This window comes from Antechinus flavipes, chromosome 3, assembly GCF_016432865.1.
Source record: "Antechinus flavipes isolate AdamAnt ecotype Samford, QLD, Australia chromosome 3, AdamAnt_v2, whole genome shotgun sequence".
NCBI lineage: Eukaryota > Metazoa > Chordata > Mammalia > Dasyuromorphia > Dasyuridae > Antechinus > Antechinus flavipes.
In genome coordinates, this window is record NC_067400.1 from 604,356,462 (window position 1) to 604,479,164 (window position 122,703).

Genomic DNA, 122,703 nt, shown 5'->3' on the forward strand with positions numbered 1-122,703 from the left:
CCGTTTGCTTCCCAGCTCATCCCTGGAGGCTCCAGTGAGCGGGGCGGAACCTGGGCACAGCAGGTGGGCTCCCGTCCTAGTAATAAGCCCGGTGCCCAGGAGCAGCTGCTGATCCTTCCTAATCTATTTTTTAATATGCTGATTTCCTCTCCTCCCGTCCGCTAAGGTGTGGGGGAACCTGGGAAACCAACAACTGAAACTAAAACTAAAAAACATTTTTAAAGGGGAGGGCTGATTCTAATCAGTTCCTGCCTCTAATCGCCTCCCATTTCAAAGAGCCTGAAGGTCACCCAAAGAGACGATTTTCCTCTTCTCCTTCATCAGCCGCTATTTCCCATCCGTAAAGGAAGAACGGGTCCTGTGACTGAGAAAGAGGGCTGCTGGCCCGGCTTTTTGTCTGCGGGCTTGCCGATTCTCCTGTCTCATACTGACCCCTGGTGCTGGAGAGAAGAGGGATTTCAATGCAAAACAGGGGAATCTCGGGAAGTCGGGGGGGGGGGGGGGGGGAAGAGGGGGAAGAGGAGAATCATAAATTAACCCTGCCAAAGGGCAGGGGATAGGTACGGGCTGCGAGCTGCAAACACCGTATTGTGGGTCCGGACGGGCGATTTTGATTGGTGTAGGGAACTCCGTTCCTCCCACCAATCAGCAGGCGTATGTTAAGGGCCTACTTTGTGCTGAACGCTGTTCTAGACCCAGAAAATATAACAGTCCCTACCCTCGAGGAGATTACATTGTCAGGGAGAATCGTGCACATGTACGTTCATACAAAATCTGTAACGTGATTCATATCCGGTGGGATCAGTCCCTCTTTGGCCAGACAGTTGCCTGGAGCCATTAAAAGGCTTAGAGAGCTTGTCCAGCGCCAGAGACAGGATGTAGCCGAGGCAAAGCTTGAACCCGGTTCTCTCTGCCTCTGAGGTTAGCTTCTCTCAACCTTACCCAACTGCCTCTCACTAACAGATTCATTAAGTAAGTGATCTCTAATCAAGAGTGATTTAAAAGGCAGAAGTGAGCGCGAATATAGCCTGGAGAAGACCACAAGGAAGAAGAGATGAGAGGCAGCAGATGGAAACCCCGAAGGATCCTGTTATTACTCTGAAAGAGGCAGTGTATGAAGGTCTCCAGGGCCTTGGGTGGGTCACTGATGGAGCATTTATGGCAAGATGAAGACAAGAGTCACTCAAAAATCAAGCGAAGAGATAAGCTAATCCAACCTTAGTAATTTTACAGATAGGGAAACTGAGACTCATGGAAGGTCATAGCTAAGTACTAAGTGGAAGCCATGGGATTCCAATTGAAGTAGGAGATGACATGGGACATTGGGGAAAGTGCAGTATTTGATTCGGGGAGGACTTAGTTTCAAGCTCTATCTTTTCCACTTATGACCCATGTGACTTTGGACAAATAATTTGGTCTCAGTCTCCTTATTTATAAAAATTACTTATTATTTTTTAGAAAATACAATTTCCTTATAAGATTTAGAATTTATTTATAAAATTTATTTTAAAAATCGAGTAAGAGTCTATGAATCTCCCATTCTATGGGAGGTCCCCTCCCACTCTGACTTTAGTGGCTCCCTGCCTCTAAAGACCAAATGCAAACTCCTCTATTTAAAATCCAAAGTTACCCCCACCTCCCATCCTGGTTTATCACACATCATCCCCCTTTTTACTCCAAGGTCCAGTCAAATGTTTTTGTTGTTGTTGTGGGGTTTTTTGCTGCTCCTCATGCAGGACATTCCATCTCCCAGTCTCTGTATCTTTGCAGGGATTTTTCCCTGCATCTGGAATTACTGAAGGGGAATCTCAGATGGAAATGCCTGACATTGAAAGCTCAGGATGAAAATGGAAACTCATGATTTTGATTAACTGAATTGCATTGACAACCCTGCTGTTAATAAATGACTGATTACCATCAGGATGACTGGCAGCCTAGCCAGAAGTAACAGAGGAAAGAATCACATGGGGAAGCAGTAGAATAGTGCAGAGACTTTGAACCCCCAACAACCAGCCATGTCTGGAATACAGTAGGGGGTTAATAAAAGCCGATGGAATTGAATTGAATTCAGGCTAAAACTCAAAAGTCCACATGCTGGAGATGTTGAACATGCAGCCCCCGACTCCCAAATGAGGCCAGATTAAAATGTAATTGGGAAATATTTAACAAAATAAAAATACAATAGAATATAGAACATGTAAATATGTGGCTTTCTAAGTCAATATGAGCACCACAGGGTTTCTTCTCTATGGTTTAGTGATCCTGTTTTTATTTGAGTCTGACATCAATTCTCCAGATAGAATCAAGGAAAACAGAATGAGAATTTTGATGCAATCCTGAATAATTGTATCTAACCCCAAATTGTTTTAATTTTTTTAAATCTCTCAGAATCAGGATTTAAGGGTAAAGGCCATGAATTAATTTTTACTAAATTAGATCACAAATGACATGATATATTATATATCATGTCATTTGTGATCTAATTTAGTATATTATATTATTATTTTTACAATTGTTTACAGAAACAAATATAATATTAGTATATTATAATAGTAGTGAGCATTCATGTAGCAATTTACAGTTTTCAAAACACTTTACATAATATCTCATTTGATCCTCACAATCACCCATGAAGAGTAGATGCTATTATTATTTCCATTTTACAGAGGAGAAAACAGAATGGAAAGAAATTACGTGACTTACCTAGGATATCACACCACCAAGTAAATATCTGAGGCAGGATTTAAATTCTGACTCCAAACCTAGAAGATTTTACCTTGAAGTTCTAGATTGTATTACTAAACTAGAAAAGATTTCTTGTAAACCTAAGTAGGCAACATATTTAAATTCTGCTGTCCCTGAGGTGGAATGAGGGCTAAGAAATATCTTGGTTTCTTTTCTCTTAAAAAGATGTTTTGTTTTGTTTTAATGTTACTTTGACTTCCTGATAATTTCCTTTTGCAGAATCTTACATTTTAAGTTCTCAGTAATTCCCTATAGAATGTTCCCTGTAACAAAGGAAAACAATTCAGCAATATACACCATCTCAGCAGCTACATCTGACAGTTTATGCAACATTCTGCCCCTGTTGTCCACCACTTCTTTTCCAAAAGGCAGAAGTGTGTTTCATAACCAGGTCTCTAAAAAAGAGGGGGACTCTCTTGGTTTTCCCTGGTCTCTCTGAAATTAAAAAGATTCTGATCTCCTGGGCCTGGGGATAGATTTTCATCTTCCCAGTGTGGGAGAAGGAGTTGTTTTACTGATCACCCCAGCATGGACTCCCCCTGGGGCTTTCTACTGCCTGGCTTTGGAGTAGCACAAATATTAAAACAACATTAACTCTGTGTCTCTCTGCTGGAGGATTGCATTCCCCTCAGAAACAAAAATCAAAATTTTTTTTAGCAAATTAAAAAATTATTCAATAGAACATTCTTCTCTCATAAAATGAAAACAAGGAGCCTTTTTCCCTCCTCAGGGGGAAAAAAAAAAAAGACTATAAATCCTTTCTCCTGTGTAATCAGGTGCGCACAATAGGCCCTAGTTCCAATAAAGAAAACGGTAATCAAAAGAAAGAAACACAGAAGTCCTAGTTTATCCAAGAAGAAAGAAAACTTCAACGGACCTCTAAATGGCTCTATTTTTATATTCATTTTTATCCTAATTCTGGGAATGTGTTTGTACAAAGCATATGTATATGTGTACATATATGTGGATACACATATATGTCTCTGTACATATGCGTGTATCTATGTTGTATGCATGTAAGTTGACCCTGAAAGGAAGAACTGTGTGTTGATTTTCTTTGTATTCTTTGTATTATGATTTAGTGCTGTGTGTGGGAGCCAGCAGGTACTTAACAAATGCTTGTCGATTTGACTTGTATGTGTGTATACACTTGTGTATCATAATAGCATCAGAGATTTAGAAGCAGAAGGGATTTCAGAGATCACCCTAGCTTAATCTCTTCATTTTACAGATGAGGAGACTGAGACCCATAGAATCTTACTGATTTGCCCAAGTCACCCATATAATAAACACCAGAGATGGCATTTGAGTCTGAGCTCCCTGCTTCTCACGAAGCTGACTCCCCATACAGAAGAAATAAGTTCCTATTATTTAAGAAGTAACAAAGTGTGATATTGTTGAGATGAAAATACCTAAAAAGAGATGCTATCTTACCAGGTATGGTGACTTGGACATCGTGTCCATGGGAGCAGCAAGAGACTTTCCAAGGATGGATGCATGACCCCAGGTGATCCTATCCTAAAATTCTAGAATAGCAGGCTCTCGGTCAAGTAGACACCCCCTAAGGACTTGCAAGACAAATGCACGATTAGCTAGACCAAAGACTTTTTTTTACATCAAGAATGTGAAAACGAATGAAAAAGAATGAGAAAATCCACAATGAGAAAAGCAGTAAAAGGGTTTAAGCTATAACAAGAGAAAGGGAAAGTGTTTCATTTCACAGCCAGGTGAGAACTGGGGGGCAAGCTAGATTTAACAAAGCCACCACATGAAAAGAAAGGTTATGTCAGCTAACATTAGTTCACACCTGTTAGCCACTGTGAATAGACCGCAGGTAACCCTGGGCTATGTCATTTGAATTTACTCCTGGTGCCATTTATCCGGTATTTAGCCTCCTTGAAATGCACTGACCTGAATCTGATCCTAAGTTCTTGTTAAACAGCTTGCTGAGGATGCCAAACTGTGGAGTCCGAGGCAAATAGCTTTCAAGGGATTGAGAATTCCAAGGCACCCTGGGAAGGTATCCCAGAGAGGATGGGTCTGAGCTTTTAAAATTCCATCTCCCCTCCAGATCTTCCTGCCAGAAATCTGGCTTTCAACCCTACTACTGAAATAGCTCTCTCTAGGATTACTTACCAATGTTCTTTAGAGCTGAATCCTATAGCCTCTGGTGAATACTCAAAACTCCTGATCCCTGCAGTTTTGGGTATGGGTACTTCTTCTTGGAAAGGTTCTCCTCTCACCTGATGGACTTCTCTTCCTCAGTCTACCTGTTAGCATGGGTGTTTCCCCAAAGTTCCAGCTCTTCCTTTTTCTCTCCACAACTTCTCTTTCAGAATCTCTCATGAGATCAATATCTCTATACAGATGATACCTAAATCTCTGTTTCCAATACCTAGCTCTCTCCTAACGTCCAATCCTGCATTGCCATCTATCTGATGGACATCTCTTTTTGGATATTCCACAGCCACTTCCAACTCAAAATGCTACCCCCAAAATTCACCATCTTCCCCCAAAACCTATACCTCCTCTAAATTCCCATCTCTTTTGAAGATATCACTATCTTTCCAGTTACTCACAAACTCCGTCTCTTCCCTGTCATTCACCTTCCATACTCAATCTATATCAAAGTTTTGTCGATAAGTAGACCTTAATCCATCTTCTCTCCATTTAGCTAGTGCCCACACTCCTTCAGGTTCTTGTCACTGCAAGATATAGTTAAAAGAATCTAGATCAGATAAGAGACCCAAACTGCCCTTTACTGTGGATGTAAATATGCTGGGTCAATTATTTCACTTCCTCTGGAACCCTTATCTCATCTGTAAAGTGACAGAGCTGAATTAAAGACCCTTCCAGATCCAAATCTATCATCTTATGACCTCTGAAGTAATGCCCAAGTCTCCTAATTGATCTACTTCCCAGCTTCTCCATATCAGCCTTCCAAAACATTTTGTCTTATTCTCTGCTCAGAAATGTTAGTAGTATCACTCTAGAATATATCTTCAGCTTCTTCGGCTGGCATTTAAAGCCCTCCATGATCTAACTCTCTAGATAGATCTCTCAAACCACTGCATAATATTCCCCTTCATGCATTTCACATTCTTTTTGTTCTTTATCAAAACTTTTTATTTTCAAAATATATGCATGGATAATTTTCAACATTCACCCTTGCAAATTTTCTCCCTCCCTTCTCCCCAACCCCTCCCCTAGATGGCAAACAATCCAATATATGTTAAACATGTACAATTCTTCTATGATATTTCCACAATTATCATGCTGCACAAGAAAAAAAATCAGATCAAAAAGGAAAAAAAAAATAAGAAAACAAAATGCAAGTAAACAATAACAAAAAGAGTGAAAATATTATGTTATTTCCCACATTTCTTCATTTACTTCCCACAGTCCTCTCTTTGGGTGCAGATGGCTCTCTTCATCACAAGACCATTGGATCTGGTCTGAATAATCTCATTGTGGAAAAGAGAGAATTGATCATCATATATTGTTATTATGTATACTATGTTACTGTGTATAATGATCTCCTAATTCTGCTCACTTCACTTAGTATCAGTTCATGTAAGTCTCTCCAGGCCTTTCTGAAATCATCCTGCTGATCATTTCTTACAGAACAATAATATTCTATAACATTCATATTTCATAACTTAGCCATTCTCCAACTGATGGGCATCCACTCAATTTCCAGTTTCTTGCCACTACAAAAAGGGCTTGCATTCCACATTTTAAACAAATCTGAATTCATTATTCTAACTCCTACCTTTTCACAGGGCTCCCTCCTGCTGAGAACATGTGCCTTCCTCTTAGCTATCTCTGGGAATCCTTACCAACCTCTGGGGCTCAGCTAAAGTAGCCCCTCCTACACAAAACTTTTCCTGGTCCCCCCAGTTTTTTTTCTCTCTCCAATAATATGGCATTTATTTATCTGGATACAGGTTGCATCAACCACATAAAATAAAAATTCCTCTAAAAAGCAAGGTCTAGCTATATTATCAAAGTTTATAGTATCCCAGTATCTGGCAAGGGTACATAGAAGATACTAAATAAAATGTATATTTTGATTTAGATCTATGAGGATCATCTTGAATCCTCTTAGGAGATTTGTGATTTCATCTTTAAATTGACCATCCTGGGAGACTTGTCTAAGATCAGAGATGGTGAAATGTGAGGACACCAATTTATTTCTCTGAGTTCACAGTTCATTCAGAGCAGTTTTCTCCCACTGAACTGGGAAGTGAAAGTGGTTTGTTTCCACCTGTTACCTATTTTCCCAGAGAGTACCCTTCTCTGCCTTCCAAAGCACAAGAAAAACAGGAAATGGTCTGACAATGTTCTTTTCCCTACCTTTCCTTGTTTTCTGAAGTAAATACTGCTGATGCAAAGTCCCCCTGGGAAATAAGACCAGCCCAGGTAGCTATCTTCGAAAACAAAAATACAAATAGGAATTCAGCTTATCTCTTTCAAGAAGTTTAAAAGCTTGCCGAAAGGCCTTGATATATTTAACTCAAGACCATCCTAATGAGACTAGAATTTTTGGCCTCATCCCAGTTTTGGGGTAGAAGCCTTTAATCTTCTCTTCCTTATTCTTTATTGCAGTACATGTGCTGCTGGCGTTTTCTAACCATGTTGGTTTACCCCCTTGGAGTGACATTCATCGCCTTTATTGATAGCCTGGGGAGCCAGCAGACACCTTATAATGTCTCTACAGCACAGATGAAATCTATTTGATTTGAATCCTGATGAAATCTGGCTCGCAGAAGGCTCACATGGGAACAGACTTTGACTTGAGGTCAAATATCCATGCCCCTGAGAGTCTAGATCTGCTACAATGGCAAAGAGGGAAAAAACACAGGAGGTTATCAATGATGGATCACTAAACTGGTGTAGGAAATGGCCCTGGCGGTGGGTGCTGATTTAAAGGAGAGAACCTTTCTAAACACACCCTGTGTATTCCTGTTCAGGAAGAAAAGAAAATTTTAAACACTTAACAAACAATTTTTAACAGCAGAATTCATTTCTTTGGCTGCTGCTCTAACGTGTCACTAATGTTGAGCGAAATGAGCCAAAAGGCCTATGGAACACAGTAGCACTCAGGAGTGGGAGGCAGAAATAACTCAGCTGCGAGAGACTAATTTACACATTCCCTTTCACAGCCTGAGCCTCACTTCATGTTTAATATGATACCAGGCTGAAGTCTCCCCCCTCTCCCCAACCCCACCTTGCTTGAAGGCAAGGGAGCTCTTGAAATAGGGCCTTTCATCTTTGTGTTTTTCTTTCTGTCTGCCCAAGATTCCTGGGAAGTTCAGCTTTTCCCAGGCTCTGCACGGTCAGGGCCTGTTATCTGAGGGATGTTTTAACTCTAATTCTTTTTTTGTCCTGAGCTCATGGCGAACAACTATGGCAGCCATCCTTCTCCAGAAGCCTGGGAGTGCCCTAGAGCATCCTTCTGATGTCAGTTCCACCAGGTAAGAAATAAGCTGCCTACAAACGGAGATGGTCCAGCAGAAAGGAGAGGGGGCTGGCCGGGGTTCCGGTCCTGCTTTATTACTAGAGCAGGGGGTGCCATAGTGCGTGGGGTACTAGGTCTAGAGGCAAGAAGAGCCAAGTTCAAATCCAGCTTCAGACACTGAGCTGTGTGATTCATTCTGCCTGTTTCTTCATCTCTACAATGGGACAATAACAGCACCTACCTCCCAGAAACATTGTAAAAATCAAATGAGCTAATATTATCAAAGCACCTACATTGTTCACTCATGTCTGACTCACATGTCCCCATTGAAGGGTTTTCTTGACAGAGATACTAGGATAGTCCGCCATTGTTTTCTCTAGTTCATTTTCATATTACACTGAGGCAAACAGGGTAAAGTGACTTGCCAGAGTCACACAGACACAGTCTGAGGTCAGATTTGACCCAGGAAGAGGAGCCTTTCTGATTCCAAGCCCATTGCTCCATTGACCATGGCACCTCAGCGACATAGAAATGTTACTAACTTTGTAATGATCTTCTGCAGGTCATTTTCCTCCCACGGAGGCTTTGGGGCCTCAGTTTCCTTATCCGAATAAAAAGAGGTTGGACAGATTACTCCAAGGTCTTTACAGAGTCCCTGACAGATCTAAAATTGTTACCGATTCCATTATCAGGATGGACTGAAGTCACTACTTTCCACAAAGCTGTCATTTAGTCTCTTGGTTACATATTTAATCTCCCAAAGTAGTCCATAAGCTTAGAAATCATTTCTTAGGCTTTTTTTTTTCTTTACTAAAAGCTTGTTAATGTCTCACACTTTTTGAAGCACACAGAAAGCATTTATTTGATGCTTCATTAGCCTTCTCATCCTGGAAAATCCCTCTGCCCATGGATCCCCCTCCTCATGTTGGTCAGTTTCTCCCAGAACCTACATTGCAAGGAAAGCCTCAGGTCTATCATTTTCAGTCTTATTCCTCTGTTATAATCCTAACTCTCTGGACTTCTTTCTCCTCCAAGACTCTTCCTGACTACCTTCCTTTCCTTTTTCTTCCCCTTATCACTATTCACTTTTTTTTTTCTGTTCTATCTTCTCTCACTAGAATGTAATTTCTTCTAGCAGTGCCTTGGTATTTTAAAAATGATTGTTGACAACTTGGATAAATGAATGAATGACTAGACTACTTGAAGTTATTGGACATGTAGATGGTTCCAGGAGTTTTACTGGTATTCAACCTTGGACAAATGTCCTAGAGAAGGCCCCTATAGAATCAACTGTAAAATCTTTTTTTATTCTATGTCCACAGTGTTTCTCCCACCTCCCCTCCTTTTCACTCACATCACCAGTCCATCATCTCTTCCCCAGATTATTATACATCCTTCTAACTAGATTCCCTATTTCCATAGAGCCCTATCCAGTTGCCACAATAATCTTCCTACAGCACAAGACCAGTCAAGTCTTGAGTGGATTCTTATTGTCTCTAGGATAAAATCTTCCTTTTGCATTTAAAGCTCTTTATAATCTGGTTCATCTTTCCAGACTGATTTCACATTACTCCCCCATCATCCCATCAAAGCTGGGCTATTTGTTGTTATCCAAATTAAACATTCTCCCTCTCATTTCAGTGTCCTTGAACAGGTCAGCCACAGTACTCTCCTATTTGGAATGCCCTCTCTCCTGTCCTTTCTCTCAGCTTCCTCTAAGAATTATCTCAAGGGCTACCTTCTCCTACACTAGACCTCTGCCAATCCTCCCCCGGCCCCCACCAGGTGTTAATGCTCTCTCTCCATTACAAAATTCTTTTTTATTTATTGCATTTGTATTTGTGTGTGTGTACCGAGACTTTCCCCTCCATCCAGTACAATATAAACTCCTTAAAAATAAGAATTGATTAATTTTTGTCTTTGGATCCCTAACACTTAGCACAAGCCTTCCATTTAATATTTAATTAAATGGACTCAACTGATAAAGAATTATTGGATTTGACTTTTTGGATCCTACAACCTTGGAATTTGGAAGTTCATAAGGATTTACTGAAGCATGAACAAGTCTAATGTCTACTTTTATCATATAGATTGTTTCATGAGCCTGAAAACAGGATGAATAACCAAAAGTATCAGTGACTCAGAGAACTGTTTCCCAACTGCTTAGTCCATGGTAAATGGTTCCTGGTTCACAAAACCCTTACCACTATGTTGGCCTGTTATTTTTAAAAATTAACTCCTCCTTACATCCTGTTTTTCCATCCCCAGTTCCTTCTTTTTCCTTGATTCCTGGTCCTTAACCCCACAAAACAATAAGCAATAGCACTGAGATTGCAAAAGGCAGTGAAGTCAGTTTAGAGCAGAGAATTCAACTATTTTACCAACCTGGAGAATAATTTGAGGTAAGAAATAGGTTTCAATCATTTTGCTCTGTTTAAGGAAGTTTCCTAAGCTTAGGAATACTTAGTAATATCATCATTAACAAGTCACACCTGATTAACAGAAGAGGAATGAGATCCCACCCTTCACTATGACTCCCACTGTACAGATATGATCTCCCATGAGTCATGAGTTGATAGAAAGATTCCTGTTCATGCTTAGGTCAGGAACCTTTTATTTGAAAACTGAAGCCTTCAATGAATAATATGAACTGGATTAAAGAAGCAGCTTTCTATTTTAAATGATGTAGTTTCTCCTAGATTCAAAACTAATGCTCTTCTTAGAAAAGCAACACTATGCCAAACGACCATCAGAGCTATCAATGCTTATGTTATGTTAATGGTTATGATAGGGTCTAGCTCTTGGGGGGAAAGCTGAGAATAGCCTAATAGCAGAAGGAGGAACATGACTAGTTTGTGATATGCCTTTACCTACCATTGCAAGCAAGGTTTCAAGACGAAAGCTTCCCAAAGCTTCTCTTGATCTCTGCTGAGCCTGATCCCAAGAATAACAGCCTTTAGCTCTACTCCTCCTTAGGTAGGGCAAAGGAACAGAGATCTCTAGAGGTCCATAGTTATTCCCTGCTCTTCTAGAAGAAGGAATGATATAAAACATGACAGCTGAACTTTTCCAGAGACAGAAATGGATAAAAAAGATATTCTTTTAGTAGACAGAGAAGTGACCAGTAATTTTTCTCTCTCTGTCCCCCTCTTTTCCTTTCTTCATGATAAAATTTGGGTAGTCCACATAGTCTCAAACTATGCCTAATAGACTTAGGACAGGTAGCAATTATTAATCCATTGACAACCTCTTTTTAGAAAGAACTGTGCATCACAGTTTATGATTATTAATCTATTATTCATAACACATTACTCATTTTTGATGATTTTGTAGTTTTTATTTTTGAGCTGACAATTTCCATGTATTTCATTTTTATTTCATTTTCATTTTTTTAGTGGGGAAGTAGGATTCAGTTCAGAATTGTAATTTCTTCAGGGTAGGGTCTTCCCATCATGGTAACTCCCTTCATGGATGCAAATTATCAACTCATTCATCACATATAGTCTTAGAGAGTTGCCAGGAACATTTCAGGCTAAGTAACATACCTAGGGTCACATCACATATTGCAGAATATCTGTTCCTTGAGGAGAGAACCCCAGCCTGCACTGGAATAACATCTGAGCAAGTCTGACCTAACAATTACTAGGTTTTAAGGTGAGTAGCTGCCCCTAAGACCCCCATCACAAACTATCTTTTATTTATTCTGCATATATTTATATATGTACATGTTTTGTCTCCCCCAGGGGATTGTGAGCTCCCTAAAGACTAGAAGTACTTTACTTTTGTTCTTGTGTTCCAGCATCTAACACAGTGACTGGCCCATAGAAGGCACACATGCTAATTAAATGATGGATCAGGTCTTAAACCCAAATATTCTTGCCTCCAAAATAAGCCTTCTCTCCCCATCAGGGTCCCCCTCACCCTTCTCCTTTCTCCCTTTTACCCCTCTCCCTTTCTCTCTGACTACATTGTGCATCTTCTAGGGTTCATTTTCCAGATTTTCGACTCTTATGGTCAATACCTAGAGGATTTGGAGAGTACCAACCCTCAACAAATTTGATGCAGAGAAGTCTGATAACAGATGAATCCTGCAAGTGGGGGTGTCGAATCAAGATTCACTGAAACCTAACTGCTATTCAATCAACCCACAAGCATTTATTAAGAACTTACTATGTGACCAGGTGCTGTACTAAGCAGTGGGGATTCAATTAATTGGTTGATTAATCAATGAATAAATGGATGAATGAATGCATGAATAAATAAGGTGGGGGATGAGGTAAGTGCCACTCTCAAATAGCTTACATTCTATAGAATTGGAGGAATTATCGTATAAATAAATAAGTACGTACAAGATACATTCAGACCTTTAGTTCTTGCTAAAAGGACCTATGTACCAAACACCATACTAAGTGCTTAGGGTACCCCAAAAGGCAAAAATAGCACCTGCTCAAGGACCTCACAATCCAGCTACATATGAACAAAAAATAGCCAGGATAAACTGGAGACAAGCAGATTGCAGGGAAGGAAGTACTAGCAGCTGCAGGGGGGGAAAGGGAGAGAGGAGCGGGGAGAGGGGAAGGGGAGAGGTATCCCTAGAGTTTCTTAGATGTAAGATAGTGAATATTCTACCTCCCACCTTCTCTCAGAAAGCAAATAGTCCAGGTGGTCCCCAGAGGCCTCCAGACAAATGCCCAGCTGACTCTAGAATAACCTGAAGCTGGCCTGAATGATTTAACAGAAATAAATTTATCAAGTGACAGTACAAAACGTCCTCGAGAACCTCTGCTACTTTTTCTGTGATACTCTTGGGTAATCACGATGAAAACTGGGGAGGTTACAGTCCTTTCCCCAGCAGCACAATATAATACCCTGGTCATGGGATTATGGCTTCTCTGCCAAGTCAAACTGAAAAAGAAACTACCTTGAGAGAGAAACCTTAATTCAAGCTCATCCAAAAAGAACATAAGAAAGCAAAGACTAAAGTGCTTTTTTTTTTCTCCTTCAGTTTTTGTGACGGTATGTCTCCTTCTAATTTTTTTTTTCTCTTAAAGAGCTAGTTTTTAATAGCCTACAAAAGAAGCAAAGTAGAAGAGATTCATGAATATAATTTCTTCTATTATTATATATCCTTTTTTGAAATGGAAATTTGTTGTCATATATTTTGAATCCTCCCTGATGTTACTGGACAGATGACAATATTTTGTTATTTTTCTTTTCTTTCTTTTTTAAAGTTTTTTCTCCGTATTTAGCTTAAAAAGGGAGGCGGGGGGAGGCAACTAGATGGCATAGTGGATAAAGGTCTGGCTCTGAAATCAGGAGAACTTGAGTTCAAATCCTGCCTCAAGAATTTTTTTTTGGCTAAGGTAATTGGTGTTAAGTGACTTGCCCAGGATCATACAGCTAGGAAGTGTTGTATGTGAGGCCAGCTTTGAACTAAGGTCCTCCTGACTTCATGGCTGGTGCTCCATCCACTGAGCCACCTAGCTGTGTCCTGCCTCAAGATTCAACATTTCCTAGCTATGTGACCCTGGGCAAATCATTTAACCCCAATTGCCTTGCAAAATAAATACAAATTTTAAAAATAAAAAGATGAATAAAAAAAGAAAGAGATATCAAAATAAAAGAAAGGAAAAGGGCTAGCTTTTTAGAGATTGCTAGGTGGCATAATACTGCATAGAGTGACAGGCCTGGAATCAGGAAAAATGTTTTCCTGAGTTCAAATCCTAGCTATGAAACCCTGGACAAGTCACTTAACCCTGTTTGCCTCAGTTTCCTCATCTGTAAAATGAGTTGGAGAAGGAAATGGCCACTCTGGCCAAAAAAAAAAAAAAAAACCCTCAAATGGGGTTTTGAAGAATAAGACAGAACTGAATAAAAGCTTTTAAAATCAAATCTGCCTCTTGTTAGCCATCTTCTGTGTCTGCAATGAGATGTGTGTGCTAGAAGCCTGGGTGATCTCAGTAACAGTTCATTAATCAGATTCAAATCTCCTTGAACTTCCTCAGTAACCCTGGGAATCTCTGCCTAAGGGCCTGCAGGAATGAGAATTGAAGGAAGATCTGTTTCTTGGGAGAAAGTAAAAAGTTTTTCAGCACTTTTCCAAAAAATTCAGAGTTGTAAGGAATATCAAAGGTCATCTAGTTCAACCCACATCTGAACCAGAATACAGGGCAGGACAGTGGGGAAAGGCCCTGAGTTCAAATTTTGCTTCTGATGTTGCTGCCTGTACTCACTTCTCCAGATTTCTTCATCTGTAAAATGCAGAGATTGTATTAGATGTCCTCTGAGGTCCCTTTTAGAGATTTCTAGAGAACTGCCCTGGAACCTCTGCTTGAAAAACACAGGAAGGGAGAACCCAAAGCTGCTTATTCATTTCAGTTTTGAATAGCTCTGATTATTGGCAAGTGGCTAAGTGTCACAATGGCTAGAACACTGGGCCTGGAGTCAGAAAGATCTGGGTTGAAATACAAGCTCAGACAACCAAGCTATGAGAGTTGGACAAGTCACAACCTCCCCTTTGCCTTAATCCATTAGATAAGGAAGGGACAGTTAGGATATCAGTGGTTGGAGCAGGTCAAGGGGCAGGAAGATTCATGTTCCTGAATTCAAATCCAGTCTCAAATACTTATGAGATGGGTGAAAAGCCAGGAGATGGAGTTTTAGAACAATTAATAATCATTTTATTAATTAGACTAGCTAATAAGCATAAATTGATGGTCAGTGGTTTCTCTATAAACAAAGACAAAACCATGGAGATCCCTGAAAGCTTAAATCCCTTTGGAAAAGGCCCAGACAGGTGGAAATCAATGAAGAATGGGAGGGAGGGGGAAGAGAACATTAATGAGAAGGTGGGCTAAGATTCTTTAGCTCCTTCCACTCAGAATGGGACATGATCATGAGACTTGGCCCCCTCCCAAAATCTGGATAAAAGAATCTATCTTCATGCAGACTTCTCTGGTTGATTGTCTCCCTCATGAATTGAGTTCTCCCCATCTATAATGGAGATTTTTTTTGTCCTTCTTTCTTGAAGAGGAGGATGGCATCAGGGAGATGATGCCATGACATGCTGTAAATTGGATTTCAGTGAGGGAGGGCTATGCAAGGTCACCAGCCTCACTTTCCCCAACAGAACCATCAAGGCCAGATATGGATCAGGAGAACCAGAGATGGGAGACTTTGGCCACCATGGAGAAGTACAAGATCATGGGCTCAGTGCCTTAAGGTTGATGAGATTGTGCAGATTACTCTAAAAAGAAATAAAATACCCTCTTTGGGTCGGGTTCACCTGAGCATTAAGCCAATATCATCTAGCAGACTTGCCCTTCAGAGACTAAGAAAACAGAAAATCTTTAATCTGAATTTAATAATTATTAATGTAATAGAAAAATAATCATTGCTCTCATTTACTGGTTGTGTGACCTAGGTAAATCATTTAACCCTGTTTGCTTCAGTTTCTCATCTAAAAAATGAACTAGAGAAGGAAATGGCAAACCATTTCAGGATCTCTGTTAAGAAAACCTAACAAACAGCATAATCCACAGGTCACAGAGTCAGATACAACAAAACAACAATTTCCAGGAAGTTTTCCCTCATGTCAAACTTAAATTTGTTCTCAATAACTTCCACTCACTACTCCTTGGAGACCAAGAAGATCAAACAGAGCTCCTCTTTTACAGGTCAACCCTTCAAATGCTGTCATATTCCCCAACTCCAATCCCCAGCCTCTCTCATTCAGTTCCTTCTCTCCAGTCCTTTTAATCAAACCTTGTAAAATTTGGATGCTGGTCCTCTTGCTGTCTTGATGAAATCTTTTGTGGAAGTGCTCCAGTGTGCCTAAACCAAGCCAATCTGGCAGGCATTTTATTAAGCACCTTCTGTGTAGAAGGTACTCTGTCACCAACAAATTTACATTCTACTAGGGGAAGACAACATGGAGGCAGGTAGAGAGGCAATCAGCATTTTTGAGTATTTATAATGTGCTAAATGCTGGAGAAGATAATTCCTCCCCTCAAAGAGCTTACATCTAATGGAAGAAGACAACCCATAAAACTGATCTTAAAAGAGAAGGGAAAGAGATAAAGAGATGAGGGAGAAAACAGTGGCAAAGTGAAGAGATTCAAAAATCAACACGGGAATGAAGCATGGATGCCCCAAAATGGAAACCTGGGAAGTATCTCCTCAATGGGAGAAAAGATAAATATCTAAAGCATTTAAAAAGAGAAAGCATTAATAACCACGAGGAGCAGGAAAGGTTTCCCTAATGAGGTAATGGCCCATGAAGAACTGAGTCTTGAAAGGGAGACTGGAATGATAAGAGGTGGAGGTAAGAAGAAAGCTCCTTCCAAGCTAGGGAACAGATTATGTGCGAAGGCAGATGGGGCAGAAAATGGTTTGCTGAAGTCAGGGAATAAGAAGGCCAGTTTAGCAGGAAAATTCAGTACCAGTTTTATTCCGGTTTGGCTAGAAAGTCCTAGAAAGGCAGGCTGACACCAGATTGTGAAGGCATTTTAATGGCAACCTCTCATTTGCATTTATTCTACAGGTAATATGGAGGGGGAACCCTGAAAAGTTCCTGAACAAGGCAATAGCACAGTCCAACTGATGCTTCTGGAAAATTAACTTTGGCAGCTTCAGGAAGATGTGTCAGAGAGGGAAGAGAGGAAGTTGGGAGACTAATCAGGAGTCCAGGATAATAGTCTAGTAATTCCTAACATACCATAATACTCAGATCTGAATATGTTACTGCAAAAGCATTCTATCCAGAATGGGGTACTCATCATCTCCCATTCCTCATTCTAGGCATTCTGGGATTATTCCATATGAGAATACCATTATGCTAACTGTAACTAGAGCTCCCTCCATTCCCGAAAGAGACCGCCTATGAGTCTAGACATAGATTCTTGAAGCTGCCTAAAGATGGCTTGTCCTACTTGCTAGCTTTATAAAAACCCTTTCTTCCATATCAAATCCCTATATAAAACTATAGAACAAAACTTATTATGAAACCAATTTTAATGAAAATAGGCCAGGTTAGACAGTTAATATAGCATGCTTTTTACTTTTTTCTTACGAGCTGGCAGTGATTATATTAGTTAGCTTTACAAATTGATTTCCTGCCAGTCACCTACTGGTCTTTTGACTTACATCCAGACCCATGGGAAATAATACCATCAGACAAAGCAAAAGTAGCATCATCTAACTAGATGGATGTCATGTCCAGCAAGACTAGGTTATCCATGAACTTGGATTTTTGTAATATTTAGGAAACTGCATTTCATCCTATTATCCTATGTATTTTATGCATTTAAAAATATTACTCTGAGAAAAGCTCCTTCACCACAATTCAGAGAAGTCTATATCCCCCTCCCACCAGCAAAAAAAGCTTAAGAACTCCTGAGCTAGGCAGATTGTCGCCAAGTTCACCTCTTCCCAAACAAAGATGGTGGCAAAACTCCAACATTCCAGCCTAAGTCACTGAAAGGGCCCCAGCCTAAATTGTAGATTCTGTTTATGAAATGCAGCAAATCTGCATATTGATTCCAAAAGTGCCTATAAGAGGTGCTAAGCATTATCCCTTTATACACACAAAGAAGATGGCATCATCTTTATTTCTGGTCTTCTAGGGAGTCATTTCACCAGAGCAAAGAGCATTAAGCTGCTCTTGGAAGAGAACATGAATCACACCTCGGTTTTGGAGCAATGCACAGGGGGATCCACAAGCTGTACGTGGAGTTGTGTATCATAGTTCACTTTTCAACTTTTACAGTTTAACTGGGAGGCCTAATGCTTCTGCCAAAATTGCCTGATTTAAATGTTCTCATAGGGAGAAGGAAGGAAAGAAGGAAGGAAGGAAGGAAGGAAGGAAGAAGGAAGGAAGGAAGAAGGAAGGAAGAAGAGGAAGGAAGAAGGAAGGAAGGAAGGAAGGAAGGAAGGAAGGAAGGAAGGAAGGAAGGAAGGAAGGAAGGAAGGAAGAAGGAAGGAAGAGAAGAAGGAAGAGAGGGAGGGAGGGAAAGAGGGAATGAAACTCAAGGGAGCCAGCTAGCAATCTATTGGTGTCCTCCTATAGGATGGTTTGTGCAAGAGAAGAATGAGACATGGGAAGGAAACAGGAAATAATTCAAGCCCAGCAGGAGGCTAATTTCCATTAAAAGTAAAGGTGACCAACTATTCTGTGCTCTAATGAGGGCAAGGCAAGAGGAAATAGGTTTAAGTTGGACAGAGAGGAATTAGGTTAGATATGGGAGGACAGGACTTGTGTGCCAAGATCACTTAAATTATATTAGCTACCTAATTTACATAATGTTAGTGTAAAAAGATATTTTTTTGGTACCCAGACCCTCCAAACTTGGGATGTGAATTTCAGGCCCCCAAAACTGTGGCTCCATTTATTATGCCATAGAATGAGAACTGGAGGAGGCCTCAAAGGCCTGGAACTGGGATGACATCGTTATAGTCTGAAGCTCTCCTAGTGGTAAGAAATCAGATCACTTACTGGTTTGCTTTCCTCTCTCCTGATGCTTCCAGATCCTACCCTAGCAGCTCTCACTCAGAAAGTTCTCTCCTTATAGAGACCTCATAGCTTCAGGCTAGATCACACTTTTCTCATTGCTCTTGCATCTTGACTCCCAGATCCCTAATCCTTTTTTCTCAAAGATTTCAATGCTCCTTCTTCTCTTTTTCACATGCACTGCCTTCCTATGGATATATCCTAGAACACTTTGGTTTCCCAATTCAGCAGCCTAATCAACTTCCATGAACACAACGTGTGTATTCAACATGCGCTTAATAAACAGTTGTTGAATCTATCTTTTCATGTGTTCCTCTGCTGGTCCTAGATTTATTCTTCAACCTCAACCATACCTTCAAGCCCTCCATTGCTCTCTGATTTTCCATTCTATCAATCCTGTTCTGGTACCTTTTCTGGCTGGAAGAGAACAAAATTATATCTAATGGAAAGCTGATACTCAAAATAAATATGGAGATGGTCTGAGAAGTTTTTGCTGCCCATGATGAATTCAAGTCACTTAGCCCAAATGGACTTTATCATCAGATATGGAAGAACTGTCAGAATTGATTGATGATCTGTTGTCAGTGATATTTTAAGGAAAGTAAAAAACAAGAGAAGTATGATAGCACTGCAGAGGGAAAAGTCCCAATTTTTGAAAAAGGGAAAAAAAAAATAGACTACGCCAACTATAGGGTAGGAATCTTGCCTTTCACTCCTGGAAAAATACTGTTAAAAATGATAAAACATAGGTTAGTGACCATCTAGAACATGGTGATTTCAAAAAGTATGACTTCCTTAAAATCAGGTCACGTACACTAATCACATAATTCTTCTTTTAACAATGTTTTTAAATAGGTAAAAGTTAATAATAATTTGTATAGTACTTATTATGTGAAGTGCTTTCCAAATATCTCATTTTAATCCTCACTTATCCTGGGAGGTAAATAATAATAAAAAATAATACAAAGGCTAATATTTAGATAGTGCTATATGCTAAGCACCGGGCTAAGAATTACAAGTAGTAGCTCATACCTCTCACAACTACCAAACCGGTTAAATAACTTGCCCAAGATCATTCAACTCCTGAGTGTCCTAGGTCAAAATTTAACTCGGGTCTTGTGGACTTGGCACGCAGCCCACTACCCATTATACCACCTAGTAGTCCCCAGCACAAAGCAGACCACTTGTCATCTGCAATGCAGAAGAACTCGTTTTTCAGGTAAGTTGGAAGACTTGGATGGGATGGCCACGCAGGTCACTTCCAAACCAGTTGACCACGGTCCATATCAAATCTCCATTTGCCAGGCTCCTCGGGGACCAGACATCAAATTCTGGGTCTACCATAGTGACCTCGGGGCAAGTCATTTAACTTTAGAATGCAATTTGCAAAAGAAGAACGTTAGCTAAGGAGCCCACCAGCTCTAAATCTTTGACCCCATGACCCGACTTCTAAGAACCATGGGACACTTCCTGGATCATTCATATTCATTGTATCTTCCCAATACTTGGAATGCTTAGAACGTTAGGCTCTTAAGCCGAGTTTGTGGATGACGGATGTATGGATTTATTCCATCTCCTTCAAACATGGCTGACACAAGGTGGCCACCCAGGCGCGAGCCCCTCACAAGCATAGTGCCGTATGCGCTCGCGCAGACTCCGCCCTTCTCCCCCTCCCCCAAGCCGTGCCTCTAAGCCCCGCCCACATCCCGGCCTCGTGAAGCCCGGACCGCCCCCACTCAGTTGGAGGCCGAACGTGTTTGAGTCACGTGACGCCAGCGGCGCCCGGTCCTGATTGGCGGAAGCGGCGATAGACGTCGGGCGACGCGGCGTCCCGGGGCTGGTATCTCCCCGGTCGCGGGTCAGGTGCGCAAGGGAGCGTTAGTCCCGGGAGCTGAGGACGCCGCGGCTGCGGCGGCGCCTCAGACCCATGAGGAGCCGGAAGGTGAGGGAATCCCGCGCCGTGGTCCCGGCGTGGGAGGGCGGCCTTCGGCGTCCGGACGGGGGTAGGGGCGGGGAGCCCGGGAACCGGAGGGGCTGGGGCGAGGAAGGTGGACTCCAGCGCCCGGGAGGCGGCCTGTGACGCGAGCTCATTGTCCCCGGCCCCCTCCGCCGGGCTGGATGTGGATGTGTGGTCGGGATCCCTCCGCCCAAGCCACGCCCACCACTACCTTTTCGGCGAACTAATATCGTGCCGCCGCCAGGGGACCCCAGTTAGGCAGCCCTAGTTAGGTAGCCCCTGGAGCGCTAGGCCACGCCCACCTATTTCGTTGCTAGGTCCCACCCTCAGGCGGAGGAAGGGGCAGATTCTTCCCTCAGGCCACGCCTGGTTTTGAGTGTTTCCATGGGGGCAGATCCATCCACTTAGACCACGCCCCACGGGAAAGGTTCTTTCCTCCTGGGACTTCTTTGTCCGGGATGCGTTAGATACCTGAAGGTGCTGATAGAGAGTGTCCACCTGTTTAAGCCTTTGGGGGACCTGGGCCTGGTACTGGGGGATCCTAGGATCTCAGGCCTGGGTATGGCTTTCTTGGGACTTAAGGTGTACAGCAGGAGGGACGGAGGTGGAGTTTTCAGACTTATTAAGCGTACACCTGCTTCAGTTTCCCTCCCCTTTGAATTCCTCCTGCAACTCTCCACTTTGTACCCTCTTGGCCAAGAGCCAGATGAGAATTTTTTTCTTTTCCACATCTTTACAATATTAACTCTAGGAACGTCCATTAGACTGTTAGCACTTTGACATAGGGACTGCCTTAAGTCTCTTTTCATCCTCAATGCCTGACACGAAGTAGGTGCTTAATATATGACTGATTGACTAACTGAACTCTCAGACTGTTACTCTAAATGAATCTCTCTCGTGCCCATATACACACGTACATAGAACACACATGGAGGGGGGTGTAGTTATCTATGTATGTTATTTCCCCTAATAGAATATAAGCTCTTGGAGTTCAGAGGCTGGTTTCATTTTTATATTTGAACACTTTGCACACTGCCTGACGCTATTAAATGCTTATTAAATCAAAATGAACTATATTTTCAAAATATGATAGAAAAAGGACTGAAAGAAAAAAGTCTTGAATCCAGACACTATCATAGTCTGTTGGATGTGGCTCTATCATGTTCTTCCCAAGTACTAACATGAATCTGACCTTCTCCAGGACTCAATTTCATCCTGTATAAGATGAGGGTGTAGAACTCAGGGAACTCTGAAGGCCCTTCTGTGCTAAATTTCAGATTCTGTGATCTACACTCTTCACTTTGTTTATAAAAAATTGAAGTCTGGTTTACATAATCTTTACAGCCCCTTCTGGCTCTAGCTCTGTAGAGGCAATGGAGTCTTGTAAATAAAGCCCCCTGGCTTTGGAGTCCTTAGAAATTTAGGTTCTTGTCCCATGTCTGTAAATCACTTGTTCTGTGACTTTCTAGCAAGTCATGTCACTTTTTTTCCCCAAGTCTCATTTTCTTTTGTAAAATGAGGATAATTCTGACTGTAATACTTGATGCTCCCACGGATGTTGTAAGGTTCAAATGATGTCTCTAACCACGTGGGGCAGCTAGGTGATGAAGTATGGGTAGAGTGCCAGCTCTGGAGTCAGGCAGATTCATCTTCCTGCATTCAAACCTACCCTCAGACATGTACTAGCTGTGAGAACCCTGGACAAGTCACTTAACCCTGTTTGCTTCAGTTTTCTCAACTGTGAAATGAGTTGGAGAAAGGAAATGAAAAATCTTCAGTATCTTGGCCAAGAAAACCCCAGATGGGTTCACCAAGAGTCAGACATGGTGCTGGGCCTTTTTTTTTTTTTTTTTTTAACCTTTTTTTCTTTCTAGGTGCTCAGCATCCTGGTAGTGCTTCTCATATGATAAGCACTCAGCAAATACTTGTAGAATTGAAGTTTTTATAGTTTTACTCCATGGTTTTCTTTCCCTGAAACCTGCACTGCCAAATATCTGGTCTCCCGGACTTTTATAAGATTACAGTGAAGGGAAGAAGTAAAGAATAGAAAGAACATTAATTTTAAACTGAGGATTCACATCATAACTCTGCCACTTACTACCTCCGTGATATTGATCAATTAACATTTTTGAACCCCAGTTTTCTTTATAAAAATGAATATAACACTTTTACTAATAACTATTTTGTCACAAGATTATTAAGGGCAAAATGTTTTATAAATATTAAAGCACCAAATAAATATTAAATATTATTTCCAGTAGAATTGGAAATAAGGATTTTCCTAAGAAGCATCAGAGTAATTTACAATGTTGCAAACAGTACTTTGTGTTGGGATACCAATTAGTAAGATATGATCCGTGCCTACAAGGAACTTAACGACCTAAGAGACTCAAATCTAGGTTGTAACAAATACATGTATGTGGTGGTTAGATCTATGGATTGTGGAATAAAACCACAGCCATCAGAGAATTACTTCTGTGGTTCCCTCAGGAGGTAGGTATAAGTAGGTAACAGCATGTTACCAGGAAGTGGCACAAAGGATACCATCGAAGAGAGGACACAAACAGAAGACCAGCAAGGGATGATTAAAAACTAACTTCTGGACATGTTACCCATGTGATGGGGAGAGAAGAGGGGAGGTGCACTACCACCCTCCTGCCAGAGATTGATGGCAAGGAACCGACTAGTGCTATCCAGAATGAAGCCAAGAATAAGTTCCACCTTTACCACTGGAGGAAGTACTCTGATGAGCTCACAGATTCTTTGATATAAGAATATATTCCCCACCCGAGAGGCCACATCCTGTACAAGTTAAGATCAACAGTCATTCCAGTCTATTTTCACTTTTCAGAGAACACTGCCATCTAAGAATAAGAAAGTTAATATATCTGCATTAGTGTAGAGATCAGAAGGGCACTAGAGATCGTGATGTTCAAAGCCTAACATTCATTTTACAGATGATAAAATGGAGGCCTGAAACAAGCTAGTTAGCTTGTTGAAATTCAGTCAGCCCAGTTTGATCCCCATAAGAATAAGGTGTGAAATAATATTTGGAAATAAACATTCTTAAGAAAGGTTTTTGGATTCAGCAGACATAAGAAAGAGACATGGGGGATTCAGCAATCTTTGTTGGTGTAGATTTTCTTCTTTGAATCAGCTACTTTCTTAGACTTCAACAGTATCATTAACAAAAACCATCCAAGACTAGTGTTCTAAAGCCCTGAAACTATCAGATGAGAAAATGCCATTTGTGAACCAAAATGCTTCGAATGGATAATAAAAGCCCAGGCTAAGGGGAAAGTATTCCTCTGAACTGGTGTAAATTATCTTTAAAAACATTGATAGAGGGCATGTGGTTCTTACATAAAGGTTTTTTATACTCTTGATATGTTTCCTTATTGATCAACCTTCAGTAAGTGAAAAGATTTAGATTTAGAAGTGAAACTGACACCTAAGTGTTTAAGATCAACATATTATGCTTATTAATGATAAAAGATGTTAATGGAGGCTTAGCATTAGTTTGTGTTTATATGCCCATTGCCAGGGGACATTGTCATCCCAACCATTGTATAATGTTGTCATAACTTAGGGAAGGACAAACACAGTCTCTCAGTATATAAATTTCTGTGTTGTGTTGTATTTGATTTATAGTGGTTTAGGAACTCTTTAAAAGTCCTCTGAGCTACATATCATATTATCAGTTACTTTGATCTTCCATATATTGAAGTTATTTTTTTCCTTTCCTCTGTCTTTTGATGAACTGAATGTTTGCTTTGTCTTCTGACGACTTCTACCCATGTCATGATACAATTGGAAAAGTTGAGAAATCACATATTTAAAGACCCAATTTTTAGAAAATTTCCTTATTCATCTCCCCAACTATTTGTTTCATACAGTAATCAACAAGCATTTATTAAGCATCTCTGAAGTACTTTATATGGGATCCAGAATCTCAGAGTTTAATGGGTAGGTATAAGAATAAACAAGAAATAAACAGGTTAAGTTGGAAAGGTTCTCAGGTGAAGGCACTGATCTTAAATGTGTAGCAGACTGACATCTTATTTCTGTCTTCTTGTCTCGCAAATACTTTATAATCTTTCCCTTTTAATTCCTCCATTTAATTTGTTTATTCCTCCTTCCTCATGTTATTTTTCCTATTTTCTAGTCTAGCCTTTTTTTTTTTTTTTTTTGCTGAGGCATTTGGGGTTAAGTGACTTGCCCAGATCACACAGCCAGGAAGTGTTAAGTGTCTGAGGTGAGATTTGAACTCCAGTCCTCCTGACTTCAAGGCTGGTGCTCTATCCACTGCACCACCTAGCTGCTCCTAGTCTGGCTTTTTTTATAAGGAAAACATTTGATAAGGCTTTATTGGCTCCCTTTCCCCCAGTATCTTGAATAGTCTCTTAAATTAAGGCTTATGAGGCTCTTAGATTTATCGGATTGGAATTGATGAAATAAACCAATGGTATTTATATAATACAATTTAAAGTTCTCTCATTCTTGTGAAGATAAGAACTCAGACTTTTTTTTAGGAGTTTTAATTATTTAATAGAATTTTAAGGAAAAACTTAAGTCCCTCTTACCTGGTGAACAAGTTAGGTTTTGGTAATAGTACAGATACCTTTGATTCCTTTGTAATATACTAGCAGCAACAGAGGGAGAGACTAGGTAACGCAGTGGATAGAATATTAGGCATCGAATCAAGAAGACTTCTTTGTGAGTCAAATTCAGCCATAGATAACTTTGTGATCTGGCCAAGTCACTTAACCCTCTGCCTCAGTTTCCTCATCTACAAAATGAGTTGGAACAGGAGGATACTTTGCTAAAAAAAACACCAAATGAGGTCATGAAGAGTTAGATACAACTGAAAAATGACTCAACAATGACTGAAAAATTCTTTATGGTAGTCTCTTGGAAGGGGTAGGTGAAGGACCAAGAAAGAGTTCTAAACTCCTAGAATTCCAGAAGTATTCTCCTCTTTAAGGGACAATATCCTCAATCTTCCCTAAAATAGAATCGAAGTTCTTTGAAGGCAAGAACTAGGTTATTTTTGGTTTTTGTAGCCCCAGGGATCTAGCACAGTTCTTTACACATAGTAGATGCTTATTAAATGTTAAATTGAATTGAATTTGTTTTGAAAACTTTTAAATTTAGTCATTTGATATTTTTATTTTCAGGAAAATTCTTCCAGACTATTTTTTCTATGCTTATGTTTTCTTTTTCCAAGGGTATTTTCTGATTGCTATATCTGACATTCCTGTTGGAATTCGAATTTGTGAATAGGGATCATTTTTGTCTTTGTACTCTGACCTATAGAACCTAAAAAAAAGTAGATCTTTAACAAATACTTGTTGATTGATAAATAAATTGGCATCCTCTATAGATGGGGTTCATAGCAACACATTCAAATTCTCTTTCAGGCTTCTCCCAGTGTCCTATCACATCCCTCCTTGCTCCCAGAAAGATTTTCCCCACCTTTCTGAGATTATTCCCAGTTTGCCATTTATATATTTTATGTTTGTGGTTGCCTCTATTAGATTAGTGATTGTCTTTTTGCCATCCTTTTGATCTCAGTGTTTAGCACAGTGCCTGGGTTATAGTAGGCAATTAATAAAATGCTTATTATCTTGAAATAGATACAAAATCCTTGACTTTCTTAATGATCAGCAGTTGCTTTACGATCTTGTTTTTTTTTTTTTTCTTTTTTCCCATGATTAAAAAAACTCTTCTTGGTCCTTCAAATCACGCTTGCTACATAAGTCCAAGTTTTATTATCCTCTTCAAACTCCTTGATTGTCTCTCACTGTTGTCAGCACTCCTGGAGGAGTGTTTTTCTACTGCAGACTTTACTAGCCTCTCTATATCTGATTTAGCTTGCAGATGGGGTGCGCTCTTCAGCACGACTAAGGAGCAAAAACTGCCCAGCAACCAGAGCTGCCTCAGCTCAAGAAGTTGATGTTTCTAAAGCTACAAAAACTGTGTGTTTGGTAAGATGGCATTCATCCCTTTGTTCTTTGAAGAGCTTTAAAATCTGGTTTCACATAAACCTATTTAACATACTTTACACTCTTTGGATATGTCATTCTAAAATCATTTTTAATGATTGTCAGTTTCAAAGAGCAGAGTGGCCTTAGAGGAAAAGTAAATGAAACTGTTAGAGTTCATGACCAAGAGATCCTTTCTCCAATCAGCAATTTTTACTCTTAAAGTTTAGTGAGTTAGGGAGAAGTCATGTTCATGATTCATGGACTCACTTGCTCAGCCTCAGTTCTCCTTTGTCATTCTTCCTCTGATGCAGAGTGCACAAAGTGGAGGACCTACAATCCAGTGGGGGTTTTCCTGTATTTTGTGTACAATTAATCCCTCATAACTTTTTTGGAGAGAATAAAGGGAATCAGTAGAAAATGCCACCAAATCAATTATTTGTTATTTTCATCTCTTCTCTCTTGTTGCATTGGAGGCCACACCATTATGAAGCCTACTATAATGTACTTTCATTATGATAGCAGGTCTGGTATCCTCCTTTGCAACTTACTGAATTGATATGGTATGCAAAAACTAGAGTTTGTGGGGCAGCATATTATAGTCATAAGAGCCTTGTGTGCAATTAGAAGGTCTGGATTTAAGTTAGGTAATGTATGATGTTGGGCAAGACACTTTATCTCCCTGGGCTTGCTTTTTTCTCTGTAAAATGAAGGGTCTTTAATATCCTAAAATTGATCCTTTAATCCCCAAGATTATAGTGTAGGCAAGACTTTCCACTTTGGTAAATTATCCAGAAGTAAGATGACCCTAGTAGAATTGGGGTATTTGTCCAGATTCTTTTTCAGTCGATTTAGATTTGTGTTCCTGTAATAGTATTAAAGTCAAAGAACTTCTAAAATTGTCCCTTTATTATATCATTTATATAATTTGAGATGTTGAAACAAACCATTCTGACCCCTAATTTGAAATGGACAAAAGACAGTCTTAGTTAGGTCCAATATGTATCACTGGTTTCTCCTTAAGTTTATTTTTCTTAACAGGCTTCATCACACAAAGCAACTGAGAGACGTACTTCCAAGACACTCAAGTATGAAAAAGATGGTTTCATTAAGTCAGAGTTACAAGAACTAACAAGCAAAAAGGAAAAAACTTCTTTGCTAAAAACAGTATCTGAAACCTCAAGTGAGAGTGAGCCGTTAGAGTGTGCTGAGCACAAAGCATTGCCACCAAGTAATGAAGCTAATACTTCCAAGATTTGTGAACAGCAGATAGAGAAGAATGAGAATGGTCTTTCTCATGGCCACTCCAGAGATGTGGGTAACAGTTGCTCAGCAAAGACTGAAAATGACTCGGTCCTCCCCACATATAAAGAAAATCTGGTAGAGGAAGACATGTGTAAGCGTGGTGTTGTGCTGCTCGGGGAGGCTGGGTCAGAGGCAGCAGATCCCCAGAAGACACCATCCCACATAGACAATAGCATCTTTTTAGATGAAGATAGCAATCAGCCAATGCCTGTGAATCGATTCTTTGGAAATGTTGAGCTCATGCAAGTAAGAATAAGTCATTTATTTTCTTTTCCCTTCAAAAAACAACAAGATAGGCAGGCAGTGTCTTAAAATGGAAAGATTGCTAAACATGAGGCCTCAGGTCCAGGTTCACATCCAGCTCTGCCATTTATGGAGACTTTCTTCCATCTGTGAATGAAGGGGCTGGATTCTGGAGGTCCCTTCCAGCTTTAGGTGTCGCGTTCAAAGATTGATTTTGTTGGAGGGAACTTCCAGATCCATAGGGGTTTGTATGCCAGGCACTGTGCTAACCATTATTGACATAGTCACACAAGATAATCAGCCCTATTCACAACTTGCTTTCTCTTGGGGGAGTTGGAAAGTAATTGGATAGTGGGAAAGTATAAGAAACAGGAGGTCAATAGACTATGGAGGAGGTAGTGCTTGATACGGATTCTAAGAAGGCAAGGCAAGGAGGGAGTGTGTTCTAGGTGGATTGTCATGGTGGGAGCAGCAAGGAGACCAGATAGTTGGAAATAACTTTGATTAACAAATCCAATATCTTCTTTTCTCCAAGGATCTTCCACCAGTTTCTCCACCTTGTCCTTCAATGAGCAGACGGGAATTCAGAAAAATGCACTTCAGAGCCAAAGATGATGATGATGATGATGCAGAAATGTAGATATTTAATAAAACATTATAAAATTATATCTATTTTTTATACATTAAGGACAGTTACCAATGTCATACTATTATAAGTGATTCTAATTGCCACACGTATCACTATAAAATCTATCCCCATGGGAACATTCTAGCTTGTAAAGTAAGCTAAGGTAATTTTCCTACTCCTAGTTGATAGGTTTCTAAAGTCACCGTGGGAAACTCATTGAGGTGAACTTGCAGATTACAAAACTTCTAATTTTTTTCTTTTGGGAGATGGATTGGGCAGGAAATTTTGCATTGCTTTCTTCTTAATTATGACAGCTCCACTACTGAGACAACTATACTTTCTAATAAAGGAAGCATATTATTTTTATAATTATGCTTTGAGTAAGTTCAGGTGGGGCAAAGAGAGAGTGGCACATTTAAATATTAAAAATGGCATCCAAAATTTGTACAATGTATAAACAAGCTTTTGTTCTACCACCAATTCAGATCATTTGAAGATTCTTACAGGTTGCCTGATAAATTCACCCGAGTGTGAATTTTGTACTTTTGTTGTTTCCATATACATAAAGACTAGTGGTTACTATAGATGTTTTAAGTTAAGTTTGCAAAGGAATTATCTAACACTAGAATGGAAGACTTTCTTTCAACTATTATATTTTAAAAAGCGTTAATTTTGTTCCTGAGTGGACAGTATTATTCCTTACAGAAATATTTGACCCATTAATGGAGAGAGCAATTACTTGACTAAAAACCAAGCACTTAATTCTTTCTCCTAAAGGATTGGACTAGTGTTAAGCTCCTCCACCCATTAAACCACCTCAGACAAGGGGATTGCAATAAAAGTAGATCTCTATTTAAACGGAAACAATTTAATTCCGTTTAAATAGAGAATGGAAACAATTCCATTTACTTTTCAAAGTGGAGGGGATTTTTTTTCATTATTATCCAATATATCTTTGTATAAGTTGTTACAAGTAAAAAATAGTAAATAATGTTGAATATACTCTTAATTATTTCCCAAACTTCATTTGTAGAGTAGTTTGATAGTGAATTAAAATAAAAGACATTTTTCAGCTTCATTTCATATGCAGTTCAAAATATTTGCTCTAGTTGACTTATTTTTTCCCCAGCAGCCAGATTCTTTTTAATTTGATCATTTTCCCATTAGGAGATGTGACCTTCACTTACTCCAAATAATTCTGTGATTTATTGGTCAATAAACTACAATACATTTAATAACTTGGATATGTTGCTTATAATCCATTCATGTTATGAAAGCTTGGGAAAATAATTTACAGTTTGAGATTACTGCATGTACTTGACTATTAATCATAACACCTCTTACTGGTGGTAATTGAGTTGCCTCAAAATTTTAGAATTTTGTGTTTGCTCTATTAGTTTCTGTGTACTTAAAAAAAAAAATTAAATCAGAATGTTACCTACCAGTACTGCTCATTGTTATTGCTGTGTTTCAATAAAAAAAAAAATTATATTGAAAATATTATATATTCATGGTGCCCTTGTTCATTTGCAATTTTTTATTTCAAACAGTACCGTTATCCATCATGCTGGTCCTTAGCCACATTATCCAGAAATTGGGCAGAGTGGAGTGGTCCCATTTGAGATCTAACCTTGAATATGTTCTCACAAATGAATGCAGTATTTTTCCACCCAAGTTTACTTGGGAATGCTTAATTTCTTCAGACTCAGACAGTTCTCTTAATACATGCATTGACTCGGATTAAGTGCTCTTAAGTTGCTAAGATACTTGACTAGGTTTAAGATGGGAGCTTTGGGCATAATCTGGGCTGTTCCACCCCTTTGACCTTCTAGGATAACCACTATTTGAATCTTGTGTGTAGTGTGCCTACATTCCACAGAGGACACAAAAATATAAAATGCATTTTGTGCTCCACCAGAAGTTGGTTAGGGAAATGAAGGCACAAAAAGGTAATATAATTAGACTCACCAGGAAGGTACATAAATGACCAAGAAGCAATCCAGGTAAATACCATCAAATCAAAGTATGGGGTCAGGGATGAATTACACTTCATGAAATACTCTTCATGGAAGAGAAAGATGAGAAAGGCAGCAAGGAGAAAGGATATAAAGTTTTATATTTAGGAATAAAATCTTCACTTGTTATAAACTAATAACTTTACAAAGAACATTTTTTTAAAATGTTTATAATCTGAGGTCTAAAACAGCTCATTCAGAATTATTCTGGAACAAGACTACATTAAATGTATGATGTTCCTGGATTTTAATAAGGTACAAAATAATTTTTGAAGTAACATTTTCTTTATTAAAAATATATATTAACCAAAGTATAAAAATGTATTACAAAAAAATTACTTGGATGGTTGAATATTCCTGTGGCAATTAACATGGTACATTTATGAGCATTTCAGCTGTTAGTTCATTCAACTATCAGGAACTGACAAGAGGTTTGTGTTACCAAACTTGAAAAAGCAATGTCAGATGACATAACTGCCAAAGGACTCAGGCTGTCAAAGCAGGCTGATCCAGCTTGTACTGGTTTTTTTCCTTAATGGTATGTATCTTTAGTGAAATAATAGATGACATCAGTAGTGCTTTAAGGTTTGTGACACATCTTCAATACCTAATTTCACCTGATTCTCAAAACAAGGATTAGAGAGATACTCTTAATTATTTTCTTAAAAAAAAAAAACTGGTTTAACAATAATTTGCAGTCACACAAATATTAAAAATGTCACCATTAGACAGGAATAGAACTTGAACCTGTCTTTTCCCCTCACCAAGATTAGAATTTTCATCACTTCATCATTCTGCCTCCTTTAGAGTCCATGGATCTGTATTAGAATGCAAGCTGTGCCATATATATATATATATATATATATATATATATAATATATATATATATATATATATATATATATATATATATATATATGTTATGTTTTCCCTATTAGAAGTATATTCTTTGTGAGTGGGGATTGTCTCATTCATATTTGTACCCCCAGCACCTACCACATAGTAGGAGTTTTCATATTTGATTAGTTCATCCTGGGCAAATCACTTTTCCATTTTTAAAATGAGAGGATTGAATCTCATCAACACTTCTTGATCTGGTTTAGTTACTTTGTTAGTCCAGTATTCAGGCTGGATACAATAGAATATCAATTGGCAAGTTTTCATGCCTCTGTTAATTCATGTCAGTTTTGTTAAAATTTGAAGTTACTGATTGTCTCAATTTCATTTGTTTACAGTTTCCAGATTCCCTGTTGCTACTGATATTTAAGTCACAGAATTTCAGAGCTGGAAGGGACCTTGATGTCCAGCTACTTGAAATGTGGTCCTCTGTTTTAGCTTGAAGACCACAAAAGAATGAAACATTATGTTGCACAGTAGTATCCAAGAAAATGGATATATTTTACTTTGCAGTAGCTCTTCTCATTAGGAAGTTTTTTGCTGACATCATCCCTGAATTTGGCTCTTTGGCAGTTACATCCGTGCCTATAGTTCTATCCACTAGAGCCAAAAAGGACATGTCCAATCCATTTTTCATAAGACAATCTTTCAAGTACTTGAAGACAGCTATCAAGCACCCTGAATTGTTTTTTCTCCTGGCTAAGCATCCCCATTTCTGTAAACAGACCTCATGCCATGGAACTGAGAACTTCAACCTTCTGCTTACCCCCTTCTAGATTCTCCATAGCTTATCAATGTTTCTCCTAAAGTTCTAATAGGGGAAATAACATACATAACCTAGACCAGAAAAGCCCACTATAGGGAGGTGATCCTTGAGCTGAGTAGAAGGCAGAAATTCTAAGAGAAGTTGAGATGGAGAGCATTCCAGGTGTACAGAAGAACGAGAATAGGAACAATGAAATGTTGAGACCAGAATGACAGGACTATATGGTTTGTAGAGAGAACAACACAAGATGACTGGAGAAGGGTCAAGGTGTCAAAAACAGTCAATGCTAAGGGATTTTTTATTCCTAGAGATCCTAGAGAACCACTGGAGTATATTGAGGTAGGAAGAGTAACAATTTAGGGAAGCATACTGACATCATTTACTAAGTCAACAGCTGGTGATGAAGAGCTGAAAGCTAAGTACAGTAATCTCCCCATGCTTGAGTTCTGTAAGTTGATAATTTTGTATAGCCCGCTATAGGGTTCCCCAGTCCTGCTTTAAGGAAATCACTGAGTAAAGGATGGATACAAGTATGGAAAGACTTGAGCTAGGAAAAACAATTTAGAAGGCTACGACAATAGTACAGGTGAGGTAATGAGAGGGCCTGAATTAGGGTGGTGGCTGTGTGAATGGGAAGAGAGGTATAGGAGAGATGTAGGGAAATTACAAGATTTAACAACTAAGTGAATATATGGCTAAGCAAGATAGGAAAGTGAAAATGACACCAAGGATTTGAACCTAGATGACTAGAAGATGGTGGGGCCCTCAGCAGTAATGGGTAAGAATAGGGAGAAGCAAAGTAAAAGGAAGAAGTACAGCAGACTCCCCCTGTCCCTGCCAACAGTGGGGATGGGATCTTACCCAGAGCATAGAGTAGTCTGACAACCAGAGAAGGTAAGAGGAGGTCCCTGACTTATACTGAGTCATCTCAACATGGGCAAGTGGTAACTGGAGATATTGTCACCTATCTGTCCAGCTCTGGGCATAGATACAAGATAGACTAAGGAAGGATCTGCTCCCTGTCTCTGTCTCTGTCTCTTTCACACACACACACACACACACACACACACACACACACACACAGCTCCCGAGCTTTGTAACAAGAACAGCAGGTCCAAAAGAGGAACATATCCATCAGCAATATAGTTCAGGGCAGAACAGGTTTCAGTTCTAGCCTTTAGCCCAGTTTGAAGCCTGCAGAGGAATACTTAAGGCAGGAATCCCATTCCAAAGGGAAACCTGTAATTGTCACTCTAAACCAGCAAAACTCCTAGCTGGTGTTAGGAGCCAAGTCCTGTAGCACTCTATTCTACTCAGACCCAAACCCAGATCAGGAACATGTAGCATGCAGGCCAGAGGAAAAGCAATCAAACACATCCTGAATCAGACCACTTTAGGAGAATTGAAAACTTAACAAATTTCCCATCTGAGCTATCTCTGAGATAACAAAATTACACAATTCCCAAATCTCAAGAAAGTAACAATAGAACCAACTCAGACTGGAAACAAACACCATAAAAAGCTACTATGGTGCCAGGGATGCTCAAGACACAAATCCAGAAAAAGAGAGAATGACTTCAAAACTATACAAGTAAAATCTCAAAAACAGAACACGAGTACAAATTCAACTAGAATTCTTAGAAGACATAAAGTGTTTTGAAAAGATCTTTTAAAATGTTTTTGTCAATGAAATGAGAGTGCTAGAGGAAAAAAACTGAAAAAAAAATGAAAACTGGAAGAAAACAAATGGAAAAGGAATTAAAAGCATGGCACAAGAAATTCAAAACCGTGGCCAAGCAATAAATTCCTTAAAAATTAGAACAGAATGGATGCAAGAGAAGCCAATAACTTCATCAGGCAACCAAAATTTTAAAACAAAGTCTGTTAAAGAAAAATAATATCTCATAGCAAAAACAGATTGATTAGGAACTATTATGCTACCTGAATGCCATGACCAAACAAGATCCTAGATATATCTTTCGAGAAATTTTATAAAGAACTGTCCAGATCTCTTAGAACAAAAAGGCAAAGCAAAAAAGATGCAATAGCATCCTGAAAGGGGAGAGAGAATTAGAAGGTAGATTCTAAGGGATTGATTCATCTTAAGCAAACTAAACTTTTTTTTTAATTAAAGCTTTTTATTTTCAAAAAATATATATGGATAATTTTCAGCATTCACTCTTACAAAATCCTGTGTTCCAGATTTTTCCCTCTGTTCCCCCATTCCCTCCCTTAGACAGCAAGTAATCCAATATATGTTAACCAAGTGCAGTTCTTCTATACATATGCTGCACAAGAAAAATCATATCAAAAAAGAAAGAAATGAGAAATAAAACAAAATGCAAGCAAATAATAAAAAGGGTGAAAACACTATGTTGTGATCCACACAAAGTTCCCACAGTCCTCTCTCTGGGCAAAAGTCTTAAGACTACCAAAAAAAGCCAAAAAACCTCTTAAGACTACAAAAACTAAACTTTTAAGAATACAAAAATACAGCTCTTTTTGAGGTAGCCTGGAATGGGAATTTGAGAGGACACCCATAAAATGAGGAGTGGCTGAAAAAGTTTTGGTATATAAAGGAAAAGGACTACTACTGTGCATCATAAGAAAGGAGCAGACATTTTTTAGAAAAGCCAATGGAGCCTTACATGAACTGATGCAGAGTGAAGTGATCAGCACCAGGAGAATAATGACAGACAACTTCTAAGGAATTAGAAACTCTGAAGAGTGTAATCAACAGCCACAATTCCAAAAGACTAATGATGAAACATGCTTCCCACATCCTGACAGAGATGACTCAAGAATACAGAATGAGACACGTATTTTTAGATATGGGGCAATGTGGAGAGTTGTTTTCTTTAACTATACCTATTTATACCAGGAATTTTGTTTTGTGTTTTGTTTTGTTTCATTCTCAATTTAGAGACAGGAAGAAAAATATTTTTTCTGATTAAAAAATGTATATTTTTTTAAAAAATAGCAATAGGTAAATATTTTTAATATTTTAAATTTTAAATATTAGGGAGAGATGACAGAGCTGAAGTGAAAATGAACAGTACTTTGGTAATGTTGACATTTCACTACTTATGGGACATCCAGTTTGAAATGTAAAATACAACTGATGATACTAGGGCTGGATAAACAGATCTGGGTTTCATCTGTATAAAGATGTAATTGAATCTTGGAGCCGATGAGATCACCAACTGATATGGTTTCAGTCATTTTTCAGTCGTGTCCAACTGCCATTATCCCATCTGGAGTTTTCTTGGCAAAAGTACTAGTGGTTTGTCATGTCCTCCTTCAACTCATTTGAGAGAGGAGGAAGCTGAGAGTGACTTGCCCAGGTTCATCCAATTAGTCAGTGTTTGAGATCGGACCCAGGAGCCCGTCCACTGCATTGCCACCTCGATGCCCAATGATACATTATCGAGAGAAAGCGCCCAGACTGAGCTGCAGGGCACACCCAGAGCAGGGGGTGTGACTTGAGGTGGTCAAATAGATAAGAAGGCAGCCAAGAGGGCAGGAGTCATGAAAACGGAGAGAGGAAAGAGTATCCTGGACCAGGTGTCCCCAGTGTTAGAGGTTATAAAGGATGGAGAGTGAAAAAAAGTTGAGAGAACTTTGGAGAGAAACAAGACTGAAGGTTTGGAAGAGTGTGAATGGATGGGAGACATCAAATGTAGATAGCTTTTTCAAGGAGTGTAGCTGACAAGGGAAGGAGACTATAGGAAGATAGCTGGTGAGCAAAGTAGGATTCAGTAAAGCTGGTGGGGTAGGAAAATAAAGAAATGTGCAGGAATAAACCACAGTGCCAGGAATGTGCTAAGCTGCCTTATCTTCTCAAATAATAGGTAATTTTGGCACAGAAAAAACAAACTTTAATTTAAAATTAAAATTCACTCTCTAATCCACCACTTCAAAATCAGTAATTCATGACCAAAAAACATGTCAAGTCCCTTCTTGAGCGTCTCCTAGCTCCCCCTGCCTGATATACTCATTCACACTCACACACTCCTCTACCACCACCATCAGTCCACTTATAGACTGGTGTGAGTTCATGTGTAAGGTTTTCAAAACAGAATTATATCCCCCAATGGTTTTGAGACCCAATATGCCTGTTCAATAACCTCCATCCCACAAGCTAGAATTATAAAAAGCAAGGATTACTATTTTTTTAGTATGAAAAGTATGATTTGAGTCAACAAAATACTGGATAAATTATAGAGGAAGAAAGTTTCTTAGTTCACAGAATGCCATTTTCTCATAGCTAGAAACTTATTTCCTGCTGAGCACCCAACAATCTGTTTTCTAATAGCAGAACTAACAACATAACCAAGGGGAAAGACCTAGAAATCCACAGAAATTGGGAAACTGCAGGAAAAAATTATCTAGAACTACTTCATAGCTATATAGGTCTAGAGACAAAGAGACAGAGAAATAGAGGGTCAATATTGTTCCTTTGGTACAGGGGACTCAAGAAGCTTCCTTCTGAAGAAGCAAGTCTGCACCTTCTCAGCCATTAAGAGGGTTGCTTAGAGCATTAGTTAAGTCACCCTCTGAGGGTTCCAAAGCTAGGATGTGTCAAAGGGAAGACTTGAACCAATCTTCCGGGTCACTCTGATTGGATATTTGTGTGGGCACATACATACACGTACAGAGAGACGTGGCAGCTCAATGGTACAGTGGACGGACCTATAGTCAGGAAGATGAGTCCTCTTGAGTTCAACACTTTACTGGCTGTGTGACTCAAGACTAGTCACTTCACTCTGTCTGTCTTAATTTCTTCATGTGTAAAATGAGGAAACCATTTTAGCATCTTTGCCTCGAAAACCCAAATTGGGTCACAGAGAATTGGGCACAATGGACATTTTTATCCTTGAAATTAGCCAGAGAGAGAGGCAGAAAGTAGCACCTTTATAGAAGTCCTGCACTAAGGCACCAGCAGATGAGGTAGATTGCCTGACTTTCCACTGATTGTCCCCTGGGCCTAGACTGTACTCTTTCCTTACCACCATCCTTCAGAATCCCTAGCTTCAGCTCTAAGCCCTTCATTTGTCATCTCCTAGGAAGACTTTGCTCATGTCCCCTGCTATTAATTCTTCCGCCCAAACAGAAATTTATTTTTTACATCATTTTATGTACACATATTGTTTCTTCTGATAAATGCAAGCTCACTGAGGGTAGAAAATATTCCATTTTTGTCTTTGTAGCCATCCCCAGCACTAGGACAGAGAATGGCACACAGTAGGCACTTAATAAATACTTGCTTCTTCCCCTATTTGAACCTGTTTTTTCTTCTGTAAGACAAGGGGAATGGAGCAGGTGTTCTCCAAGTCCCCTTCTGCCTCTAAAACCTAGGAAAGCAATGGAAGAAAGGTCACCGACGTCGGCGGGCAGCACGTTTCCTGACAACCTGCTTCTTGGATTTATAAATCCTGGTTTCATCACAGCTGAGGTTATGACAACTTTTCTTATGGCAGGCAATATGCACCAATTTGAGGTTACTGGAAGTAAAAAGCAGGCTATAGAAATATTCCCAGTCTACTTCTCTCCCATTTTGCTCAGCAATAGCTTCAGCCAAGGTGGGCACGATGGTGCGTTTCTTTTCAATTCTGCAAGAGAAAATGAGAAAATTATTGGCTCTCAGAAAATGGACAACTTCCCTCTTCTAACCAAAAAAAAAAAAAAAAAATTAATTACAATTTTTTTTAACTTATTCATTTAAGAACCAACAAACATATCAAACCACATTCATTTTTAGCAAGTCCTTCCTTCAAAACATAGCTCAGGTACTATTTCCTAAGGTATTTTCTGGCTCCTCCCTTCCCTGACCCTCCAATTTCTAATGCTCTTTTTTTCACAAGCCCAAAATGAATTTGTATTTTTGTTTATTCCATATTAAGAAGGATGTGGAGCAAATTACCCCAAAACAATATTTTGTAGAGCTGGAAAAGATAATAAAAGGTCATGGCTATCAAGGAAATCAATGAAAAAAAAAAAATATAAAGGTGACAATAGTACCAGATCTCAAACTGTATTACAAAGCAATAATCATCAAAACTACAAAGCCTATGCAATCAAGATTAGGAGGAAAGCAGGAAACTGGGGGAAAGGGGATTTTACAGCAGGTTTCTTTGATTATGGCCTCATTTCTCAAATATATAAGGAACTGAGATAAATGTATAAGAATACAAGTCTTTTCCCAAAATTGATAAATGATCAAAGGATATGAACAGTTTTCATAAGTTTTCAAGCCATCTATAGTGACATAAAAAAAAATCACTATTTCAAAAATGCAAATTAAAACTGCTCTGAAGTACTATCACACCTATCAGATTGGCTAATATGACACAAAAGAAAAATGACAGCAAATTAAAACTGTTCTGAGGTACCATCTCACACCTATCATATTGGCTAATATGACATTAAAAAGAAAACGACAAGTGCTATAAAGGATGTAGAAAAACAAGGACATAACTGCACTGTTGGTGGAGTTGTGAACTGATCCAGCCATTCCAGAGAACAATTTGATACTATGCCCAAAGGGCTATACAATTGTGCATACTCTTTGATCTACAAATGCCATTATTAGGTCTGTACACTAAAGAGATCAAAAAGGAAAAAAAAAAAAAGGAAAAGGACTTATATGTACAAAAGTGTCTATATCGACTCTTTTTATGGTAGTAAAGAAGTAGAAATTCAGAGGATGCCCATCAACTGGGGAATGGCTGAACAAGCTGTGGTATATAAATGTAATGGAATACTACTGTGATGTAGAAAACGAACAGAAAAACCTGTGAAGATTTACATGAACTGATACAAAGTAAAAAACAAAAGGAACCAGCAGAACATTGTATACAGAAATAATATTATAAGATGATCAACTGTGAATGACTTAGCTGTTCTCAGCAATGTAATGCTCCAGAACATTCTAAAACATTTATGATGAAAAATGCTCTCCATATCCAGAGAAATAACTGATGGAGTCTGAATGCTGAGTGAAGCATAATTTTTAAATTTTATCATGCTTGGGGTTTTGGTATGTATTTTCTTTTGCAACAGGACTAATGCAGAAAAAGTTTGTATGGCTGCACATATATAATTCCTATCAAATTGCTTGCCTTCTCAAGAAAGAGGGAGAACAGAAGGGAGGGAGGGAATTTGAAACTAAAAATGTGTAAACATAAATGTTAACTTTTTTTGTTTATATGTAATTGAGAGAAAGTAAAAATTAAATGTAAAAAAAAAAAAGAGAAAGATCTAAGAACTGCTTCATTTTTATTTTTGAGATATTTTTAAAATGTTTAGCACAATGAGAAGGGCAAGGAAAGAGAAGGGAAGGGAAAATCTTTATCCAGTTCTCTAAACACTGTGTCACTCAATGCTTCTGATGCCTAATAAGTACTTATCAAATGCTTGTTTCCTTCTCTTCCTTTTTTACTTCTGTAGCCCAGTTCCTGGCACAAATGATAAGGCTAAAGGGAGTTTTTTGTTTGTTAGTTTTGGGTTTTTTTTTTTAATAATAGCTTTTTATTTTCAAAACATATGCAAAAATAGTTTTCAACACTCACTCTTGCAAAACCTTGTGTTCCAGGTTTTTCTTCCTCCTTTCCCCCTAACCTCCTCCCCTAGACAGCAAGTGATCCAATATTATGTTAAATATGTGCAACAATTACCATGCTGCACAAGAAAAATCAGATAAAAAAGGGGAGAAATTTTTTTTAAAAAGCAAAAAAATAACAAAGGTGAAAATACCATGTTGTGATCCATACTCAGTTCCCACAATCCTCTCTCTGGTGTAGATGGCTCTCCATCACAAGACATTGGAAAAGGCCTGAATCATGTCATTGTTGAAAAGAGCCACGTCCATCATAATTGATCATCCTATAATCCTGATGTTGCCTTATACAATGTTCTCCTAGTTCTACTCACTTCACTTAGCATAAATTCATGTGAGTCTCTCCAGGCCTCTCTGAAATCATCCTGCTGATCATTTCTTATTGAACAATAATATTCATTTATGCTCATACCCCATAACTTATTCAACCATTCCCCAAATGATGGGCAGTCACTCAGTTTCCAGTTCCTTGCCACTACAAAAAGGACTGCTACAAACATTTTTGTACATGTGGGTCCTTTCCCTTTTTTATGATCTCTTTGGGATACAGGCTCAGTAGAGACACTGCTGGATCAAAGCAGATGCATAGTTTGGTAGCCGTTTGAGCATATTGCACATTGTTCTTTAGGATGGTGGGATCAGTTTACAACTGCACAATAATGTATCAGTGTCCCAGTTTTCCCATATCCCCTCCAACATTTATCATTGCCTTTTCCTATCATCTTAGCCAATCTGAGAGGTGTGTAGTGGTACCTCAGAGTTGTCTTAATTTTCATTTCTCTGATCAATAGTGAGTTAGAGCATTTTTTCATATGACTAAAAATGGTTTTAATTTCACGTGAAAATTGTCTGTTCATATCCTTTGACCATTTATCAATTGGAAAATGGCTTGTATTCTTATAAATTTGAGTCAGTTTTCTTTTATTTTAGAAATAAGTCCTTCCTCAGAACTTTTGGATGTAAAACTTTTTTCCCCAGTTTTCTGTTTCCAAGGAGACCCCTTATAATTTCACTTGTAATAAAAACTCCCAAATCAGCTCTGTCTTCAAAATTTAGCATCTTAAAGAAGAGCCTAAAGCACTAAGGGATTAAGTAATATGCCTAGGGTCACACTATTGGTATTGACCAGAGATGAGACTTGACCCCAGATCTTGACTTCAAAGTTAGCTCTTTATTCACTATCTCATGTTGTCTGTGATATTCACATAACATAGTAGGTACTGCTTTATTATTTGCTCATATTTCTTTATTGTTGTTCGGTTATTTCATATCTGGCTCTTCATGACTCCAGGTGGCAAAGATACTGTTGTAGTTTGCCATCTCCTTTTCCAGCTCATTTTATAGGTCTTCATGACTCTAGGACCAGTGTCATATTCACTATGGCACCACCTAGCAGCCCCATTTATTACATAGTCTTATCTGTACTTGCCTGTACATGTGTTGTCCTTTCACAATAGAATATGAATTCCTTGAGGTCAAAGACTGTCTCACTTTTCTACCTCAATTTTGGGACAATTCTCATCATTACAAAGTTGTTTTCCTGAAATTGAGCCCAAATCACTCTTTCCATAACTTCATGTCATTCTTCCTACATCTGTCCTCTGAGTCTAAACAGTACAATTTCATCCCTCTTCCACAGGATAGCATTTCAAATATTTGAAAACTACCATGTCCCCCAAATCTTGTCTTATTTCCAGATTTTGTCCATAGCAACATAGTTCCATAGTGTCACATCCAGGATTCAAACTAAGGTCTTTTGTCTGCAAGCATGGTGCCCCCCTATCTCTGCACCATCCTTTGATTTGCTGCCATAATCAATTGCTACAAATTAAATGACACTCTAACAGTTAATTAACAGAAGCAGTGTAAAGTAAGTCCATAGATACCAAACATGCTGTCCATGGTGTAACCTCAACCAGATGAAAAATTAAAAAATATTTAGCAAAAATATTTAAAATTAATTTTAAACACAATAGAAGATAAATGATATTAATATATAGTTTTTGAAGTTGCTATATGGCCTTATGTAAGGCTGAGTGATCATCTTTTCTATTTGAGTTTGACACTACTGGTGTAGAGAATAGAGTTGGGCTTGAAGGAGCAAATTAACTTAGGTTCAAATCCTGTTTCTGACACATGGGGATAATTTGACCATGGGCAAGTCACTTTTCTCTCTAAGAGGAACACTCTAAGACAGCAGGGCATTAGGAGAAGGAGAAGGAGTTCCCATTATCAATGAAATCACACATCCAGTCCCTATCCCTATTAACGGCAGATATGCTGCTCTCTTGGATGGATCACTTGGCTCTGGATACACGAATGGTACGTAAGATTCCTGGTTTTACTTCCTTTTTTGCTTACTTGTGATCTAGGTTCCATGTGCTGAAGAGAATTCGACTTTCTCGGTTGCTGTAGGGGTTGATGGAGTGTGTAGACAAACAAGCATCCAAATCGAAAGGACCCTAAAATGGCAAAATGGAAGTATTTTAAAATCCAGTGAATTTGCTGCTCTTCTGTCAAAGGGGGCAAATCAAACAAATTTCTGTAAAAATGAATCCTATTATCCCAAAAGGATTTTGTGACAAAATGGAAGATGGCATCCTATGGAGGGGGGAAATAAGTTCAGAATAATAAAAGCTGAAAAGCTAAATATCACCTCCTGACTAAGAGGGAATGGAGTTAAGAGGTGGAAAAAGAGATCTATTTTTGGATATGGCCAATGTGCTCATTTCTTTTGCTTGACTGGGCATATTATAAGGGTCTGGTTTGGTTTTTTTCCTTTTTCTTTTTCCAATTGGAAGTGGATCTCATTAATTTGAAAAACTGTTTTTGAGACCAAAAGAAAACACCAACGGTTCTCTCTACCCGGTGATGGTTTTAGTCTCTAATTAACAGTCAGTTCTGTTGCCAGGATTCCCTCCCATATACCCTTGCACCACTAACCCCCTGGACCACAGGAACTCCAACTCTGCCTAGAGAATTCACAGATTTTGCTCAGAAACCATCAGCCTTTTCTAGGAATATTGCAGGTGCCTAATAAACACTCTCAGGTTAACAAATTTTTTGCTCATATGTGTCCCTCACACTTTCTATCTAGGTGGATACAAAATCTGTAAAACTAGGCTAAAATATGGCATGTAAAATAAATTAAGTTCCTTAAAGGCAGAAAATATTCTGTTTTTGTCTTTGAAACTCTAGCCTGGCTCCTGGCACAAAACAAGCACATTTAATGCCTGCTTATTAAATGAATGCATGAATGAACAAATGAATGAATGAATGAATGTATTCTCCAGCCACAAAGTTTCTTAAATTCTATGCTCCAGATTATACAAAATAAGTTCTCTTCCTTTCTAATTTAATTAATCATTAAGCATCCTATTAAAACACCTACTATGATTCTAACTGTAGAAATGACCCATGCATTATGCATTATTATATTCTAACTTGTCTTCAAAATTATTTGTGAGTCTCATCCTTTAGCATACTGCCTAGCACACAGTAAGAAATTAATAAATGTTACACAGTCACATCATGACTAGTTTGTATAATGAATCCCCACAAGTGGTCAAACGTACTTGAATTTACACTGTTTGAAGTTTTAATTGTATAAAATATGGTAATTGGTCTGAACCCAATGGAAATAGGTAATGAGAATAATACTAAATAACCAAAATATTGCAACTATTTCAGAGAATCCACTGTTCATACTAATTGGGACTTGTGTATGTCTCCCTCCTCCCTCGCTCCCTCTCTCTCACATACATTCTCTTCTTTCCTTTCCTCTTCTCTTTCTCCTTTTCTCTCTTCTCTTTCTCTCATTCTCTCTCTTTCTTGATCTTTAATTCTCTCCTCTCCTTTTCTCTTCTTTTCTTTCTCTCTTTCTCCTCTCCTTTTCACTCCTCTCCTCTCCTCTTTTTTCTCTTCTCTCTTTCTCTCCCCACCTACCTATCCATCTATCCATCCACCTATCCATTTAAACATCTCTCCATCCATTTACCTTTCTCTTCCTATCTTTAAGTTGGTAGGCACTGATGGACACAGATGGTGATGACAAAAAAAGAGTCAAAATCTTAAAACACATTATCTTCCTTGCAGTTCCCATGCTTTTGTGCACTTCTTCTTCCCCTAGATCATTCTCCTTTGCTCCTTGGCTCATCCAAATTCAGCCCCAAGTCCCACCCCCCTCCATGAAGCCCTCTTTGATTTCCCCCAGATCTTTACTTTTTCCATCTTCTATGGCCCTGATCATCAGAATTATAAAACAGTGCTTTGTGCTCCAGACTTGTGAGTTCATCAAAAGAGGGAATTCCAATATAGTCACTCCCTCCTCAGATACACATCCAAACTCTTCTTAATACCTCAGCTTTGTACAAAAGGCAAGGGATTAGGGCCTCTGATTTCTTTGGCAGAAAGAACTCTAGAGTGAGGGCATTCCCTCTACCAATGTAGATTGAAACCCTCTTTACAATTTAACAGCTTTAGAGTGACCCAGGGACAATATGAGGTTAAACAAGTTACCCAGAGTCACTCAGCCAATGTCAAAGGTAGGACTTATATCTTCCTGAATTCAAGACTAGCTCTTTTGACATGCTACCTTCCCAGTAAACACTCTGTTAAACTACAGGAAAGATGTCTTTGTGGTAAGAGCTATTTACAATCATCTACATTTAAAAAAAAAAAAAAAAAAAAGATGAGAAAAACCGCCGGCTGTCCAAAGACACTTTTGCAGCAGGAAGTCTTTAATGCCCTTTTCCTTGCTTGGACACTGACTGAAGACTGAGTAGCAAGCCACCTGCTGCTCTAACCACTTAGAAACAATAGGAAGGCCACAGCTTCAGGAGGTGGATTATGCTGGAAATTCAATTTGCAATTTATAAATGGCAAAAAGTGCCATTTGAATTGCTATTCACACCCCAGCAGGGACAAGGCATTAGCAAAAACCCCAGGACCTGTACCACCAAGCCAGACAAAATCTGTCAGACCTACTGCAGAAGAAAAATGAAAGAGGCTGAGAAAGTGGATGATTTGCATATGAATCACTTCCTTTCCAACCAAACCCAAGCAACTTTACAAGGTCTTGACAGATACAGAATAAAATATTACATTTTACGCACACATATATGTGTATTCATATATATATACATACATACATACATTGATAGACAAATGGGGGAGGTGGGGTTTGCATCAGAACAATAGATAGTGAACTGAGCCTGGAGTCAGGAAGGCCTGAGTTCAAATCTGATCTTAAACACTAATTGTGTGACCCTGGGCAAGTCACTTAATCCCATTTGCCTCAATTTCCTCATCTGTAAAAATAGCTGGAAAAAGAAATAGACAAATCACTGCAGCAACTCTGCCAAGAAAACCCCAAATGGGGTCATGAAGAATTGTACATGATGAATAATCCATAACACATATAATAACAGGCAGAAGCTATATAATATATTCTATAATTATGTTCAAGATGATTAGTATAACTCTAACCCACATGGGAAAGAATGCCAACATTTCTAGTACATGGATTGCTTCTGATCCCAACATCTAGATGGGATTTTATTGATACTCAATTCCAAACCCCGGCTTGAACTCCTGAACTATATTTCAGTCATTTTAGTCTTGTTCAATTTGCAATTTCATGATCCCCTTTGGGATTTTTTGGACAGAGATACAGGTTTGTCATTTCCTTCTCCAACTCATTTTACAAATGAGGAAACTGAGGCAAACAGGGTAAAGCGAGTTGACACAGCTATAAGTGTCTGAGACCAGATTTGAAATTAAATGGAAATCCTCTGGATTCTAAACTCAGTGCTTTATGCACCATGGCTCCACCTAGCGGTGCTCAGAACAATATAAATGACTTTTGCTATCATGCAGTAACCATAAAACAAAGAAACAGCTTTCTGTCATAGAATCTGAGTCACAAAGGACTCGGTATCCAGTTAGTCCATTTCATAATGGAAGAAGAATCCTTTTTATAATCTCTCCAATAAATGGTCTTACTCTAATGAGATGCTCCCTTTCCCATTTCCATGACTTTGGACTGGCTGTATTCAGTCTGAAATTCATTCTATCCTCCCCTTTGTATATTAGAATCCCTAGTTCTCTTCAAGTGACTTCAAATAGTCCCTTTAACATGAAACTGTTTCTAATTCCCCTTCCCAATGCTAGAGATTTACTGTGTATCTATCCCTAACTTTGTTTACCCTTTTGGATATTAAATTTCTCAAAGGAAAGAATTGTTTCTTTGGTTTCAATGAGTTCCCTGCATAGTGCCCGGCTTATAGTAGATCCTCAATACAATTTTTTTTGATAGCTTTATTAGTCATCTAGCCTCTATTTCAAGTTTGACAGATCACTACCTACACATTTTTATACAGCTTTAATTATCAGGTTTTTTTTATTTTGTTTTTCTTATTTTGAAAAAAAAAATCATCTTAATCCCACTTAACCTGAAACTTCTTCTATAACATGATTTTCAGAACCCTCACTATCCTGGTCAAGCCTCAGTTTGTCAATATTCTCCATAAGATGCTCCAGTTTGTCAATATCCTTCCTAAGATGTTTGCCAATATCCTTCTAAAAATGCTCCAGGTCTTCAATATTGTTACTAATATGCTCCAGTTTGTCAATATCCTTACTAAGATCCTCCAATTTGTCCACATAGTGGCTAAAATGTTTGTCACTCTCCTTCTAAAGATGTTCCAGTTTGTTAATATCCTTACTAATATGCTCCAGTTTGTCAATAAACTTACTAAGATCTTCCAATTTGCCAATATCCTGACTAAGATGTGGCTCCAAATGCCATCTGTTTAAGACAGAGAATAGCAAAGCTATACAATAGGCACTTATCAAACATCTACTATATTCCAGACACTATGCTAATTGCCGGGGGTACAAAGAAAGGCAAACAACAGTCTCAAGGAATTCACAATCTAATGGGAAAGACAACAGGCAAACAATTATGTACAAACAAAGCAGACAGGATCAATCTGGGGTAATCTCAAAGGAAGTCACTAGAATTATGAGGGATGCATTGCTCTGGCTCTGATCCTGTTAACACAGGCAAAGTTCACTGCTGGAGCACATTCCTGACCCATGTGTAGTCCACTTATACCCTTACATCTTGTTGATGTGAACTGTTGCCTAGACACACCTTTCCTGTCCATTCCTTGTACAGTCTTATTTTGAGTTTGTTTTTTTTTTTTAATTTCTTGACATTTGTCTTTATTGAACAGGAGTCCCCTTAGATTTGACCCACTGTTCTAACCTGTTGAGATCTTTTTGGATGCTGATGGCATCATTTGATGTAATAATTAAGGCTCCCAGCTTTGTGCCATCTGCCACAATGATAAGCAAGCATCTCTTATCTCCACCTGAGTAACTGATAAATATATTGAACAAGCAGTGTTGAGTATGCTTTGCTGAGCTGTCCGTTTGTTTGTTTTATTTCCTCTTTTTTATTCTTTATAACAAAGGCTCACTGAGCAGGCGAGGGGAGATGGAGAGATCTGGAGAGGAAGCTGATATATACCACGCAAACAAAAGATAACAATGAATTTTTAAACTATGTTGAACACAACAGGGCCAAGGACAGATCCCTGGAGCATGCCATAGAAAGGGAAAGAATAAAGAAAACTAGAATTAGAATCAGAGGAACTAAGTTTCAATTCCAGCCCTGCCACTCATTCACTATAGAGATCGGGCCCTTTTCGGGGCTTTGGTGTCAACTGTAAAATGAAAGAATTCGATCAGATAACCTTATTTTTCTGTGAATTATTCTATGTCGATTTACCTAATTGGTGTATCCTTGAAGTCTGATAGTTAAGAAAATTGGATTGATTTCTGTCATTTTATTGAAATCAAAAATTCCCAGTTAGGAAATTTTTTTTCTAACCAATGTACCTTCTCTTTATCGGGTGATGGTAGGGTTTGTCCTACCTCAAAATCTATCATCCTAAATACTTCCTTTCCAAACCCATTAATCATTCTGTTATAGGATATTAGATTGGGTCTACATTGGCAATACTACCCAGTTGCCTTAAAGAACCATGAGCTCTTTTTTTCTCTCCCATCCATGCAAACTCCTTTGCCTGGTATTTAGAATTTATAACAATCAAACCGCTATTTAACACCAGTTCTCTCTTTATTTAGGAAACTCACCAATTCAGGCCCACTGATGATTGGATGACCACTTGTTGGGAGTGTTGTAGGAAAGAATCTCATAGTTGCAGCTTAGACTAGATGGCTTCTGAGATCCCTTTTATCTCTGAGATTCTGGAATTCTAAATAGGAAAGGGGAGGATGCAAAAAGCCTCCTTTTAACTAAAAAGCTAATACCTTCCATATACTTCCCAATATGGTTCCCTAAAACCCTTCAAGGGCCCTTCAAGATAAAAGCAGGCTGAGGTCCTGAGGTTAGGGTCACAAACAATAGCTGTTCACTCTTTAGTGAATGCCCCACACTCACCTGACAAGAGAACCATCCTTCTGATGTACAAAGACGCTCTTTCCCTTTGTCTTTCCTATCAAAGTAACTGCCATTGTAGCGTACCGATTTCAGTTTCTCACACATACGGTCAATGATTTTCAGATATTCTGCTCGAGGCTTGGGATCGAGGGTGGACGCATAGGCACTCACCTATAAGAAGAAAGGAAACCCAGAGGATCAGTAATACAAGATGTGATACAGATCCTTTGTTTCCATCTGCCAGATGGTTCAATGGAACATGTTTTCCAAGTAGGTCTGATGAAGTATCCCAGCTTCCAAATGATCAATATACATTTATTAGCCATAAGGTAAGAGGTACCTGGGGGTAAGAGGTATCTGGGACATAGGAATAAAGAATGGTTTCATCATTACAAGAGCTGATTTCAAGGTCTGGCTAGAACGATTATATGACCCTGAGCAAGTTAGCCGGGGAAACTTTCTAAGACTATAAAGTTACACAGAAAGGACATTGGGGAAAGGAATTTTCTAACTGAGAATTTCTGACTTCAATAAAATGACAGATACAATCCAATTTTTCTTAAATGTCAGACTGAAGTTTCAAGGATGTGCCAATTAGGTAAACAGACATAAAATAATTCACAGAAAATTGGCATTAACCAGGGGAGGTGGAAAGATAATCAAGGAAGGCCTTTCAAAGGAGACTGCCTATGAACTGAGCCTAGAGAAACTATGGAGTATTAGAGGTTTAGGTGAGACAGGGGCATATTCTGAATATGGAGGTTGGAAATGTAAAATATTTATTGTTGTCCAGTCATGTCTGACTCTTTATGATCTTATTTGGGGATCTACTACAATGGTTAGCTCATTTGACAGATGAGGAAACTGAGACAGACAGAATTAAATGATTTGCTCAGAGTCATACAGTAAGTAAATGTCTGAGGCTGGATTTGAACTTAGGAAGATGAGTTCAGAACCAGAGAGTTCTATGTACTATGGTGCCATCTAGCAGCTCCAAATGTCATTTATAGGAAAAAATAATAAATCAATTTGACTTTAATAGCACTAAGGAGGAATGAAAATATATATAATTAGTCTGGAAGGAAAGGAAAGGGTCAAAGGAGCTTTAAATAACAAACAGAAGAGTTCTGTTCTCTCCTGGAGAGGAAATAGGGAGTATCTGTAGCTTGTTGAGCAGTGGAGTGACACAATCAGAGCTAATCCTTGGGAATATCACTTTGGGAATTGGAGGTTGAATTGGAGAGGACCGATGCAGGAAGATCCATGTGAAGGCTCTTCTAAAAGTTTAGGCAAGAGTGACAATGAATTAGGATATCTGCGGTGTAAATGACAAGGAAACAGATGCAGGAGGCAAGACAATCGAATCAATAAGCCTAAGCTTTCAAAAGTAAAAATAAGAATAAAGTCCAGGACCTTCCACTTGCATACTCATTTCTTAAGGTATCTATTCAGGTTACTGACAGGCCCTGCTCTCCATGGGAACATCACAATGCCTTTCTATTAGGCTAAGTTCAAGCAAGACACGTACACATCATCAACCTGAAAGTCCTTTGAGGGTTCAGGTTTTCATCGACAGATGCTTTGATTGGGTTTGACCCAGACAAAGGGGCGATATGCCCACAGCTGTCCTATGCACCTGTTATGTTGCAGGTAATGTATTATTCTTCAGTGCTACAGAAGAACACAGATGTAATGTGCAGCCAGGGAAGAATGGATGGGAAGAGGCGGGAAGAGAAAAGTGAGATTCTGGCCCCTTGGAAACAATAGCACCAGCTGTCATTTTCTCGGTGAATGGCAGGTCAGGAGAAGCAGAGTCAACGTAACATTTTTCCACCACTAAAAATGATGCAAAATCTGTCCTGACACTTAAAAAGCCCTGAGCATGAGGAATTATTACTTAAAAACTCTATGAAAATGTCCCCACTACTTTGCCCTCACTTTTCTTCAAGTCCGAAGGAAATTATAGAGCAGGGCTTCTTAAAACTTTTTCCACTTGCAACCCTATTATTATTATTATTATATCTTTTTATTTACAAAACATAGGCACGGGTAATTTTTTCAACATTGATCCTTGCAAAACCTTCTGTTCTAACTTTTCCCCTCCTTCTTCCTACCCCCTCCTCTAGATGACAGATAGTTCAATACATGTTAAATATGTTAAATTATATGTTAAATCCAATATATGTAAACATATCTATACAGTTATCTTGTTGCACAAGAAAAATCAGATCTAGAAGGAAAAAAAAAAAAAAAACAACCTGAAAAGGAAAACAAAAATGCAAGCAAACAATAACAGAAAGAATGAAAATGCTAAGTTGTGGTCCACACTTGGTTCCCATAGTCCATTCTCTGAGTGTAGATGGCTCTCTTTATTATTGAACAATTGGAACTGGTTTGAACTGTGACCCCTTTTCACCTGAGAAATTTTTACATGACCCCTGATATAAGGGTATATAAAATAGGTATATAAATAAAATATTTAATTATTGTTCCAAAAGAAATGATCAGCAAGTTGATTTCAGAAAAGCTGGAAAGACTCACATGAACTGATGTTGAATGAAGTGAGCAGAACCAGGAACACATTACTACACAGTAACAAGATTATGTGATGATTAACTCTGATAGACTTAGATCTTCTCAGCAATGCAATGACCCAAGACAATTCCAAATGCCATCTGCATCCAGAGGGAGAATTATGCAAATTGAAGCACACTATTTTTGCCTTGTTTGTTTGCTTTTTCTTTTCATGATTTTTTCCCTTTGGGTCTGATTTTCCACTGCTCCATAGCACCATAGATAGCTGTCGAGTCCAACCGTCTCATTTTACAGAGAAGGAAACTGAGAATCGGGGAAGTTAAGTTATTTATCCAAAGCCAAGGAGGTAACAAGAGTCAAAGATCTGATCCCAGACCTTCTGACTCTAGAGGCAGCATTCCTACCACTGTTCCAGACTGAGGTTCCAAAATAATGGAGGGCAAGCGTTCTTTCTCATCATCCTCAAAGCTGTAGGGGAAGAGTCAGCTGAGCACCTAGCCAAAAGCAGGACTCAAGTCCGTGGGAAGCAATCCCAGAGACGGGAATCTCTTGGCGTGAAATCTTTCCCGTGTGGCCCAGAAACACCACTAGAGTGACCTGGACAGCTTTGAACCCCCACTCACCTCTTTCAGATAACTCCGGATGCGGCTCTCACAGCTGTACCTCAAATAGCTAGACTTATTCCTGAATCGAGACTCCAAGCCTGAAAGGAAAGAGAGGAGACCAACTTGGAACACACCAAAAGGCCACAAAGAGCTTTCCTAATGGCAAAAGATGAGGATGCTTATCAGAAGCCTACCATGGATTCAGATTGCAAGGACCGATTATTGACCAAAATGTTTATTCTCATGGGTTTTTCTTAGCCAAGACTTCTAAGGCTGCATCCTGACACACGGCTTGAATTTTAAGAAATAAGATTATAAGATCCTAAATTTAGACCCAGAAAGGATTTTAGAGTCTACCTAGTTCCCTTTCTTTTTCAGATGAGAAAACTAAGGACCTGAGGGAGCTAGGTGAGACAGTGCACAGAGCACCAGGCCTGGAGTCTAGAAAACCTGAGTTCAAATTGAGCCTCAGACACTTATTAGTTGTATGACTGTAGGCAAGTCACTTAAGACTATTAGCCTCATCTGTAAATTGAGGGAAATAATAGTACCTACCTCCCAGGGCTGTTGTCAGGATTAAATTAGGTATTATTTGTAAGTACTAAACCTGACAAATAGTAAGCAATGCATATCAATATGTGTATGTGTGTGTATGTACATATATATATAGATATAGATATATATGTAAATATATATTTACATAATGGTTTATTATACACATACACACATACATATATTTTCACAATAGTTGTTACACACATATATACAATATAGATACATGTATACATTTATATAACATACATGCATGTATATACATACAATATTTATATAACTGTTTGTTGTTGTGTTCATATTATTATTATTAGACTTGCCCAAAGTCACATCAGAGGAACTCTGACTCAAAAGTGATGCAGAATATGATGCAGAATCCCTTACAGCTAGCTTAGTAGCAAAGAATGCAATTTATTTTTTATTTTTTATTTATTTATTTATTTTTTTTTTTTTTGCTGTGGCATTTGGGGTTAAGTGACTTGCCCAGGGTCATAAGTATCTGAGGCTGGATTTGAACTCAGTGCTCTATTCACTGTGCCATCTAGCTGCCCCGAGAATGCCATTCTTAAAAGAACATCATAATAGGTCTCTGGGCCATTAGCACACACAAAAATATCACCATCCACAAAAATGTTCAACTACTGGAAAGCAAGAGAATTAGGTATACACAACCACACACACATACATACACACACACACACACGCACACAACACACGCACTTAGATCTTCAGGTCTCTAGCTTCATTTTCCCAATAAGAACATTATTCAGGGGATACATATATGCTTATACAGGCAACACAGAAAGAATGCTGAATTTGGAGTTAGAGAGAACCAGGTTGAAATTCTTCCCCTTACATCTACTAGTTGTGTGACCACAGTCAAGCCACTTGATGCCCCTGAGCCTCAGTTTGCTTATATATATAATGAAGTGTTCAATTAAAAGTTCCTCTCTGCCCTCATAATGATCCCATCACCCCTCTGGATGATACCTAAGACTAATCTGAGAAATAAACAAGTATGGCAATCTGCACTAAGAAGACTTCCCATGCTGATGAAATATAAAATCAGAGATCCTATTATATATTTTAATCACAAGTTTGGAGATGGAAGGAATTTTAAAGGCTAAATAGTCCCATCCCCTCACTTTACAGATGAGCCAAGCAAGCCTCAAAAACTGTTAAATAACTTGCCCAAAGTCACCAGATAGATCAGGAGATCTGAACCTTCTGATTCCAGATCAATTATAGCTCCCACACTGCCTCTTAACTTCATGTTTTCATATGAGCCCTTATATCTGGAAACCAACCAAGGGGAGAAGTAGAAAGAAAAAAATGACTTTTATAAGATCTCCAACGAATTAAACAAGCTCAGTTACTGTGAACATTCTGTCCATGGTTCTGAGCCCAATTTGGGAGGAGGGCAGCCCAAATGAGCTCTGACCTGAAAAGGCATCAAGTGTCACCCCTCCTTTTATGGATCAGGAAATTGAGGGACAAATTGATTTCTCCGAGGTCACCCAGCTAGCAAGTTGGCAGATCCAAGTTTTAAAATTAGATCAACTCCAAATCCAGCACCCTTTTCCTTGAACCACAAGTTCTACACACTGATCTCTTCTTGGTTCAGTTTGCTTATATAATAGAGGCAGGACCCAACTTCCTGGCTCAGGGAATACTTTTCACCTCCAAATCACACGATAGTTAATAAACCAGCCCTCTGAGGGAGCAATAATCCAGAACATGCCTTCAAACCACGGCCCATCCTCCTCTCGGCTTTCTGCCTGGATGTTTTCATTAACGTTGTGAAGAAAGTCGGCAAGAAGCTTCTGCCTCAAGGGAGCCCGCTCATCAGAGAGCAGTTTCTGAGCCGCTTGAATGACGTCTGCCTGTGGTTTGTAGAATATGGTGAGAAAGCGATGGATGTCGCTGATATCTGCCGCCAAGAAGGAAAAACAAACAGCAATGCACAGGGAACTTATAAGGACATCCATTCCAGACTCACCCAAGAAGGCCAAAATGAGATCCAAAAAGGCTTTTAGTACTTTCAAGACATCTGTATTTCAGGAAATCAGAGCTGTCGTTTTAGAACCCCAGATTCCCATAGAAACGCTCGCATTTGAGAGGAGAGGAAAGTAATTTTCTTCATTATATTCTTATCCTGAAATTAACTACAGTTTCTCATCCACCCAAATGAGCTACTTTGAAAGGCACAATGTGGAAAAGCTAACTCTGGTACATGACAGGAACCATTAGCTTTTATTGCTGCTTTCATGGGATGCTATACTTTCTCCACATCCACCATCCCAAAAGTTCTTCAAGAGCCTGTTTTACAAATAATTAAGCCTCCCAAACTTCTGAGAGGTAGAAATTATTAGTCTCATTTAATGCAAATGGTACATTCGCCTTTCTATTCTAGCCACCTTTTCATGGGGAAGTGGTTTGGGTCCTGAGAATAAACAGAGGCCAGTTTTGGCTTCCAGCATCTTACTGGATTTAAGTGGAAGGAAGCAAACCTTGCCTTCAGATGCCTCCTCAACTAGATAAAGACAACAACCTGTTTAATGGACTTTGAACCCTTTAAACAATCCCAGAGTAGATCTGAGCAAACAGATCCAGAGTGAAGAAAGCAGAAAAAGAATGCTACAATAACAATAACCAAAAATAATACCATAAGACAGCCTTTAAGTAACAATCTTAGGATCAGAAAGAATAAGTTATAAATCATGCCATCCTCCTCTCAGGAAAGAGATAAGGGAGAGGATATAGAAGCAGAATGTTACATTTGCTATCCAATGTGGTCTTGCTACTGATTGGTCACAGGAACATAGAATTAGAGGTGAAAGGGCTTTCAGTGACCAGCTAGTCCAACCCCTCATTGACAAATGAAGAAAACTAAACCCAAGGGAGTTTAAGAGGCTTGACTAAGATCACACAGGTGTACAGAGATTTGAATCCAGATTCTCTGACTTCTGAATCAAAGCTCCTTGTATTATACTACGATAATCTGGTTCAACGATTTCCTTAGTTTAAAGTTGTTGTTGTTTGTGCTTTGTTTTTGAAGTGATGATTCAGTGAAGGAAGGCATGTCAAGAAATGTCTTGAGGTTAAAATAAAAGATTTTGATAAAACTTAAAATAGAATTAGAATAACAAAAAAAAAAAAACAAATAAACAAAAACCTTTGAACATCAGAATTTTTTTAAGTGCATTACATAAGATTATGCAACACAAATTCCCAGCAGGCAGTGACACATGCTGGGTCTATGGTCTGAACACATTTATAGATGAAATCACAGAATAATAGCATTTACATAGGACAGCAAGGTGACACAGTGGATAACTTCCAGGCCAGGAGTCAGGAAAAAATGAATTCAAATCTGGTGTCACATACTCACTAGCTGTGTGATCCTGGGCAAGCCATTTAACCCTATTTGTCTCAGTTTCCTCATCTATAAAATAAGCTAGAGAAGGAAATAGCACACCAATCTAGTATCTTTGCCAAGAAAACCCGACTGGGGTCATGAAAAGTTGGAAATAACTAAAAACCAGATCAACAAAAAAGTATTTATATAATGTTTTGAAGTCTGCAAAGCATTTTACAAATGCTGTCTCATTTATCTTCCCAACCCTAGGAAATAGGTGCTATTATTATCCCCACTTACAGATGAAATGACCACAAGAATCCTGCACCCCATTTCTGAGCACTACTGATTCCACTGACACAATACCAAGGTTTCTACCTTGCAGAAACGAAGCTATACCAGCTCTCCAGGAAATAGATCCTAACCTCCCAATGCCTCCCATCTTCCTTAGGCCTGATCAAAATCTTTCCTGTTTTCTTTTCTTTTTTCTTTTTTTTTTTTTTTTTTTTTTTTTTTTTGCTGAGGCAGTTGGGGTTAAGTGATTTGCCCAGGGTCACACAGCTAGGAAGTATTAAGTATCTGAGGCCAAATTTTGAACTCAGGTCCTCCTGACTTCGGGGCTGGTGCTCTAACCACTGTACCACCTAGCTGCCCTAAAATCTCTCCTGTTTTAATATGATTCAGCAAGCATTTAGTTAAGTGACTGCTCTGTGCCAGATGCTGCATCAGACAGTCAGGAAATTAACAAGTATTTAAGTGACTGTAACATGTGCCAGGTAATATGCCAGGTATGAGAGGATACAAAGAAAAACAGTCCCTGCTCTCAGAAACATTAAGAGGTGAGAGCAGTATGAGGCAAAGTTGAGAAGGCAGAATGATCCTAGACTGTTAGATCTTGGATGTTAGGTTAAGGAAAGGGAACTTTATTGGTTAAGCAATAGTGAGCCAATGAAAATAATGAGTGATTGAAAAGAGATGATATGATCACTTCTATACGTAAGAAATATTCATCTGAGATTAGAAGAAAATACGAAGCAAATTCCTGCTATTGATGGAATGGAAGGGGAGAGAGTAAATAAAATCATAGATTTAATATTGAAAGGGACATTTATTTACAAATTAGGAAACTGAGGCCCACAGAAGTGAAATGAGGTTTGAGAAGGTTATCACTGTAGATCAAGTACCTATTAATGAAGAAATGTATTAGAAATGGAACTAAAGAAGGGAAAATGCTTCAAGAATATTTAAAATTGGAACTATTTCCCTTCATCTAATTTTTAAAGTGAGGAGAAAAATGAAGAATGAGTTAGGAGTCATAGAAAGTGGGGAAGGGACTAAGTAGAGAAAGAAATATTGAAGGAATCAGGGAAGCATATGAAAATTCGAATTTTTGCTTTATATAATAGAACAGATTTTCTGTTCTTGCATCATGGATAGTTATTTTCAGTTGAAAATAAGGGTGTAAAATAATTATTAAGATTGTTTAATTGACGATAAATGGTCAAAGGATATGAATAGACAATTCTCAGACGAAGAAATTGAAACTATTTCTAGCCATATGAAAATATGTTCCAAATCATTATTAATCAGAGAAATGCAAATTAAACAACTCTGAGATACCACTACACACCTGTCAGATTGGCTAGAATGACAGGAAAAGATAATGCGAATGTTGGAGGGGATGTGGGAAAACAGGGACACTGATCCATTTTTGGTGGAATTGTGAAAACACATCCAACCATTCTGGAGAGCAATTTGGAACTATGCTCAAAAAGTTATCAAACTGTGCATACTCTTTGATGCAGCAGTGTTTCTATGGGGCTTATACCCCAAAGAGATACTAAAGAAGGGAAAGGGACCTGTATGTGCCAAAATGTTTGTGGCAGCTCTCTTTGTAGTGACTAGAAGCTGGAAAATGAGTGACTACCCATCAATTGGAGAATGGTTGAGTAAATTGTGGTATATGAACGTTATGGAATATTATTGTTCTGTAAGGAATGACCAGCAGGATGAATACAGAGAGGACTGGCGAGATTTATATGAAATGATGCTGCATGAAATGAGCAGAACCAGGAGATCATTATACCTCAACAATGATATTGTATGAGGATGTATTTTGATGGAACTGGATCTCTTCGATAAAGAGAGCTAATTCAGTTTCAATTGATCAAGGATGGACAGAAGCAGCTACACCCAAAGAAAGAACACTGGGAAATGAATATAAACTGCTTGCATTTTTGTTTTTCTTTCCGGGTTATTTATACCTTAAGAATCCAATTCTCCCTGTGCAACAAGAAAACTGTTCGGTTCTACACACATATATTGTATCTAGGATATACTGTAACCTATTTAACATGTAAAGGACTGTTTGCCATCTGGGGAGGGGGTGGAGGGAGGGAGGAGAAAAATCAGAACAGAAGTGAATGCAAGGGATAATGCTGTAAAAAAAATTACCCTGGCATGGGTTCTGTCAATAAAAAGTTATTTAAAAAAATATATATATATTATAGGTTTCGTCAAGCTGCCAAAGACTTCCAAGTCCTAGATTAGATGGTTCTGAAGGTGCTTGCTAGCTCTAAAGGCCTGAATGTGGTCCTGACTCTGAATCTCTGTAACTTTGGATATATTGATAAATCAAATGAGCATTTTATTAAGTGCCTATTATAGATCAGCATACTTTGATAGGAGCTAGGGATATGAGAACAAAAATGAGAGTCTCTACCTTTAAAGTCTCTTTATCTCTTACAGGAGGATAATAATTTCTGTCCTGTCTACAATACACGGTCCTTGTGTGGGTTAAATGAAATGAGATCAAAGATGCTTTGAGAAAAGACCTGGGATCCTTTGAGGCACTTAGGGGGCACCATAATGCATAGAGTGCTGGGTCTTGAATCAAGAAAGTTCAAGTTCAAATCTAGTTGTACGAAATCTAGTTGTACGAACTTGAATAAATCATTTAACCTCTGTTTTCCTCAGTTTCTTTAACAGTAAAAGGGGGATTTTAAGTGTACCTAACTCCCAGGATATGTTTTTTACATAATACCTGGCACATAATAGGTGTTATGTAAAGGCTAGTTATGATTATTATTCAATAAAAGCATCATTCATTCTTTTTTTTTGCCTCAGTATCCCTCATTTTTATTTAAAATATGCATTTAACCTAAATACAGCATGAAAATATATTTTTATTTTGTACTACTTTTAGTGATCTTTTATCCATTCTTTCATGGTAAATAATGCAATAAATACATAAGTATAAAATCTGTATTTGGATGTGGTATTTCTTAAATTAGTGGAAGGATATTATGGATAGAGAGAGCATCATTCATTCTAACCCACCTAAAAAGAGCCATTGACCTTCCCTTGCTGGGCACAAATAAACCCAAACCATTCTGCCTTTCCTTGAGAGTCTTAATATACATTTTCATATATATGTACATTTATATATATGTATATTTATAGATATGTGAGACAGACAGATATGTCATATTTAATATACTGTCTCATCCCCTTTTTAATTATTTTTTTTAATTTAGCACTTAATGATTTTTAAGGACAACAACAACTCTGCCAAAGAATCACAAAGAAGAAAACAAAGGGGCCTACCGGAGACAGATACCACTGTAGCTCCTGACATCTTACAGCTATGTCAAAGCTGGAGGGGGCCAGACCAGCGTCCCTGCCCTTGGCTGCCCTCAGTGTGACATCACAGTCATTCTATTGTCTGGCAGCCTGCTCTAGAAGAACAAGCAGAAGCCCAGAAGTGGGGATCCCATCCTGCCCCTCAAGCTGGCTTCCCCTATGACACTTGTCCCTCACGCTGGCTGACCCTAAGGCACTTAACAAACAATGCCTCCCATGAGATGCAGACACCTATAAGGTACTTTATAGCTCCCTTTCTTGACTTGCCCTCTCCTCTTCCCTCTCCTCTTCCTCTTCTTCTAGTAAAGAAGTCCTCCCATGCCTCATGGAGCAAACAGCTCTTTTTCTGAGCAAGAAAAAGGTGTATGGTCCACAGGACCCAGTGCTGGGTTTGAATTCACAAGATTTGATATCATTGACTTAGAACCATAAGGGACCTCAGACCATTGGTCCAACTATTTTATTTTATAGAAAAACAAAGTGAGGCTGGAAAATGGGTCACATGGGTAATTAAGAGTGAGAATCAATATGTGAATTCAGGTCCTTCAACTCCATAACGTAGCACCCTTTCCTGGGATGAAATTCTGGTTCTGCCATTTACTGTGTAATCTGTAAATCTCAGTGTTCTCACTTCTAAAATGATAGGATTAGATGAGATGACCCCTAAGGTCCCTTCTACTTCTAGCTCTAGTTCCATGATCCAATTATTTTGAGGCTACATCAGTAAAAGCCTCTTTAAACATAATTCTCTTTTGTGCAAAGGGCCACACAATTGAAATTCAAGCGAAGAAAAATGGCATTTTTTTTCCAAAGGAAAGTACTCATTAACAGTGATCAAAGAGGAAGCAGAAAAGCACACTAGCCTTTCAATAGGGATAATAACCAACAATTCATAGAGCTATCCATTTAGACCTAAAAAGGACCTGAAGGTCATTTAGTTCAACTCCCTCATTTTATGGATGAAGAAACAGACAATACAGGTGAATGAAGTGATTTTTCCCAAGCCACAGAAAGTAGAAGGGCTAGTATACAAATCCAGTTCCTCGGACAATGTATCTTGCATTCTCTCCATTATACCCAGCTCCCTCAATTATAATGATTTAGGATTTATGAAACATATATCCATTATTTCATTTACAACCTACTGGGCTTGGAATCAGGAAGATCCATGTCTTCATGAGTTCAAATCCAGCCTCAGACATTAGCTAGCTGTGTGATCCTGGGCAAATCCACTTAATTTTGTTTGCCTCAGTTTCCTTCTCTGTTAAAAAAAATGAGATGGAGAAGGAAACCATTCTAATCAGTATCTTTGCCAAGAAAACCTAAAAAAAAAAAAAAAAAAAAGACATCACAAAGAAATGACTGAATAACAACAGACCAAAGGCAGGTGGTGTTATAGGTTAAGTACGTTGCTCAGGATCACACTGAAGGTGCTAGAAATAAGATTCAAAAGCAAATCTCTTCTCCTTCCAGGTTCAGTGATCTATCACTATACCAGTCGCCGTTGGTATGGGATTATGATTATTGCCTACCTGCCATGATAGATACATAGATGAACTGAATAAAAGATAGATGATGGGTAAATAGATAGAAGAACTGGATAAATGATAGATAAATAGATAGATAGATATACTGGATAAATGATAGATTCATAAATAGATAGATAGCTGAAATGGATAAATGGATAGATAGGTGAGGGATGGATAGATGATAGATGAACAGATAAATAGATAAATGAATGGATGGACATATCGATAATAAGTGAACACAAATAGTTAAATGGATGGATAGATGAGTGAATAAATAAGTAAAAAATGAGTAGATAGATAAATGGATAGATGATAATGAATAAATGAACAGATAAGGTAATGGTACATGGATGAATAGATAAATATTTCGATGAATGAATAAATGGATTGCTAGGTAGGCAGACAGAAAAGATAGAGCCCCATTCTAAATCCATTACTTTAGTTATTATTCTTTTTTTTTTTGCTGAAGCAATTGGGATTAAGTGACTTGCTCAGGGTTACACAGTCAGGAAGTGTTAAGTGTCTGAGACTAGATTTGAACTCCGGTCGGCCTGACTTCAGGGCTGGTACTCTATCCACTACACCAACTAGCTGCCTCTTAATTATTATTCTAACAGATGGCTATTTTAGTCATCTATAAAGAGATACATAGATGGATGGATGGATGCATGGAAAGAAAGATTTTGTTGTCCCATCATTTCTAACTCTTTGTGACTCCAAATGGGCTTAGGGTTTTGTTTTTGTTGTTGTTGTTATTGTTGTTGTTTTTAGCAAAGCTACTAGCATGAGCTGCCATTTCCTTCCCCAGCTCATTTTTACAAATGAGGAAAGTGAGACAAACAATGTAAAGTGACTTGCCCAGGGACACACGACTATTAAGTGTCTGAGGTTGGATTTTAACTCAGGTCTTCTTCACTCTAGGCTAGCACTCCTAGCTGCCCATAAACACATAGATAACTTAGTTTTCTAATATATTTTGTTGGAATTTAGAGAGATAGATTGAAGGAAGGAAGGAAGGTAAGGAAGGAAAGAAATGGAAAATGAGGTACAAAAACTGAAGAAAAGTACTCCTTAAAAAACAGAATTGGAGATGCAAAAGTTCACTGAAGAAAATAATTCCTTAAAAATTTCCTTAAAAATTAGAATTGCTCAAGTGGAAGTTAATGACTACGAAACAACAAGAAACAATAAAACAAATCCAAAAGAATCAGAAAATAGAAGATGATGTGAAATATATCATTGGAAAAACAACTACCCTGGAAAACAGATTCAAGAGAGATATTTTAAAAATTATTGGACTTCCTGAAAGCCATGATCAAAAAAAAGAGCATATGCATCTTCTTTCAAGAAAATATCAAGGAAAACTGCCCTATTATTTTATAACCAAATTGATAGTGGAAGAACAATGGATCATTTCCTGAATGAGATCCCAAAATGAAAAGTCCCAGGAGTATTATAGCCAAATTCCAGAGCCGTAGGACACGGAAAGGATAGAAAGGAAGGAAGGAAGATGGCATTTATCACCTATTATGTACCAAGCACTGTTCTTTGGATCCATGAGATTTATAAAGGCACCAAAATAAGGCAATGCTGAATAAAGATGAGCATTACATCCAAGTTCCAGCATGGAATGCAAAATGAGTGCAACAAAGTCTCCAATACACTTCTCTTTGAAGATTCTTAAAGTAAAAGAAGTGCCAAAAAGTTTCCCCTGGTTATATATTAGGACCTGCTCTGATACAAGATTACTAAGAGTAACATATAGCTACTCTTGCCTGAAAGTGACTTCCTCTCACATCTGACTGCAACCTGGAAGTCTCCACTGAATGAATGAATGCCCCAAGTCTTATCTATTATATATATATACACATATGTATATATATACATACACATACATAATCCATATATCTTATATATATATATGCATATATACATACACATATACATATACATAATCCATATATCATATATGTATATATATATGTGTGTGTATTATATATACAGGAGTCTTTACTGGATATTACTTACAGCCCTGCCAGGTCTGCCCAGGGGTCAGAAGCATGAGTTCAGTGTTATCAGGGAGATGCTGAAAGTAGTCTTCTGTGAGTTCAGTGCCATCTTCATACAAACACAGGCGGCAGCCAGAAATTGAAAGCTGTTGGTGGAGCAAGAAAAGAGAAATGCAAGAAAAATAGAAATAGTTTTATTAGTTTCCTAGTATATGAACCTATCCAAAAACAACAGGGAAAACAGGGGAAGGGAGAATCAAAGTTTCTATTTAAATGATCACATAGAAACAAGCATAGGAAAGTAAAATGCTTTAAAACAAAATATTCAGAAGGAGGCAATTCGATCAGCTTTGACAATTTCACAGATGAGCTAACTGAGGTTCAAGGTCATATAGCTACCAAGTGATACTTATAGAATTTCATCTGCCATAGTGGCTAGATAGAACATAGACTCCCAGAGCTAGAGCAGGCAAGGATTTAAAGATCAATTAGTCCAGCCCCCTCATATGAGGAAAGTGAAATTCTTTACCCAAAGTGTATCTCTCTCTCTCTCTCTTTCTCCCCCCCTCCCTCCTTCCTTCCCTCCCTTTCTTTCTCTGTCTCTCTTCTCTCTCCCTCCCTCCTTCTCTCTCTTTCTCTCTCTCTCTCTCTCACACACACACATACACACTCTGTTCTAAAGAACAGAGCGATTTAAACTTTCTGAGCAGACCTTATGTCTGAAATGTTCTCCACTTCTCATCTGTCTCTTGGACTCTCCAACTCCCTTCAAGGCTGAACTATCCCCTACAAAAGGCCTTTCCTCATTCCCTCAGTTGTGAGTGGGTGCTCAAAATATTTTGTATTCAATTTGCATATATTTTGTTTTTTCTTATCTGTGTATATATCGATCCCCTCTCCCAAGAGAACCTTAGCTCTCTGAGGGGCAGGAAATGTTTAATATTGGCTTTTGAGGCTCCAGGGCCTACTATAAGCATTTAATATTTACTGAATTGAACTAAGTTCCCTCCTTGTAAAATGGGAAAGGATTAAATTAGATCAGAGGTGTCAAAGAGGAGATCTAATGGGGGAAACTTGAATCAAATTAAAATGTAATTGGGAATCATTTATTAAAGTTAAAAAAAATGCAATAGAACACAAAGTTAATAGGCAGGCAGCTAGAAGGTGAAATGGCTATAGCACCAAGCCTGGAGTCAGAAAGTCCTCTGATTCAAATATGACCCTAGATACTTCATAGCTGTGTGTCCTTAGTCAAGTCACTTAACAGTTTGCCTCAGTTTCCTTACTTGTAAAATGAGCTGAAGAAGCTAACAAAACCAAATGGGGTCACAGTTGAGAAAGGACTTAAAAACAATAAATGTTAATATATGATGTTCTATGTCAATATGCTTCCCTTCTGGATCCTTATGTATACTTTTGTGGTCCAGTTTCTGCCTGAATATGCTACAACCCTCTAATCAAGGGAGAGAAAGGAATCCTTCACTATCCACTGCTGAAGCTAGGCTTGGAGTTGTGAAAGCCAAAATTCAAATCCCGCCTCAAGCACTTATTAGCCAAGTTATCCCGGATAAATCATTTGATCTTTTTGTGCCTCGGTTTCCTCTTCTGTAAAATGTGAGTGATAAAAACATCTAACACACAGGTTTGTTGGGAGCATTAAATAACCTGTGTGATTCATTTTACAAACCTGAAAGAGTTATATAAACAACTTTTAGCTGTTCCGAATTTCATCGACCTCCCAGGGTGGTGGTTGCATGGAAGAATGCTGATGAAGGCGGGGCAGCCTTAATTCAAATCCTATCTCTAGTATTTCACCCCAATATCTCTGCTTCCGTTTCCTGGCTACTTAAGATAGGTGGTTGTGAGAATCGAAGGAAATGATGACATAGGCTAAGCACTTTGCAAACCTAGCCGTTTTAAAACTCAAGGGAGAACAAGGATCTAAAGCGGGAAGAGACCCTAAAGGAAGAGGATAATAGCATAAAAAGTATATATTTACCTAGGGCACTTTATTATGGCTGCCAAGCCCTTTACATACTCGTGTGAGCCTCATGACAGCTCACTCAGAGGTAGGTGCTATTATCTCCATTTTACAAAGGAGGAAATCGGGGAAGAGTTCTAGTTACTCGCCCAGGATCACACAGATAGTGTTTGAGGCAGGATTTCAATTTAAGTCTTGCACCTTAGTTCTAAGGCATGGTTCAGGCAATGCTAAATGATTTCACTGGAGTCCAGCCTCGAGTGACTGGGTTAGCCAGCCTAGGTAAAGTCTAAGCAGGCAGGAAGAGAGGTGTAGTGTCATCTGCGACCCCGCCGGGATGGGCATGCCCTGTCTTCTGCACAAGGGAACAAGATCTGTCCCTCTCGGATCCTGCCAAAGAAGGGGACCCCAAGGAAGTCTGCAGCGGGCCTGGGCTGTTCCAGAGCCGGCCCGATCGTGATCTTCCGGGGTGAGAAACAGAGCACCGAAGCTCGGAGAATGAGCGGGCCAAGAGCCGCTTCTCCTCCTCTCCCTCCCCTCCCCTTCCCTCCCCTCCTTCCTCCCACCCTACCCCCCGGCCCGGGAATGGCAGCTGTGGCTCCCATCTGCCTGCGAGATGCAGCTCCCGCCTCCTCCCGAGCCCAGGACCGCCCCGTCGGGGGGCAGTGGGGGGGTCAGAGGCTGGTGCAGCGAGATCGGCCGCGGAAGCAAAGAAGGGGGTGCCCTCGAGGACGGAGGGGGCGGGAGGAAGGAGAAAGAGGGGACGCAGTTGGAGGACCTGGAATTTCTGACATCCTTTCTGCAACACTTCCCGGCAGTTCTTTCCCGCCACCCCGTATTTGTCCTGGCTGTGCAGCGTCCGCAGCTTGAAAGTCCGGGGCCTCTTGGACATTGTAGACCTCTGAAGAAACACTTTTCCCAGAGCCGAGCCCGAGGATTGCTCAGCCGAGCCGTCGGAACCCAGCTGAGCTATCCAGCCAGTCGGCCCGCTGGGACCAGGACTCGCGCCGCCACGGAACAAAACAACTAAAAGCAAGTCACCTCTCCCTGAGGGGGAGAAACTACATTACCCAGACGACTTTGGGACTTCGTCTTTTCCCCTCTCCCCTCCGCGCAGGTGCACAACGGGACTGCCTGGAGGGAGCGGGGGGAAGGAAAACTACACTTCCCAGAAGGCGCCGTAGAGTTTCGTCCCCTTTGCGCAGGTGCACGACTGGAGAGGTCGGGGAGGGGAGAAGGGCGAGGAAGGCGAGCGGATAGGCGCATGCGCACCGGGTCCCCCGCCCTCCTGGCCCGGGCTCGGTTGTCATGAGAGCCGCGGTGCTGGCCCAGGCGATGGGCGGAGGTGGCGGCGGCTGCCGCTGCGAGGTACCGGTGCCGGGCCGCCGGGGGCGGCGGAGGAGACGGCGGCGGGGCCTGTGCCTGCGCCTAGCGGACGGGAGCGGCGGCCGCGGCTGCTGCTGCTGAGTAGGTGGTTGGGGGAGAGACGTTAAAAGCTAGCCCCTCCCCAAGAGGTCTCCTCACGCCGGGCCCCCCCCCCGCCTCAGCCCGGGGCCCGGCCCGAGGAGGTCCCGCTCTGCCCCCCACTCCATCCCCTGCGGGGGCCCCAGCGGGGAGAGGGGAGAAATGGGAAGCATGGGTTGTCTGAGATGGGGGACCCCCAAAGCATCTGGAGCCCTATTCCAGCCCTGCCTGCTTTCCCCCTCCATTACCTGATGGGGTGGAATAGGGGATGGGAAATCATGGGTTATCAGAGCTGGTGGGAACTTCCAGAAGCATTTGGAGCCCTATTCTAGCCCTGCCTATCCTTCCCTCTCCCCTATCACCCGCTGGGGTGGGGGATGGGAGTCCTGGGTTCTCAGAGCTGGTGGGGACCCCAAGAGCATCTGGAGCGCTATTCCAGATCTTCCTGCGTCGAGCCGATCCTGCCCCTTCCCAGGGACCTCGATTTGGGGTGAAATATGAGAAGGCCAAAGGAGAGGATGGAGCCCTGGCACGGGAGGCATTCAGAAACCCTGGTTGTGGGAGCTGGAACAGACCTTAAGGCCTTGGGAGCCCCACCCCAGTCGTGGCTGCCCAACCCCCCACCCTGGTTAATCAGTCCCTCGATGAGAACATGGCCATAGTTAATCAGTGTGTAGTGGGTTGGTGGAATGAGCCCTGAGCTGGGAGTTGTGTGGAATCATAGGTTTTTCGGAGCTGGAAGGCATTTTAAGGGCCATTTCTAACTGCTTGCCTCCTCAGTCCTGTGGCCTTTCTTTCCCTGAGGACCGGACTATCTAGGGTGAAGTGAACTGATAGAATGAGAGACCAGTCACCAAAAATCAGAGATGGTCATAAGTGGAAGGGATTGTAGAGATGATCTAGGACCATCCTTGCTCTGCCTGTCATCCTCCAATACTGGGATGTGGCTGAAGTTAAGCAATGGGATGGTGTGGGCAAAAGGGTCTTGGCCTGGCAACAGTTTAGGGCTGGAGATTGTCAGAGGTAGAAGTAGCCCCACCCAATGCCTGTGTATATCTACCACAACCTAGGAGAGTAGAGTGGGCTGAGGATGCTCAGGAAATGCTCAGGAACCCTAGATTAATGGAGGTGAGATGGTCCTTACAGGGCATCTTTTCTTATCCTTGCTCAGTGCTAGCCCTGAGCTAGCACCACACATAGACTATTAAGCAGTCAATAGTTAAAGCAGTATAAATAATAGAGTGGGATAATATAGAATTATAGATTAACTACTTTTATCTGAATCTTTTACAGAGGAGAAAAATGAGATGTTGAGGGGAGTGAGGGGGGAAAACTCTTTTACAGAAATTTTTTTAAGGTGAAACAAGGAAGTCAGTGATATATCAGAGATTTGGACTAGTCACTCAGGAGTGATTCCCACGCTCTCAAAACTGAGGCTCAAGAAAAGGAGAGGAACTATTGTAAAGTGACCGGGAATTTGTATCCAGAGCCCTTGGTGTGATTCTGGCCATCATCTCCTGTTACATATAGAAAAACAGGTCTATTGAGGTAGAGTTGACTAGGCCAGAATAACATGTCTATACAACTTAGAGACTGAGCTAAGGGAAGGGGAAAGGCAACGAGCATTTATTATCTTTTTTTCTTATATATAATATGTATGTGTGTATGTAAAAAAATTTTTTTAAGTTTTCAGTTCCAAATTCTCTCTCTTTCTCTTCTCTCCTCCTCCTCCCCATCCTTCCTCCCTGAGACAGTAAGCAATCAGATACAGGTTATACATGGAACAAGCATTTATTAAATAAGTACTGAGCACTTTGCAATTAATTAGCCTATTTGATCTTGGCAACAACCCTTGAAGGGTGTTAATTCTCTCTTTACAGTTGAAGAAGCGGGCATCCAAAGATTAAATTGCTCAGTCACACAGCCAGATTGGATTTGAACTCGGGACTTCCTGACTCTAGGGGGAGCTGATAAAAAGAGTACTGGCTCTGCAGTTACAGGGCCTACTTTAAACCCTGCCTCTTTTCCTTATTACTTAGGTGATCTCAGGCAGATGACATCACCTCTCTCAGCCTTGATGTCATCTATCTGATAAGGAGATTGGACTTCTAAGTCCCTTCCAGGTCTAAATCTGTGATCTAGGCCAGCCCTCTCATTTAACAAATTAGGAAAATCAACGCCAGATAGGAGAAACATGTTGACCAGAGTGACATAGACAGTACATGACCTAGCTGGGATTGGCTGCTCTCCTGGGGCTTACTGGTGGGCCCATTGAACAATGAAGCCCTCCTTTCCCTAGAGCCAGTTTCTCCAAGTGGTTTGAATTTGTTGTGCCTGGGCCCTTCCAGCTCCAACCTTCTGGGAGCTAAGGCTTCCAAGTAGTCTCCAATGCCAATTCCCAGAATCATTTTGGAGAAAAAGATTCCTCTCCCCGGAGTCCGGGGCCCTCTATCCTGATGGCATTTCTGCTGCGAGTTAGTGTTAGAGACTTCTCTGGACCTGTTCATTCTGGGTAAAATGAAAGACCTGAACCAGATTATCTCCAAGGTCCCCCAGCACTAAAATCCTCTGCTCCTGTTTCATCTCAGTCATTTGACACCTTTAGTGGCCTTGTGGGATAGCAAAAGAGAGTATGGGGGAGGGGGGAACCAGAGTATGAGGCCACATTCACCTTCCAACTCACAGTGACCTTCCCCAGGTCACTTCCCTTCCCAGAAACTCCTTTTCCTCAGCTGCACAATGAAAAGATTGGTCCAGAGAATGTCTTCCTGGACCCCCCTGCCCTGATGTCTCTATGACTCTATGACTCATACATGGTTTAGAGGTCTGGAGCTAGAAGGAATCTCAGAGGCCATCTACTCCAACCTCAGATTACTGAACTCAGGTCTAATAGTGTCCAGCACTTCCCCCAATCCTCTCACAGATAATTGAGCCTCTGAGGAGTTGATAAAACAGAATGCACCCTGGTTCACTCTCTTTGCCTCAGTTTCCTCATCTGTAAAATGAACTGGAGAAGGAAACAGCAAATCACTCCAATATATCTCTGTCAAGAAAGCTCCACTGGGGTCAAGTGAGGTCTAGATAGATACTTCATCATAGTAGGGGAGGAATATGAGCTGCAAAATTAGGAGATGGGAAGTCCAGACCCAAGTCTCTGCCATTTAACTCACTCACTAGGTACTATGTGAATAAGGCTTCCTCTCCTAGAAGTTCAGTTACTTTATCTGTAAAATGGGATTTAAAATGATTGTACCCTCTTATACTTTGTACACTTCTAAGTGTTTACAAATGTAGGCTGTTGTATACAGCTCTTGCACTAAGGTCTCCTACTGAGAAACCAAGGGTGATTGAAAGGCACTTTGGGAAAGTGGGAAAGGCACCAGACTTGGAATCAGGAGCCACATCCCACCCCAAATATTTATCAGCTGTGCTGGTATATTGGGTACATGCCCTGGGCATGGAAGTCCCAAAAGAATTGGGTTCAATCTTGCTTCAGGCAATTATTGGTTGCGTGATCCTGGGCAAGTTATTTAATTCTATACCTTATCTGTAAAATAAAGGTGTTAGATTAATGTTTTTTCTCTAAGGTCCTTTCCAATTTTAAGTTTTTGATCCTAAGGTTTTTGAATTTGTCAGAGCCTTAATTTCTTGACCTATAAAATGGACTGTGGTATCTGTAGTACCTGCTTCATAGGATAGTTATGAAGAAAGTGCTTGGTTATTGACGTAGGAGTTGGAGAACTGTTTCTCCTGGTTTCTTTCCTAAGGGTTCAGGGTTGCTAGAAATTCCCACTCTTTGAATAAGGAGAATTTAAGAGAGAACTGGATACTGTTTCCCTATCCCAGTAGTATCTATTTGTCTCAGGTTAGTGAAGATGCGCAGTCTTGTCTTTAGAGGACCAAAGGTTTGCAGAGCATTTTCCTACATCTTTGGTGCTGTGTACTTCACTGCTGTCTGATCTCTGATGTCTCATGGCATGCTTGAAGCTCAACTCTGGCAGTTCTCAGTAATCTGGAAAGGTTTCAAGTGGGAGCCCTCAATGAACAGTGTGTTTCTTGTCCTAGAACTAGCCTAGCTCAGTACAGAGATTCATGGGGATTGGCTACAAAGGAATGGATTATCTCCTTTGGTCAACACAGCTCAGGAAACCATCTGCCGAGGCAGGACTTCTTAACAATTTTTGTGCATTTTTGGCAGTCTGGGAAAGTCTTTGAACCCCTTGAAATCATGTTGTTTAACTACCAAAAATACATAGGTTTCCAAAGAACCAAATCTCTCAAAATACAGTTACCAAAATATTTCTTAAAAACAATATCATAGACACCAGGTTAAGAAGCCATTCCAAGGCTTGCAAGCGAAATGAGGAGCAAGATGGGTCCCAAGCTGGAAAGTGTATGGGTGACTTAAGGACTTGTTCCTGCTTTGGCAGAAGAGTCTTACCAACAGGAACCCCTTCTGCCAGGTCTTGTATTGGCAGCTTCTCATTTGATGCCCTCAGTAGCTTTAAAATTACTCAGAAGGATTAGAACAATTCACAGTGTGATTTGAAAGTAAAAGTTTTCAGCAGGCACTTTTGTCACAAACCTACAGAGCAGGAGATGCTCAAATCCATCATCTGCATGAACAACACTGCCTCTAAATTCATTCATCCTATAGAGAATCGATTTTCATCTTTCTTTTCGTGCATCCTTGAATTTCTTCTGGGCAAATGCACACTTTGTTGTACTAAATCAGAATTGCATGTAAGTTGTCACAGATTCTGTTTTCAGCTACAGATCCTAACTAGCCCTTTCATTTTTGTACAGAACAGTTCCTCTCATCTCACCTTTGTAAGGTTATACTTATGTGGCCTTTGGAGATTTGAGCTATAGATTTTTCAATCCCTTTGAGTCCATAAAATTGCTTGATACTAAAGTATTGATGTTTCCTTGTACAAAATTTAAATTTTCTTGAAAAGAAAATGGGGAAATAGGTTTTCTTTTTCTTATTCATGTTTTGTGTTATTTTTTGCTAAATAAGATCTTCTAGGTAATTTGTAATAATAGAGATAAAATCAGGTACATAAAGTAGACTTTACATAAAAGGAAAATTTGTTTGCTTATTATCATTGGGTACTATTACTATTGCAAAAGTCTAATAGAAATACCCAGGGAGACTATGACATTGTTACTTAGGAACATCCCTAAGTAATATAAAAGGCAGACATATGGTTGCATGGGACTCAACAGGCTCTATGGGCTGGAAGTTCATTCTAATAACTATTTAGCAAAGCTTTTATTCTTACTGAATGTTTATGGTATTTTTTTTTCTGGCCTGTAAAAGCAGCTTTACTTTTTCTAATTGTGGATGTGATTACTACCCAACCAATGCCAACAGAGCTTGGGGGATTCACAAAAAGAGAACTCCTGGGTACCTGACATGGCCATTGCTGGATGTGCCAGCACAGGAAGGAAATACTGTCAGATAATTAGTTGTAATAAAAGTGTGACTCAAAAGGTTTTTTAAAAAAACATAAAGGGAGAAGTGAAAAACCATTGACTGGAGTCTAAAGGCCTGCAAGCACGTCTGGACTCCCCAGTTGACCACCTATCATGCAACCAGGAAAAGTTTTCTTAGCCTCTCTCAGCCCCCACTTTCTTTGTTGGCAAAACAAGAATAAATCCATCTTTTCTACACTTGAGAGAGTCAGAATAGAAAAAGCACTTCAGCAACTGTAGCATGGACTATCATGGGATTTTTGTTTTGATGCATTTTTCCATTTCTTCAAAACTCTCAAATAGTTTTGAAAAATCCAGTTTCAGCAATATGTTTGCCCCTCTATTTCCCATTGCAAAGGCTTCCTCCATTACCCCACCACACACCTCTACACACCACACATACACATGCTGCACAGATGCATGCTACATGTGTTCATGTACATACCCTCCTACACCACCAAGGATACACATACTCTGCGCAGACCCATTCACCACATATACCTCATATACACACACCATTGTACATATACAACATTGGAGGACAGTTAGATGTTGTAGTTTAAAAAAAAAAAATCACATGGTCTGCCCCCAGCCGGTCCCCAGAGGACAAGCACATCACCTGTTCTCCCATCTTGATGAGATAACCTACTCGATCTTACAGTTTGATGGCATAGTTTCTTAGAGCACTGGTAACTTCCAGGAAATGCTGAACATCCAAAGGGGGCTTGGATTCAAAAATGCTTATGTCTTGTTTTAATGGAAGACTTCAAATCTCTAGTCATTGCTAATATTTTTCAACAGTGCCTTTCCTTATTTTATGGTACTGATCATTTTTTAAAACCAAGCCATTGATGATTTCCTTAATGCTCCTTTTCGTTGTTATAGTTTATCTGGCTATATTCACCATACTTTTAGAAAAATTTTTATAGCATTATCAACAACATGCTTACCATCATTATTATTAGCTTCTGTTACAGTTGCCTTACTCAAAACAAATGTGGAAACATGTTACATGTATATTTTATATGTGTAATGGATATCATATTTCTTCCCTTCTTAATAGGTAGAGGAGGAGGGTGGAAGAAAGGAGAGGATTTGAAACTAAAAATAAAGAAAAAAGTAAAAGAAAAAAAAAAAAAAAGAATACTCCAAAGTCATGCTACATTAATTGCTTCAGTATGGCAGCATGGTGTGGACTTTGAATCCTGAAGGCTGTGTCGATGGAGAACTAGCTTTTGCAGGTCCAGGCAGACTGGAAAGGTTTTGATTGTGAGCAAAGCACCCTCTTTGTCTAAAGGCCAATCTAGCCAAAGTCAGTGGTGAATACATAGAAGGCAAGCCAGACACCAGGGAAAGATTTTGTTTCACAACAGCTATGAAGGTTGAGATCTGGGTTGGTAGAAGGAGACATCACAGCAGCAAGATCGCATCATGTAGAATATCATAGCAGCATCATTAGCATCCATGGCAATCAGAATAATCCAGCTAGATCTTTAAAAATGGTTAGCATTCTGATTTTTATTTACTAGTATTTCTGCAGTTCAATAAACATCCCTGGTGCCAAATAATAATTACCTTACCCCCTTGTATGGTGTTTTACAATCTATAAAGTACTGAACATTATTATTGGAGCCGTACAACAGCCTGTCAAGTAGATAGAACAGGCAGTGATAATACTGTTTTACAGAAAAAACTGAAGTTTGGCTAAGTGAAGGTCACATAGCTAACAACAATAATAACTGCTATTTACATAGCTTGTTATTTGAACAGGGCTTGACTTACATAATTTTATTTGAGCCCACAACTCTCTGAAAAAGTTAGTACAGATATTATCCCCATTTTACCGATGAAGAAGTTTAGATGTTAAATGCCCATAAAGTTATGAGCAAAAACACAAAACTAAGGTATTTTAGAGGCTGGATTTGAAAGCAAGTCTCCCTGTCTCCAAATCTAGCTCTCCATGCACCATACCATACTATTTCCAGTGAGCTTATCTTTATGTTAGAATTAATAGAAACTTACCAGGGAATTTTTTTTATATTTGGTTTTAATAGAGAGAATCTAGATTTAAATTCACTGCCTGCTTGTGATGAGATTTTATTCATGAATTATTCTCTTTCTTCCAAATACATTGACCTGAAAATTGAATAATTATTGCTCAGTGAAATTAATTTCAACACTTTTTTAGGGTAGAATTCTAATTGATCCCGTCTTTCCTAATTTTTTTCTTCTCTACTCTCACTTTTTCCTTTAGTAAATAATTGTCCCATTGGTTAAATTATCTTTTTTCACCATATAGCCTATATAACTTTTTTAGCTTTAGAGAAAATAAAGCAAAATCTACTACTACCTTGTATAATAAAAGTGTTTATAGAAATAGATTAATGAAAAGATAAATTTTAGATTTATTTTAAAGCAAAATAATGAGAATTATTTTGATTTTGTACTCCTGAAATTAGGCTGAATTACTTCATGTCTAAATTAAGATATGATAGGCGTTAATAATAACAAATGCTGTTATAATTCTAATATTTCTGTGGATTCTTTCACATAAAAAAAAAATCTTGTTTATTTTTCTGAACAGCCCAACTGTACAGAATGCCACACAAGATTGGGTTTGTAGTCATCAGTTCATCTGGGCACGAAGATGGTTTCAGTGCAAAAGAATTAATGGTCCATGCACCGACTGTTAATGGATGGAGATCACCAAGGTATTATGAATGATAGAGAAATAAAAACATTCTATTATTTAGGGATAGTATGTGTTGTCTTGAATTCTATGCCCCTAATTTCATTGTAAATCAAGTAATCAAGGGTCTGTGAAGACTTGGTCATAAAATCCACCTCCATTACAGTTTAATATATGATAAACTGACTGTCTTTAAATAATACCCACACCTACCAATAGATTTATTATAACTATGTCTTGAAACCCTTGTGAAAACATTCCTTATCCTACTATCAAACCTCTCACTTGTTTGTTTCTGAAATCTTAGGTCTTCTTTCTGTGTTATTTTTTTCTTCAAGAGAATGGTCTTTTTTCCATGACTTATGTCATCATTTTAATGCTTCATTGTAGAGTTGGTCTCTTCTGTATTCTTGGGTGTATCTGACGAGTTTTGTAACCAATAGAGGAAGGATATTTGTTTCCCAAATCTGAATGATGATTACTGCACTTGACATTATAAAATGATTCATGCAAGCATATGTCATGTTAGAAAAATGAGCGCATACTGACTTGTTTTAAGTTGAATCACATTTTTTGTCACTCACCAAAATGTTCCTTTGGCATTTTATGATGGTTCCAAACTCACCCATGACTCTTAAAGACTCTGTCACTGGGGCCCCATGGTCTCGCTCTTCCACCAAGCTCCCTTCTAGAGCTGGTCAGCTGAGACAGGTTGTATATTTGTCATGCCAGAAAGACAGCTATCCAGAGATTAATATCACTGCCACAACACCATAGGAAGACCATTTCTTAAGATATTGGAGAGGTGCTATGTCAGGGGTCCTCAAACTATAGCCCGCAGGCCAGATGTGGCAGCTGAGGACGATTATCCCCCTCACCCAGGACTATGAAGTTTCTTTATTTAAAGGCCCACAAAACAAAGTTTTTGTTTTTACTATAGTCCGGCCCTCCAACAGTCTGAGGGATAGTGAAGTGGCCCCCTATTTTAAAAGTTTGAGGACCCCTGTACTATGTTCTCTATTATTGAACAGATACCACCAGGTGACATCCTAGAACCTTGTAAATATTAATGCCTATCTACCCTTCTCTTACACTTGGCTCATGTGTTCTTTATGTACCATCTTCACCTTGATTAAAGGGTCTGCTGTCTATATTTGCATCTCCAGGACTTTGACTGCATACTTGATGTTCAATTGGCACGTGATAAATGCTTGCTGAGCCAGAGTTTGTCAGTTATTTTGGCCTAATGTTGAGAGAAGCCAACTGAACATCTAACATTTTAGCTTTCAAGTAGGGACTTATTTGGTTTTTGAAAATCCATTATATACTTACGAGGTCCTGCTATGGAAAGGGCAATTGAGTGACACAGTCATTAGAACACCAGACTTAGAGTCAGGAAGAGTTTTTCCCTGAGTTCTGATCTAGCTTTCGACACTTACTAGCTATGTGACTTTGGTCACTTTACCTGTTGTCTCAGTTTCCTTATCTATAAAATGAATTGGAGAAGGAAATGGCACACCACTTTAATATTTTTGTCAAGAAAAACCCAAATTGGGTCACAAAGAATTGGTCAAGACTAAAACTAATGAACAAATCCTTATAATACCAGAGATCTCTCTGCTTATGTTTTATAAGTTGATCGGTTGTTTTTTTTTGTTTTTTTTTTTAAGGTGGGCACTATATACTTTGTCTTAATTCTAGATCATCTACCTATATAAAATACATTCTGCTTGTTTATCACTGAGTCTCAGCTGAGTGTGTCCCAGTGGCCCCCTGACTTCAACACAAGTAAATTCCCCAAAGTCAAACACATCCCAGGAAGGCAGGGGAAAGTATTCTTCAATAAAGTCTCCCAAGATTGAAGCAGAGTTAACTCTGCAAGCTCAGGAGAGCTATTCCAAGAGATACACATGCTCCTTCTATTGTCTTTTTGTAGCTTTTCTGTATTGCTCAGACCAAGAATGACCTTAATTTTTCTTCCATGGAAACAGTCCTTCAGATTTTTGAAAAGGAACAATCATGTCCCTACTTGGTCTTTTTTTCTTTTTCTGGGCTAACTATACTCATTCCTTCAGCTAATTCTCATGGCATCCTTTAGAAGGCATTCACTTGTAGATGGAATTTTTTGATCCCAACATATTTTGCTTAATTAGGAAGTAGACATAAACCTCAAAATGATTTCAAAATGTTTCACTAAAAATATGAAATTGACAGATATTCAGGTCAAGTGACTCTTAAAAGTTAGATATAAATACAGACTTAATTTGTAGAGATAATTCAAAGAAGAAACATTCTTTTTCAGATTTTGCCAGTTTCCGCAAGAAATTGTCCTTCAGATGGTGGAGAGATGCCGAGTTCGAAAACTTCAGTTACTTGCTCATCAGTATATGATTTCCAGTAAAATTGAGTTCTACATTAGTGACTGTTTGCCTGAATACTTTGCACCATATCAAGCAGAGCGGTTTCGAAGGCTTGGGTGAGAATGAAAGTTCAAAGTTAATTCTTAACTTTAGTCAGCCTTGTGATCTGAATTTCTACCTAGGTCAAAATTTGCCATGTTTCTTAGACATAGAACTTTAGTGTCTGCTGTGTGTGCTTTTAATAATAATAGAAATATAGTTTACTCTGATAATTCATTTCTTACTCATAAATAGGCAATAGCTGTGTGTGCAGAAAGCATACCTAGAAGCTGAATTATTTCTGGCTCTACAAAAATATAGATTGACTCTCAGTGTAAATTTCCAACTAGGATCATATTGACATAACATTGTTAATTTATTTGCAGACACTGTTAAAATATTTAAATCACATAATTCTCCTAACTTTTATTAATAGTTCTCATTTGGCCTTTTAAATAGAGAGCTCTTCCCTAACAAGTCTATTGCTCCAGACAGTAATTCAGCTACTCATTATGTGGTGATTCTTTTTCTCCCAATTTTAACTGCATTGAGTGTTTAGTTTGTTTTTTAACCTGAATATCCAGTAAAAACAAAGGAACAATTTGCACATGCTTATAGAAATAAAATCCTTTAATTTTGCTTGGTCTTTGCAGTTATGTGTCCCTCTGTGACAATGAAAAAACAGGATGTAAGGCTCGAGAGCTAAAATCAGTTTATGTGGATGCTGTAGGACAATTTCTCAAGTTGATTTTTCATAAAAACCATGTCAATAGATACAACTTATATAGCCAGGTAAGATTAATCAAGCTTCCTCATTAGCTTTAACACCCTTAAAAACTTTGTTTTGTCTGGTCTAGTCTAAATATTGTATTGTGATTTCATTTTCTTTTTAAAAATAATTTTTTTGTATCTTTTGCTTTTACATGATCAAAATTTCTCTCAAGTGTTCTTCCTTCTCTCCCCAAAGAGCTTTTCCATATAACAATAACACTTTTAAAAATAATAAACAAAACTAATTCATATATCACAAAAGTAAGAAAACATTCCGGATTACTCAACCATGACCCTCCCACTTTTGCAAAGACATGGATGGAGTATCTTGGTCCTCATAATTTTGCTACATTCACTTTTGACTGTTTGGTGGTGGTGGTTTTTTTTCCATTTACATTGTTGTAGTCATTGTTTATTGTTTTCTTGGCTCTGCTTATTTCACAGTGTATGAAGTAATGCAGTAATTCATGATTCTCCATATTCACCATGTTCATCATTCCTTACAGCACAGTAATATTCCATTATATTTACATATCACAGTTTAGCAGTGGGCTAAGTTTTGTTTACAATTCTTTGCTTGTAGAAAAATTGTTGCTATAAATATTTTGTTTTTTTTTTTCTTGTCAGTAACTCTTGGGGCTGGGCAAATAGGGGAGCATATCCCTGATAATGGAATCTCTGAGGCAATGGATATGTATATAGTGGGCATTTTAATTGCATAATTCCAGATTGCTCTCTGCAGTGGTTATAGTGATACAAAGCTCTTATAGCCATGCCCCATCAATGTGCCTATCTTCCACTAGCCTCTCCTACATTGTTTTCCCAATTTTTATCATCTTTACCAATTTTCTTGGTATGAAATAAAATCTTATGGTAGGTTTTGATTTGCATATCTCTTATTTTGAATTGGAGCATTCTTTCATATGATTATTAATAGTTTGCAATTCTTTTGAGGCCTGTTCATATCAAAACATGACTTCATTTTCAAAGCAAACACTTCCAAATTTTCCTTAAACAAGGCATCTTTCATTAAAAAAGCCTCAAGTTAAATTCAAAATGTACTAAACTTCTATGAGAGAACTATCCTGGTTAAAAATTAAAAGCATTATTTTTAAATTGTAGATTGTTACAGAATTCCATCAGGATTTCTGACTTCTCATTCTTAACAGTTCCTTTCTTGCAAAGGGATGATGGAAATGAATTTTAATACAGCAGTGTAAATAAATGATTGCCAAGATTTGCCATACATACCCATAGCCCTCCTTGTCCCAAGTGACATAAAGAAGTCCAAACACAGTTAAGCTTTTTTACTATATCAATATAGAATAACAAAATTGAGCCAGAAATTGTAAAACATGGTTCACTTATTTTACCCTCTTAACCAAGCTCTATGACAAGAAACTAAAAGCATCGAGTTTTGCCACTTCCAAAGCATTAAGAATGGTTGCCTGGGAATTAGAACTGTTTGTGATTCCCTTGAGTGGTTCCTTCTGGATTGGAAATGTGACTTGAATGCTTAGATTAGGAGGTTAACTATTTTCATTGCTGTTTTAAATTTTCTCATGTTCGAACTAACATCATTTTAGCAAGTTTCATCCACTCCTTTTTAACTAATTAGTAAAATTCTAAGTTCTTAATTTCTATTGCTTTTCTCTGTAAAATTCCTATGAAAGTGATGTGGTCTGGAAGTGACCCTACATTCTCTCAAAGACTGTCCCCAAAGTGTCTCCCAAGGTGAAAATACTTTGAGTCAGGGCCCAACACAGGGATATATGTCAGCTGGGACCCAGCTTAGCAAAATTAATAATAGCTTCTCACAGATGAGCAGTACTAAAAACATAAGTACTTTTCAGCTTCTCTTCATAAAACAGCCACATCTTAAAACCCAGAGGCATAGTCAGGATAAAGAAATAATCCATACCATTGCAGCTACACATCCTTAAAATATTGAAATATAGGACTGATGGGAACTTAAGAGTTTTTAAAACATGAATGTTGTATTATTAGCATTAAATATAATATAGAAAGAATTATAGTGCTCCATCTTTGAGCTTGACTACTAGGAAGACCAGGATTTTATAATTTTGTGTTTCAACTTTTCCTAAATGAAATTGAAATTTTGAAAATGTGTTAAATTAATTTTTTCTTTTTCTTTTTTTTTTTTTTTTCCTGAGGCAATTGGGGTTACCCTTGCTAGGGTCACGCAGCTAGGAAGTGTTAAGTGTCTGAGGTCAAATTTGAACTCAGGTCTTCCTGACTTAAGGGCTAGTGCTCTATCCACTACACCAACTAGCTGTCCCTGTTAAATTAATTTCTAATTATTTTTACATCTAACCTATAGCATGAGTGGTCATTTTATATATTAAGTATTCTAGCTTTTAGTGGATAAAGAAGTTAGTCTTTTAAAATTCAGCTTTTTAATGTTCACTTATGTGTAATTTAGAGAAAAGTAAAAGTACAAATTAGTAGTTTGTTTTGAAGGGACCAAAATATTTCATCTCCTTTGTGTTTAATTTCTGTTGTTTCCAATTCCATTTTAGGTTGCTTTAGTGGCAGTTAATATCATTGGGGACCTTGCAGAGTACAGTGATGAAAGCAATATTGTAAGTTTGGGAAATAAAGTTCCAAAGGCAAAAAAAAAAAATTTCTAAATGAAAGTGTTTTTTGAAAAAAACAAAAGTGTAATCAAACTTTAATGTAAAAGAAAAACTAACAAAACCAACTGTAAGGTAACCAATTTTAATTCCTGTATTATAACAAAACTTTTCCTTCATCTGGCATTTCTGGCTCCTTCTACAGTAAATGAGGGATAGTGAGCCATTTTGAATCCTCAGGGTATTAAATAATGCTGTCTTTAAAACATAGTCTTTGTTTTTTGCATGTAATCTTCTGTGATATTAAAAAATTTTTTTGTTCCCAAAGACCTGCAGAGAGAAGTTGATTGACCATTATCTTGGACAGAGTTCAGAGGATTCAGGATTAGATGGCTCATATGTTGGGTAAGAATATTGGTCTTTTAGGAAGATGAATTGCTGTGACCATTTTCCTAGAAAACTTGAACTATCACAGAAATATGAATTTTTTTCTTAGGCTCTTGTGTACCCTATTGTCTCCTCACTTCTCAATAAGCCAGTAATTGGATTATCATAAATAAATTTACAGATTAAGGTCAGGAATTTAAAAGGAAACATTGCATTACCTTTCAAAGATAACCATATACTTGAGATTATTCTTCTGTCTAGACAATTGAATTTATCGAGTGCTGCTAAGAAGTTAAAGATTTTAAAGTCCAAAGAAGCCCAAATTATTTCTGTTAGATTTGCCACTCTTGCCTCTCTGGCCTACTTTTCTGCCTGTGATTTAGGGCTTCACATAACAATAAGAAATTGTCCCAAGGCCATTTATCCACAAGTCCAAAGTGCACCCTGAGGGACAGGACAAGTTACAAATACTCTGAAGAAGTTAACTCCCCACCCTTCCACCTTGGTCCCTCTCCCTTGTAGTTTTCTCCAGCCTCAGAGATACAGTGAAGATGGGCTTTGTGATAATCACAGAATCATGGGATTTTAAATTTGGGAAGGACCTCTCTGAAAGGAATCCTCACTGACAGTTCCAACAATGGTGGCCATCCAGCCTTTGCTTAAAGTTCTCCCAGGAGAAGGAGTGCCCCCTCTTAGCACAGTCCTTTGTCTTCTGGAATAGCTTCAATTTCTAAGAAGTTTGTTTATGATATCAGGCCTAATTTGGCTTTTTTGCAATGTTTAACCATGGTTCATGGTTCTAACATCCAAGGCCACACGAAACATGTTGAATCCTTCTTCCACACGACTATCCTTCTATCCTTGAACATGTATGCCATCCGCTCTCAGACTCTTTGCTCTAGGCTCCATGATCCTGATTCCTTCAGTTGATGCTCATATAACTTGGACTCAAGGCACTTCACTAGTCTAGTAAGCCTTCCACTACTGATGGTCTACAGCTTATCTGTGTCCTCCTTACACAGTGTGCCCAAAGCTGAATACAGTACCTGAGATACAGTCTGACCAGGGCAGAGGATAGATTAATTATCTATTCTCCTTTTTCCTGGAAGTTGGGCTTCCTCTGCAGCCTCACATCCCTCATTGATAACCCATTTTCATTTTGGTTTCAGTCCACTGCTATGTCCTGATAATGCCTATCAAACCCCCTGCTGTCAGGCTCTTACTGCCCAGACTTGGACTTGGGAAGCTAATTTCCTTTAATACAGATGTAATCCTTTGTATTTATAACTTTTGAATTTCTTCTCATTTGAATCTGCTCAGGGTTCTGACCTACCAAAATCTTTTTGGATCCTGGCTCTGTCACCCAATATATTAGACAGCTGTTCCTTCCACTTTGTGGTTTCTGCCTCTTGGCCGAGCATGCCATTTCTGCCTTTTTCCAAAATATTGGCACAGGTGTGGAACAGCACAGATCCAGCACCAACCCCTGAGACACTCCACTGCCACAGGGATAACAGTGGTTCTTGAATGCACCCTGTCTCTATCTCTCCGTCTTTGCCACAAGAATAATATGAAACAGTTTTATCAGAAACCTTGCAAAAATTGAGATGAACTTACGCTACTAGTTTAATACCTGTCAGAAAAGGAACTAAGGTTCTGTTCTTGATGAAGACCTGCTTGCTCTTTGTCACCACTGCTTTCCTCACTAGATGTCTCCCCACTATTTCTAATAAGCCTTTTCACAATTTTCTCAGGAATCAAAGTCAAACCCACTAGCCTATATTTTGACAACTCTTTTATCTTCCCTTTTTTAAAAATCAGAACAACATCTTGCAGTACCTTTACCATTTTCCAAGATCTTTCAGATATAACATACAAAAGCTCAATAATCATATTGCCCATTACCATGGCACTACTAGCACTTAGCATAGTACCTGGAATACAGAAAACATTTAATAATTGCTTGTTCTTTTTTTTTTCTTTTTTTTCCTCTTATTTCTTCTTTCTTTCTTCTTCCTGCTTATTCCTTCCTTCCTTCCACATCTATCTAAGGATATAGTTCATTTGAGCAAAATCATCTGAATTTATCAAGGGCAGCTAGGCATTCAGTTGCTATTTCCTCAATCATCCATTGATATTATTTCTCTATTAGTCATTTTTAGTCTCTCAATTCCATTACAAAGATCATTCATAGTGAAAACCAAAGTAAAATAATCATTGAGCAGTTCTGCCTTCTCTGTGTTCTTGATTATCGCTGTCCTGTCCATTCCAAGCTTTGGTTCTGTCCCTTTTTTGTCCTCCCTTTCCTCTCAGGATAGATTTTAAAACAACAGTATTAACAACAAAAAACCTTCTTGTTGCCTTTAACTGCTCTTGATGGCACTAATTTTCCTGACACGAATTTTACAGAACTTTGACCCAATTTTTTTTTCCTATTACCTAGCTTTGTTCCCATTTTTGGTACATTTTTTTTAAAAATGATGGTTAATTAGTCTTATCTTCCTACATCTACATGAGCTTTTTGAGACAAATTCTTTTTTTTTTTTTTTTTTTTAGAATTCCTTTTTATAAGCTTTCCATTGCTTCTTGACTAACTTCTCTTTCAGGAATATAATACATGAGACCTTCTCTGTCCTTTTTCTGGACCTTTTTAAATCTCTTTTCCCCAAGTTTGGGAGGGGTGTCAGACTTTGGGCAGCTTTTCTCTGCTCTGTCACATATTTTAGAATGAAGTAGTCACTTTCCCCCCAAGGCTTCTACCATTTGCAACCAAGCAATTAGTTCTTCTCTAGTAGGATCAAATTTAGAATTTCCTCTTGTTGATTCCTCAAGCTTTTGAAGGATGAAATTAGCATTAAAGCACTGGATCTTGCTCTTGGACCAGACATGTGGACTATTTCCCAAATTTCTCATTTATTGACTCTTTCTGTGCAGATATGGCAACACACTATGTTGCATTGATCTCCCATCATTGTTTATCTTTATTCAGGTGTTTTCCACCATCATTCTATCCTTGAGCTCCTGGATTTCTTCATAACCTTGTCTTAATATATAATGCTACTTCATCACTCCCTTTTATAGACCCTGTTTCTTTGGATTAATGTGTTCCCATCTCCAGCATGATTTTCACCAGATAATTCTGATACCTGTGAAGTCAGTTTTTTTCTCCTTGCTAATTCCTTTTGTTTAATTAGAGTCTTTTGTGTATAAACATATGAGGCCATGAGTTTACTTCTTGATCCTTCCTTGGTTATTTTTTCTGTAAATTCCTGACTGCTTAACTACTGTTCTTCCCTCATAACTATTCTGTGTTGTTTTTTGTCCTTCATTCTTAAAGAGGATCATGACATCAGTACTTATGGTATATAGCTGGGAGAATATACAAAGACAATTGTCTCCCCTCCGTTCTTTTACTAGATTTGCAATTCTTCAAGAAAATGCATTATTCCCAGCCTTTGTCAGATATAGCCTTTCTTTGGCTATTAGTCTGCCATCACTTTATTTTAAGCTGTGGTCCAAAAGTCCAAATCCTATTGTCAGATGCCACGTTCTAAGCCAACTTTCATTTTCCAAATCAATTTTTCTTTTTACGTCTCTTGATTCGAGTCGGCAATTTTGAATTCCACAGCCTGTGCCCTGTGGAAGATCTTCACTTTCTTGCTTAAGACTTGATAATAGTGAGTAGTACTTATTAGATTCCTTCTGTCATTGTCATTTGGCCCCATAAAATCACCAAAAATCAGTAGCTCCCTTCATTTTGATAAATCTTGAAAAGTACTCTGTTATATCTTAACTACATGCTCTGGGATGAGTGTAGACCTCTACTGTTATTATCAGGTCAGCTTATGCCTAAGGTCACAAGGGTAATAAGAGACAAAATCAGGATTGTAAGCAGATCGCCCAGATCCCAGATTCTTTCCACTTTCCACTACACCGTGAAATTTGACTTGTGGCAGAAATTTAGCAGCAGCTGTGTTAACTGTTGTGAGAGTTTGTGTAGGGTCCAACCACTTATACCACTCTAACTTGGAGAAGGAAATACACAGCAGTGTTTCTCAGGAACATGGCTAGATTTGATAACTAAAAGATACAGAATATAGTAAGACTAGTATGCCTCTGACTTCCTACAATATTTTATAGCCTATACCATTCAATTTAACCACTGTTCACTTATATTATTCTCTAATTGCTTCATTTATGTTAGCCAGGATTTCCCAAGGTTATAACTCCTTGAAATTCCATGAGCTTTTGTATTTGTTAAAACAGTGATAATGTTGAACACCCCATCAGAATCAAACAGTAGCAATAAGAAGTCATACATATCTAGCACTTTCCAATAATTAAGTACTTTTATTAAATATTCAAAGAATATAATGCTTATTGAATTATTAAAATTCTTTTTAAAATATTTGCTGTTTTTCCTTCAGGAAACCTGACTACATTTCTCCCCTGGATGACTTAGCCTTTGATATGTACCAGGATCCAGAAGTTGCACAGATAATCCGCAGGTTAGATGAGAAGAAACGAGAAGCTGTCCAAAAGGAGCGCTATGATCACGCCAAGAAACTGAAACAGGCCATTGCTGATCTACAAAAGGTAAATTGAGTAGGAAGAAAATAAATGTAATAATAATAATAGCTAGCACATTGCTATAATAGCACTTGCATGTGCCAAGCACAATATACTTAGTGCTTTACAAATATGATCTTATTTGGTCCTCACAGAAACCTGGGAGAGAGGGGCTGTATAATCCCTATTTTACAGATAAAGAAATGGAGGCAGATAGACTTAAGTGACTTTTTCTAAGGCTATGCAGCCTTAGAAGTCCTTCTTGTTAAAGACCTTGAATTCAAATCATCAGATGTGATTAACATGCCTCTATAGCTAGGTTTGATCCTCATTTATTGATGTGAGCTTGTAAACAAAATCTATGTCACTTAGCCAATAAAATCCTCTTAACAAAAATAGAAAGACCAGTGCCTAGGTATTGGAATGCACTAGGTACCTTACTGCACTCATGTCAACTTGTGATCCTAGATGCTTCATTATTATGTTTCTTTCCATTGTAAGAAAGGATAATTAGAAAATTAGAGTATAATGCAAATTAAAGATGAAATTTAAGTTCCTTTGAGAGCTTTTTAATAATTCATAAAACAAAATTATGTTCTTACTTTCTCAGTACAGCCAGTCTCAACTCCTGTATCACTTCAGTGAATTGGAACTTAACATTGAAAGTGAAATTTCTGCCTTTCAGGTTGGGGAGCGGCTTGGCAGGTATGATGTGGAAAAGCGCTGTGCTGTGGAAAAAGAAGACTATGATCTGGCCAAGGAGAAGAAGCAACAGATGGAACAGTATCGCACCAAAGTATACCAGCAGCTGGAGCTGCACAATCTCTTGGATTCTGAGATGGTGAGTCACCAGACCAAATGACAGGCAGCTTTAAGACTAATAGGCGGACATTACACAGATGGAGCTTGTGGTCAATAAACATTTTATTTATTTATTTTTTTAAATTAAAGCTTCTTATTTACAAAACATACATGAGTAATTTTTCAACATTGACCCATGCAAAGCCTTCTGTTCCAAATTATCTCCTCCTTCCCCCCTATCCCCTCCCCAGATGGCAGGTCCAATACATGTTAAATATGTTAAAATATATGTTAACTCCAGTATATGTATATATATTTATACAGTTATCTTGCTGCACAAGAAAAATTGGATCAAGAAGAAAAAAAAAAAAACTAGGAAAGAAAACAAAATGCAAGCAAACAATAACAGAAAGAATGAGAATGCTATGTTGTGGTTCATACTCAGTTCCCACAGTCCTCTCTCCAGGTGTAGATGGCTCTCTTCATCACTGAACAATTGGAACTGGTTTGAATCATCTCATTGTTGAAGAGAGCCACGTCCATCAGAATTGATCATCGTATAGTCTTGTTGCCCTCTATAATGATCTCCTGGTTCTGCTCATTTCACTTAGCATCAGTTCATGTAAGTGTCTCCAGGCCTCTCTGAAATCATCCTATTGGTTGTTTCTTACAGAACAATAATATTTCATAACTTTCATATACCATAACTTTTTCAGCCATTCTCCAATTGATGGCATCCATTCCATTTCCAGTTTCTTGCCACTACAAAAAGGGCTGCCACAAACATTTTTGTACATGTGAGTCCCTTTCCCTCCTTTAAGATCTCTTTGGGATATAAGCCCAGTAGAAACACTGCTGGGTCAAAGGCTATGCACAGTTTGACAGCTTTTTTTTTTCTTTTTTTTTTTTTTTTTATTATAGCTTTTTATTTACAAGATATATGCATGGGTAATTTTTCAGCATTGACAATTGCAAAACCTTTTGTTCCAGTTTTTCCCCTCCTTCCTCCCAACTCCTTCCCCCAATAGCAGGTAGTCCAATACATGTTAAACATGTTAAATACAATATATGTATACGTGTCCTTACAGTTATTTTATTGTACAAGGAGAATCGGACTTTAAAATAATGTACAATTAACCTGTGAAGAAAATCAAAAACACAAATGGACAAAAACAGAGAGATTGGAAATACTATGTAGTGGTTCACACTCATTTCACAGAGTTCTTTCGCTGGGTAGTTTGATAGTTTTTTAAGCATAGTTCCAGATTGCTCTCCAGAATGGTTGGATCCGTTCACAGTTCCACCAACATATGTATCAGTGTTCCAGCTTTCCCACATACCCTCCAACATTCATCATTATCTTTTCCTATCATCTTAACTAATCTGAGAGGTGTGTAGTGGTGTCTCAGAGTTGTCTTAATTTGCAGTTCTCTGATCAATAGTGATTTGGAGCACCTTTTCATTGAAACTAGAAATAGTTTCAATTCTTCATCTGAAAACTGTCTGTTCATATCCTTTGACCATTTATCAATTGGAGAATGGCTTGAATTCTTATAAAGTTGTGTCAGTTCTACATATAATTTAGAAATGAGGCTTTTATCAGAACTTTTGAATGTCAAAATGTTTTCCCAGTTTATTGCTTCCCTTCTAATCTTGTCTGCATTAGTTTTGTTTGTACAAAAACTTTTTAACTTAATATAATCAAAATTACTATTTTGTGATCAATAATGATCTCTAGTTCTTCTTTGGTCATAAATTCCTTCCTTCTCCCATAGATCTGAGAGATAAACTATTCTATGTTATTCTAATTTGCATATAATATCATTCTTTACGTCTAGATATATACCTTTTCTTGGTATATAATGTTAGGTGTGGGTCAGTGCCTAGTTTCTGTCATACTAGTTTCCCTCCTTTAAGATCTCTTTGGGGGGAACTTCCGGCCAAGATGGCGGAGAGGAAATACACTTCTGTGTAATCTCCGTGTTTTTCTCTCACTATTCATTTCATTTCATGCCTCTGAATTAATGCTCGACTGAAAAAAAACCATACAATTACTTACCAAGAGAAACCATCCTTGAGACTCGTCAAGAAAGGTCTGTTTTTGCGCGAGGGCGGGGACGGTATTTGGAAGCAGTCTGCGGGTAGCAGCAGCTGCAACCAGAGCACAGATAGCAGCTCAGAACCGGGTGGAGCGGAGAGGGGGTAGGACCGCAGCCGTCTCTGCGGTGAGAGCTTTGCTATAGGAGCAAGTCAGCAGCCCAGCAGAGAAGCTAAACAAGCACAGAACTCAAGAGAAATCTAAAAAGGTAAAGATTAATCTTGGGAACTATATTTCGGCTGTAAAGATGTATAAAAAATACATGTATACCTTGTTCTAGAAACTAGTTGAGGAAAGGACATTGTACTAGAAAAAAGGGAAAGTGGGGGTACTACATTTCATGAAGAGGCAAAGAAAACCTAGTATATCTGAGAGAAAGAATGGAGAGGAATGAAAATAGTGAGTATTTTACTGCTTTCAGAATTGGCAGTAAGAGAAGAATTTTAGACATATTCAATCTATGGTGAAACTTCTCCCACCTCATTGAAAAGTGAGAAGGGAAAAGTGAAAAAGGAAGGAATAAGCTAAGTGGAAGGGAATACGGGAACTGGGAGGGAAAGGGGTAAGTTGGGGGGGGGAACTCTAAAGGGAGGGGAGGGATACTGAAAAAGGGAGGGCTGTGAGAAGCAAGGGGAGCTCACAAGCTTAATACTGGGAAGGGGGGTAAGGGAGGGGGTAAGGGAGTAAGAAGGGAGAAAAGCATAAACCGGGGTCAACAAGATGGCAAGTAATACAGAATTGGTCATTTTAACCATAAATGTGAACGGGGTAAACTCCTCTATAAAGAGGAAGCGGTTAGCAGAATGGATTAAAAGCCAGAATCCTACAATATGTTGTATACAGGAAACACACCTGAAGCGGGGTGATACATGCAGGTTAAAGGTAAAAGGTTGGAGCAAAATCTACTATGCTTCAGGTGAAGCCAAAAAAGCAGGGGTAGCCATCCTGATCTCAGATCAAGCTAAAGCAAAAATTGATCTAATCAAAAGAGATAAGGAAGGGCACTATATCTTGCTAAAGGGTAGAATGAATAATGAAGAAGTATCTATATTAAATATATATGCACCAAGTAGTGTAGCATCTAAATTCCTAAAAGAGAAATTAAGAGAGCTGCAAGAAGAAATAGACAGTAAAACTATAATAGTGGGAGATCTCAACCTTGCACTCTCAGAATTAGATAAATCAAACCACAAAATAAATAAGAAAGAAGTCAAAGAGATAAATAGAATACTAGAAAAATTAGATATGATAGATCTCTGGAGAAAATGTAATGGGGACAGAAAGGAGTACACCTTCTTTTCAGCAGTTCATGGAACTTATACAAAAATTGATCATATATTAGGACATAAAAACCTCAAACTCAAATGCAGTAAGGCAGAAATAGTGAATGCATCCTTTTCAGACCATGATGCATTGAAAATTACATTCAATAAAAAGCCACAGGAAAGTAGACCAAAAAATAATTGGAAACTAAATAATCTCATACTAAAGAATGATTGGGTGAAACAGCAAATTATAGACATAATTAATAACTTCATCCAAGAAAATGATAATAATGAGACATCATACCAAAATGTATGGGATGCAGCCAAAGCGGTAATAAGGGGAAATCTCATATCTCTAGAGGCCTATTTGTATAAAATAGAGAAAGAGAAGGTCAATGAACTGGGCTTGCAACTAAAAATGCTAGAAAAGGAACAAATTAAAAACCCCCAATCAAACACTAAACTTGAAATTCAAAAAATAAAAGGAGAGATCAATAAAATTGAAAGTAAAAAAACTATTGAATTGATTAATAAAACTAAGAGTTGGTTCTATGAAAAAACCAACAAAATAGACAAACCCTTAGTAAATCTGATTAAAAAAAGGAAAGAGGAAAATCAAATTGTTAGTCTTAAAAATGAAAAGGGAGAACTCACCACTAACGAAGAGGAAATTAGAGCAATAATTAGGAGTTACTTTGCCCAACTTTACGCCAATAAATTCGACAACTTAAATGAAATAGAAGAATACCTCCAAAAATATAGCTTACCTAAACTAACAGAGGAAGAAGTAAATATCCTAAACACTCCTATCTCAGAAAAAGAAATAGAACAAACTATCAATCAACTCCCTAAGAAAAAAACACCAGGACCAGATGGATTTACATCTGAATTCTATCAAACATTTAAAGATCAATTAACTCCAATGCTAAATAAACTATTTGAAGAAGTAGGGATTGAAGGAGTCCTACCAAACTCCTTTTATGACACAGATATGGTACTGATACCTAAACCAGGTAGGCTGAAAACAGAGAAAGAAAATTATAGACCAATCTCCCTAATGAATATTGATGCTAAAATCTTAAATAAAATATTAGCAAAAAGATTACAGAAAATCATCCCCAGGATAATACACTATGACCAAGTAGGATTTATACCAGGAATGCAGGGCTGGTTCAATATTAGGAAAACTATTAACATAATTGACTATATCAACAACCAACCAAACAAAAACCATATGATCATTTCAATAGATGCAGAAAAAGCATTTGATAAAATCCAACAGCCATTCCTAATAAAAACACTTGAGAGCATAGGAATAAAAGGACTTTTCCTTAAAATAGTTAGGAGCATATATTTTAAACCTTCAGTAAGCATCATATGCAATGGGGAAAAACTGGAACCTTTCCCGGTAAGATCTGGAGTGAAGCAAGGTTGCCCACTATCACCATTATTATTCAATATTGTATTAGAAACACTGGCCTCTGCAATAAGAGTCGAGAAAGAGATTAAAGGAATTAGAGTAGGCAATGAGGAAACCAAACTATCACTCTTTGCAGATGATATGATGGTATACCTAGAAAACCCCAGAGATTCTACTAAAAAGCTATTAGAAATAATTCATAATTTTAGCAAAGTAGCAGGATACAAAATAAATCCCCATAAATCCTCAGCATTCTTATACACCACCAACAAAATCCAAGAGCAAGAGATACAAAGAGAAATTCCATTCAAAATAACTGTTGATAGCATAAAATATTTGGGAATCTACCTACCAAAGGAAAGTCAGGAATTATATGAGCAAAATTACAAAAAAGTTTTCACACAAATAAAGTCAGACTTAAATAATTGGAAAAATATTAAGTGCTCTTGGATAGGCCGAGCAAATATAATAAAGATGACAATACTCCCTAAACTAATCTATTTATTTAGTGCTATACCAATCAGACTTCCAAGAAAATATTTTAATGATTTAGAAAAAATAACAACAAAATTCATATGGAACAATAAAAAGTCGAGAATCTCAAGGGAATTAATGAAAAAAAAATCAAATGAAGGTGGTCTAGCTGTACCTGATCTAAAATTATATTATAAAGCAGCAGTCACCAAAACCATCTGGTATTGGCTTAGAAATAGATTAGTTGATCAGTGGAAAAGGTTAGGTTCACAAGACAGAATAGTCAACTATAGCAATCTAGTGTTTGACAAACCCAAAGATTCTAAATTTTGGGATAAGATTTCATTATTTGATAAAAACTGCTGGGATAACTGGAAATTAGTATGGCAGAAATTAGGCAAGGACCCACACTTAACACCACATACCAAGATAAGATCAAAATGGGTCCATGACCTAGGCATAAAGAACGAGATTATAAATAAATTAGAAGAACATAGGATAGTTTATCTCTCAGACTTGTGGAGGAGAAAGAAATTTGTGACCAAAGATGAACTAGAGACCATTACCAATCACAAAATAGAAAATTTTGATTATATCAAATTAAAAAGCCTTTGTACAAACAGAACGAATGCAAACAAGATTAGTAGGGAAGTAACTAACTGGGAAAACATCTTTACAATTAAAGGTTCTGATAAAGGCCTCATTTCCAAAATATATAGAGAACTGACTCAAATTTATAAAAAATCAAGCCATTCTCCAATTGATAAATGGTCAAAGGATATGAACAGACAATTTTCAGATGAAGAAATTGAAACTATTACCACTCACATGAAAGAGTGTTCCAAATCACTATTGATCAGAGAAATGCAAATTAAGACAACTCTGAGATATCACTACACTCCTGTCAGATTGGCTAAGATGACAGGAAAAAACAATGATGAATGTTGGAGGGGATGCGGGAAAACGGGGACATTGATGCATTGTTGGTGGAGTTGTGAACGAATCCAGCCATTCTGGAGAGCGATCTGGAATTATGCCCAAAAAGTTATCAAACTGTGCATACCCTTTGATCCAACAGTGTTTCTATTGGGCTTATACCCCAAAGAGATACTAAAAAAGGGAAGGGGACCTGTATGTGCCAAAATGTTTGTAGCAGCCCTGTTTGTAGTGGCTAGAAACTGGAAAATGAATGGATGCCCATCAATTGGAGAATGGCTGGGTAAATTGTGGTATATGAACGTTATGGAATATTATTGCTCTGTAAGGAATGACCAGCAGGATGAATACAGAGAGGCTTGGAGAGACCTACATGGACTGATGCTAAGTGAGATGAGCAGAACCAGGAGATCATTATACACTTCGACAACGATATTGTATGAGGATGTATTCTGATGGAAGTGGATTTCTCTGACAAAGAGACTTAACTGAGTTTCATTGGAGAAATGATGGACAGAAACAGCTACACCCAAAGAAGGAATACTGGGAAATGAATGTGAACTATTTGCAATTTTGATTTTCTTCCCGAGTTATTTTTACCTTCTGAATCCAATTCTCCCTGTGCAACAAGAGAACTGTTTGGTTCTGCAAATATGTATTGTATCTAGGATATACTGCAACATGTTTAGCATATATAGGACTGCTTGCCATCCTGGGGGGGGGGGGAGGAGGGAGGGAGGGGAAAAAACGAGACATAGGTGATTGCAAGGGATAAAGTCGTGTAGAAATTATCCTGGCATGGATTCTGTCAATGCGAAGTTATTATTAAATAAAATAAAATTTATTATAAAAAAAAAAAAAAAAAAAAAAAAAAAAAAAAAAAAAAAAGATCTCTTTGGGATATAAGCCCAGTAGAAACACTGCTGGGTCAAAGGCTATGCACAGTTTGACAGCTTTTTTTTTTTCTTTTTTTTTCTTTTTTTTATTATAGCTTTTTATTTACAAGATATATGCATGGGTAATTTTTCAGCATTGACAATTGCAAAACCTTTTGTTCCAGTTTTTCCCCTCCTTCCTCCCAACTCCTTCCCCCAATAGCAGGTAGTCCAATACATGTTAAACATGTTAAATACAATATATGTATACATGTCCTTACAGTTATTTTATTGTACAAGGAGAATCAGACTTTAAAATAATGTACAATTAACCTGTGAAGAAAATCAAAAACACAAATGGACAAAAACAGAGAGATTGGAAATACTATGTAGTGGTTCACACTCATTTCACAGAGTTCTTTCGCTGGGTAGTTTGATAGTTTTTTAAGCATAGTTCCAGATTGCTCTCCAGAATGGTTGGATCCGTTCACAGTTCCACCAACATATGTATCAGTGTTCCAGCTTTCCCACATACCCTCCAACATTCATCATTATCTTTTCCTATCATCTTAACTAATCTGAGAGGTGTGTAGTGGTGTCTCAGAGTTGTCTTAATTTGCAGTTCTCTGATCAATAGTGATTTGGAGCACCTTTTCATTGAAACTAGAAATAGTTTCAATTCTTCATCTGAAAACTGTCTGTTCATATCCTTTGACCATTTACCAATTGGAGAATGGCTTGAATTCTTATAAAGTTGTGTCAGTTCTACATATAATTTAGAAATGAGGCTTTTATCAGAACTTTTGAATGTCAAAATGTTTTCCCAGTTTATTGCTTCCCTTCTAATCTTGTCTGCATTAGTTTTGTTTGTACAAAAACTTTTTAACTTAATATAATCAAAATTACTATTTTGTGATCAATAATGATCTCTAGTTCTTCTTTGGTCATAAATTCCTTCCTTCTCCCATAGATCTGAGAGATAAACTATTCTATGTTATTCTAATTTGCATATAATATCATTCTTTACGTCTAGATATATACCTTTTCTTGGTATATGATGTTAGGTGTGGGTCAGTGCCTAGTTTCTGTCATACTAGTTTCCAATTTTCCCAGCAGTTTTTGTCAAATAGTAAATTCTTATCCCAAAAGCTGGGATCTTTGGGATAGCAAACACTAGATTGCTATAGTCATTAACTATTTTGTTCTGTGAACCTAACCTATTCCACTGTTCAACTGCTCTATTTCTTAGTTAGTACCAAGTGGTTTTGATGACTGCTGCTTTATAATATAGTTTTAGATCTGCTACAGTTAGGCCACTTTCATTTGCTTTTTTTTTTTCCATTAATTCCCTTGAAATTCTTGATCTCAACAAACATTTTAACAACAAATATTTAGCAAAACAGGCATTTGTTTGGTTGACATGCATTTTGTTTTTAAATCCCTGTTATGCTTAATGCTCACAGATATAGTGATGCACAAGACAGTCCCTGCATTGTGTAATGGAGGAGAATTAGACAGGTACACAGATAACTGAGCTAGAAAATAGAAGGTTCAGTGAAATAACCTCCATTCTGTGTTTATAAAAGGCTTTGTGATTTAATCAAATTAAGCACTTTATATTCTATCTATTTATTTATATTCTGTATTCTCTATGCCATATGTATAGCCAGGACAATGAGGAAACAACTGGACTGGCATACGATATACCCACCTACACCATCCTTAGGCAGAAATACTGACTCGACACGTGGCATGCGCTTGAGAGTTTGAGAGTTTTGTCTCAGCTACTAAGGATATGGTTTTGAAGTGAAGAAAGAAAAACCATTTTAAACATAATGTGTTCCTATTTCTTTCTAGATTCGAAAGCCTTTTGATTTTCCCCTCGCGCCTCTAGTCTGTTCTGGCAGCCCCTGCCTGCAGAAATCTATACAGTCACCTCTGCGTCAAGAGGAACGAACAGGAGAAAAACCCTACGTGGAACCGTTCCCCTCAGCCAAGCCTCAGCTTCATAGTTCTCTGAATGTTCCCCCTAAGCAGCAAGCCATTGTGGGCCAGCTATCAGCCTCAAATTCTCTTTCAAAGATCAATGTAAGTAGCTCAAAGCCAGGATTTCCTTAGAGACAAAGGAGATATCAACACAAATTTAATTGACTTCAGTACCAGTACCACAGAGATCTTCTTTCATGCCTCACCAGCCCCCAGCTTTCAGGTGCATCTCGTTTAATTCAAGTAATGTGTGCATCAGTCAGTAAGCGTTACTAAGCACCTACTATGTGCCAGGCCCTGGACTAGCATGCTCCTTAGCAGAAGCTTTTCTCCTGGTCATGTCCAAAATAAGTATTATCTTTTATGTCCCTCTCTTTGGATTTCATTGTGGACTTCCCTATAGTTTTTAATACTGCTCTGTATCTTTTATGTAGGAAAAGGAACTCTAGCCTATAGGGCCTGCACTCAAATCCTAGCTCTGCTACTGAATGCCTGGGGGTCTGGGCAAGTCACTTTTTTGAGGGGATATAATAGCTTTTTATTTTTCAAAATACGTGCAAAAATAGTTTTTAAACATTCACCTTTGCAAAACCTTGTGTTCCATATTTTTCTCCCTCTCCACCTCCCCGTTCCCCTAGAAAACAAATAATCCAATATAGGTAAATTCTTCTATACATATTTCCACATTTATCATTTTGCTTAAGAAAAATAATATCAAAAGGGAAAAATAAGAAAGAAAAAAATAAGCAAGCAAAGAGCAACATCAACAAAGATGAAAATGCTATGTTGTGATCCCCATAGTTCTCTCTCTAGATATAGGTGGCTCTCCCCATCAAAAGTCTATTAGAATTGGCTTGAATCATCTAATTGTTGAAAAGAGCCAAGTCCATCAAAGTTGATCATCACATAATTTTGTTGCCCCATACAACATTCTTTTGATTCTACTCGCTTCACTCAGAATCAGTTCATGTAAGTCCCTGCAAGCCTTTCTGAAATCATCCTGCTGATCGTTTGTTATAGAACAATAACATCCCATAATGTTCATATTCTGTAACTTATTCAGCCATTCTCCAACTAACAGACATCCATTCAGTTTCCAGTTTCGTGCCACTATCAAAAGGGTTGCCACAAATGTTTTTGCACGTGTGGGTCCCTTTCCCTCTTTTTAAAATTTCTTTAAGATATAGACCCAGTAGAAACACTGCTGGGTCAAAAGTTTGATAGCTTTTTGAGCTTAATTTCAAATTGCTCTCCAGAATGGTTGGATCCATTCACATTTCCACCAACAATGTATCAGTGTCCCAGTTTTCCCACATCCCCTCCAACAATTTATCATTACCTTTTCGTGTCATCTTAGCCAATCTGAGAGGACACTTCATTTCTTTAGGCCTCCATTTCTTCATCTGTAAAATGAAGTGCTTGGACCATCTGACTTTGAGAAATACAGTCACGCTTAATTTGTGATCCTATCATTGGTCTTCTTTAAATGCATATGATGCAATCAAATGTCTGATTTATAAATAGGAATGAACTAGCTACTTATGCCTGTATTAAATCATTGGAATATGAAAAGGCATGACATGACCAAAACTATGGATAGTAGAATCTTAATTATTTACTAAAATTGAAATCTATCTCTCTAGAATCTGGTTTCCTTTAAGGTGGATACTATAGACCAAAAACTTCTTAAATTGTGGCTCAAGACCCTTTATAGTGTTGCATAACTGAATGTGAACATCATGAAAAATTTGGCAACAGTAAAAGATATCAAATATACCAAGATTTAATTCTTTATGTAAAAATAAACATATCCATCTCACTAGTATGCAAATTTGCGTTTGTCTTTAATAAACGGTAAAATTATATGTGTACCAAAAATTGTTTTAAAATAAATTTTTTATGGTTTATCATCAGTAAATGTTTAATTTGTTTACCTATTTTATATATTTATATAATAAATTTATAATATAAAATTAGTATATAAAATTTAATTTGTTTACCTAATTATATATAAATACTAATATACCTGAGGTCATGTAAAAATTTCTCTAGTTAAAAGGGATCATTAGTAGGAAAAAGTTTAAGAAGTCTTTCTTTAGACCAAGTGAATGAATGAATATGCTTTAGCTCATAATTATCATTTATCCTCAAGTATATAGGCACTAGGTGATGTAGTAGATAGAGCAATGAGCTTGGAATGAGGAAAATTCATCTTTCTGATTTCAAATCTAGCCTGAGACACCTGATTAGCTTGTGTGACCTTGCACAAGTCACTTCACCCTTTTTGTCTCAGTTTCCTCATCTGTAAAATGAACTAGAGAATGAAATGGCAAAACACTCCAGTATCTTTACCAAGAAAATCCCAAATGGAGTCAGTCAGAGATAACTGAGTAATCACTAGACAGCAATAGCAATCCAAGAATAGACTTGACTTGACATTAAAAGAAAATAATGGAGATCTTGTCAATAACAACCTTTTTTTTTTTACTTTGACACTGCTTTAAAAATAATTTAATCTTTTGTCAAACATACTTTTAATGGCAAATAAATTATAATTCAGGAAGAATTTATTTCATTTTTGTTACATGTAGAAAGTACATAGAAGTAACAAGAAGTTACATCTAAGTAAGAATCATATATGTAATGGATTGTTTTAATAAAGTAATATTTCTAAATCCTAGATCAGATATGGTTTAAACTGATATCTTTCAGATATGATCTTTATTTAGAGAGCATTGAAACTTAGGGTGAGGGAATAGAGAGAAACTACAGAGCAGAAGATGGAGATGTCCAAAATAATTTTCATTCACTTTCAGGTTGATTTATTGCCTTATGATGAAAGACCTCTTCCAGCTGTTCTTAAGCAACAAGGAGAAACGTATGTAGAACCAGAGAAGGCTGAAGAAGACGTCAGTATAATTCCAAAAGGCACCATTGCAGGAGAGCCAGAGCCCTTGACCGAGAAAGCAATGAGAGAAGCCAGTTCTACCATTGAAGTGCTGGGAGAAACTCTGGTAAAAAAAAAATGAATAAATAAATGATGCTCATAACTCTTGCTATTAGTCATCTGAATGTTGATTTAACTTATAAAATCTTTTAATGAATGGAAATGTTTTAATTATAAAGTACATGAAGTTATGAGCTGCTAAAACAAAAATTAAAGGTGATGTCATAGTGCATAGAGCACTGGGCCTGGAATCAGGAAAACTTATCTTCCTGAGTTCAAATTTGGCCTCAGGAACTTACTAACTTTGTGACCCTGGGCAAATAACTGATCCCTGTTTGCCTTAGTTTCCTCATCTGTGTAAAATGACCTGAAGTAGGAAATGGCAAACTGCTCCAATATCTTTGTCAAGAAAAGCCCAAATGAGTCAGACATGACTAAAAAGCAATTGAACTGAGTTCTGTTCAAAGTGAATGCCAATTTGTTTTTACTTATCAGTAGAGCTAGTAAGAAAAATATGCTAACTGTAGTCATATTACCCAGATTTTAAAAAAAAAAAAAAAAAAAAAAAAAAAAAGGCTTTCTCTCTTTAGAAAGGGTCATCTTAAAGTTTTGGAGGTAGTCTTCTAAATGACTTCTCTTGATAGTTTTTACTGTCCACTATGTATCACAGGCTAAAGTTGTTTTTTTTTTTTTTACTAGCAAAGTTTTTTGTTCATTTATTTTTCTTCTGTTTCACCTTACTTTTCCCCAATATCTATACTTATCATTTATCTTACAGCAATTTTATGATTGATATCCTGAGGCTTTAAGTGCTTCATTCAGTCATTTATTTTAAAACCTCCTACTCAAAATATTTTTTAATAGGAACAAAAAGAAATCTCAAATAGTGTCACGCTATAGATATAACCAACAATTCTGATATCTCATTTTATGTAAAAAATGAGAATTTTTCCTTGCATTAGGTTGCCGGAGCTTATTCTAAGACCTGGTCATACCGAGAAGATGCATTGCTCTCATTATATAATAAACTAATGACAATGCCTATTGGGACGCCAAAGGAAGACCTGAAGAACCTTCTCAGAGCCTCCATCTTTCTGATAAGAAGAGCCATCAAGGATCTTGTGCCTTCAGTGAGTAACTGTGCTTTCCAGGGCATTCGAGATTTTCCCTATCCCAGACTGCTTTCTTCCCATCATCTACTGTGGCACTTATCCAGAGATATCAGTTTAAACCATATTTGATCTAGGATTTAGAAATGGGGATTGTCCATTGTGAGCCTGCCAGCATGATGATTGACTTGTATTTTTATTTTCATGAAACCTGAATAATATGAAAGATGAGTTTGATCTTTTGAGTCAGTGCTAAAACTCTTCTAAGTCCAGATGGACTTGATTAGTGGCCCTCTCCCTGCTACAAGGGCTTGCTTTCCCTAATGAAGTATCACTTAAGCGTAAAAGGAATGTTCTCATATCTGAGCAAGAAAAAAGGTAGAGATAATTAAGAAGAATAAAGATGGTTTGAGTCCCTTAGTGTCTTCTTCAGCCCTCCCGACATTCTGTAGCTTTTACTGATATAATCCATAGGTGCCAAATCCCACATTCCATTTCCCATCTCCATGCTTTTTGTACAAGCTACCATTTATCAGGAATGTGCTTCTTACTACACAGATCCCTTCTTAGAGCTCAAGGCCCTACCTCAGCACCACCGCCTCCCTGAAGGCCCTTCTGGTTCCCTCCTTTCCTTGCCTCCTATTATCTGATATTTGTCTTGTAAATATCAATGTTGATTTTGTTGTGGATCTGTTTTCCCAATTTTTCTCAATGGACAAAAGCTCCTGGAGAGCTGAGGCCATTTCATTTTGGTCCCTTCATCCCTGGTGCCTAGAACCATGCTTAATGCCCACCCATTTGTTGGATGGATGCAGACAGGTGGATGATCGGCTGCAGAGCTTCATATTGCAAGAGTTTATGTTCATTTCTTTGGTTGTTATTGTTGTTTTACAAAGGTCTTTCAAGCATCACTGAAATTACTAAAAATGATCATCACACAATACATTCCTAAGCATAAGCTTGGTAAGCCAGAAACCACCCTCTCTGTGGAGAAGACTCTTCCCAATCTGCTGTCTAGAACTGGGGACTCTTCTGCTCGCCTCCGCATCATAGCATCGAACTTTATTCAGGTAAAAGCCTCTTCTGTGAATCAGAGCAGGTAGCCCTCAAAGCCACCTCAGTGTTTGCCTCTGAGGGTTTCTCCCGTGAGCAGCTATATTTGGTAACCCAGAAGAACCAAGCTGTGCTCATTTTTACATGATCTGTGAATGGGGTATGTGGCTCTGACGGGGACTGTCCATTGTGAGCCCTATGAATGGGGTATGTAGCTCTGATGGGGACTGTCCATTGTGAGCCTCTGGGATACTGAGTGAGGAATTGGAAAAATGGAGATGATAACATAAACCCAAAGGTTTGTGCATTCTACTTTTAGCAGCAAGAAAATTATCTTCATTTTTTTTAAGTTATCCATTTTGTCTAGTCCTATTAGTAGGACTCCCAGCAAGCTTCAAGGAAGGTATGATCAATCAGACAGTTCATCCAGTCAGACAGTACTTTGCTTGTTTCTCTACTGGCTGAGAGTGATTTCTACCCCAATACTGGAAGATTACAGACTTGTTTTTTCCAAAGGATGTGAGGAAATGGAGCAGCCGTTCTTGGATGCACAAGGCACATTCCCAAGAGGGCATCACTTGAGTCACTGACTTTTGATTCTTTACCGTGGCACTTATCCAGAGTTTGGGCAAAGGGAAAAAATATTTTTACTCTAGATTTTTTTACTTAAAAGTTAAGAAAGCTTTGGAAGCTTGTTAGTTTTGTAGAAGTACCCATTATTTTAGGGCATTCTTTACCACTTAGAGAATTAAGTTTTATGTTTGAAGAGGAAAGAGAAAATAAATATGGCTGTTACTTTAAAATTTGGACATGTAACATTCACTTTAAAAGAAAAAATAACTCATATTTTGATGTAGCCAAAACATAAAAAAGGACAAAAAGTTCAGCCTCAATTTTTTTTGTAGCTAGTCACTTTTTAACACTCCACTAAAGGCAGCCTGGTGTAATCCCAAGGTATCATTTATAAAATTTGCCTCTCTGCCTCAATTCTCTGTTTCTGGTAGCACATGATTCTTTCACTTATCTAGGCTCAAACCTCACTTATCTTTGATTCTTTCTCTACTTCATCACCATATCCAATTATTTATCAAGTTATGCTGCTTCTACTTCCATAATATCTCACTAGTCCATCCCTGCCTTTCCACTCTCACAGCCATTACCCTAATTCAGTATCTCCTTACCTCTTATAATAGCTTCCTCCCCAACCTCCTTACCCTCAGTTTCTCCTATCTCCATCCATAGTCCCTCCATAATTCTACTTCCAGTTCTGACACACCACTCTAGCCATGGCATGCCCCTGCTCAAAGACCTTCACTGGTTTCCAACTAAATAAAGTATCTATTCTTTAGCTTAGTACTCGAGGTTTTCCCTAGCTTAGGCTGCTTTGCTTCCCATCATGCTCTTTGACACCTACCAGTATTGCAGACATATTGAATTCCACTGGCTATTTATCATCTGATCTTTCCCTCTCTTCAGTGACTGCTTAGTCTAGCACTTGCTTTTCTGGGAACACATCATCCCTTCATCTCTGCCTATTGAAGTTCTTTTCCTCCATGGTTCAAATTATAATTGTTTAATTATGCATCAACTCATAAGTCCCATGATGCCAGGACCAGTTTTATTTTCATCTTTGTAATCCCAGTGCCTAAGAAAATACTTATAGTGGGCCTATAATAATTGTCTATTGAAATGAATTTTCTTTGTTTATAAAATAAGATTGATACAAACATAAATGTGAGTAGTCCACATGTTTATACTTAAATTTTTGTCCATTTTTATACATGACTAATACTTTTAATTTTACTCATCCTATTAGTAATCAATCATACTAAGCTGAGTACAAATAGCCATATCACTCCCACCCCTCAATAGGCATTTAATGCTTTAATGATAAGACTACTAGCAGCCAAGCTGGTGTAGCTTGAATTTATTAGCATTTATTAAATTGATTTTATGAGAACATTCAATGATAAGAACAAAAAAATTTTCAATTTTCCATTAAATATTCGTATTTTGCCATATCCTGAATAATAAAATAAATCCTCAAATGATCAAGCTTTTAGTTACTACACTTAGGATTTGGACTTTTTAATTGGATTATAATAATAAGCTTCTGGACCTTATTCATCTAATTTTCTCACAAACTATTTAACTTTCTATTTCTGTGATTTTGGGGGAGGATGGTATTATTTCATAAAAGTTCTTCTAAATCAATGGTAAATCACAGCTTAGGATTTCCTAATGTAGTTAACAAATTATGCTCTTCTTTTTTAGGAACTGGCTCTGTGTAAGGAAATTAAGCCCCTCCAAATTATTCCAATTTATTTAGTTCAGCCACTAAAACAGAATTCTTCAACTCATCTGGCAATGAGTCAAACGGACTTATTAGCACGTTTGTTAAAAGACTTGGGAACTGAAAACTCTGGATTTACTGTTGACAACGTTATGCGGGTAAGAGTCCTCTTCAGCACCACTGCTGTTTTTTACTGGGTTGTTGAATGCAAGGAGACCTCAAAGGGCAGCTCATCCATTTCTTATCCAAAGCAGGAGTCCCTCAAAACAGTTATTGCTATTTTATATAAAGATGAAGAACTGAACAAAGTAGTTTATGCCAGCTCAGTCCTAACTGCTCAGAAAGTGCCAGAGGAAGTTAAAGAGGAATAATTATTGTAGGCTGGGATCAGTGGGAAGAGGGGGAAGAGGAGGAAAGCCTCAAATTGGAAATAGCCATTGAATCCTGCAGGGGTCTTGATTAGCAGGTAGGATTTAGATAACTCCAAAAAAAAAAAAAGAGAGAGAGAGAGAGATACAAGAAGAGAGAATGGTATGGCAGTGGCAGAGGTGTGGGAGTGTACATGATATCTTTAGGGAATAATGAATTTGCCTCCGTTTGATTGAAGCAAAGATCTCATATAAAGCAGGAGTCAGAAATCCTGGTGGAGGCACCAGCAAACTGGAGTCACAATGTGAAGCCTCCTGAATACCAGGCTAAAGAGGATGGACTCATACCATGTGGTCTGTGAGGGAGCCCCCCAAGGGGTTTGAACCAGAGAGCTGATGTGCAGAGCCGGGTTTTACTAGTGAGTCCCGCAGGTAGATCGGAAGAGGCTGAGACAAAATCTGAAATGTCCCTCTGTTGCAAACCTTTCTCTGTTTTTAGTTTTCAGTGAGTGCACTGGAGCACAGAATCTATGAAATACGAGAAATTGCTATTAAAATTATTTTGGACATGTATAAGACACATCGGACCCTAATTCTCGAATACCTGCCCATGGATGATGGCAACACTCGCAAGAACATTCTCTATAAGACGATTTTTGAGGGATTTGCAAAAATAGATGGCAAAGCAACAACAGCAGATGTCAGGGTCAGTTTTGAAGATTATCATCTAGTCTTCCAATTAAGAAAAACAACATGAGGAATATGAATACAGCTGGGGAAAATGTAGGAGTTGGACCAAAGGCCACATGCGGGACATGGGTCATTCTGTGTACTTTGAAATGTTTTCTTTTTCAAGTTAAATTTCAGAATTTACTTTTCACTCTGAAAGCATCATTAATCTAAGTGAATATTGTAAAAAAAGTAAAAAGGCATGTCTATATAGCAGTCGCATCCTGTTTTCTGAGACAACACTAAAAAAACACTTATGGGATTTTTAACAGGCTCAAAAAAAAGCAGCAACAGAAGAAGCAGAAAAACAAAAGAAAGAAGAAATAAAAGTTCTGCAGGTCCAGCTGGCAGCACTGAGAGAGATTCAGGCAGAAACTCTAATCGAAAAGGTCAGTACATCTTTGATAACTTAGAATGCTCAATGGGCTGTTCAGCTACACTTCATACATACCTGCCTGTCTTTCACATTGCTATGCAGGTCAGGTGGTGGGCTTTAATTCTCTTGAGTCTGATTTTTTTTTTTTGAGATGTATTAAAATGAACATTTCTCATTGGATAATAAAAATGATTTGTGAGATAATCTAGTTTTCCATCTTAGAAATTAGAGTCTGAGTTGTCATAAGCTTTCAGAGAGAAAGCCACTGGGAGTTTTATGTTTGAGATGAGAGAAGCTAACTTATTCCCATAGGATCAGTGATGGCTGAAGATTTTTCTCTTTGCCATAATTCAAAGGAAACTTTTTCTTTTGCAGAGATGTCAAAAATCAGTTAGAATACTAAGATTTTATTTAAGCTCCTATTGGAAAGAAAGTTCAGAGTAAGCTTTTTAATTGAGCCAGATAACTGAAATTATACCTGAGAGAGCCAGCAGCATGGATGTAATATATGGGATCGCATGCTTTTACAAACCTTCAGTCCAGACTCCTTGGCTTCTATAGTTTAAACCAATGTCATAACACTGTCATGTGTCAGTAATTAAATTCCTTGAGAGAGTTTCTTGAAAAAAAAAAGAAAAGAAAAGAAAAAGCATGATTCTTAGTATATGCAGAGTCACAATGGTCAGCACCATCTTTAGTCCAGGTGCCATGGCAGAGGGAAATGACCATGGCCACCACTGGCAAGCCCAAGTACAGACAAAAATTTTAAGGAAGTTTTATAAATATCATCTCAATATGATGAATACTGTTACAATACCTAATTCTGTATAACAAAACAGATTCCACATTTCAGGAAAGAAACCATTAAATACCTTACTTTTAAGTTAACAACAGATTCTCTTAAATACAGAATTTTATGAGCTAAATTCATCAGCTGATGCTGATACAGCAATCAGTAGTAGTACCAACTGATCTTTATAACTAAGGTATTACATGGTTAATAGGGAAATTAGTTTTTCATGAATTCAAATATGTTGGGAGAGGGGGGTTAACTTAATACTTAAACTTAAATACAAAATGAGAAAAAAAAAAAAAAACATTACCATGTAAAGAGCAGACCATAAGAAAGGATTCAGTAGAAAAGAATTAAATATTTGTTTCGAGAAATCCTATAGAATAAATACTACACATTGTTTTCAAAGTTGCCCAGGTTTCCTTTGCTTCCTTGTTGGTTTTCTTTGATTCTCTACTATGCACTTTTTACTTTGTTTCCCCCATACACCCTTAAGAAGGTTACAATTAAGCATGGACACGTGTGTGTGTGTGCCTATATATAATTCATAAACATATGCATATATATACCCATATATACTCATATACATATATAGAGACTGTACTATGCTTATTTTCTCCTATATATTTCTCTGAAAGTAGATAGTATTTTTCTTCACAAGTCTAAGTCTTTCCATGTCTTCTTTAATAGGCATGAAACTCAGCTGTGAGGAACTAAATAATAGAGTTGTCTAGAGAAAAAATGTTTCCTTCTTTAGAGAATTTTGAAAAATTGATTGGCCCACATACATCTCTTGAGTTTTGACTCAGGCTAGATAACCCATCAGAATCCTTTGTAAGATTCCAATAAAGCAATTGACTAGTTTCTTTCCTCCCTCTAGTACTTCTGTCCTGGGGATATCAGATCTTCATATCCTCGTACTTTCCCATCCTTACATTTAATGGCACTCAGGATTATGAAATTGGTTAAGACTTTATTTGGCCCATATGGGCCAGGTTGTATGTCTTTGCTCCATATCATTTCTCACCCCTCCGGGCTTCAATTTCCTCCTTTGGAAAATGAAAGGGTTGGACTGTATGGTATCTGAGATCCATCCCTTTCAGCTCTCCATCTGTGATGCTACAAGATCAACTGTACTTCAGAAGTAACCTAAGGCACTTCCTAGCTATGTGACTCTGGGCAAGTCGCTTAAACCCCAAATGCCTCAGCAAAAAAAAAAAAAAAAAAAAAGTTACTTAAGGAATTTGTAGATCTACCTTCTTGTGATCATTGTGTTTCCAGAGTAAATTCCATTTGTAGATGTTAAACAATAGTTATCCTTACTTTCCAGTATAACCTTGGCTTATAGTTTCTTGAGAGTTTCTGTAAGAAAGCTTACCTACATCAGCCACTTTCCCAACAGTTGTTCTGCGGCAGCATCTAAATTGTTAGAAATAGCTAATCAGGTAAAAATCCAGTCATTTCAGTGAGGATAGAATGCGTATAGTAATACTACCATATTGAACTTAGGCATGTTTTTGTAATGGCTGGTGTTCTGAATATTTTAGACATTTTCTAGAAAAATCAGACCTTTTCTGAATGAAATTATAAACTTGTTATAATCATTACATATTTAACAATTAGGTTGTTTTTATATGTAAACTTATAGTTTCTAACCATCCTAAATGGAAAGCTGTGTTTAGCTTTGAATATATTCAACATATTAATATAATACTAAACCAAATCAGAATCTGAGTCCCTCTTTATTCTCAGGGTTACAATCTTAACTTGATGTGAAATAGAAGCTTAAACCCAACAGGACCATGTCCCTGTTCCTGATAACTAACAAGCTTTGTTGGTTCTCCCTTCAGGTAGTTGAGATAGCCAGTCTGACAGAGCACCTGCTGACAGAATGTGACAAAAAAGATGAGTTTGGAAAGTGTCATCGCTGCTCGGAAGCTGTCTTTAAGGAAGAACTACCCAGACACATAAAAATCAAAGCTTGCAATCGTACGTAGTACCGTTGCACCTCTCTGATGTTCCTGTTCCCTTAAAAGTTCTGTGATAAAGAATAAACAGAGTAAACTCTCAAGAAAACTTCTTCTCTAGTTGGTCACACAAAAGGCATTTATTGAGTGCCTCCTGTGTGCCTGGCCCTGAATGTCAGATTTTGATGATAGTCCTATCTAACATCAGCATGTCCTTTGCAAGATGGAATGGTGGTCTTTCTTCTGGGCTTAGTGTACCTGGCAAGATGAACATGTGAACAGGAAACATCAGTTTTTTCTACCTATGAGAGGGATAATGCCTCAGGTCATTCAACCTCTTTCCTATAACTGCTAACATTCTGTGTAGTTAACTCAACAGCATTTTACTTAATGTCATTTTAGCTGCAAGATCAGAAAAGCTTGCAAACCGGTGTCCATTGTGCCATGAGAATTTTACACCAGGAGAGGAGGTAAGGAGTCTAACTATTAGTCTAAAAAAGTCTGGCCTTTATGATATTTAATTCTGTTTTAATTAAATTGATGTAACCAGTCCAAAAAAGAATCTGAATAACTATGGTAAAAAGTTCACCTCCTACCAAATAGGAATAAATTTTTCTGGACTTTCAGAATGATTTTTCCTTTCAACCTTAAAGTAATTTTATGTTCTGATAAGGTCTTAATCACCAGAGTTAAACTTCATCTTGGAAATAAGTTTCCAGAGTTGTACATCTGAATTACATAATGTTTTCCATACCATCATGCCTCACTAATTCAGAATGATTGAGAAGCTCCCAAAACATCAATTAGATCTGTGATTTTAGAGACTTCTGCATTTTCACCAATGAAATGGCAACCCATCTGTATCATCTACTTCTGTGCAACTCTTGTCCTTGTCCAATCATGAACTAGTACCAGAGGGAGCCTACCTGCCATTGGCCATTCCTCAATATCTTTTAACATCACAAGAATATGAGTTGGTTTCTCTGATTGTCCACCTTTCATTCTGGGCCCTTGGCATTCACCTTTACTTAATATGCATTTCCCTGATGACAGCTATTTTTCCTATTCTTCTTCTGACTGGATACATCAAAATAAATTTCTTAAATGCCTGAATGAAATTGAAAAATATATTGTTTACAAAAAAATCACTTGAAATATAAAGATTCATGCAGTTAAAATGAGAGACTGGAGCAGGATCTATTATGTATCAAGTACATTAAAAAAAGTAGGGAGGTATATATATATACACCAAATGGTTTAGCTTCTAACTACTTAAAAGGAAAAGCTCATTAAATTATAGAGGGAAATAGGCAGCAAAATTATAATAGTTGAAAATATTATGTCCATTTCAGACTTAGATCTAAGAAAGAAGCTAAAGACTTAAATCTATAGTTTTAGAAAAGTAAAATCTAACATCTCTGGTATTTACTGAATGTGAATTTAAAAGCACCTCTATTTCTCTGCTGTTCCTGACAATTTTTGTAAAATTGTAGTGAGCCAGAAAGTGTTCCACATTTTAATGGATATGGAGTTTTAATACTTTACACTATATATAATAACCTGACCTATGATATCAAAACAGACTCAAATTCTGTAAGATCCACTTTAATTGCCACTAGAATAATTTGTTCCTTTTCCATCGTGGCACTGACTCATTGCTTTTGATGATTTTTTTCCCATTTCCATGGCTGTAAGGTGGCGCCACTAATTATTTGTAATCTTTGAGCTAAGGCACAGAGAGTATACTTGACTTAACCAATGGCCGAGTCAAGATCTAAGTCACTTTGCATGGAGAGACCTTTTCTGCTTCACCAATCAGCCAGATCTCATAGTGGCCGTTCCCTTTTCAAACAGATCGATCGCTTGTTTTGAGTTGTGCACACATAGTCATCCAGAAGCAAGATAGACTGTGTCGGCTTCCCAGTAGTGGCACCCTAGCACAGCCCCAGTGCTGACGGGGTGACCGTGGACAAGAAGGTTGCTCAGCAAGAAAGGGCTTCTTTTTGTTGTGGTCCGAAACCAAACACATAAGAACGTTATGAGGCTTTCTGTAGGGGCTCAGCTGCCATGGGAGGGGGTGTTGGCTGGCTGTCCTAGTGCTGCAGCTCCCTTCAGCCTGCTGAGCCCGGGGCCTCCCTGGGCACTGCCCCAGTAGGCCAGGGCTCTGCGGCCTTTGTGACTCATTCCTCCTGTCTTCTGTGATCTTCAGGCCTGGAAGTCTCACCTGACAGGGCCCGCGGGCTGCACAATGAACCTGCGCAAGGCGTACTACTTGCAGAAGACACAAGCCACACAGCTGGGTAGGGTATTTCTGCCAAGTTGGTGCAGACCAAGCAGATTTCTTCTTTTTTTTCCCATCAGGATTTGCTCTATAAAGCAAGTTGTTCTTCAGTAAACAAGTGTTTTATGTGATAGATACTTTTCTACATAAACGAGGGCAGGGGCCATGCCTTACGTATCTTTGTCTTCTCTACAACCCTTACTTAGCATGGGGCTGACCAGGCATAGGGGCATTTAGTAATTCTGGGAGAGCGAGCAAATGAGTGAAGGGGTGTATGTCAGCTCAGTCATGATGGCCATTTTAAAGGCCTACAGAACTAGTTTCTTTTGAATATATTTGACTGTGTGTGTGTTTGTATTTTAATGTGGAGAAGCCTGATGAAAATGAGAAGACTAAACACGTGCTGGTATATATAAAAACATGAATTCATGGCATGCCCTTTTACAAGCCTACTCCAAAATTTCCATTTTGGCCTTTGCATTTACCAAATTCAGAGTGACCTGTTTAAAGAAATGCTTTTTTTTTTTTTTTAATTTCTTTTTCTTCTGACCAGGAAGAACTTTGATGATGCCCTTTTATTATAGACATAATGAATACAAATTATGATTCAGGTCTTGGAGGCTTGAAGAATGTGATTATTTATTTATTGAATAGTGGCTGCAGGCTTTTTAACCCTAATGACAAGGCAAAGGTGATTCCATTCCATCGTCCCCCAGACGAGGAGGAAAGTTTATTCAATCTTTGGTCTTTCTGTTCCTGCTGCCAATGATTATTACATATTTAACTGGTAATTTGGATTCTTATCCAAACAGACTACTTTTGATTTCTCCATACCCACCAGTCAGCCCAGCCACATGACTGGGCCATCCTCCAACATGGCTGACACAGCTGGATTCATGCCTGTGGTGCTGATTCTGTCCAGCGACACAAATCTGTGCACATCCCACCTGCCCCCACCCCAAGAGTGTGCTTGGTTCAGTCAGTCAAATTGTGAGCAGTTACGTCTTTCTTGGGATACAGTTCATGCATAAGAGTCTCCATTTTAATCCTCCACCTTTACTTAACATTTCTGTGTATTTTCACTGCAGGGAAAGCAGTAGACTCAGTGATGGCCAAATCGGGCACTTCAGGATCCAAATTTGGAAGCAAGATCCCCACCCCAAAAGGAGGCCTGAATAAAACCACTAGCAGGGCACACACAAAACGATGACATATGACAAATGTTCTGTTTCTCTTGGCTCCATAAGTGACTGAGCAAGTTTTGATTCCATCACATTTCTTGTAAATCAATCTCATGGATATGGCCTTATCCAGTCCATCCTTCCTGAATTGCAGGTGGCTGTTCCTCTGCCATAAGTAGCATCCCCGAGTTACGACCCCTCATTCAGTCCTGATGTAGTGACATGTATGTACTTAACCAGAGGAGCTGCATCTCAGATACCAAGCGTGGGAGGCCGATGGCATTCGAACCTTCCCAATGTCTGATCCTCCCTTGGAGAACAAAAGGAATGCCATTGTCTTAGAACAAAATCAGAAACCACTTAAGTTGAGGGCTTTAGGAGCAGCTGACTGGTAGGACAGGGAGCCAGGGAGGGACACAGCACAACAACATCCTTTTGGAGTTGCTCTCAGAATCTTAAAAGTAAAGAACGTGCACTTTGCCAACCTCTCTCCACCAAACTTGCTTCTCTCTTTGTGGTACAAATGAAGTGAATCTTGTTGCTTCTTGACCCTGGCCCAGCACGGCTTTGGGGAGGGAGCTGTTCCTGTCATCTTAGACCCGAGCTTTGAACTCCTGTCCTGCTTCCTCCTTTATTGTGGTATTGTGTGTTCACACTCTGTCAGACTTAGGGAGATGGGGCCACCCAGCAGCCCATTACAAGCTGTCAAAGAAAGGGGAAGTAAGAAAGAAAATCTCCAGGAGAAAGCCACTGAAGAGTTATCTAAAATCAGGGTCCCAAAACTGGGCAGAGAAATCTGCGAGTAGCTTTCTGCCCATTTTGCTCTGTGGGCAACAAGGTTATCCCTGATCCTGACTGCAGAATCAGTTCCCCAAATGTAAATATTAGAACAAGACTTGGATCTATATCATGCTTTATTTTTTTTTTTTGGAGGGAGGAGGGTCTCTCGAGGTCATTACATGTGTAAATTATCAATTTTTTAAATAACAAAAGTGCTTTCTGATATGTGATCATCTGACTGCATGTAAATCAAACTGATACTTCTTTAAAAAATTAAAATAAAATTTGGGGCTGGTTATATTTTAATCTGACACTGAATACCTTCCCCAAAATGCTTACTACATACACAAACGTGTATCTGCTATTTATGCAGCAGAGTTAAGCACATAACGAATTTGGGACTGACATTCCATGCCCTTGACCTTCTAATAACCATAATTCCAAATGGAGGTTTACCTTTCAAAAAGGAAAAAAATGACCCTTTTCTTTAATATACCAAAACTTTTTCAAGAATATAAAAAGGGAAAAAGCTTTCAAAATTGATGTGCTCTGACCCATTGGTCGGACACATTTCTGTGATGATACCTCAGTAAATTAACTAGTAGGTTTCCTCTTAATAGTTATTGCCAGAGATTCTTTATAGAGAAATAGCAATGCAAAACCAGCCAGTATTTGACTATAAAGTAATTTTTCTGACTGTATGGGTATTCTGCCTGGAGATTTAAAAAAAAAAAAAAAAAAAGCTATTTCTTAAGTCTTCCGATGGGTTAAGAACCTAGAAAGAAACTGTCACCAGAACCTCTAAATTAAGATCAAGAATCCTGCTTTTCCCTGGAAAATATACTCTTAATGCTTTCAAAAAAGACTGGCAAAATGAATTAGTGACATGTGGCACCCTGTTGGAGATTTTTAATTGCTAATTAAGAATTAGCTTATATGATAGGAGACATTTTTTGTTTGGTTTGCTTCTCTGTAATGAGGAAGGTCTCCTAAGCATCAGAGGGAAGTGTTCTTTTTTTTTTTTTTTTTTTTTTGGCTGAGTAATAGTGAAACTTTGTAAATCCCCTTTGGTAAAGTAACACCTTTTAAGACTATGAAAGTAAAAACTACTATGAAGCTTTCCATTGACGTAAAGGTACATTAAATTAAAATAAGAAATGAGACTACAATGTCCATACCAAGAAAACAGCATAAGTGTTCTAAAAACGTGTTAGTCTTTTAATCTCAGAGATGACGGCTGGCTTTTTCTAATACCATAAGTGCAAATAGACAAATTGTTCTTTAAGCTATTTCCGTTTGGTGAAGGAAACATTTGCCTTTCACTCAGACAAGTTTTACAGCTGTTCTCTGTGTGTTCATAGTATAATTAAGCAGTCCTATTATCCAAAGAATGACTTTCTTTTTGGTGGGAGGAACGAGGAAAATCTGGGTGCAAGGTAAGCTATTAAGTTATAGATGAGTATGTAGCAGACTGAAGTTGGGTTATTAAACAGGAAGATCTCTTGGTAATGATCAATTCCATTGAGAACCATATGTCACTTTGTAGGCTTCCCTAAAGAAATTGTGTTTTTAAAGGAGCAGAAGAAAAGACATCTTGTTATGTCATTCAAAAGCGAAACATTTGCTTAATAATGAATTTTCAGTCATAAATAAGTTGGTCTACATCACAGTATCCTTTAAGGTATGGTTCTTTCCATGTCTGACTAGTAAGAGTAGAGCTTTTAGGTTCCGTTCAGTTTCAGGTAGCAATTTTGTGTGTAATTTTGCTACTTTTTAATGTCCTAATTTTCTGTTTTTATTTTAGGGAAATAATAGGGAAAAGATAACCAATTCATAATTTTGTTCAAGTAATTTAAATATCAATTTCTTCCCATTTTACATTTATTTAATAATCTGATCACCTCATAAAGTTTTATATTTTTATTCCAAGAGTTTAAGAAAATAATTATGTTATTTAAAAAAAAACTAAACTTAAGTTAGATCTATTCCAGTTAAATAGCATCAATACTAACTCAGCATGCACCCCCTAAAAATTAGAGGAAAATTTCTTAGAAAGAGAAGAGATTAGTGCTAGTGTTGCTACAGAAAGTTTGCACCAGGCTTTTTCTGCAGAACCTCAAAAAACTTCAGATCTGTTGACCAGTTGTACAAGCAGCATTAGCTTAAGATTGTGTAAAGATTGTTATGTTTGCATATGTAGAAATTCTATTTTATAATCTTATTTTTTTGCATAATTATAGCATTGTTTCATCTTCTGTTGGGGTTCTCCATTAGGGAATATAATTGATCTATTAATCTGTTTTTGCTTTTTATATAAAGATGTATCACTTTATAAGAATTGTAGTGTACAGTTTTGTTACCTTAATATTAGCACTGTATATTTTATAATTATGTTTCCATTTCGAAACCATATTGTTTAAATCTTTATACACAAATGTATTTATTTTAAATGGATAGATTATATTCATTTAGTTGACAAAATTTGCTTTAGATATGTTCTCATAGTAAATGTCACTCCATCACACATTGTAAGAGTATATATATATATATATATATATATATATATATATATATATATATATATATATATATAACCAAAACAGAGGTAGTGCTGTATGAACTATAAATTAAAAGAATTTAAGCTCTTTCTCATTTGGTAAAGAGTCTTATCTATAAAAGAGTTCTTGGGCATGCTGTTCTGAATTAGGTTTTCATTTTTTGCAAGTGCAACTTACTTTCAAAAAGAAATCAATTCAAAGAACGGCCCAATCTCCTCTTATTGGTCACTTTTAAATCCATGCTATTTAGGTGCTTCTTAAAACATTCTTGTTTCTCATTCATATGTCTTTAACACAAATTCCACCAAATTTGGGGATTGGTCTCACTGCTTGACCATTCGTGATTAGAGGCAGAAATCTTGTAGATGGAACAAGGAGGCAGTGGGTGGGTTTGCATGCAGCACTGACTCTTCCAAGTCCTTCCCAAAGTTTTAAATGGCCCATCAATGACACAGTAACTAAAGGGAATGTCCATCGTGTGTATATCTACCTACTTGACTTCAGGAGAGAAACAACTGTCTTTGAACAATGTTGGAAATTCTAGTGCAAATAAATCCTGAGCATTATGTGGATTTTGAAAGGACTGGCTTATTTGTGTGAAGTTTGTTATAAGCGCTTTAAATATTTAATGTTCTTTTAAGAAATATACCTCTTGGAACTGTACGGATCTGTACACATATATTGTATTTAAGATTTTCTTTAACATGTTTAACATGTATGAGACTGCTTACCATCTAGGAGAGGGGATGGAGGGAGGGAAGGGAAAAGTTGGAACAGAAGTGAGTGCAAGGGATACTATTGAAAAATTGCCCATTCATATGTTCTGTCAATAAAAAGCTATTTTTAAAAAATGAAGATAGTAACAAGTAACAATTAGAAGGCAGATATACTCAAAAATAAAATAAATAAAAAAGAAGAAACACACCTCTTGGCTCCAGGGGATGTTGAAAGGAATTGGGTTCAGCTATAACTGGGCTGAAAGTGTATTGAGGAGGAAGAAAAGTTAATCTCAAAGAAGAGGGGTCAGTTTTTTCTAGCTTAGCCCTACCCTTAATCTATTCTGTGGAAATCTCTTAAAACTTTTATACTCCTCTCTGTGGTCTCATCAAAACATAAATAACAGGATTCCCTCCAGAAAAGACACCCACAGTGCAACGTGGGAATCAGGTCTAGGACAATTTTATTTCATTGTTCACAGATGAATTATATAAGATCCAGAACAAAGAAATATTGAAAACATCTCAAATAACTTGCTCTACTTGAGTAGAAATACTCAAGCAAAGATCATTTACTACTGGACAGATATTTCACATTTACCTTAGATATCTATCCAAGCAACTCAATTCAGAAAGATATCGACTTTCATTGTCCTGCTATGAAACAATCCGGATGTAGGTCATCCCCAAGAATTGTGCTGTTGCATAAGTCTCGTCTAATTTGACTGATGCCCAAAGCTGCAAACATCTGTTTCTTAGAATTGCTAGTCACTGACCTGTACTCAAGAAAAAAAGGGGGAGCTGGGAATCTTTGCTCAATCTGTTTTTACCTAAACTTTTATTTTTCATGCAGCATGTACTTCTGTTCCAAGATAGCACTGAAAAATTCACCCAAAGGAGGATGGAGCCATGTTTCCTCCTCTTAAAAAGACTACAGGGAAGGGTAAATCTTTTAACATGAGTCTACCCCACCACTTAAGTCAGCTTCACCTCAACCCTTGTCACAAGGGGCCACCACCTACCAGTCAAGTTTCATCATTCCAACAAGGAGCCAGAGCATATACCAAGCTCCAGGGTAGGTGTCCCAGTCAAGCAAATTGTGAATTTCTAAATCACTCCTATTAGAAAAATTGGATAATACTTCTTGCCTAACACTGCAACTCCAGGATCTTTCTCTTCTATGTACTGCTTTTAAGTGTAACTTTACATAGTGTTTTCACAGCCTTTTAGTTTTCCCCATGTTATAGATCATGGGAAACAAAAGTTGTATAAAGTGACTTGTCCATGGTTACCCAGTTAGGGTTAATAATCACAGTTGTTTGGTGCCTTGAGGCTTGCAGAATGCCTTTCTCACAACCCTAGCAGGGCATGAGTGCAAGTTTCTCTAATATTCAGTGTAAGTTTCCCAAGTTCCAACAAAGAACTGTTGCTTACATTTGAGTTGTCTCAAACTTGCATCGTCCCTTTTCCCGTGGTCCACAGTTGTAGAGCCTGTGAGACTATATTCTCAATCCAAGCATTGTCTCCACACTTCCTGGAAAGCATGGCTTTAAGGCACTTAATTGAAATATTGGATGTGTCAAATTCATTTGATCTTTCCAATTGGATTCCTAGCAGAGTTAACACCAAGTGTATTTTCATCTTATTGGCAAAAAGGAAGGGGATTGTTACACGACTGCTATCACAGAAGAAAGAAAATGAATTATTCTGGTTTCATACAATTGCACAAATAAAACAGTTGATTGGGAGAGAAATCTTTGCCACTGGTTCCCCTGATCAAAGAAACTCGAAATTTAAAATAACAAGAACTATTTCTCCAATAAAGAATATAAACAGGCAAATCTTAAAGGGAGAAATCTAAGCTCTCAACAACCATATATGGAAAAAAGTACCAACAAAGGAAAATGACAATTGTTGGAAGGACTGTGAAAAAACAGGCCATTCTGAAAAAAATTGGAATTATCAGAAAGTCACAATACTCAACTGTGCATACTCTTTGATATCACTACTAGGCCTGTATCTCAAAGAGATCAAAGGAAAAGGAAAAAGACCTATGTTTTATAGATATATACATACACACATGTTTATATATTTATACACATACATTGTGTTTGCGTGTGTGTGTGTGTGTGTATATATATATATATATATATATATACACACACACATATATATATCAGCTCTTTGTTTTAACAAAGAACTAGAAATTTAGGGAGTGTTCACTAAATGGGGAATAACTGAACAAATTAATATGGCTATAACTATATCATTATACCATAAGAAACAATGGGATAGTTTCAGAGAATCATCAGACATAGGAACTAAAACAAAGGATAATAAGCAGAGACAAGAGAACGATTTATACAATAACAATGTAAGGACAACTTTGAAAGACTTAATGATATAATGACCAATGGTGACTCCAAAGTACCAATCAGGAGAAGGGAATGAATATAGTATCTATTAAGTATCATGCATTATTCTCAGTATTTTTAAAAAACTTATTTTGCAAATATCTGTCTTTATAATAACTTTGAGAGATCAGTGCTGTTATAATCTCCAACTTACAATTGAAGAAACTGAGGCATCCAAAGGGGACCCACATGGCCAAACTCTGGATTTGAACTCAGGTCTTTCTTACTCCAGGTCCAAGGCTCTGTCCACTCACTGCACCATATGCTAGCTCTGTGTAATTAAGCCTGTTACTCAATTCCTAATAGGTAATGGGCTTGTTACGGAATGAGTCATTCATTTTCAGATATTTTATAGTGATTTATTTTTCTTGATTATATATATGTTATATATTTCTTTTCTTTTTCAAGGGAGTGGAGAAGTGTCGGGCAAGTGATCTAGCGTAGAGTTGCCAAATAAAAGACATGAAGTATTTTTTTAAATGCACAAAGGGAACCAAAGGAATATAAGAAAACAAATAAGCAGGACAACTTTGAGAGGTCTATGTTGAGTTGCTCTCCTGGAGACATAGCCCAGATGGCAAAGTAGCACAGTACAGCTGAGCTTTATTCCCCACCCTAAAACTGCCCCCAATAGACCTAAAAAACACAATGACCAAATCCTGGTGAGAAAATCCAGAAGAAGTCGTAGTGAGTCATTTCTCCATCCCAGGGCAGCACAAAGAGATAGGTTTGTGGATATTGTGGGTGAGTCCAAAGCAGCCAGGGGAAAGGCGTGCCCCAGGGCAAGGGGAGGCCACAGAACCACCCCAGGTACCATGTTGGGAACTGGCACTAATACAGCTTTATCAAACACTACCCAGTTCTGGGTCACCAATTCAGAGCTGACTGAAAACGAGACTTGAATCCAGGTGGTGTGCCAAAAAAGGAAGTTCAGTTGTACGTAGAAACAGCAAGATTATACGGTGACTAATTCTGATGGACGTGGTTCTTTTCAACAGTAAGGTAATTCAGACCAGTTCCAATGATTTGTGATGGAGAGAGCTATCTGCACCCAGAGAGAGGACCGTGGGGACTGAGTGTAGGAGAGGGTAGGGGGAAGAGAAGGAAAAAAAATTTGGAACACAAAGTTTTGCAAGGGTGAATATTGAAAATAATCTGTGTGTATGTTTTGAAAATAAAAGGCTTTAATTTTAAAATGAAGAAAAAAGAAAAAGGAAAACAACTGGCACAAAAAAATTTTTTACAAAAGAAAGGAAATTTAGAGACAGCTAGGTGGCACAGTGGATAAAGCACCAGCCCTGAAGTCAGGAGGACCTGAGTTCATATTTGACCGCAGATATTTAACACTCCCTAACTGTGTGACTCTGGGCAAGACACTTAACCCCAATCGCCTCAGCAAAAAAAAAAAAAAGTATGTTCAGAGGCAAAAAGCAGTGGGGCTCAAACCCCAAAAATATAGCAGAATCTTAGCTCTATAATCTAGTTCTCTTTAGAGAAATAATCAAGTCAGGAATCCCAGACCAAAGGTAGCTACAGTTCAGGACCAATAAAAGTTTCTAGCTGACTAATAAGAATAAAATCTAGTAGTAGTCTACTCTTAAATACGGACCTAAACCCAAGGCAAGAACTTGTAGAGCACAGATCAGGGAGGGAGCAAAAAATACTGCCCTGATTCAGACCACTTTGGGAGCACTGAAAGCTTGCAGTTCTCCAGTCTATTCATGACCCCATTTGGAGTTTTCTTGGGGGCAAAATGAAAAAAGAAAGAATCCACCGGTCATCTCCTGAAAGGAGCATCAAGATGAAAACTCCTTGGAACATCAAGGTCAAAATCCCAAGCTTCTAGTAAAGATATTGGAGAGATTTGCCATTTTCTTCTCCAGCTCATTTTTTTACAGGTGAGGAAACCAAGACAAACATGGTTAAGTGACTTGCCCAGAGTCCTACAGATAGCAATTGTCTGAGGCTGAATTTGAACTCGGTCCTCCTGACTTCAGGGTTGGTGTCCATCTACTGTGCCATCTAGCTTCCTCCAATGAATTGCTTTTAAAACTGTCCTCCTTATCTGGGTTTTTTTTCCTCCCAAACTTTTTGTTCTATTCTATATATAGAAGAGATATTATATTATATGTAAATATTATATTAGTTAAATTATGTGATTAATATAAATTAATTATTATATACTGTTATGTAGATATTTATATGTTTAATATGTCTACATATATTTTTGTATGTGTGAACATGGTAAAGAGAAAACTTGGTAGGAAAATAATTGCAACCTATAAGGAGTGAAAGGTTGTTCTGTGGAACAGGATTTATTTAGATTTATTCTCCTTAACTTCAAAGAGCAGAATAAAGCACAATAAGGGGAAGTCAAAAAGACCCCAAATTTATTTTTTAAGGGAAAAACTTACTAATCACTGGGGCTATCCAAAATGGAATAGGTTATTGAAAACACTGCCAAGTCAGGTCAACAAGCAATTATCAACAAGCACCTACTATGTATCAGGCACTATTCTAAATACTAGGAATACAAAGAAAGGCAAAAATATAATCTACACTGTTATGGGGCAGAACTTGAAACAAGGTGCTAAGTCACTGGAATTGATAGAAATAATGCTTATGTACTGATTCACACCTTTGGAGTTCACACATTTGGGAAAGTTCACACAGAGTTCACACCTCTCATACCTTTAGAGTTCACACCTTTAAGAGATCATATATAAGGAGCTCCCACAAGCCAACTAGAGACTTTTGGGAGATTCACAAGTCAGGATTCAGTGGAGAAGTTCCACAAGTCACAGCTCCCACAAGCCCACTCTAGGAGGAGGAGTCAGATTAATTCCATATTTCACCTTGGTGCTGGCTGGAAGCTTTGGATTCAGAGAGAGCAAGAGGCTGAAGCTGGCAGAGGCAAAAGACTAGTGGCAAGAGCTCTTGGAACCAAGAAGAGAGATAGGCCTCTAAGAAAACTAACCGGGCTATTTTGAAGGAGACAATAAAAGATCTGGACTTTAATACCTGGCTGCATTGGAGGTGATTATTACACATAATTGAAACTAAAGCTGCTCCCAGAAGTCCCCCAAGAAACCTGCTCACAGAGAAGATATATTTTAGAAAAGAGAACATTACATTGCACTATGAGGAGTTCCTGGTCTAATGGATGAGATAATGTGCAAACAACTGCATACAAATAAGCTAGAGACAAAATCAACTTTAGATTATCAGGAGAGGAAAGGTCCTGGCCCTGAGGTAGTCTGGGAAGGATTTCTTGTGGAAGACAGGTATTATTGGTTACGGGGAGGATTCCAGGTCAGGTACATACAGATGGCCTCTAAGCTCTTCTCCAACACTAAGTGTTTCAGTCTTCTCTGAAGAGATACCTGGGACTTAACCAGCCACCCAGTCTTTTAGCATCTAGAATTATTGATTTCCAGAAGCTTCAGCATTTTGGCTAACGATGGCTACAAACCCAACTTCTCAAACTTTATTTTTAGATGGTCTATTTTTTTTTTTTGGAAGAAGGCATTGTTTTTGAAAGGACCATCTCCTCTCATGCTTGGGAGGCCAACGGTTGGCAAGTGAGGTATGAAGCAGCTGCTTTTGTTAACCAACAACGGCAGGCTGGCAGTAGTTATTAGTATCCACTGTTTACCATCAACCCACCTGCCAAATCTTACTCCAGGGTTTCCAAACCTCCCTCACTGTTTTGCAAAAGATACCATAAGATGGTTTATTAGAGACATAACTGGACAACACAAACACACACGCACACGCACACACACACACACACACACACACACACAAATAAATAAAAAATAGGCAAGGCAAATGTGAAATAATGAATTTTAAATTTAATCATCTCCTACTCCTTCCATAATTTACAATTTCATATTAAAAAAAAACTGAGAGTCTATAAAAATGTCTAGCCAGTTGAACTAATTATAATAGCTTTTTAAAATTCCAATTTATGGTTGTATTCATTTACTCTGCAAAAGTGTTCCAGGTCAGTAGAAAAGGCACCAGAAAAGAGAAGCATCTTCTAAATGAATACTTTTTTCCCCCTCGTTATCTTAAAAGACTGTGGGAGTTTATATGATGCAACTACTGTTTTTCTGTGTTGATGACATAAATTATGTCATCAGAAAGAAAGCTCTTGACCAAACTCTTCTTAGGCCCTCATGTGGGCTTCCTTCCTCTTGCATGGTCATAAATTCAAGAAGTTTCTCTTCAAGCTTCTTGACCCAGAGTTACTGGGTTCTCAGAAATGGAACCCATGCAGGAAGGGGGCTTGTCAGATAGCTACCTCTGCAGATAGCACGTTTCTGTTGTCAGCCACCATGTAATTTTTGAGGTTCAAAGGACACCCCAAAAGGTTGGGGTTTCAGACTAGTGTCGGGAAGTGTCTTCAAAGAATTTGCAGGCTTGAACCCATCTCCAAGTGAAGGGGCAAAGTTTATTGTAATTGTAATGTCCATTGAATCCGGCTAATAGGTTCCAAAAGGATTTAGCAAAGAACCAGGAGCAAGAAGATAAATGTATAGGAAAAAGACAGAGAGATTTGGTTCTTCATGTCACTAAATATGCTAATTTTATGGCTTCGAGGTAGAACTGAGGAGCGGTCTGGTATGCACCTCAACATTTGTCTCAGAGACCCTGTTATCACTGACTAACAGATTGTTATCTGGTAGCCCAGCATTGGCTGTGGAACTATAGCCCTCCCAAGGACAGGTGGCCTTAGGGTTAAGACCAGGTAGCTTTAGGATTACTGCCACATCTCCCCTAGAAGCTGTACCCCATCATGATGAAGACCAATCTCTTCTGCCTCTATTCCAGTTTGGGAATTGGAGGGGAAACAAAGGTCCATCAAGACAATTTCAACACGTGTGTGATGTGTATTAGATCAATTACCAGGTTGACTCAGAAATGTTTTCATTTGTATTCAATGGGTCTTTTTCACTTTTTTTTTTCTTTTTCTTTTTCTTCCTGTTATGTGTGGGGAGGAAGATCCATAAACTTCAGTGTGCCTTTCCTTTTTCCACTCTTACTATACACTGGTGGGTGCAACAGACTCGGACTCCTATTTGTTGTAAAGTTGTTTAAAAAATACATATCACGGAAGTGGAGATCTTTGACAAAGAGAAGATCCAATTCAGTTCCAATCGATCAATGATGGACAGAATCAGCTACACCCAGAGAAAGAACACTGGGAATTGAATGTGAACTACTTGCATTTTTGTTTTTCTTCCCAGGTTATTTTTACCTTCTGAATTCTTCTTGTGCAATAAGAGAACTGTACAGATCTGCACACATATATTGTATCTAAGATATACTTTAACATGTTTAACATGTATAAGACTGCCTGCCATCCAGGGGAGGGGGTGGAGGGAGGGAAGGGAAAAGTTGGAACAGAAGTGAGTGCAAGGGATAATGTTGTAAAAAAATTACTCATGCATATATTCTGTCAATAAAAAGCTATAAGAAAAAAATACATATCATGTCACCAATTTTCCTTCCATCTCCACATCTCCTAACATCTGATTCACAATTTAATGTGAAACTCAGAATTGGAGAAGACTTAAAGCACTTGGAGAGAGAGAGAGGAGGAGGAGGAGGAGGAGGAGGAGGAGGAGGAGGAGGAGGAGGGAGAGAGGGAGGGAAGGAATGGAGAGAGGAAGGGAGGGAAGGAATAAAGGGAGGAAAGGAGGAAAGGGAGAGAGGTAGGGAATGGAAAATCTCAAAAGCTAATCTTCTAGGGAGATTGTAAATTACCTAGACTAACTAAAGAGTGGAGCTCCTGTATTTCTCTTTGCCCCTCCTAACAAATAGTTTCTGAGAAGGGAGGGAATTCTCAGAAAATACAGGATAGGCTGACCTAAAAATCCTTATCTACCCAGCCCATACTTTGAGAATGTATACCTCAGAATCAGCAATTGACATGTTTTTGTTCAAATTTGAATTTATGTGTTGCTCCCACTTTGCTGTAGCTTTCACTCTTAGAATGTAAGGTCACATTCTCAGCCAATGAGGATGAGACAGCAGGGGAGGATGGTGTTACATCAAGGAACATATTACTGGTGCTGCCTATGCGCAGCACCTCAATTTCACCGTTCATATGGTGGGAA

The 122,703-nt window shown here is 38.2% G+C and overlaps 3 protein-coding genes across 4 annotated transcripts; 2 read left to right on the plus strand and 1 right to left on the minus strand.

Annotated features, from left to right (window-relative positions):
• Positions 1-20,520: 20,520 nt before the first annotated feature.
• Positions 20,521-30,335, plus strand: C3H1orf174 (chromosome 3 C1orf174 homolog). Its single transcript, XM_051988722.1, has 4 exons — positions 20,521-20,655; positions 26,544-26,657; positions 27,696-28,205; positions 28,738-30,335. The coding sequence occupies exons 1-4, from the start codon at positions 20,641-20,643 to the stop codon at positions 28,840-28,842; spliced, it is 744 nt and encodes a 247-aa protein (XP_051844682.1). The 5' UTR covers positions 20,521-20,640; the 3' UTR covers positions 28,843-30,335.
• A 7,265-nt stretch (positions 30,336-37,600) lies between these two features.
• Positions 37,601-66,273, minus strand: DFFB (DNA fragmentation factor subunit beta). Of its 2 annotated transcripts, XM_051988724.1 has the most exons (7): positions 65,586-66,273; positions 62,846-62,972; positions 54,030-54,218; positions 51,755-51,834; positions 48,597-48,767; positions 42,488-42,588; positions 37,601-38,120 (listed from the first exon to the last, which is right to left on the minus strand). In XM_051988724.1, the coding sequence occupies exons 1-7, from the start codon at positions 65,697-65,699 to the stop codon at positions 37,886-37,888; spliced, it is 1,017 nt and encodes a 338-aa protein (XP_051844684.1). In that variant the 5' UTR covers positions 65,700-66,273; the 3' UTR covers positions 37,601-37,885. The 2 variants fall into 2 exon arrangements, with proteins under 2 accessions (XP_051844684.1, XP_051844683.1); XM_051988723.1 differs by lacking the exon at positions 54,030-54,218.
• Positions 59,383-111,799, plus strand: CEP104 (centrosomal protein 104). Its single transcript, XM_051990851.1, has 19 exons — positions 59,383-59,526; positions 74,334-74,460; positions 76,741-76,914; positions 77,491-77,629; positions 80,149-80,211; positions 80,531-80,607; positions 85,017-85,185; positions 85,844-85,999; positions 94,885-95,115; positions 97,830-98,027; positions 98,923-99,090; positions 99,966-100,139; positions 102,397-102,573; positions 103,283-103,489; positions 103,785-103,922; positions 106,463-106,670; positions 107,051-107,118; positions 108,858-108,948; positions 110,018-111,799. Exons 2-19 carry the CDS (start codon positions 74,348-74,350, stop codon positions 110,137-110,139), a joined length of 2,673 nt encoding a protein of 890 aa, XP_051846811.1. The 5' UTR covers positions 59,383-59,526; positions 74,334-74,347; the 3' UTR covers positions 110,140-111,799.
• The last annotated feature ends 10,904 nt before the right edge of the window (positions 111,800-122,703 follow it).

Coding starts and splice junctions, on each gene's coding strand:
- C3H1orf174 (XM_051988722.1), top strand. Junction 26,658..27,695: donor CTACAAAAACTGTGTGTTTG/GTAAGATGGCAT, acceptor TTTTCTTAACAG/GCTTCATCACACAAAGCAAC. Junction 28,206..28,737: donor GAAATGTTGAGCTCATGCAA/GTAAGAATAAGT, acceptor CTTTTCTCCAAG/GATCTTCCACCAGTTTCTCC.
- DFFB (XM_051988724.1), bottom strand. CDS start 65,699: ATGTCCAAGAGGCCCCGGACTTTCAAGCTGCGGACGCTGCACAGCCAG. Junction 62,973..65,585: donor AAGGATGTCAGAAATTCCAG/GTCCTCCAACTG, acceptor CTCCACCAACAG/CTTTCAATTTCTGGCTGCCG. Junction 51,835..54,029: donor GGATGGGCCGTGGTTTGAAG/GCATGTTCTGGA, acceptor CTTTCCTTTCAG/GCTTGGAGTCTCGATTCAGG.
- CEP104 (XM_051990851.1), top strand. CDS start 74,348: ATGCCACACAAGATTGGGTTTGTAGTCATCAGTTCATCTGGGCACGAA. Junction 85,186..85,843: donor CCATTGCTGATCTACAAAAG/GTAAATTGAGTA, acceptor TCTGCCTTTCAG/GTTGGGGAGCGGCTTGGCAG. Junction 103,923..106,462: donor TCAGTACATCTTTGATAACT/TAGAATGCTCAA, acceptor GATGTGAAATAG/AAGCTTAAACCCAACAGGAC.